This window comes from Alosa sapidissima, chromosome 16 (genome assembly GCF_018492685.1).
Source record: "Alosa sapidissima isolate fAloSap1 chromosome 16, fAloSap1.pri, whole genome shotgun sequence".
NCBI lineage: Eukaryota > Metazoa > Chordata > Actinopteri > Clupeiformes > Clupeidae > Alosa > Alosa sapidissima.
In genome coordinates, this window is record NC_055972.1 from 8,671,579 (window position 1) to 8,815,757 (window position 144,179).

A 144,179-nucleotide genomic window follows, 5' to 3' on the forward strand; every position below is an offset into this window, starting at 1 on the left:
TTTCCTTTTGTGAAAAAAGAACGACAAACTGAAAGACAAACAAAACTTTTTTTTTTTTCCCTGTGTTTGCCCAAATCTCTTTGGAATGTTGTTCTTTCAAGCATCACCGCCACAGCTTCCCAACCCAGATGTACGGCTCCAGTTGGACGCCAGCACTGGTCAACTGGTCACTCATCCAAGTTATTTCGGGGGGGAAAAACATATAAGCACAACAACAATACGCAAAGCCACAAGAGAAAGGACACTGATTGGGGCACATTTGAAAGGGAATAAACTTGCAACACAATCAGAACAACTGCCCTACACAGCCTAACCTCTCGGCGACACCCTGTGCTCTGTCATGGAGGACCAATCAGATGCTCTCCATTCCCATCTGCCCCCCTGCCCCCTCCACAACATTGTGTAGTCTTAGGCTATGGTGAAGGTGTTTCTTCTCAAAGGTAAATATGTAAATATACCTATATATTTTTTGTGAACAGAATCATACCTCCACCACTTTGAATCAATGACATCAATCCAAGTCAAGGCTGTTGTTTGTTTTGTTTCCACTTGTTTAAGTTTTGTTCTACCAGACGTCGGTCTGAGACATTGGCTCATTGCTATGTCAGTGTCACTTTGCAGCAGTCAACATGTCCAATGCTTTAGCAATGCAATGTGTCAGTCATGCTGGTTGGGAAAGTGTGGGTGGTCAGCAGACCTGAAATATAATTACGGCCAATCGAATTTGGAACCCCATATCATCTCTGGAGGGTCTGACCTGCTGTGGTCAGCTCCTCTGTCCATCTGAGGTGATGTTGATCCTGTTTAATGACAGTATGGCATACAGTATGTTCCAGTTGTGTTCCCTTTCTTTCACTGGTAGACCTTTTATTTATAGTCTTTACCTTTTATTCTTCACATTGTTTTCACCTTTAACTTGTCAATCAGACTTTGTCCTGTCAAGGTTTACGTTTGTATTGCATAATGTATTTTCATTTTCAATCTTGTAATCATTCTTCTTAGTTTGTCTTATTTGATAGTGCTACAGAAATCGAGAGTTCTTTTGGAAATGGTCATGGTTATACCAAAGTTAGCCCATAGGTGAATGAGCCAATTCAGTCATGAAGCACAGTGACTAAAGTGTTTCATATTTTCTTTTTAATGTGACTATTGTGGCACCCCAGTCATTTTATAAGTGGTCCTACGTAAGATTGGGGGATGAATTTTAGGGATAGTGAGGTGAGTGCAATAGTTATATTTTGAATCTATTTATTGCAGTAAGTGACTACTGCTGTCTTTATCATCAGATATAGTCACATTCCTATGAACTCCTACAACAGTACTCTTGATATTCATGTGTGTGCGCACACACACACACACACACACACACACACACACATCAGAATGCATGAAACAGTAGCCTACACTTTTTCCCATTTTGTCCTCAGCTGAAGTTCAATTTTGTTTTATAGTGATTGTTCGGCGTGAATTTCACCCTGTGGTCATTTGCATGATGGTCGTGAGCCAAACACACCCCCAGAAGCTTTTTTTTCCCTTGGTCGACCATTTGGTCGAGTTAGGACTTACGGGCTTTTCCCAAATCACGGAAATAACTTGCAGTGGTAGCTAGCAGCAGAGAGTAGATGCCATCAGGCAAGTGTTATTTAAATAAACTCTTGGTGTACTTACAAACTTTCCAATGCCTCGTTTTATGAGTACAGAACCCATTTGTACTACTGTAGAAGTTTAGTAACATTCCGGGCATTATTAGTGGGGTAATTTACGAGATACACAACGTGTTCCATTAGCACCAACGTTAAGCCATTGGGCTGATACATAGACTGATAGCGCTAACTCGACCAATGTTCGACAAAGAGGAAAAAAGCTTCTGGGGGTGTGTTTGGCTCACAGCCACCATGCAAATGACCATAGGGTGAAATTCACTCCTAACCATCACTTTAAGTCTGCCATTCAAAGTTATTTTCTGGTTGGAACGTGATTCCTTTCAAATATCACTCCCTGAGGTCACACATTTTTGCCTTTTTCAGATTTGTAATTCAAGTGTAGCTTGTCAATCAATCAGTCAAGAGTATTTGTAGCCATTTTCAGAAATTGCTGTTGATTTTTATACATTTTATTGGTATTCACAAAGGTCTGATGTTTTGCTTAACAAAATGCATCATAGTTCACATTTTTATCTACTTTTGCAACATTAGTGACCCATTTTTTTTTTTGTTTCCCTGTTTTCAGATATTCATGTTTTTATGAATATAAGAGGGCAACATGATTTGGTTTACATTTAGATTGCATTGGATTGAAATATGTAAGTCCTTTTGGCACCGTAGCACGATTTCAGTGATGATCATAAAGTGATGCCTATTCTTGTGTATTCATTTGATGTGTTTTTTGTTTGTTTGTTTGTTTTGTATCAACAATGCACTGCCACATGTTTGTGTTTCCCTCTAGTCACTTATTGACATGATGTCTGCAGAGAAACACCTTGTTCACTTTGTGGTTTCAGTTGTTTGAATTCTGTTGGCCTTCCACATGCTGTAGTTGTAGTCATTGAGAAGACAAGAAGATTGGGCTGAAAGAGACATGACCAGTGTTGTGACCATTGTCGGTAGCAAAATACAGTGGTGGGATCCCACAAGAGACGTAAAAGTCCACTCGTCTTGGCCAATAAAGGGGACAGTCAGACGTGGCAGAAGGGCCGAAGGGGCGGGGGGGGGGGGGGGGGGGGGGCGGGGGGTGAAAGGGATGGGTGTACATATGTAAATGATGAATAGAGACATGTTAACAAGAAATGTATTCATTTTCCCCAGGGGAATATGCATTGTGTATTTAGAATTTGTAAAGCTTGCATCCTCCTATCAAGACTCGAATTGTTTGGGTTAAATAAATTCTGTGTTTGTTTGCGTGTGTGGAATCTCTTCAGCGTTTGTTTCACATATGTATAATACTATGATCCCGTCTCTCAAGGAAGGGGAAGCCGAGCGAGGGTGGGGGGTCAAACGAAAGACATTTGTTTTACCGGTCTGTAATATTTAGCTTTCGTGTATTGCTCCATTACCTGTGTACTTTATAAGGTGCTACAAAAAATGTAATGAAGAAAATCCTGGGGGGAAATCAGGAGGTTAGGGACGTGGGGCCTGAATGGGTTCCAAAAGATTGTAACCAAATCCATAGTTTGTACAATTTTTACCTTGATCAGAGTCATTATTAAGGCAGGGGAGGATCTCAGTCGATTGGCGCCAAATGTGGCAATTGTCTTTCCGTTTGTACATTCTGTGTACAATCATTTCATATTCTAAAAAGGTCAGAACACAAAGAGAAAAAAAACACTAATTGTGATTTTTAGTCTTGCAGAACTGTATGTAGTTAGATGATGTGACATCCTAATATTTATCTAATAAATATGTATTCAGATGAAATGTGCATTGTGGTTGTGTCATGATTCTGTTGCATGTCAACATTATCTTAAACTTGCTTAAATATTCACCTAGACTGAAAAAGCACAATTTGGAATTGTATTCCAAACTGCCCCAAACGGGTGATCACTCAACCCTAGGTTGGGCTACATGTGGGTAGTCCTCACACATGTCAGATGAGGGCGTCAATGAGCCCAGCAGGCATTTTGCCTCTGTTAACTTGAAACAGAGGGACTGAAGATATGAATGACATGACAATTGGCATACCTTTGTTACAACCTTGACACAGCCATAAAAAAGTGTAGTACAGTTGTAACAGTAGCGTCATGAAAAATCAGTTCATTTTGCCATAGAGACGGGTTTCAACTCACCCGCACAGGTCATATGTTTTTATTTTCATTTAATTGCATTTGATATGACTATATAAATGGCACTCATGTTAACTTGAAACAGAGGGACTGAAAATATGAATGACATGTGATTGAACTCCACACGCTCAAATTTCACGAAGCAAATTTAAACAAACAGTTTAAACGAATTTTGCACAAAAAGAATGCTGCACCTTTTTATCTCTGGTCGTATTAAGTAGACCATTCATGTTTGGATGGCTGTAAGATTATACATAACTAGATGTACTGCAGAGCGGGACAAAATATGACCGCCGCCCAGTCCAGCACATTTTTTCCACAAAAATAAATCACGCTGAAAGGCCTATATGATTCTAACTGTCTCACTAAATTGCATTATCCACACTCAATTCTCACTGGTATCTGCTAGACAACAAGTACCAAAACATGATTAGTTCATAGATTTCACATGTAAATGCGTATGTGTCTGTGCATGCAAGCGTACATATGTCTACTGTGTGAGTATGTGTCATACGTATGATTACTGTGAATGTATGTGTGTGTGTGTATCTGTTTGTGCACATGTGTGCTCATGAAATGGGTTAACATGACCCCTGGAGGCAAACATACGGAAACAAATGGTCATCCTAGGCCCTACAGTTCTCAAGATATTCACAGAGAATTGTGTCTGCCCTAACCTCCTTTCGGGGGTCCAGTCCAGCGGGGGGGCTACAGATCAAAACGAAAAATGACGGTTCCATGCTATCCATGTGGGGGTACATGCCCACCAAGTTTTGTGTACCCCGGTCTTTCAGTGTCCCGGGAATCCTTGTTGGTGTACGTCACTAAATGTACACATAAATTATTTTATTGTAAGGCCCCCCATGAACGAAAGTACACAAAACTTGGCATGCATTCGGAGGGTGTCATAATGATCCTACACTTTCAATTTCGTGCAGTTTTGACTTTGTCAGCCAAAGATATTGTGATGAAAACACCTAATTTTTTGCTTTTTTAATTTTTAACTAGGTGGCGCTATACATGAAATAAGTGGTAATGGGATGGGTTGACATGCCCCCTTAAGACCAACATACATAAAAAAAGGTGGACCTCCTAGGCCCTACGGTTCTCGAGATATTCACAGAAAACTGTCTCCGGCCACCTACAGGCCAGTTGGTGTATAGTAACATAAATTAATTTATTGTGTGGCCCCCCATGAACGGAATTCCACAAAACTTGGCGTGCATACAGAGGGTGTCATAATGATCCTACACTTCCAATTTCGTGCAGTTTTGACTATGTTAGGTCACAGATACCTTCAATTACAACACCTCATTTTTACTTTTTTGTGTTTAACTAGGTGGCACTATACATGAAATGAGTGGTTATGGAATGGGTTGACATGGCCCCTTGAGATCAACATACAAAAAAATGGTCCTCCTAAACCCTACGGTTTTCGAGATATTCACAGAAAACTGTGTCTGCCCTACCCTCCTTTCGGGGGGTGCAGTCCAGCGGGGGGGCTACAGATCAAAACGAAAAACGATGGTTCCATGCTATCCATATGGGGTTACATGCCCACCAAGTTTCGTGTACCCCGGTCTTTCAGTGTCCCGGGAATCATTGACGGAAATTTGGGCATGCGAAAAAGAAAAAAAAAAAAAAAAATCTGACTAAACGCTTCGCTGCGCAGCGGTCATAATTACATGCTATGATCTTTCCGTACACCATATCTTGAGAATAAAACATTGCGGGTCGTGTCCATTATCGCGGTCCACCGCAAAGCCCACCGCGCCGCACATAGCCCATTCATTTCCTATGGAGAGAGGCAAGGCGGGGTTTACGCTTCCGCAATGCACCTTGGGAAGGCGGCGTGGCCATTCGAACAGAAGCGGCGCGTCAAGAACATAGACAGTAAAACATCGGTTAGCCAATGAAAAGTACATCCAAAGATCGGAGCAAGATCCTTCGTTGTAGTTCATGTCTATGGGCGCGAAATCGGGATCGAATCCTGTCTGCATAAAGAGGTGTGTCGATGACGTATTGATGAGCGATTTTCTCCAGACTGGAATGCTCAAAAATGCTAAAAATGTACCTGAAATGTTCAGAAGGGTTTGAGGATCATGAAAACGTGCCCAAAATTCACATTCTTAACTCTATAGAACCAAGACCTTAGCATATGTGGTAAAATTCTGAGCTATGCCCATAGACTTCAATGGAGCAGTCACTGCCTCTGCTCTGCATAAAGGGGGATTTTGACCCCCCCTCGTGCGATCCGGGTTCCCGGAAGTGGCTCCTGATGAAATATCTTGCTCCGCCTTAACAATCTTTGGTCTAATAAGGGGAGAACTGCCACCAAAGATTGTTAAGGCGGAGCTGCCACTCTCGGAAAACTTCCGGTTTCTGAACTGGTTGCAGTTCCTGCTGTGGTTCCACATGAGGGCGCTCGTCCACGAGTGCAGAATGCATGCGTCTATGGAGCTGTACCCCTCAAAATCCACTTTTCTCGGGATATAATTTTTTTTCAAGTAATTTGAATATTGTATTCGAAAGGGGAGGAAAAGAAAATACACTTGGTGGAGTATTATATTTTTTAAAGTCACTTAATTGTTCTAAAAAGCCTTTCAAACGTGTCAATGACGTCACTCATTAGCACAATGCTAGTGTGTTATGGGCAACAACGACCCAAACTGTAAGAAATCAAAAGGACATAAGTACTCGTTCATTCAACTTTTGACCTATAACCCATGTTGAAGTTATATAAACTACAATCAAATCTGAGATTTGTCAACGACAATCAGGTGAAAGAGACAAATTTAGCCGTCTCGCTCCATTGACTCCCATTCATTGTGCACTCGTGGCGATTGCCCCCAGTGGAAATCTGGTGGAACTGCAACCAAAATTCGGTACAATGGGACTTAATACGGAGTGGCCAGGCTCTCCGTAGACGGGCTCTGGCTCAACGTTGCGCTCCGCCCCACATTGAGCCCAGCCCCGATCTGCAAGCTGCAGCCAAACAATCTTTGCTGCAGCCAGGGGCTTCTCTTTTGCGGCAGTAACGTCATCTCTACGTAATGTGCGTAAGTTAGCATTCTTGCTAGTGGGCTACTTATGTAAAGCTAGTTCGCATGGTTGCTCGTCTCGTCCTCTTAATGCAAGTCTGGTAACGCAATTCAGAACACCATCACAAATAATTGATAGGTTCCACGTAGTCTGCATGCAATGCACGACAACACTGAATAGATGGGAGAATGTTGCCCATAAAAAATCGTTTAAAATATTGTTCGCTAGCCATTGCGGCTGCGAGACTTTTCTCTGGACCCACGAAAAACCCTGTTGTATACCTTGACATTGCTGCTGACGGTGAAGAAATTGGCAGGATCATAATTGAAGTAAGTGCAAATTGTGACAGTAAGTTGTGTTTTGCCACACGACCAGAGACATCATATTAATAGCTTAGGCTGCTCAGCCTCATTATATCTAAACAACTGGGAACGCCTCTCCACCACTACTAAAGGTCAATTCATAGTTTGCATTAAGCAGGATCTGTAAACTAGCATTATCACATACTGTGATATACTGATCAGTAGCCTAGGCTTGTAAGACTAGCTAGATATGCAAGTTGCCAATCTTTCACGCGCATCTTTGGATATTTTGCAGCTGAATGCCGACGTTGTCCCCAAAACAACAGGTAGGCATATTTAATGATCTGGACTACAGTAAGTAATGGCCTCCTTACACCAATGGGAAATATTATTTTAAGATGGAGTCTTTTAACTAATGCCACCCATTCATGCTTTACTCAAAAGACTACAATCTTTCAAGAATCTTTCCCAAATCTCGTCAAAGTTATTTGGTGTAAGGAGGCCATAAGTTGATTTTGAAACCTGAGTAATGCAAACCATGGTCTTTTGTCAACAGAAAACTTCAGGGCCCTCTGCACAGGAGAGCATGGATTCGGATACAAAGGTTGCGTCTTCCATAGGGTGATTCCTGAGTTCATGTGCCAGGTGCCACCACTACTGCTGCTTTTTCCACTACTGCTGCTTTTTCCATTGTCGCTGTGCTGTGCTGATGGAATTTTTTAAATTGTTTAAATTTGGGGGGGGAAATAATCTCATTTTATACTCCTGTACTGTTTGTCAACACAATCCAGGCCTGTTCAGCATTCCATTGCCACCAATGAGACAATAATAAAATGTCCAATAGCCCTCCAGGTTTAAATTAAGAGTGCATGAACACACCCCTCATTCTTTGTTTTGTGTTCCTTCTTTGCTCTAATGGCTCCCCCAGGGAGGGGATTTCACAAACCATAACGGCACTGGAGGAAAGTCCATCTATGGAAAGAAGTTCAAGGATGAGAACTTCAAATTAAAGCACACAGGTCCAGGTAGGGCCCGCAGTGTAAAGACTAATAAATGATTCTTTTGTATTTGTTCACCGACTGCCTATACTCCAGTTTGTAGAATATGACAGTGTCATTCTCAACCACCAGATGGTGATATAGACACTAACTAAATTCATTTTTGTAATCTGTGGGTGTATGACCTACTTTCCAAGAAAGCCGACATGACTTTTTCATGGCACATATTTTAGAGGTTGGGGAGTCAGTGCTGGAACAATACGAACAACTCTGTGAGCTTGATATGCCAATCATGTGTATCCTATTGTGCCATTCTGGAATGGTTGTAATTATTTTCTAAACAGAACAATTTACCCTTTCCAGATGTCTGCCCTAACAGAAGATGCAGAGTTGTAACTGTCAACAGAGACGGAAATAATAACAAAGCAGCTTGAAAATTATGTTTGCTTACCAATGCCTGTGTCTGCTCAGAATGTCTTCAAACTGTGATGAGTTTGAAGATAAGTAATAATTTATTTTGTTGGACATTTGATTAGTTTCTTTGTTTACAGGCACTTTGTCCATGGCAAATTCAGGTCCAAATACTAATGGATCCCAGTTCTTCATTTCCACCACAAAGACTGAATGGTAAAACACTCCTCCATTGGGCTTAACTAGCCATCACACCACTGTGAAGATGCATGCACAGCCAGAACTAATTGGCCTAATGACACACTGACCTATTGGTGTCAAATACATTTGAATCCATGTGTCATGAAACACACACAACACCTCTCAGTGCTCTAATTGGTCAATTGGTTGGGCTTGTTGTGTTTTACAGGCTGGATGGCAAGCATGTGGTGTTTGGCCAGGTGAAGGAGGGCATGGAGGTGCTCTCTGTCATGGAGTCCTATGGCTTGCATGATGGAGGGACCATCAAGAAAATTGTCATCACAGACTGCGGAGAGCTCAGATAATCTTACCGCAAGTCTGGTGCCATCCAGATTATTGTTGTTTCAAGAGTCAGGTTAATTATACAACAGCAACATTTGCTTGAAAATGACTTAAGCAACATGGGTGTATTTTTATGGGTTTATTTTACTGTTAACAACTGTTTTATTGTGATTTTGTACTTAATGTAAATAAGGAATGGAAAATGGTATAGAACTGGAAATTGAGTAGATTATCTATTGTTTCTTTGAGATCTTAAAATATTGTATGTTGGTATGCCTTGAAAATGTGATTTATAGATGCTTACTACGTAAGCACATATAAAGGTTGCAATCATCAGTTTGCAAATGTACCATTTTTAATGGCAAAATGAAAATACATTTATTTTTAAGCATGTCATAATAAGGGTTGTGTGGTGTTTGATTCACACTGAGAAGATTCTTCTTCAAATGCATCTAACACTCATATGAAATGTGAATTGAAGGTACACCGAACTCATCATATTAGCATATTATGGTGAAACGTGTGGGTGAGTGTGTGATGAATCATAATTTTTAAGTGAAAGTATTCCTGTACATTGCAGTTTATGCTGTGTTGTGTACGGATTGTAGTTCCTAACAGTGATAGCAGACTTGGTCAGTAGTTGGTAGATAGGGTGTAGAGCACACTCTACCTGTTGCATGAGAGTGTCTTCACTGTTTCCTCTGCTGGAAGGCAGTATGTGTCTATGGTGTGCTTCCTCAAGCTTCCTGACAGTAACCCAAGGCCTTTTTTTAGACTGGAGACCTCCTGCATGACTTCCTGTGCTCTAGAACAGGAAGTGACCTCATACCTGGGTCCTCATTCAGGCATGAGGCTGGGTACTTCGGGACTGATAAGTCTCTCCTATGCTCACTTTTGAAATGGTCAAAACTTCTCTGTAACACTGGAACTGGTTTACAGTAAAGAGAAGCAACACATCATTTTTGAACATGGTCTATTGTGTCCTCTATCTTTTAGTGCACAGAGAGTGGAAAGGCCCCCCTGTCATCCTGGAGAGGATGTGGTTGTAAAAAGTGAAATGTTGGCTCTGTGGAGGAGAGTGGACGCTCCGCTTATCACGTTAATGCCTCATGAAGGTACATGATTAAGCTATGTGGAAAAACACTCGGCTAAATGAAACCATATGCAGGCCAAAGCAGCCAAGTTTGTTTGACTTCTCCGATTACGTTGTTGCCATAGAGACATTCTCTCATTCCTGTTCTGTTTAAGCTTGCATTGTTGTAACAAACTTGATATAATTTGCGTCTCCACCCACTTGTGAAAGTTTGAGTTATTTGGAATGTGTATCACAATCATGGAAAGTTGGCTGGGGGAAAGAGGTCAGTCGTGTTGCCAACGCCAAATATTCTTTCAGGCCTCACATGTTTACAATCATCACATGCAATTAACTTATTCAATTTTTTTTCCCCTTTGAAGGATCTGGACAGCATACCAGTTTACAGAGAATGTGTGGGACTCGCTGTGGATTGTACAATTCCAGAAACACTGCAATAAGTTTGTTCTCTCTCTCTTCTCCACAGTGATTTCAGTGGCATTCAAATAATATACAGCATGGGCCCATTCAAAGTCCCAAAGTGACAACAGGTCCCTGTGGCTGGGCGCATGCTTTAGTTTCACATCCAATCACTCACTCCCCAGTTCCACATACAAATCATTACTGTGCTCAGACCACAACCTATACGCACTCCCCAGTGCAACATATGGCTTGTGCAAGCTTTTGCACACTCTCCCCTCCAACAGAGCCAGAATCAAATCAAAACAACATCCAGTTAGGCAGGGAGAGAAGTTTTTTTGCTTAATGGAGCTAAACAAAGAGACAAAAGGACGCAAAAGCTTGTATTCTGTGTTTTAATTCAACAAATTACTAAAAGCAACTTGAGCACTAACAACTTTTTATTTTTCCTAACAAACCAATAAGGCACATGTTGGAATGCCATTTCATGGACAAGAAACAACAGAGTTTTACAGTCTTTTCTTTTCAATTTTCCAGTCAGACCTTGTTTTCCAACCATTCTCTGAGTTCTGTCCAATCCAATTAGAGCATTACAATGATCTCAAATATGTTACAGACATCATGGACATAAACATGAGTTTCTAACTGAACTCGACACAGTACATTCAGTAAATATGTAAAAACTGGTATACTGCTATAGTGAATAATGCAGTTGTTGACTAGTAACAATCAGTTATTAGTAAGGTGTACTCTACAAAAAAGTTTGCCAGTTACTTGGACAAACTAATATTAAATAGTGTATACATTGCACATAGTGATTTTCTTCATTCAGTTAACATAACACATGCACATGCAAACTCTACAACAGGTCTTTGTCTCTCGTTCTACATCAGCTAAAATAGGCTCTTTCCTCTAGACTCAGCGGCTTTAGTAGGTGCACTGTACAATGGCAAGGATCAGTATCAGCCCCATTTCCCTATGAGCTGTCTGTTGAAGCTTCTTTAAAAGCCTCTGACAAAGAAGAAAAGGAAAATGGATTTTTACATTTGCTCAATCATTCAAGAAATGGTCATTCTCTTCCCTAGAGGTAGGGTATCAGATTACTACCAAATCTGACAGAGTTATATTGAAGGATATTGTGATAGATTATTTAATACTGATAATATCTCTATCAAAAACAAAAACAAAATGGCTTATAATAGAGAAAGGGCATAATAACTATGTACCACCCACTGAATAATAATCTATGTAGACATCAATATTTTCTTCTTAGTGTAGCTTTGTTGCATATTTTATACAAAAACAGAATTGTAAAAAAAAAATCCTTCCATAAATATTTCTGTAGGATAAACCCTCAGATTATTGTAAAACATCAAAGGAGAACTCCCAGCTTGGTTTGTATCTCAGCAACAGGCCCTTTTTTCACATAGAAAGCTTCAATATTGCATCATAACATTTCAGTACACATAATATGCTTGAAAAAGATGGCCATCGAATATATACACAAAATAAACATTGTAAATATCTTTGTAAGGGAGAAAAATCTCTTGTATTGTTTTCAATTTTGCTGTAGAATTTTATAACATCTATAAATGTTTCCAAAATACACATATCTTTCATAGAAAATAATTCTGTATTGTAAATGAGCTATAAAAGTCAAGTATGAAGTATGTAATTCAAGACAAACATCTGCAAAGCACTTTTATAATTTGTTTTTTGCATGTGCTATATTGTGTTACTCTTTCCATAACGTCAATAGTACTCTATAGTATCTCTACTTACATTGAGATTTCAAATCAAACTCCTAAGCATCACCTCTTCAAATCCACCCCCTCTGTGATCTACACTCCAAAATTAAGAGGTTCTGAGCAAAGTCTGTCTCATCCCTGACAGAGAACCATTTTTGATGTAGAACATCCTTTTTTTTAAAAAAGTAATTACATCTAGACCACTACATGAGTCCATGGTTTTACAAAATGATCAAAAAAGGATAACCCTGTTATATTTTGCCCAGAACTTTTAGATGCACAGTGAGATGTTTCCATAATAGTTCCCTAAAACACATGGTGGGATAAGGAATAGCAAGATGCTAAAGCCACAGTCCTCGTCTCTCATTAACAGCCAGCACTGGCTGGGTTCACAGGAAAGTACTCGACTATACAAAAAACACAAATGAAGCACACTAAGATTCAGACAAGTGACATCTCTACTCCTCTACTCTATCTCTGATTTCATAAGTAGTCCACAATAGGCTCTACAGCACTACTGACAGAACCTCTTCTTTGTGACAGTACTTACTGATAGAGATTAATGACTGATCCCAAAACTGCAGGCAGAGGCCTCTTGGCTGCAGCTTTAGACAGCTACACTCAGTTCTGCTAATGATTAAAGACATCACAAATAGCAGGCTTGATAAGTTGTCTGTCAGCCCTATCCGTATATGCAACTCACACTGAAAACACCACCCTTCTACTAAAAGCCACCGCCTAAAAAACGCAGTTAGTTTCATGTTTGATGTTCTCATTGCACCAAATTGGTGCCTCACAGTATTGCATCCTAGATTATTTTATTTCAAGCAAAGTTGTCTTTGAACAATGGATGATTAAAACCGACACTTCCACACTCTTAATATTGTTTTCCATTCCGGTAGTGACGCATGCTGCTGAGCGGTTGGCACGGCTAAGTAAAGCATGCACCCCGGCATCTCATCTAAGATGGTCGCTTCATCTAGCCTCTTTGATACTACAACCACCTTGCATCTATTATACTGCAGCTTTGAGATCTTTGAAGGCTGAAAATCTGCTTGTACACATGTAAAAGTAGTTGCTTGTGTTTTAAGTAGAATGGCAAGGTTTCAAGAGTGACTGCACTAGCAATACAAAATGTCATATTCAGTTGGACAGTTATCTTAGCCCTGTAAAATACATGACTGGGATTTCCCTATCCTGCCTCGGCCTGATAGTTGTAACATACCACAGATGGACCATTCCTCCAGACCTTCTACAATATTATACATCACAATCTTCTCAGCTTTTTTGACTGAGGGAGGAATTCAGCCATTGCAAACTACTAAAGCTCAAAGTACACATACGAGGATAATAACAGGACCAGATATACTGACATCAGCCTTTTAAAGACACTTTACTTCATTTCTTAAGAGAATGTCAGGCAACTTTTCTTTAGCTAATTCACAGATGGCAGACTACTGTGCGATTTGCCACAAAGACTATGTTCTACTTGGAGGGGAATTAGTTTACACTTTCAGTGCTACTGGGATCATTGCATTATCATCCCATAGAAATTCACATCTTAACCTCCTTCACACATGACTTAACCAACCATAGTTCACAAAGTTCTAACAAACTGACATCAGATCTATCCACATACTGCTCAGATCATTTCCCTTCATATACAAATTTTCTGCTTGATATAACAAACTGAATTTACCTCAATGTATGAGAAATTGACAAACTGCATTCCTGGTTTGAAAAAAAAAAAACATTATACACATTCTGTTTCCAATCAAATGTGTCTTAACCCATATATACATCAATTTAAAGAGAAAGCCCTCTTTTTACCAAAACAATTTCCAATGACTTATCTGTACAAGATAAAACTATATAAAATTTCACAAACTTTTTGATGTAACTACGCTCAACATTGCCATTTTCAGTGGTCTACCTCTAGCTCCACGCACCTATGTCTTCCAGCTCAGTTTTACCAAGATTCTCACGAAGGAGCACAAAGGAATTTGGGTCTGATTCAACCAGACTAGTCTACCTCCTGTAACCTTTACCAAAGCTTCACCATAACATACAGTCTGCCACCTTCAACATGTCCTCTGGTCATTCACATCCTTCTCTAAATGGAAGTCCTCACTATCTTCCCCCTGTCCTTTTTTTGTGACTTTACACTTTCCCACCTTCACCTGACATGTCTTTCTCCACACAGATACACCTAAATCAACTACACACCAAAAACCTTTATCATAACAGCTGTCCAATATTAAAAAAAATAACATCACAATCGAATAAAGCAAGTTTACACTTTTATAACATTTCCGCATCTGTCTGAAAGCCTGCTACTACAACTTAGAATGAAGGCACTTGACATTCACAACTATGATGAAGCTGCTATCTCTGTTAGTCCTGGTGGGGCATATATCCCATGCCACTAAGAGTTTTCTACCTTGTTGTTTCTTAGCTTTGAAATACATATGCATATATGCATTTTTCATGATCACATCCTGTGGTCAAAACCCTATTCTGAAAGTTACAATGTGACGTATTGATTTATTTTACTAGTATCTCACAAGTGACCTGTCTGCTCAGCTATTAACAGACATCTCTTTTAATATTTCTACATTTTCCTCAGCTGAGGCACAGAGTCATGTACACAGAGATGTGCACATTGCATAGGTAATAGGGGATACGTATGGGGGATTTCTCTAAGCCCTTATTCATGACTAAAATTTTTCTCTGTTTGATGTCTTAACATGATGGCAGTTTTTTAACACTCTTAGATGCCTCTGCCTGCTGCGGCAAGTCTTTAAAAACATTCTCAGACAGGACTTCCTCCAACAACAATATATATACATATTTGTGAGGTTTAAATAAAGTTGGTCATATAATATATACTCCTAATGTTTCAGCAAGGCAAGAGCATTGTGGCAATTTTGAACACAGACTTTTGCTATCCACGGTAAACATTGGACTCGAATGGAATTGATTCCGTTCTATCTCCACTGTAATCATTGCATAACGGTATTGCACAGAAGCTTCTGTCATGATTAAGATTCTTCATACGCATCAGTGAGCGAGTAAAAGCGTGTGAGCAATGCAATTTTTTCAAAGGTAAATGTATAAGGTATGTAGCATCCATAAATATATAAACCGTACATCAACCATAAAGAACCTGACTGCTAATGGGAAACGAGACAATCCTATTCTACAGTAGTTTCTAATAGCAAGTGGAAGGGGTTACACAACAGTATAAATGTCCCAGTTAGATTGATTCAATTGCACTGTCATAAAGATAACAAAATAAATATGCGACACAAAAAGCCAGGGATGAACAGTCCATTATCCCTCTGTTAATTCACAGTTAATATGATGTGCTGTAGACCCAAAAAGCCTCACAAGACTGCAAGGGCCTCGCTGATTTGACCAAATAATACAAGCTAGCATCCCCCAGCACACCTGCTTTGTTCACTTGGCGGGGACAATGAACACCGATCTCTGTAAACACAATAAGAATCAACAGACCCAGTGGTGAGGTAATCCACTGTGTCCCTTGTGGGAAGCAATACTGTCAGTGATCAAGAAAAACACCCTCAATAATTCATTACACACAAATTCAGAGAAAATAAACGCTATTTGTGGCCATGGTGGCACTGGACAGAATTGGCAAAAAAAGGCATATTTTGGCACGTTTCACTTCTGCTAAGAGCACTTTGAGGGGAAGGGAGGGGGCAGGAGCTGGACAAGGGGACGTCTCACTGGTGGGTGGGTGGGGGCGGGCAGGTGGTCTGCTGAGTGGGTTATTGCACGCGGCGGCAGTAGTAGCCCAGGACTTTACATTTCTCACACAGGTGCTGGGGATGCTCCTTGCTCTGGTCCGAAACATCCAGGCCATCAGGTTTCTCCAGAGGTCGCTGCCAATCACAAAACACAAGGTCAGTCAAGGACAAGGAGTTTCATTTACCCTCTCACATATGGCACACTGGTCAAAATATAAGACTAGCCTGAGTGCATTTGAGGCCTATTAGTTCTGTTTATGTGCATTATATGAAAAATAGCTCTGATTAACGCGGCAAGCTGTTTTTTATTTTTATTAAAGTTTCTTCACAAATCTTGCTCTGCTGCAATCATTGGTTTTCCACCAACACAGCTGTTAGAGCAATGTTTAGTGATACTGTCATTATTTCCAGTCCGATGTGTTAGTGTGGAGAAAGGAAAAACACTTTAACACGGGCCAGTGAAAAGAGACAATGCCACATTGGCCAGGCCCACGGTATTTCTCTGACTCGTGTTTGGCCACTCTCAGTCATCATTTGGGGATCACTTCACAAACTCCTGAGTGCCGTGTGTGGAGGTTGGCGAGTCCCAGTGGATGGGGTTTAAATGATGAGCCTTGGGACTAATGAGAACAATGTTGGGCAGGAGGCTCTTTGGCACCTCGAGGCACCTCGCGCTGCTTCCCAGGCTTAGTGCTGCACAGATGTCAGGCCCTCTCCCTCAGCACATTAAAAAGGCCAGCGCTAGACGCAGTCCTCCCCACATCCAATCCTCCCAGATTTCACAGCAAGTTATGGCAGGCCAGGGTGTTTTATTTGATAAAGTGGCCTCGACTGGCTCAGAACAGACAAAAGGCATCTACAGTACAACTCCTCAGCTTTCCTGGGAATCTTTGGGAACAGATGGCAGTGTGAGAAAATTGAAGGGAAAACATACACACACACGTTTTATTCATTTCCTGCAGCCAGTTCAGTGGAGTCCTTTCTGAATTTGTGAGATGCCTTTGATATATGTGGGCCGTGCTAGAGGATCCAAATGCTGACTGAGTGAAATATGTTAAGTGAGTGACTCTGCAAATGTGAAGAATTAGCCTGTGAGTGGGGCTCACCACAACACACACACTAGAGGAGAAGAGCAGCGCTTTCCCACCAGCAGGGGAAAATGAACTCTCTCACTCGCTTTCTCTCTTTCTTCCTTTCTCTTGCACTATCACTCTCTCTTTCTCTTTCTTTCACTCTCTCCCTCCCTCTCTGACTCACAGGCATAAAGTGCTTCTTGTGTATATTAATGCTAAGCTTGTGAGAATAAGTGCAGCGAATGCTTCCCTTCCACTGTTACTATAAATACAGCTCTGTTGCACAAGCACCCTGAAATGATTTCAAAGCTCCAGTTTCCATATCAAGCCAGAGACCGGCTTCTTTTTCACACAATGTTTTTACTGACGCAACGTGCACTTCAGTGATTTATTCCCTGTAAGAAAACTTAACCGTCCATAACACACATAACACGGATGGTATTTTCCTCAGCTCCTGTGCCTGCCAAAGGCAAGGGCCCTCACCGCTGGGGTCAAAGAGGGCTGGAGTCAGACGGACGCAGCACTGGTTTCTCGGGTTACAGAGGAAGGCCAGATCACACTATCCAATGCCATTACCTTGTAACACTGAATTACAGGAAAGCTGCTAGATGGAAGTAGGTTTCGAGTTCATGGGTATGTTGTGGATACTGCCTAGTGTCCCGTAGTTTGATCATTTCCAGTGATTGTCATTCAATGCACAGGATTCTAGCCCTTCTAGAACAAGCAAATATTTATTTCAGCCGAGATGGTAATCGCTTATGTTACGCACTGGCTTCAGAGCAGACGCTTTTTCCACATTCAGCTTGTTACATTAAATCACCATCTCAAAGGCAAGTTTTACACTGACAGCCACAATCTTGAGGCGCACATCATCTGTCTCTGAACCTCTAAAATTCTGACTGTTCTGATATCAAAACACAATTTAAAACAAATAACTCTAACTTATGAACTACCACATATAATAAACTCATTAAATGTACAGTTTTGACACCAATGAAGGAAGGTTAGTGTGCTCACCCAATATTTGAGGGGCAATTGAAACTAGGTAGCCTAGGAGTTACACAAAGATAAGGATAAATATAGCTGCAAGCAGCAATGAGGGGGCCAAGCAGGTAGTTCAGCAGGCCAGATTTGCCATGTAAGTCAATGCCGTTGCATCAGACATATAGCCTTAAGCAGTCACAGAAAGTTCCATGCCAAACAACTCAAGATTGGCTGAGTTACAAGGTCAAGTTTTACATCAAAACATAACTGATTTTGTGGAGCTGAACCAGGGCTGAGTGTCGCCGCCCCCTCCCCCAGCCAGCCCACCGCCACAACCGCCCCCTGCCCATCCCACCCGCCCCACTCTTGCACGCACGCTTTAGAATGAACTGGATGGAACTTGCTGTCATCAGTTTCTCATCAAAAATAAAAGATTGACTGAGATATGATCACACTTGCTGTGATTTAAACATAGTGGTCAAAAATTAACGTCATTGGGTGTGTTGAACTCAGCTTGGCCCAAGGATTCCAATGATACCTCATTTTGCCATTCGGGTCAACAGGTCAAAAGTTACGTCTGTGAACACAAGTCCAACTTTGGCCTGTTGGTGGCGCTAGAGCGCTTGAGGTGCCGGCATGAAACTTGGTGAAATGAATTATTGGACTGTCCCCAATTAGTGTGCAAAATTTTATAACTTTTTACCAGACGGTTCTATGGGCTGCCATTGACTTCCATTGCAAAATAATGCGCATCAGCAACTACTGGCCAAAATGCATTTTTGTCAATTACGGTGCCCCTTAGAGGTCAAATGTCACCAAATTTCTTGAGCGTCCTCCCGATGGGGTCTGAGGTACATGTACTAAATTTGGTTTTGATATATGAAAGCGTTGCTGAGATATGAAATCACTTCCTGTTTGGCGGCTTCGCCGCAAATTTCGATTGGCTGGTACAGGTCAATGCTTCTGTCAATTGTTCCAGAAAGCAATGCACTCATCGGGCATGGTCTGAAGATGGTCTCTGCCAATTTTGGTGAAGAACAGATGAAATTTGTGACCTGCGAAAACTTGTACGTGTTTTTGATTAAATCCAATATGGCGGCCGAATCAATTACGATGACATCACAAGTTGGCTTGGGTCGGCCTAAGGACCTCCAACAGTATTACCAGACACCACTAGTGCGTTTTAATTCTAAGCACAACTGCAGCTACAGGCCAAAAAGCATGTTTCTTAATTACAGCGCCCCCTAGAGGTCAAAGGTCACCACATTTCTTAAGTGTTCTCCTGATGGGGTCATAAGTCTACCTACCAAGTTTGGTTTTGATAACTGCAAGGGTTGCTGAGATATGAGCTCACTTCCTGTTTGGCGGCTTCGCCGCAAATTTCGATAGGCTGTTATGGGAGAACGGTAATAGTTCCGAAGACGAAAAGCACGAGCTGAATGAGGCTTGGTCTGAGGATGATCTGTGTCAAATTTGGTGGGAATCAGAGAAAATATGTGACCCCTGATACATTTTAAGTGTTTTTGATGAAATCCAAAATGGCGGAAAATCCATCATGGCGGAAAATGACGTCATAGGATGCGTTGAACTCGGCTTGGTCCAAAGATTCCAACGATACTTCATTTTTGATAATCGGCCATACGGGTCAAAAGTTACGTGCATGAACGCACGTCCAATTTTGACCTATTGGTGGCGCTAGAGTGCTTGAGGTGCCATCATGAAACTTGGTGACATTAATCATGGGACTGTCCCTAATCAGTGTGCCAAATTTCACAACTTTTCACCAGACGGTTCTATGGGCTGCCATTGACTTCCATTGGCGGAAGCGTAATAATAATAAGAAAAGGTAGAAACACAATGGGTGCCTTCGCAGCTTCGCTGCTTGGCCCCCAAAAAGCATCTGCCAAATCTCATAACCATAACATACCAGATGGGATTTCAATGAGTGCAATGCGAGGTGGAAGTCTGGGATTGATTGCATTTTGACTTCCAGTTATGGATTAGTCGGTCACATGCTTAACTGGAGTTGCAAAGACCCACATTGCTGTACCTGCTTGTGAGGGTACACGTTGATGTGGCACTTGATACATTCTTGTCCCATGTTGGCCCACGAGTTCCCACTCATCCACTTTCTCTTGCACTTGGGGCACTTGTACTCTCCGAAGCAGCGCTTCTTCCCCTGGTACGGAGTCAGACCTTCCCCTTTGGGCCGGGCCTGCAGCAACACAGGACAGAGAGCACGTTATTAGCATTTATGGCAACATCGCAGCTCGTCAACATCACATTACACATACATCACAGAAATGGGCTGTGCACAGGTTTGTGCTCTGAAAATGAATGTAGCAAACTAGCACCTTCTGTGCTTCTTGTGCTGCATCCTGATGACAATAACATTCATCATCACTATGTAGCTTCAGTTAAAACACTTTCCGCTAAGACTGTGGGCGATATTTCTTTCAAATGTTCCCATCTGGCCACAACATCTTTTACTTTCAAATATATGATGTCTACACACAAAATAACTTGTATTACCATTCTTTATAAATGTATAGATTTCAGTTGGCGTGTTTCCAATTTTGAATTTTCTCAGAGAATGGGCAAGATGGACCACAACAATAACATACAACCAACAATCAGAGAAAGAGAGAGAAGGGAAACACTATTTACTTAAACATGACACTCCTACGCTGAGATCGCTTTAGCAAGACTTTAAGCACAAGCGTCTGTCTAAGTCAGCCCACAGACACACTATATAGGGACTGGAATGTATCCAGGATGGAAATACATCATACATGTCTTACATTATATAACAAAACTCTACTTCTCATTTGGGGCTTAGATTTCACCTTTTGGCATCAATTGTAAGCACTGTATCACTACACAGGAGGGTATAATTATATAAGGAGGGCAAAGATGTCTAATATGCTTCATATTAAAAGCAGTCATCTGTGAAATGTTTCAATTAAGCACCCTAACACTTTATGCAGCCCACTCTCCAAAATGGCCAATTGTTTTGCTACAATACCGTACAGTAGCTATCACTACAGATTTGTAACTGCTTGGTGTAAGCAGCTATAGGCCATATAAAAGCTGTCTCCAGTAAGCTGTGAACTAGAATTGGGAGTCGTCTGAAGAGAATGAGTTAATGGTGGCATTAGTATCTAGGCCACAAAAACTAGAGGAAGAAATTTCAGTTTTTCCTTTAGGGTCCCACAAATAAAACTTCTACGTTGGTCTTTGATAAGTGACAGAAATACAACATCAGAATTACAAAACTTTACTCATGTTAAGGAAAACCTGTCACATGTCATATTTAAAATCTATTCTTTCATTGCAGATGTTGGTCTTGTTTGCAAACAGTAACAAAAAAAATAAAAAACATGACTTGCAAGGTGCATCTGGTCTGATCTGTAAACTACAGTACAAAAACATGGCAAAGTATTTCAGCACACTGACTCAGAGGCTTGGGCTGTGCATGATAGTGTGGATAGTGATATCTGGCATCTGGGTGTTTCAACAACCTTCAACAGATCCCTGGAGAGCACTCACCTCCACAGATGTGTGTGTGCTCTCTGGGCATGTGTTCTATCAAGCTGGCCAACATGTGCATGTCATTAGATGACTTTCTGCCTTGTTCTTTTTTATCTCAAATCACTGCTGTGCAATAATTACTTCTACGCAGACCATTCTTCATTTACGGTGCACCTTTTCATGGCAGCAGACCTTTACTGAAAGTCTGAAATAGAGCAGTTTCTACCATAACTATGTATCCATAGGAGACTGAATGCATCACAACAGCTCTCCTTCCTGCCCAGTCTGGCAGCAGGATTTGTTTCTCCAAACTGGGGAGTAAATGGCCCAGAGCTGGGTCCATATATTTGTTCTATTTTTCAGAGGGAGGTCTGGCTGGACGGGGGGCAGGGGGAGAGGATATGTACCCAGGTCCCATATGAGTAATGAGTGTTGTAATCACAAGCATCTGGCCAGGCGCGGGTCAGAGCCAGGCCCTTTGCGTCAGTGCTAGCGCACAGAGCGCGATGGTCTCTCCCTCACAACGTTAAACAATGTGACTCAACCGCTGTCAACACAACGCCTTCCCAGCTGACAGCAGCTGGAAATGATGACACTTGTGGGTCCTGGGTGGCGCGGTGTGGTGTTGTGTGGCGTTTGTGTGGCGGGGTGGACGCGGCAGGGACGGAGGGCTGACGTAAAGGCCGTTGCTAACGAGCGTGTCTCTCTCTCTCTCTCTCCGCCAGCCCACTCTCATAAAGCTGGAGGTCTGCTGAGGGCGGGCTGCTCTCGCTTCACTCACACAGCAGAGGGAAAACAATCAAAGCCATGACAGCATGTGGATCTGGCTCAAAAAGCCCATCTCTGGGGAACTTGATTACAAATGCATGTATGCACTGTATAGGTCTCAACTGTGGGAGGACTGGATTTCACTGCCACACTGACTGATGTGTCAATAAGAATATATTACCAAGGCTAGCGCTCAGACAGCACCAAACAGTACAGGTAAACAGGGTGTACACCTGTGTCTGAGACCTGACTATCAGGAATGAAGAGCACAGCCATCTGCTGTCTCTCTTGTGCCGTATCCAGAAGCCAATAACAAATGAGCATCAGCATGGAGCGGAGGTTCCATCCCATTCAGCTGAATCCCCTGTGGGAGACAGGCCTTTCAAATGTCCACCAGGCCTGGCAACAGCAGGAGCTCACCATGCACCAGCATGTGATGGCTATACATCTTCCCTCCGATTCTCTGGCCAGAACAACCTTTCATGATAGACATCAGCTCAAGTGTACCCAGTTTGTGTTGCTCTTAGTCTGAACAATGACGTATCTATACAAATCTATATTATTGAGATCATGGCTTGGTATAATTAACCTCAATAGGTCTTGCTATAAGCTTAGCATTAAAGCACACCTGTTCTATAGCCCTACATTTGAGCATGTTAAAGAACCATGAACTCTGGGTCCAGTTGCATCCCAAACAGCTTATCTCACAGTGAGAGTTTGTGTCTCCTGTTTCAGTTACATCATTCCACACTGCTAATTCATGCTCAAAAATGCATCAGACGAAGAAAGAGCCTGGTCTCTTTACAATCACCATCATCCAATGGTCCTGATTTAGCCAATTTTTAAAAGAAAGTGTAGTCTACATTCTCACCTCTACTGGTCTGGTCATCTACCTCACCTGCACTATTTATGACTACAGCATGTTAGTATCAGCCTTTAGTATCATCACACCTCTCTCCAGTGGCTCTACCCACAGCCCCAGTGCCAGGGTAAAAGACTTTGTATGTGCCAGCGTAAAAGACCGTGTGTCCCAGTGCCAGGGTGAAAGACTATGTCCCAGTGCCAGGGTAAAAGACTCTGTATGTGCCAGGGTGAAAGACTGTATGTCCCAGTGCCAGGGTAAAAGACTCTGTATGTGCCAGTGCCAGGGTAAAAGACTCTGTATGTGCCAGGGTGAAAGACTGTATGTCCCAGTGCCAGGGTAAAAGACTCTGTGTGTCCCAGTGCCAGGGTGAAAGACTCTGCATGCCCCAGTGCCAGGGTAAAAGACTCTGTATGTCCCAGTGCCAGGGTAAAAGACTATATGTGCCCCAGTGCCAGGGTAAAAGACTCAGTGTGCCCCAGTGCCAGGGTAAAAGACTCTGTATGTGCCAGTGCCAGGGTGAAAGACTCTGCATGCCCCAGTGCCAGGGTAAAAGACTCAGTGTGCCCCAGTGCCAGGGTAAAAGACTCCGTGTGCCCCAGTGCCAGGGTAAAAGACTCCGTATGTCCCAGTGCCAGGGTAAAAGACTATATGTGCCCCAGTGCCAGGGTAAAAGACTCAGTGTGCCCCAGTGCCAGGGTAAAAGACTCAGTGTGCCCCAGTGCCAGGGTAAAAGACTATATGTAAGACTCCGTGTGCCCCAGTGCCAGGGTAAAAGACTCAGTGTGCCCCAGTGCCAGGGTAAAAGACTCAGTGTGCCCCAGTGCCAGGGTAAAAGACTATATGTAAGACTCCGTGTGCCCCAGTGCCAGGGTAAAAGACTATATGTAAGACTCCGTGTGCCCCAGTGCCAGGGTAAAAGACTCCGTGTGCCCCAGTGCCAGGGTAAAAGACTATATGTAAGACTCCGTGTGCCCCAGTGCCAGGGTAAAAGACTCTGTGTGCCCCAGTGCCAGGGTAAAAGACTCTGTGTGCCCCAGTGCCAGGGTAAAAGACTCTGTGTGCCCCAGTGGAGTCCAGCAGTTACTGGGCCAGTGCCAGAGAATACACATGATACTCTGTTTACAGCACAGTGACCTATTTTGGTGGTGTTTTTAATAGATTTCCAACCATTGAACAGGGAGGGGGAGGGTTATCCTGATGAAATAATGTTGCATCATTTTAGCCTACATCTAACACAATGTAGTTAGAGTGCTCTCTGGTTGTCTCATAAAAGGCTGTATGTTTATGCCACCTCTACTGGTTTCTCTGATGCCTCTGTGCAATAACTATAGCTATAACTATAGATGCTCTCACTCAGTTTACATGCCCATGGTCATATTAAACAGCCTACAGCTCTAAATTATTATGAGGCATTAATGACTAAAGTTGGTGTGAATGAATAAAGCTAGTGTGAATGACTAATGTTGACCATTTTCAGTGGGCACAGCATCTAGACCTGGCCTTGCCACTGAATATCATAAAACACCTTTAACTGTGAGATGTGAAAGCACAGACCTACTATGGCTGAGATAATCATGTAGTCTTACTGACATACTAACTTCTGACTCGTAGGACAATATCTACCCAGAGGCATAAGAATAGGAGGACATTTTTCAGTGTTGAATACCAATCTCTATTTTGCTTTAGGGGGAGGATTTGTATTATTTTGTTTATGTTTGTGGTTATGGCTCTTAGCAGACACCTTTGTCCAAAGTGACTTACAATGAAATCAATAAATGTTACATTACCATTAAAATTAACTAGTAATTAATTAGTAAAGTCATTTTGTGACAGCTCTAACTAATACAATATACTAAAAAGTCCTGATCTTGTTTCATTGTGGGTATTAGTTGGGACAAGTCTTTTTCTTCAATTCAGAAAAATACATCATGTTGATCAAGAGGTAAAGAATATTTTAATTTAGCATGTAGCACTTCCTCAGATTATTACAGTACATCAGAATGGAATCAAACCGAACTACATTTAAATACGAGCTGTGCTTGACAACATGATGATAGGCCTACAGCAAATATGTAATGCACAGCACATTAACTATTACTTTTTCCAAAAATAAATTATTAAGCAATAAAAATGAGAATTACATTTGAGGAAGAAATTATTTTCATGTTGCCTTTTTGTTTTCTGGAATCATGACTCATGAACACAGTTACAAATGTATCCTGAAAAATAGCAAACAGCTTAATCAAGAGCAATTAAAACATCACTTAAGCTTCAAATGAATTAGCTTAAAGAGTACACAGAAATAGTTTCCAATAACAACCCAAGGAAAATGACACACTAATGGAATAATGACGCTATGGTTTAACCAAAGTCTGCCAGACAGCGTGTGGGTTTGGTTGCATGTTTACATAGTTCTGCCCTGTGCTGCACTTGGATGCCATACTGCCTTTTAAGATCAAGTTCAGCTGGCTGAAAATGAGAGGAATTAACAAGTTTGATTCTTTAAACACCAGTGAAATGACAATCCTTTGAAACGGGGGACAAGTATTGTGAGTTGGGCGATTCATAAGTTAGCTCTATTTGCTCATGGTGTGTGGGGAGTGCTTGGTGATTTTTTGAACTATGCAGCGCCATGGCTCAGTGCTGAGATGGAGGAGCCTGTTTGGAGAGGCCACTGACTGTCTCCAGGACAGGGAGTCTTTCAATCTTTCAAACCTCAGATAGCCTGAGCAGAACACAGCAGCCTGAGCTATGGCCCATGACACACACACACACACACACACACACACACACACAGCTTACATAGACCAGGCTTGTCCCAACACTACTGCCAAGAGACAAGAGAGAGAGAGAGAGAGAGAGAGAGAGAGAGAGAGAGAGAGAGAGAGAGAGAGAGAGAGAGGAGAGAGAGAGGGACACATCAAAGAGCTGCTCTGCCTTCCCGTTTCAACTCTCCCACTGACAGACACGGGGGGAGCACCACACTGGGCAGCCTGATAAAGGCCTGCAGAGAGACAACTGCAACATTTCAACCTGAGCCATGACATTAACATTTCCACTGACTGCTAAAGTTTAGATTTCTCTGATGCAAAGACAGAGACAGCGTGAGAGAGAGAGAGAGAGAGAGAGAGAGAGAGACTGGGGAGAGAAAGGGTAAGGGAAGCGAGAGAAAGTGAAAGAGAAATAGCAGGGAAGGCCAGAGGAATTGGGAAATAAAGTGTCAAAAAAAAATGAGTTAAAGCAGCCCCATCCCCTAGCCCCAGCCTCCCTCCAGCTGTGCTCCCTGGGGACAGTGGAGGGGGCCCAGGTCCGGCACATCTCCCAGCAGCCCCAGCTTCCCTCCAAAAGGACAAATACCACAGCACCGCAGTCATCTCCCCCAGCTGGAGAGAGTCCTCCAATCAAGCCCAGCAGGGCCGAGCTGGGGGTGGGGGGGGGGGGGGGTGGGGCGGAAACCAGAAGCAGATGGGCTCCACACGGGTATAACACAGCAAAACATTGGAGAGTCATCGAGAGGGGGGGAAAAGAGAACGAAAACACACACTGACCTGCTTTGAGTTAAGATAGCTATTGGTTGGCTAAAAACCAGGGAGTGCTAACTTTGACCTTTTTGCTCAGTCATACATAATCCTGACCACTAACAGAGAAAAGAAGGAGGGAACGTTAAGATGGGAGAATGATATCAAACATTGTTGAATATCACGAGAGACAGACCACCTATGCCACACTGTCACAACCTATAGGCCATGGTCTACATTTTAGTTAAAGTTGATATGATATTGGGGCAGCCGTGGCCTACTGGTTAGCACTTCGGACCTGTAACCGGAGAGTTGCCGGTTCGAACCCCGACCAGTAGGCACGGCTAAGAACCCTTAACCCCTCACTGCTCCCTGAGCGTCGCTGTTGATGCAGGCAGCTCACTGCGCCGGGATTAGTGTGTGCTTCACCTCACTGTGTGTACACTGTGTGTTTCACTAATTCACGGATTGGGATAACTGCAGAGACCAAATTTCCCTCACGGGATCAAAAGAGTATACTTATACTTACATGTATATATACTTATACTTATGTCAAAGTTGCAACTGAGGCATGTAAAACCATTTCAGAACACATATGTGACTCAACATGTCTTATTTATTTATGATTTATAAATGCATACATATAGAAAATAAATCAATAGTTCATTGGCCATTGTTTCTGAGAGAGGCTGGAAAAGAATTTGCTGGATGGACAAATATGCAGGTCTTCAAAGTTGATGGAAATAATTACGAGAAAACCACTTTTCTGGCATCAATTTAGGAATCTGGGATTTTCAAGGAAATGCTCTTCAATCTTTGGAAGACCTCCTTTTTGTCAAAGCAGACATTGAATAGTAAAGAAGTGGTGGGAACTATTTCTTTGCAAAGCGTACCTCACAATAGCGCAGAGCAAAAGACACTGACTACCATGCCTTTATAAACAGAAGACTTGAACAGTTTGTGAACTATGTGGCTTGTTTTGAGTGGTCAGACTTCATGCTGCGCAATAGCCCTAACAGATTCAGCTCTGAGCAAACTCACTGTAGCAATACTGGGCCCTGGGGTACTGTCTGTTTGTGGCAAGAAAACAAAAACCTTGGATGAAGGTAGAAATATATAAAATGAAGACAAAAAAATGACCTAAATCTACTGTCATAATATTGTTATCCTGTCAGTCTGTTTAGCTGCTCCAATAAAAGCCTATGCAAGAAGCAATGGTCCATATATAGACCAGTGTCACACCAATAATCACACATTAACGCAACAAATCTCATTTACGATGAATGGTTTTTCACCTCCACACTGTCTCTTTTACACCACAGGCTAATGTAAGAGCATTTCATTGGAGGACACCCTGCACACTGAGGAGAGCCATGCACAGCGCTCAACACCTGGAGTTTGCATCACAATGTGAGTCCGGTATCAAACAGAGCACTGTCTGGCCGTCTGTGTGGGGGAGGCTGTCGTGGCCAACAGCGCTTGCAGATGGCCCATCCCTCCAGCCCCCGGACACAAGAGTGATAGTGTCACCCGCATCAGCTGCGGCTGTGTGTCCAGCAAAAGGAACACTTTTTTTTCCTCCTCCCCCCATCAGTTATTTCCGGAGTGGTCGGCCGAGGAGCCCAGTCTTGAGCAGGCATTCCAGTCAGGTGCATGCTTGTGCTATTTAATAATCCCAACTAGTGCGACTAAATGAAGCCACTGTTTGCAGGGTCTCCTTGGGTCCTTTTTTGTGGGTGCAGCTGTCCCTTTTTTTTATGCCTGCGAGAAAAAGACACCATGGAAGAAAAACTGATGGAGGGAACAGGTGTGCTGTTAATGATAAATCTGCCTGCTCCCACAATGCCTCAGTGTTTTAAAAACAATCCGCGCTGCATGCGAGTGGGTCGGCCGCTGAAAGAGCTCACAGATAATAAAGCTTGGCCTCCACTGAGTAACAAGCTCACAAAGAGGGAAGCAGAAAATTAGTAATCAGTTTGGCCTGTCTATAAAACAAGAAAATTGCTATAAGAAACTACTGTGTCATTAAAGCGCATAAAGAATAATTCTGCACTCCAATGTTCATCTAAATGATATGTCATCTTGTGTTGAGTGTTACTAGGTCTATGACAATGTGATGAAGATGTTGAAGTGGTCTGCAGCAAAGAGGTAAACTTTGACACGCAGTATTCACAGCTTTTCAATGTGCAAAGCTGGCACATCCCTGAGTGGTAATCAGTTTTGAAACACAGTGCCGTTGCTGGCCCCTGGACTATTTTCTAGGTTATTACAAAGCAAATACATGTTTTCCAAGTATTCCAGATAGCGCTGGACTGCTTCCTGGTTCCTGGCGAGGGCCCCGGGAGTTTGGCTGCTCCTTTTCGCCGGCATCTGGAAGCCATCAGTGTAAACAATGGCGTCTGCAGAGCCGGGGCCCTTCTCCTCGCTCCCAGGGGACATCGCTCAGAGAACACAAGAACACCAAACCCACCAGATACAGCATGCTCAATTACCCACACAGAGGAGGGGAAAGAGCTCAATTCCACTCTCCTCTAATCTCTGTTTAACTTGGCCCACGTACGGAAAAAGATAGATTTACAGATACACAGAAAGACACACAGATCAGATGTGCTCTCCCCTCAGAGTTTAGTCTCTCTCTGGTTTTGTTTAGTTTGCTCATTAGATGTAGGACTGTTGATAAGACCTCTAATATATTGACATTTTAGCTTATTTGCCAAGCCTGCTGATGAAAGCACACCTACACAAAAAAAACTCCCACGTCGTGCATTCAGCTGGACCACAAAAAAGCCGCTGACCATTTTCAATTCTTGACACTTTCTCTCTTAATAGTGCCATAAGAGCTTGTTGTGTTCTTATAACTCCAGACTGGGTTTAGCACTGATAAGCCCCCCTTGCTGCTTTCACATGTCAAGGGTGAGTGTGAGTTGGTATGTCCGAGATTCCTGACCAATATAGCAAGCCCACATGGATGCCCACAGCGAGGGATATGAGTAGCCTACTCTCCTGCAGGCTCCTAACTGCAGCTATAGGAAGCCAATCAAAAGCCATGTCACTGCCACTGACAGACTACATTTAGTGATACATTTGGAGTGAATTTATGCACAGAGATTAAATAGACAGTGTAAAACAAGTATCACTGGCCCCTTGTCAAGAATGAAAAATGTCTGACGGGCTCATGGCCTATAAAACTGTGCAGGTCGGGTAGAGACTCTGTCTGGAGGAGGGCCCTGCATGGGTGCCTGATCTGTCCTGCTCTCTGTCCAGCTGTTCTCACTGGACTACGCTGCTAAGATAAGGATCCATCAAGTACAGTCATTGCTATAAATAACCATAAGGATTATGCAATCAATCATTTTAATGCCCACAGGCTTTCTAGACTTTCCACTTTTCAATAAGTCCTTATGGAGTTTTAAGTATTGTGAAGAGTTGACAGTAGGTAAAAGGTGAACACATTTCCAACACATACTTTATGTGTACAATCATCAACAAACCCTCACTTTGGTCTCTTCCAGAAGTGTTCTAAGGGCTGGCTTCTAATCTAAAGGTATTACTCTAGCGCTCACGTTGTCCTGACGCATCTCAGCACCAGAGGTGTTCCACTGCTTTGAGAGCAAATCAAGAGGCCTAGGTGGAAACTTTCTGTGTTAAAGCACAAGTGGTTGCACTCCAAAGCTGACACATACTCTAGTGCAGGGGTGGGCAAACTTTTTGGCTCAAGGGCCACATTGGGTTTTGAAAATTAGCCGGCGGGCCGCACAACAAACACCCCCCCCCCCCCCCCACCACCACCACGACACACACATAAAAAAATAAATTTCTTATAGCCTATAATTTAGTATGAAAAGTATTTGTTTTAAAATATGAATTGCTTAAAAAAAACTGCTAATTTTATTCTGTTTAACAAATGTATAAATTGTGCACTGTCGCTTTAAGACAGTCGCTTTAATTCATGTGTATTTCTCAATGATCTTCTGCCTGCTCCGCTATGGCTAGTGCTGTATCTACAGCTGGGCCCTCGCACCGTTTTTAAATGGTCAGTAGTGGGAACTACTGTTGCCTTCATGATTTCCTTTTAAAAGTTTCTTATAAGAAGGAGATATCAATTATCAACAATGACAAGCCAGCTGGAACCTGCGGCTCTCTCATTATGGATCGCATAATGTTCAAGTTAGATCTGCTGCAAAGGAGATAACTAAGAGTTAACTTAGTTTAACATGATGTTATCTCTATTTAACATGATGATTTGACATTGACATTGTACGTTCTCTAAGGAGAGTGAAAAGCAGTTTGCAGTAAAGCTAACCAACGTCGTCTCTATCGCAGGAGAAAAATAGCGAGCAGCCTGATAACCAAATGAAATGCTCGGCGGGTCGGATGAAAGTGCTTGGCGGGCCGGATTCGGCCCGTGGGCCGCAGTTTGCCCACCCCTGCTCTAGCGTGTAAGAATCGTCAATAGTGTTTAAGAAAAAAAAATCTGTCTGGATCACAACCAATGGGTGTATTTGTGAAAAGTTTCCAAAACCCTTCAAGTCATGCAATCTAAGTAATGATCCAATAAACCATAGCTATTCTCACATAACATTCTCAAAACACTCAAAACAATGGTTTGAGGCAAACGGAGTATAGACCTCAATATGAACATACACACTGGAGACTGGATAACATAACACACAATAAATCAGTTCTTGGAACCAAGCAATCTTCTTATTTATAGGCAATAAAATTACATTTAGTCACAGTAACAAATGGAGAAGTTATTAAGATACCACAATACTTGCTGTGCAAATTCCCTGTCCTAGATTTCAGGAAATGTCCTCTTGAGACAACACAACCTTACAAGCCAAGTGACCGCACTCTATACTGTACACATACACACTTTCTATTCATGAACTGCACACTTTCATACATACATCACAAAATGCACTAAAATACTTATTTATTGTTTCAGATGTATAGAATGTCAATCACAGTTTATTTTGAACTGATTTGGCTTTTTTGTTTCTCTTGCCTGGTCCTCAGGAGAGGGGCTCTGTAGCTTAGCAGCATTAAGTTACAGTGAGGGCATATCCTCAAACCTGTGCTAACTTCACCCCACACTCAGCCTGTCAATGCACATCCACCAGCAGCCTGGTGTGAGCACGGTGACAGGCAAATAGCTCGCAAACCACCAATATTTTTCAAGAGGTCTTATCAAGTGCTAATGCCACTCCGCACAAGCAGCCACAAGGCCGAGGCATGCAGGAGGGCCTTCAATTCCATGAGTTCATAAGTACGCTCAATGTAGAGGTACAGTGTTGAGGGCAGCGCCAATGTGTATTTATAACGAGTGCAACCTAAGCTGAACTCACTACATGCTGCCAGAACAGTACTGTTTTAATTAATTGTGCTATATTAGTTCCTGTGGGTCCAGCTAGCTATGCTTCACACTGACACTCCCACTCTCACTTGTGCCATAATGCATACGGATAACTCATTATGCTTGTACATAACAGTGTAGTTATTTAAAAGCCACACCCTGTTTGAGAGATGAACAGAACTTCATTTATTGGTTCTCACTGAAAACTGAACATACTCCAGAATACACCATGCATTAATTACATTTTTACAACTACAATATTTTCGATGCTGTTATTGAATGAAAACAAATTCCATCTTATCTTATTCCATATCAGTCATAGGAGCGTGTAAACACTACAAAATGACCACAGGCTGTTGCTTCTGAATGATGAATGATTCAACAGCTAGTCTCTTTGCATGCCAACCTGCTTGTCAAAATGGGCTGTTAAAATTTGCAGTAGGCCTTTGGGGAAGTCCAAGGTTTCAATGTACAAGACTAAGCCAAAAAACAAAACTATGTCTAGCTATAATGAAACCATACAGATTTGATTCTACCTAAGGAAACATACTGTACATGGTCCAAAACACTATTTGGGCACATTTTGGGGTCCACCTCCAAAAAGTCTCCCCCACTTTGATATCTATAAAAAGTTACTAATTTATTCCATAATTATTGTAATGTCCTCTGAATTCCAACTAAACGTTATTTTTTATCTCCTCTTACTGATTTTATTGATGTACTCAAATGCTCAGTTATATAATAGATTTCTCAAACAGTATGGGCTTGGAGCACAGTACATTTTTATTCTGATGAAAATGCCCATGGGGAAGTGCTCCTTGTACTAACACCAAAGCTGGCACATGATTTTGACTATGGTCCTATTCTGCATAAACAGGAAGTCAGCCGTGTATTTGGACCCATGCCCCTACTGTAGGGTACATCTCTTAAAGTACATCTCATCTCCCCGTTAGCAGTAGCTGTTCCTACAACATATATACTGAAAAGTTAATTTTATATTATAATATATTTAAAATTACATTAACTTGTCCATTGCATTCTATTTTTGTAGTATTGTTGTTTCAGCAGTGCATATTTTCTTTATGTCATGATATTGTAATGTACAATATCATGTCAATGAAGTACTCTCACAAATCAAGCGGCTTCTCAATCTCTGTTTCATCAAACTGTACAAAAACTAATGCAGGCATCATTACAAAACCCATCTATAAAATCTAAAGTAACCGAACAGGAAGAAAAACTGTGAGGCAATTTCATAAAATTTGTGAATAACAATTTTCCTCAGGAAAAAAAGAATAATTTAAAAGGCAGAGAGTGTGTAGAATATACCCATATAGTAGTGGCTAAACTGGAAGACCATGAAAAAGTTAGCAAAGAAGATATTTGCTCGTACGACAGGTAAGCCCTCAATCCAGCAAAACAAACAATGGCATGTTTTTCTATCATTATTAACCCAACAAAAATGTATCTCAGACCTGTTTGTCAAGATTACTCTGAAATCTCCTTTAATAACAACATTATTACCTCACAATTAACATGGCTTTCACTGTAAGCTGTGGAGTTCCAAACTGTGTTGGTCCTAGCAGACATCTCGGGTGGGAACTTTAATTATGAATGGGTCCACTGTGCTCTACTTTTTTTTTGGGCTGCTTTTGCAAACATGCTTTTCCCCGGCTTGATGTGTTGATAAAATGTTATAAGTGCATTGACTATCACTGGAGGGATGGACGGTGTCCATGTCTGTATTAACAAGCTTAGAGCAATGTCTCCAGCAGATCATGTCAAAGAGCCACTTCAGATTAGTTTCACACAAGCCCTGCTCTCTCACAGCCTTTGCTAGACTCTCAGACTTTGCTAGAGACACACAGCTCTTAGAAGCTCCAGGGGCTTGCTGAAACAGCCCCTTACAGTTACAGACATGGCTATTACCGGGGGCTGATTTTACATTTCCCCCAGCACTTCACAGCAGAGATCCACAAGTGCCTATGAACACACACCATTGCGTGTGGTTTCTTAGCAACAGCCGTCTGCAGTGGCAAAACACGCTGTCATACTGCAGCCAATGGATTGGTTCCTTGCACTATAAACCGCCCACTTCCATGCCTGAGACAGTGTCTCAGCAGTGCCACTCTATCTATCTCTCTCTCTTTCTCTCTCTCTTTCTCTCTCTCTCTCTGTTTGCCAAACTGGGTTGTGAGATTTCAAATCGCTGACATGCTGTAGGTCAGTTGGCCAGGGTTTGGCAGCTCTTGTTATGTTTACCTTGAGGGCCTAACCTATGAACTGGCCATCCCCAAGTTCACTATCCCTGTGAGCCACAGCTCTGGCCAAGGCCACACTAACGTCATGTGCAGCTGCAGGCTGGGATTGGGTTACTGTGGAACTGAATGACATGAGCAGGTTGTTTGGTTCATGTGAAAAACATAAAAGTGTGCCCATTTCTTATTCCCCGACTTCATGCTGATAGAGACACATACAATGTGTGTGTGTGTGTGTGTGTGTCTCTCGCTCTCCATCTCTCTCTCTCTGTCTCTTTGTGTTTGTGTTCCAACACATACTTTATGTGTTCCTAATCTACATGTATCAGAAACATTTAGTTATTGCTTTAGATATGTCTGGTTATATGATGAGCCACCCAGAGGATTTTGCCAATTTATTGCTTTGAATCAACAATGATAAGAATGACTTACACTGTTGGGCCATAAACAACTGTATCAGTGCAGCAAGGCCTCACCACTGGGCTGCAGTCAAACGCTGGCTATCGTCTGGCAAGAGTCTGCTGTGTCTCATCCGAGAGGCCTAGATATGCCTTATCTGTTTACATTTTAAACTTATTTTCTCTTTCACTGTCCTCTCTAAGACACAGCCCCCACACTCATATACAGTACCCCCTTCCTATTTCAGTTTCTCTCTCTCTCTTTCTCTCTCTCACACACACACACAGACGCAGACACACACCCTCGTACACATTCAGTCTGGCTCTCACTTGCTCTATTTCTGTCTTACCATACCATAAGGCTGCTTTTATATGACTTTCTATGTATTGCTTCTGCTGTGAATATGCATGAATGTGTGTGTGTTTGTGTGTGTGTGTGTGTGTGTGTGTGTGTGTGTGTGTGTGTGTGTGTGTGTGTTTGTGTGTATATGTTTGTCTGTTTGTCTGTATAAGTGAGTCTGTGAGAGTGTGTGTATTTCAAAGGGACCCAGCAAGTCTTGGGGTTTAATAAGACCTAAAGACCTTCTGAGTGTCAGAGCAGGACTCAGGCTGACTGGGAGGAAGATCACAGGTCAGGCTGTCAAAACATTCCCACAATGTCTCGGCCCCAAAATCTCCCTCCATGCGGTTTCCTTTAACACTGGCCGGCAGCAGCTAATATGACTCAACCTCGCCTTTTGGTGGAAACACAAAATGACTCACATTTTTCAATTTTATGGCCTAATATCACATGATCAAAGCTCTCCAATTAAATTCCAGGATCATTTAATGTCTTGGCACTAATGGAGAGTCACTTACTAAAGAGTACAAATGGAGGAATCTTAAGGCAGTTCTGTTTCAAAGAAAGTCTACAGCCCCCAACTCAGGGGAGATCTACTGTTAGCTGAAATAAAACACTAAATATTGAACACTAAATATATGGTGCACATACTTAATGGTCGAGTTCAACTGTTCTCAAAAGCATGGTAAATCTCTCTTTCCTCAAACTGAAATACATTTAGTGCTTCATCTCCTATGTAATTTCAACATCATAAATTTTAATGTGTTGAGTTGCCCTGCCCTTTGTGATTCGCCTTCCTCATAGTGGGAAGACCAAATTATGAAATTGCAAAAGCCCCAGCCCACCCTACACTCACCTCCCAACATACACACACCAAACCCCTTTGCACACCAACCACAGATTCCTTTCAATTTATTGACTCTGAAAATGATATAGTTCAAACTTATCAGGGGGGTTAGGCCCATTTCATAGCTCTCCTGTTTCCTGACTGCAAATAAATATTACTTCTGCTCTGCCATGATGGATGAACAAACAAATCCAAATAAATTAAATAACCAGATAAAGGTCAACAAACTCCCTTCATCAAACAAACTGACAAAAAATGTGGGAACGACAAGCATCCTGCTGTTTGATATGCTGCAATGAAGCATTTGTAGGGCCCTATCTGCAATGTCACCATCCTCAAGGATTTACAGTCCTACTATCATCTTCCTGATTAAAGGAAGATGACCCCTAAAGGGTTAAGGCTGCCAGTCTTATGACATGTTGCTGAGTGGATCATAAACGGCCCCAGCAATGAAGAAAAGTGATTGATAATAACTGACTGACTATTATTGTGTTACATGCTTCAAATGTAAAGCACTTTGAGCTGCATTCTGTGTATGAAAGGTGCTATAAAAATAAAGCTTATTATTATTATTATTATTATTATTCCTGTTGGCAGAGGGAGGGCGCTAGTGTAGATGTAGCATAAGAGCCCTCACCGGCCCCAGCATAATCCCTCACAATTTACAATAACACCGGTGCTGTGGAGTGCCCCTCACTCTCATATGAGGCGGCCTGAGCGCTGATTAAATAGGAAGAGGTCTTGGGCTCTGCTGGGCTGCAGTCAGCACCCTGCTGAGCGGACAATATGGGCTGACTTCCTGACCCCTGCGCCTGGGGATCCTGAAGACAAACAATGGGATCCTTAATTAACATTGGCCATTCCCACCGCAAGGTCTTTTTCTTGACAGCGCCGATTCATGGCGGCACACAAAGCCATCACTGTTGTCCCTCATGACGTGCCCACGCCGCTCTGTGCGGCTTAGCAGATCTGTGCCATCACTGCCATTCAGTGCTGCTCAACATTCTTCCTTGTCAAGGAAAGGTCAACTCCTCATTGTCCATCAGGTCAGAAACCAGTGCTGGTATCAGATAGTGTGTGTAATTCTTGAGTCACAGTAATTGCCGGGGATGTGACGGGTCTGTCAGAGGTTTGTTTGGGTTCTGTTCTGGGTTGGTCCTGCATGGTAACCCCGGCAAAGCCCTCTTGCTCTCATGTCCACCAGTCAGGGCGTCTCCTCTACTTCAACTGGTAGTCACACTGACCCACATCATTTCTCTGATGTTTAGTAGCACTGCAGAACATTCTGAACTGCACTCTTCTGGATGCACTGACAAACAAACAGTAGCATCCTTTGGAAAAGAACAGACATCTTTACTTTGTGGACCAGCATGCCTTTGGACACCAGCATTGAATTAAGTCCTCAACACAACAGCCCAATATTGGGAGGATTCCTGCACTGTAATTTGCACAAAATCTCTTAGTCTTACACATTAAGACAAATAATCCACTAATCAGAATTACCAACTTTTCCTTTGATCTCTGGATTAAGTAATGTTTTCAGTGGACATGGAAGCTTGTTTTCTTTCATTAACTTCTACAGGCAATAATCTCTCCAATTCTAGAGGCTTCTCGGTCAAAAGCCATTTTAATTTATAGGAAACCTTCTATGAAAGGAAAATGCTTTATGAAAAAAATACTTTGGGTTTAGTGGATGACTGCCCTATATGGTCTGTGGTATTCGGACCTCAGAGAGTAGCCTTTCACTGTCCTAGTGCAGTCCAAGTTAAATATCAGTCCAAGTTAAATATACGTCGGATCTCTCCCAGAACAAATGTTGGCTTGTTAATCCTTCATTTCAGACTCATATACTGTAGGTGACCCTTTGGTGGACCTAACCTAAAAAAATTGTTACATCAGGCTTTAATATTCTGTGTTGATTTAAGTAAAAACAGTGGATTTCCCTTGACTCAAAATGTGCTTTTTCCCACATGGTTCAAGTGACATACTACCCTTCAAGTCAACATGCTACCCTTCTATATGTCATGTTTCCTTTCTGCATGGGCCTTTGATGATGGACACAATGGCCTCTCCGCAGCCTTTGGTAATAGCAAAGGGAAGTGTGATGACTGTTGTATCAGCATAGCAAGAGGAAGAGTGGTATTCCTGTACAGAACACAAAGCAGCTGGCAGGAAACCCTCTCTTTATATTCCTCTAACTTTGATTTCCTTTTTGAGGAAGTGTTCACAATGTGCTTTCCCTGATGCAGTCCCTCTGTCTCTGTCACTCCGTCTCTGCCATGTGTCAGGGTCCCTTGGTGCGGATGAGCAGACCAACAACATTCGATAGCCGAGAACATAAATTTGGGGGGAGGGCATAATTTGCCAGGACTAATTTAATTAACAAAAACGAGAGAAATTGTAGGGTCCTATCTGGAGTTGTTTATCAGCTCTCCCTGTGGGATTGACTGATAGGCTGCGAGGAACACTAACCAGCTGGCTAAGACATAGTGGAATGTAAACACATGATTTACACAGCCACATTGTCCACAGGTCAAAGCATGTCAAGAGGCTGCAGCGTTTGGAGTTCATTCAAATGATTACGCATTACCTTGCAATACCATATGATTGGTTGAAAAATCAAAATGAAGTCTGACGTTAATGCAAATGACCAATAATAATTTTGTCGCCAAGTCATTATTCTAAAAGCACTACGGCATGTGCTCAGCAATATATCACCAGCATGTTCATGTGTGTTTAAGCTGACTAGAATATGGCAGATTCAGTTGGAGTTTTTATTATCTGAGGCGCACACCAGGAAACTGGGTGTGCCTGGGCTACAGGGACTAATTGTTTTCAAACTGTGCCACTCAGAGTCAACAATGATGTAACACCCAGTAAAACATAATTGGTTATCCAATTGCTTATATGTTTGATGATTCAGTTGGATGCTGGTAATCCAAGAGGAATTGGGTTATTACAAACACTGTTTATGCAATCATCACAGCAAGAGACTTGGGAGAAAGCAACCGCTTCCACGACCCACTGTGATTGGCTCTTACATCAAGCTGTTTGGCTTTAACAAATGTAATAGAGGAGCCTCTTACAAACGCAAAAAAAATTGCCCAACTGATGCTGATGTTTTCCATTTTCAACATTACATAACCCCTTCTACTGGCCTTGGCCAACACCAGCAACAAAAGATTACGCCTCTCTCACCTAAACCAGCAACTAACACATTTTGTCGTTTTAACACATTACCAAATCCAAAGACCTCTATTTGCATTTGTTTAGACAGTTAGGCTTGCCATGAAGACTGACAGTTCCCCCCTAACATGTTCTGTCGGCTTGGCATTTGTCAAGACCAACCGCTGAGCTGTTGAATTTCCCACCTTTAAACACTTTTATTTCTGAGAACCTGAAAGCTCTGCTTGGAGGCAGGATCTATCTCCCGCCATATGGAGCACCTCAAGTCAATGTGTCTGAAGAATCCACTGTGTGAATAAAAATGGCTGAGCATGTGAAAGTGTACGAAAAAGCAAATCACTTAGATATTTTTCAACTAATTTGGCTATTTTGTATGTAAAGGCAAAACCATGGGAAATTAGTTATAAGACATCATCATAGGCAGTAAGTTGCTCAAATCAATGTCGAGTGTGAGTTTTTACAGAAACATTTACAGGTACTGTGCACATGTCTGACCAAGAATTAAACCTACAGTATGCTCTCAATTCCTCTAGAATTTCTTGACAAGCAGGACAATTCTGTAAAGGAATCCAGGCTAAAAACTAAAGCTGGAAACCAAGCTATATATATACACATTCCATGGTGGCAACAAAAGATGCTTTATCTTGTTGGAATAAAGAGAGCTCTGTACACAAACCAATGGGATTCATGTGTTTCTGATCAGCACTTGCTCATCTTCATCTTAGCCTTCAGACATATTGGCCCAGAGCATTAAAGGTGCAGGTCTACACCAAGCAATAACAAAATGCAATCATTAATAACGTTAAATGTGGACAATGCCTTTCCAGAATTGTCATATGCTGTCATCACATATGATCATATCATCACATCACATCATCAGAAAAGTATAAACTGTATACTTTATACTGTATACTGTAGGTTTGGATATTTCTTCCTTTCTTCACATTCTGTCCCCCTCAATTTATAACTAGTCTACCACTACTTTTGGTGGATGCAACTGAAGTTCAACTGCCAAAACCTATTTGATTTTGAGATTTTGAGAGATCAGTCACATTTATCTGGAATGACTATTGCTAGAAGATAAAACTCATATTGCACCACTTGGGATAATGGAAACACATTTGCATTGTGTTTTATCGACTTGTTAAAATATTGGTTAAGTTTTGTGCAAAACTGTAATGGAAACCCAGCTATGGCCCTTTAGCTGTCCTATTAGTGTTTGCACTCATTAACTTTATTATCGATATTCCTATACAGGGGAAACAAACATAGTGGCTCAGACCAAGCCATAAACAATCCCAGCCACGTTGCTTTAGGAGCATGGAGGGGTGTAATTTGATTGGACATGGAATAAATATTAAATGTCAACAACAAATATCAACTTGCCCAAAAAGGAACCTTTAAAGTTGTCTTCTTATTCTTCAGCACTTGTACATGTAGATCTACATGGTCCAATGGGGGTATACGGGGACCATAACATGTGTCTCAGACAAATGGAATGCCACTTGATGTGTCAGTCTGGCAGTTGCTGTTGCAGTGTTGCTGGGCCTGTTGGGACAGGGACTATCTCTGAGATTTGATTTAACCAGAATCCCATGGATGTGGGCAGGAATAAAATGATCAGGACGTTTGCCCGGGTCACTGCAAAACGTATCCCACAAAAAAGGGCATTGGCATGAGGCATGCATTGCAGAGGACATGACTCACGGGCCAAGCTTACATGCTGAGGCACTCACACAGCGCTACAACCTGCATTCCAGCAAAGCCATTTTCCATGAGGAAATCTTTCTACATAGGGAGTGTAGTGGGGGGGGGGGGGGGGGCACCCATCCTTCCCTTTCACAACTGATAAAAAGGTGAACAGGACAACAGTAGAGAAGAGAATAAGACCAAGCACAGTTCTTCTGACCCAGGGACAGAGCCACGGATAACGGAAATGTGGGTAATGACAAACAGGCCAAATCAGTCTCCACATGCGAGGGGGGAAACTGTTTACATAACGTGGCAGGCCGAGGTGCTGGCCTGGGCCACACTGGTAAACAGCTGCCAGCAACTGCAGCTCTCTCTGCTCACTAGTGTTCCCAGTGGAGTCCCACCCCCCTGGTTGGTACATGGTGGAGAGAGAGAGGCCAGAGCTGGCTCTGCCTCCCCAGGCCTCCTCACATCGCTGAGGGGCAACACACTCACCCTGCCCCTGCCTCTTTTTCTTTCTGCCTCTACAGTATCTCCCTGGCTCTGCTCAGCCATGACATTCTCCTGATCGCTATCCGGCCTCTGCGCTGTGGCCAAACAGTCCGCAGGGGCCTGCCACCGAGGCCCAGCGTATGTGGGAGGGGAGCAGGGTTTTGCAATCCTAAACTGCCCTCTAAACTGACTGTGGCCCTTTGACTGTTGCACTTAATCTGCGGGAGAGAAGAGACAGTGTGTGTGTGTTTGTGTGTGTGTGTGTGTGTGTGTGCGTGTGTGCACTGTGTATGTAGTCAGGAGACTGCATGAAAATGTGATTCTTAGTGCTGGACGGGGATCACAGGTCTTGCTCCTGCGTCCTTGTGAAGTTGGATCCTAGTGTTTGTGTTGGCAGAGTGCAGTCGTCTTCTGGACGGGACTAATTCTTAGCAAGGGACCTGCTTATCCTGGCATTTATTTCCATTAAAGCAGTCAGAAGGCCGACTCTGAGAGGGCCCGTGTTATTGTATTTCGCCATGAGAGTCCACTCATCTGGGAGAGCCGCACATCTCATGTCACTGATGGACACTGAGAGATACATATGAAGCCTATTCATATGATGAGGCTATGGCAAATGCTAAATCACTTCATATGAGACTTGCGGGAAAGCTACGCTTCAGAGCTGTTTGAAAAGCATAGGCGTGGGCTCTGTCTGGGGAATGGGCCTTTTGTGTTTCCGTTGGCACGTGAGAGAAGAGCTGAAATTTAAAACAGCGGATCAGACTGAGATTTACATTACGCCCCGGGACTCTTGCTGCTTGGCAGAGGTCCTGATTTCATACCAGCACTGCCATCAGGTGACTCAGACCTAATAAACTCCACCTTCTCCGCAAGGCCCACCATTTTCAGAAACGCATAATAACATCTTAGTGCATCCATCATAATGAAAATTCCCTATTAAGTCCTGATGACTGAGAGTGACCTGTTTAATTACTATTAGTCCAAATGAGGGAATCCCACATATGCTGCACATTGCTCTATCCTCCGGGAAGAGGCTGAGGGGAAAAGAACAAAAACAAACAAAACAAAAGCAAATCAAACATTGAAAACCGTGAAGAAATTGCAGAGTGATGTAAGCCATACGGCAAGTGTCGGGTGTGTTTTATCACTGGACAAGTCCTTTAGTGAACCACGGGGAACTCGCGTCATCTTTCATAAGGGGAGGTTTGCCATTTTAATCCCACATCTGGAATTCATTGCCATTCCACGGCCCCTCTGACTCAAGGCGGGATTTGAGAGAGTACCTCACCCACTGTTTTCGTCTATCAACACAAGGCCATAAAACATTAACAACCACAAAACACAGCTCAATCACATGGTGTCCTTGGTCTCAAAATCACAAGATTTTCTATTTAAGCAAATATATTGCTTACAAAAAATGGTACAAATAGTGCTTTTGGGTTGTACATGTGGGAAGCACAGACTTGTCTCATTATGTCCTAAACTGAGGGTTCTTATTTTGATAATAGTGGAAAATGACCACACAATCAAAGAATCATTTGTACAGCCTATGCTTCATTTTATAGCATGGTACTGTATGTCACAGTGATATCTTCCCCAATGCAACAATTGATTGATTATTCGTCAACTACTACATTAATCGCCAACTATTTTCATAATTGGTTAATCGGTTTCATTTTTTAAGGAAAATACCTCAAAATTCTCTGACTGCAGCTTCTTGGATTTGAATATGTTCAATTTACTTACTCTTCGACAGTAAAGTAAACATCTTTAGCATGTGCATTAATCAAGGCATTTGAGGACTGAATCTTGGTCAAGTGAACAATACTGATCAACGTTTTTTCACCATTTTATCAATCAAATAACTCAGCGATTATTAGATAATATAATCAACAGAATAATTGACTGAAAATAATTGTTAGTTGTAGAGTGTAGTAGTAGCGTTTTTACTGATATAGCTGTCCTTTCTATACTGATTTAGATGAAGTGATTAACAGCAGTGATTGGTAACAGGACCAACATGAGGTTAGGTTGCCACTACTGGCCTGTGTGGGATGGATTCTTCAGTCCCGCTCCCACAAGATCCTATCGTACTCCCGCTCGCTCACACAAATAAATGCAATATTTTGTCCCGCTCCCACCCGCATCTTTCACATTGTGTCCCACTGCTGACCGCCAAATACCGCAGGTGGAATTTTGCATGTGATGGATTCTTTAGTCCATGCTTCTGCCCACACCCACGGAAAACCCCCCTCCCGCCTTGCTCCTCTTTGTGTTGAAATTGTGAATTATTTCTCACTGCTCTGTACATTCTGTACATTAAGAGCAAAATAATCTACTTTTATTTACTCTCATACATATATTTATTTTATGCACATCAGTTTCTTATCACCCTGCACTCTGCAATCAAAACTAGTCCTGCGCCACACTTTTTTGCACTGCGTCTCGCGGGCACAGGCCTCTGGTTGCCACCTGTTCCTTTAGTTGACATAATACATCACAAGCCCTTAATGCACATGCACACTGCCTTCACACGCACACCGCCTTCCTGATTTCTTCTGATTAAGCCACACTTGAGCAATATGTGTGATTGCGCTATCACTTCCCCGCAACAGGAAAACAGCAGCGCTAGCCATGGATAAGAGCTAAGTTAAGTTATGTTGAGTTTTACTAATCGAATCCTCTCAGGAAAAACTCTCTATACATGGCAGAGAGGGATCATTCAATGGCCTCTATGGTTCGCCCGACACCGAGTACAGTAGTTTGCCCAATTAACTTGATACACATGACTAGTGGGACAGAGGCCTGCCTGTCTGGCAAGTAGGTCAGGCCTGTCGCTGCCTCTCTCTCTCTCTCTGCGGCGTGTGGCCGGCTCTGTCTGGGTCGGCCGCGGGGAGCCCAAGGCCCAGAGCAGCGTGGACTTACCTGGGGGCAGTCTTTGATGTAGTGTCCCTTGTTGAAGCAGAGGTGGCACAGGTAGTTGGGCGGGGGTCTCTTGCTAGGTTTGCGTGGCTCAGAGGAGAGCGAGAGGTCAGAGAAGTGGTCCGTCAAGGAGTTCAGCCCGTCCACAATGTTGTTGAGGGATCCATAGGGGGAGACGTTTTTGTATAAGTTGCTATTTAAGGCCTGTGAGGAAGAGAGAAATATACGACTGTCAGCATAGCACTATGTTAGTGTTTGTCAGAAGTATACACAACATTCTTTGATGTCAATAGTGTCCGCAAGGTGGTTTTCAGAAACCAGATGAGTAACTGTTAGCAGCCAGCAGTCATAGTTGAGCATTGTGAGAATCTTATTATTATTAATCGCATTATTATTATACATTCTCTAAGAAAAAAATAAAGAGTTGTTCTGAAAATTACACCAATAATGCCAACCATATGCCAATGATTAATCAACAACATCTTGGACTTCTTCCAAACCACAGGAAACTATAAAATAAGTTCAAAATAGTCTTGTTCCATTTTCTAAAATACATATCATCCAAATCTGAAAGTAAAAGTTATCCAATGGAAATGACCTCCTGTAGACCCATGAGCAACTGAGGCCCAGATGTTATATTGCTGAGTGAAATGTATTAAGACAAATTTCACCAGATATTGAAAAGCTGAAAGGCCAAAGCTATACACCTGGAGATCTGCAGTATGCATGGCTTTACTGGCCCTGTGAGAGACGACTTCCTCTGAGAGGATACAGTTATGGTTGGGAGACTTTAGTTATTGTTGATGTCAAATGCTGCATAGCACTGAACTCTTGGCAAGCAAAGCAAATTGTCATCCAAACCTTAAGTTACTTACTTTCCTTGCCAGGACAAGGAAAAAATCTTAAATGTCTATATAAACTATTATGTTCATTTTTAGGATAAACTCAGAAAGTACAGTGTGTACATTATTTCTGCATTACAATTGTCCACTGTTCCTTCATATTCCATTTATACTGTCATCAAATCCACTCTATTACCTTACTATGTGTATAAACATCACACAAATGTATTCAAAACACTCTCACTGTCTGTCTTTGTACATATCTTTAGTGTAACATCATGCACTGGAATAGGCTTTGGGGTACTTTATTTTTAATATGAATTTGAACTAAATGCGTAGAGCAAGTCTCTTGATTTGTTTGGACCTTCTGGGTTTTAAGCCATTTCTTTGCCATATACACCACAACATAGCTGACCTTATACCCCACTCAATATAAATGAGTCATCAAGCTAAATGTTGTCAAGGAGCAAAACAAGGGACAAAGGTCGGGAGGGACCTACATCTCCAAGTGCTCCAAACACTTCCAGACGGTTCAGCTAATGGATGAAACAAATGGTCACCTCACCCTTGCACAGCAGGGGACCTTCTCTCTCACACACCTTCTTCTCTTTCACAAATCCTCTCTCTATCTCTCTATGTCTGTCTCTCTCTCTCACACACACACACTTTCTCTCTCTCTCTCTCTCTGTTTCTCTCTCTCTCACACACACACACACACACACACACACACACAGGCAACAGCAACAAAAAAAACAATAACAACAGCGCTGCATCCCTGCAGTCTTCTGTCTGTGAGGGTGACGGTTTTCTCTCGGTCGTGTCCATAGAAATGACAGACTGGAAACACAGCTCTAACACCTCACGAAGTAGGAAACGAGGTGACAGCATTTACTAGGCTTGTGTGAGCCATACACAGCAATATAATTCTGAGGGTACGCAAAGAAAAATAGTCTACATAAACCCACACAATTTCACTTGGGTGTTTCAGAATTTTGTGTGATTATTACTGTTACTGCCATCTAAGCCCTGGTGAGCATATACACATGCAAGGATGTATAATATCTACTCAGTTCAAGTCCTTTTTGAATTTCCCCTTGGGGATCAATAAAGTATCTATCTATCTATCTATCTCTATCTATCTATCTATCTATCTATCTATCTATCTATCTATCTATCTATCTATCTATCTATCTATCTATCTATCTATCTATCTATCTATCTATCTATCTATCTATCTATCTTGAAAATACTTCTGATTTCTGGATTCCCATGTGTATTTTTTCAGATAGTTGTTAGGACCCCTCCCATGTAAACGGTGTCTCTGTCCTGCTTCATGAACAGCATAAGGGCAGCACATCTGGTACAAAACACACATTACTGGTCAGAATGAAGACAAATATTAAATGAGGGCTATCTAGTCTATCAGTGATAGAGGCTGGAAACAATCCATCAAATGCTGTATGGCACACACGTTCTGTACAAAAACATGCCGTTTCTGCCTTTACACCGTTAATTAAGGCATAATATTGACATCACATCAAGAAAGAAAACAAGGTCTACTGCTCATCAAAGCGTATTATTTCACTTGGCAATAGATTTCCCAAGTCCACAATCTCATTTTCACAACTGCTTCTAGATCCCATGAGTGTATATCATTTAAGCTAAACCCTTTCCATATGTCCCATATGTACATTGATATTGATTTGTTTCATGTAGACACACCCAGGATTCTGCCTATAGGCTCTGTTTTATGTACCTGAATGGCAATTATTTTCTCCCTGTGCAGTTGACACATTGAACAATATTCTTGAACTGCCTTGACATGTCCAGTCTAACAATAATAGTCCACAAATAATAATCATTTAAAGATTCAAATGGTTTGATTGGGTGGGGATAACGTTGTTCTTTCATATCTTCCTTAGTCTACTAAACATTTCATTGTTTATTTTTATTGAAGGTACAATCTACAATTTTAAATTATATAATTGCTTTGTGAACTTGACTTGAAAGAAACTAGAACGAAAAAAAAAAACAGCAATGTTTTGTTTAAATTGAGAGTAGGCTGGTAGCCTACACATTGGGATGAAATTATTTTCAACACCAACACAATGCTTCCACTGCAGATTCTACCGACTTGCATGCTGCCATCGCACGTTGAAGCCACTATAATAACCATTTAAATATGCATCCTTGGCACAATGAATCGGTACTTATGTAGGCCACTAAAATTTAACCCCGCGACCCCAGGCTCATCAGTATGCAGACCACAAACCAGACGATGGTACGTGCTGTACATGCACGCTGACCTCAACATCAAGTTAACACGAAACAACTGACTTTTAATGAAGCTCTAAGCTCACAAAGCAAATCTTCTGAGATCTTGGCCTATCCCTCAGATGAGGTCACTTACAAATGTGTTGTTTCTCTATTCATTTTACTCCTGAGGCCTGTAGGCTACTAAGCCTTTCTTAATGTTCAGGCATCGCCGTGATATACGCCTGGTCATGAACTAGTCGTTCATCCCTCGCTCTGTGCACCTACTTTAATATTATTTAATGGTCTCCTTAGCCTTTATGTAAAGTAGCCTACATATAAACATTGCCACCGACAATACGTCTGGCTCTTCTTGAATGTCATTATTTTCAGTAGAAGAGAGAAGTATTTTGCCTAAACTACAATTGTAAACCAAATAGGTCTGTCTTGTCAACAAATATTATCAACCATTCAATGACCCTCATAGTTTTTAAACTTGCTATTTAGATGAATGTAGATAAAACATTTGTTAACGTATTATTCCCCGATAGCAATGATGGGCAAAACTTTACATCTAGTCTAGGCTACACATCAAAATGTCATGGCGCTTCATCTTACAATAATGACCCATGTCCCACACACTGAAAGAAGTTAGTCTAATAGTCTACATTTGGTTCCACTCCACTGAATACACAGCAGGCTGAATTAATTCAATGAAATAACACCATAATCCGAGTAAAGATTAGATAATAGCCGCAAAAAAGCACAGAGGTTTAGCTACTAACCTCATTCCTCTGGAGCTGAAAGAAGTTGTTGAGATAGTTGGAATTTAGAGACGAGCTCAGGTCAGCAGCGGGAGGCTTGCTGTAGGGGTCCGGATGCGAAGAGTTGGGTTCGGGTCTGAAGGCATCAAATGCACTGGTCTGATGGGTGTCTTGTAGAGACAGATAAACCCAGTTCAGAAGCTGAGCAGGCTGATACACTGAGGCGCTGGTGTCAATGGCAGACAACAAGCTCATCTTTAAAAGGATAAACTTGCTCTTCCACCGTTTCGTTTGGATAACTCAGCTTCGCTGGCTTGCTCAAAGTTTAGCTTACTGAATTAGCCGTCTTGCGTTCCCTACTCCAAAATAGTCTGGTTATTGTTCTTTCCCCACAGACCCTGTCTTCTCGCTGGGATCGTAGTCCCAGGTTTACTATTACGCAAAAGTCATTGCTCTAACATGTCAGTATAAAAAGTTTTAGCCTCAGTCAGCGCCCCGTTATCTCTATTTGCACTGTTACAGCAAGGAGCTCATTGCATATTCAGTTTGCACCAGGGAGGGTCAGACAGCATGCAAACCAATGGTTGGTCGGTTATAATTTATGCAGATATATTTTGCGACTGTTTAAAGATTGATTGGACATACACTTCAATGTTAATATTAAGCCAATTTCTGTTGTACTCCAGGGTTGTCATTGGTTTCATAATTTCTAAAAATGTATAAGCAGGTTATGAATTTATAAGCGTATTCAGGCGCTGTCTTAGCGCGCTGTCATGGCCAGACGTAAAGAATAGGTAGGCCTAGGCCTACACTGTAAAATTTAAAAAAGACCAGCAGGCAAAGAGAATGAGAACATATAAGCTTCTTAAAGTGCTATAAAAAAAAAATCACATATTTAATGGTCTAGCTAGGTGTATGTCCACATCCTAAAGCGCAAAGGTCTGTAGTCTACATGAGTGTTTGTTTGGAATGCGAACATGTCAGCTGCCTGCCTGGCATACAAAGGTGTTATTTATTTCCTATGAGTGACCAAACAGGCAGGAGGTAAACAAATGGTTGTGATTATTAGAGGTGAGATTTCCCTAACTCATTGCCTAACTCCATTCCACCAACATGTTCTTGTGACTTTCTACAAACTGTCATTTCACATTCACTGTGAGAACAGCATGGCAATTGTAGATAGCAGTGGGGAGATATAGGCTAACTATCTACAAACTCCAACACAGTGAAAACACATTGTGGGATATAGTGATCCTACCTGTCTGTTATGTAATTTGAACACTGAAATACACTTTAAAAAAGAGAGAGGGAAAAAAAAGGATACTTCCTCTGGAAGAACATGAAATGATTTTGCCCTATAGTGACACAACCTTAGCTCCCTTGTGTAAAAGGGGTCACTCTGCCACCTACTGACCATATTCATCCATTTGTTCTCTATACATAGGCGGTATTTTTGAGTATACTTGTGTGCGAATGACAGAAATTGGCTGTCTTGGAGTGTAAAAAGGTTTACACGTCCTCTCATCAGTAGGCTAATACACCATCCATTAGCGTAACTAATGAATGCATTTCCTGAACTAATTTCCGTAACTAATTTCTTGAATTTCCCCTTGAGGATCAATAAAGTATCTCTATCTATCTAACATTTCATGCAATGTAACTCGCAAGTTATGCAACTCGAAGTTCCGTCCCTGATATGACCCATTATGTTGAATTAGACGAGCCATATGGGGTCCTTGCCTGGATATACCTACTCTGCACTCCTGAACCCACAAAAGTTCAGTCATATTTGGATCTGGTGTGCAGGCCACTGTGCACTGTTTAATACTGTTTAAACTGTACTGTTTAATAGCTGACATTAATGTTGGAATTTACAAAAATCATGATATGGAAATGTCTCAGAATTTATATGGCATATAATTTCAGCTATGAAAAGTGAAGAATGCACTGCAGATTGGTTCAGAACAGGATTATTGTATTATCAGGAATTGAACAATGTTAATCAAGTGTCTTTTCATCAATCTGTTTGTTACCATCAGTTAGCAGGTTAGTCTTGTAATTCATTTCAATTTTACATAATGTAGGTCCACACTCACCCTTGTCATTCCTTTTATTTTTCAAAATAAACAGGAAACAGGAAATGAGGGTAATGCTTTTGACTTTTTACCGAACAAGACGGGTTTTTTTTTAACCAAACTTTCAGACTATATTTGACCACAAGGTGGTGCTCAAAGTAAAAGAATGATCTTTTTACAGAAAGCGAAGCCTTGAGTTTTCCTCAATTGCACAGCAAATAATAGTATAACATTTAAATAATAATAATAATAATAATAATAATAATAATTGAATAATGAGATAACGATAACACGAGTGTCACATATTAATTGATTAAGATTGTATAGCCTACAGAAATTGTAAAAAAAGTACAATACTTGTACTTGTAAAATACTAATGGTAAAAGTTATTTTAAAGAGCCAGGGTTGGGAAAAAAACACTGGATTTTGACATCAACATTTCAAAAGGCCATTGCTTGAAAGTCAGGTCAGAGATAAAGTCCTAAATGTGAAAATCATCTAATTTGCATATTATGATGTCACTGGATGGCAACAGCAAGGATCTTAATATGAGGATATTTTGATGCACATTTCAACTATATTACATTAGATTAGATTCAACTTTATTGTCATTGTGCAGAGTACAAGTACAAAGACAACAAAATGCAGTTTGTGTCTAACCAGAAGTGCAAAAAAACAGAAAAGTGCAATGCAATATACTATAAGGGGGGGGGGGGGGGGTGTTCGTGAGTGTGCGTGAGTGTGTGTGTATGCGCATAGACAAGAGAGAGGACAAAATATACAGTAATATACAATTGGTTTACAGAAGGTGGTTTACAGTAATATAAATTAAATATAAATACTGTATGTGCAGTGTATTACCTTATAAGAGCAGAATAAATATGGCTATGTAGTATGAACAATGTGCAGTGTAGTAGCAATAACATTATAAGAGCAGTAAGAATAAATATAAATATATGCAGTGTATTAACAGTAATAAGAAAAACAGAATAAATATGGATAGAATATGGAATAGATATGGATGAACCGTATAGTCAGATATGTAGGCCTAGGGACAGCCGCAGGGAAGAAGCTTCCTCTGAACTTGCTGGTTCGGGTGTGGAGAGATCTGTAGCGCCTCCCGGAGGGGAGTGGGGTGAACAATTTGTGGTTGGGGTGAGAACAGTCTTTGATCCTTGCCTTGGATGGCATCGATGGAGGGGAGTGAGGAACCGGTGATGCGTTGGGCAGTTTTCCATCACCCTCTGCAATGCTTTCCGGTCGGAGGCTGAGCAGTTGCCATACCATACTGTGACAAAGCTGGTGAGGATGCTCTCGATGGTGCAGTGGTAGTTCACCAGGATCTGAGAAGACAGGTGGATCTTCTTTAGTCTCCTCAAGAAGAAAAGACGCTGGTGAGCTTTCTTGATCAGGGTAGAGGTGTTGAGGGTCCAAGAGAGGTCTTCAGAGATGTGGACACCCAAAACTTGAAGCTGGTGACACGTTCCACCTCAGTCCAGTTGAGGAGAATGGGTGTGTGTGTGTGTTCTAGCTTTAGATTTCCTTTAGTCCACAATGAGCTCTTTGGTCATCTTAGGTATGAGCTACACCAGGCGCGTAACTGAAGCGTTCCGTTCGCAACGTGTAAAATATTTTAGATGAATGGTCTATTTTTTTCCGAACGTACACCCCACTGTTACTTCTGGTGTAGCTACTTCCATTGATTATAATGGAAGCTAATTGTTGCAGCAGATGCAACGCGAACGGAACGCTTCAGTTATGCGCCTGGTGTAGCTCAGCCCTTAGTGTTGAGAGCCAGGTTGCTGTCAGTGCACCACAATGTTAGGTGCTGGACCTCCTCCCTTGTTGCTGATGAGACCAATTACCGTAGTGTCTTCTGCAAACTTGACAATGGTGTTAGAGCCATGTACAGGTGTGCAGTCGTAAGTGAAGCGTATACAGGTGTTCAGGGTGATGGTTGAGGAGGTGTGGTTATCTAACCTAACAGACTGAGGTCTGTTGGTTAGGAAGTCCAGAATCCAGTTACAGAGGGAGGTATTGATGCCCAGTTCACTGAGTTTGGTGATCAGTTTGGAGGGGATGATGGTGTTGAATGCTGAACTGAAGTCAATGAACAGCATTCTCACATAGGTGTTGCTATTGTCAAGGTGGGACAGGGCAGAATGAAGTGCCGTAGAGATGGCATCCTCTGTGCTCCTGTTCTGACGGCGAATTAGAAGGGGTCCAGTGAGGGTGGTAAGCAGGTCTTGAGGTGGGCCAGGACCAGCCTCTCAAAGCACTTCATGATGATGGGGGTGAGTGCAACTGGACGGAAGTCATTAAGGCTTGCTTGTTGCAATGGAGTTTTTTGGCACTGGCACGATGGAGGTGGCTTTAAAGTATGCGGGGACAGCTGTCTGGGCTAGTGACAGATTAAATATGTCAGTCCAAACCTCAGTCAGCTGCACTGCACAGGCCCTGAGTATGCATCCGGGGATAGTTACCATCAGGATCAGCAGCCTTACGTGCCTTAGTCCTGCTCAGTGCAAACACATCGGTGGTGGAGAGTGTGGGGGGCTGGTAATCTGCAGAGACCACAGCCTTGATGGCCACATCCTTGTTGTCCCCATCAAAGCGGCCAAAAACTAAGCTTACAACTATACAACCCCAATCAGAAAAAGTTTTGTAAAATGCAAATAAAAACAGAATGTGATAGGCCTAATATACAAGTCTCGTAAAATTTATTGGAAAATATATGTACATTTTGAATTTGATGTCAGCAACATGTTTCAAAAGTCGGGACAGGGAATGTTTACCACTGTGCTGCTTCACCTCTTCATTTAAGACAATTCTGTAAATGTTTAGGGATTGAGGAGAGCAGTTGCTAGCGTTTTGAGAATGAAATGTTGTCCCAGTCCTGGCCGATATACTGTAGGATTTCAGTTGCTCAACAGTATGGGGTATCTTTTTCATTCCATGATGCACCTGATTTGACAGGTCTGGACTACAAACAGGCCATTTTAGCACCTGGACTAATACTGTAACATGTTAGTAACACATAATATTAACTTACTGTTTAAATATGTGAAGAATTCATTTTGGCATTGTTTTCCTGAAATATTCAAGGCTTCCCAAGGTTTTCACATACATAGCCTGGACAGCAGTGTTGCACAAAACCTGTAAACATCGTTCAGAATTGATTGTGCTGTGGCAGATGTCAAGATGCCCATGCTATAATGCACACCATTATAGATGTTTGCCAGATGTGAATATGCCCATGCTGTAATGCACACAATTATAGATGTTGGGTTTCAAACTGAGCACTAAAAGAAGTTAAATAGAATGGATACTTGGAAAGGCCCTCGCCACTATAGCCCAGATGTGTTCATGATTTCCAAAAAGAATTGCAACTTTTGATTGGTCTAACCACAGCAACTTTTTCCACGTTACCTCAGTCCATTTTAAACAAGCTCAGTCCCAGATAAGACGTTGGTATTTCTGCATCATGTATAAATACAATTTTGGCTGTTGCATGGTATAGTTTTTACACTGTAGCATTTCTGAATTGAGTATCAAACTGTGCTCATAGACAATGGTCATCAGACCATTTTCCTGAGCCCACACAATAATTTTCTTTACAGAAACAGGTCTGGCTTTAATGCAGTGCCATCTGAGGTCCAAAAGAGCAAGGCCATTTAATATTGGTTTCACTTTTCAGCTCTATCCCTTGTTCACAGAGTGTCCAGATTTCTCTGGATTCTCTGAATATTTTAATAATATTGTGCACTGTAGATGAGGAACTCCCCAAATAATTCACAATTTCATGTTAAGAAGCATTAAAGTTACATTGTTTCATCCACACAGATTTGCACAGAGTGATGAATAACCCTACATCTTTACTTCTAAGAGAGCCTGTCTGGGATGCTCTTTTTCATACCCAATCATGTTGCCAGTTACCATAATTAGTTGTGAAACATTCCTCCTTTTATTCTCTTTATCATTAGGACTACAACTTTTCCAGCATTTTGTTACCCTATATAGTCCCAACTTTTGCTGGTATCAAATTCACAATAAACATATAATTTCCATGGAATAGTTGATATATATATTAGCCTATGTTGTCTCTGTGTCCTTTTTGCAACTAAATATGAGTTTACAAGATTTGCAGATTATTCTGTTTTTATTCGCATTTTACACAATGTCCTAACTTTTCCTGATGTGAGGTTGTATATTCAATATGATTTTTCACTTTTCACTGAAACACGGGACAGTTAGCCAATGTTTGGCTAAACAGGCACATTGCGCATGCTCCGACTTGATCTTCCTATGTGCTTGAAATAGCTCATGGTATACAAATCCCATACGATACATGCAATCATTAGGGCGTGACATGCGTTGGTAAGTATAAGGTAGAATAATGCATGTTTTCATGCTTACTCATCCCGTCGTTTGTCATATTTTCCCATGTGACGTAGCTGAGTCACTTTGTCAATCACATGTTTTTCTTTTCTTTTGCTTGTTCTAGGCCCTATCCAAGGGGCTATTCATTTCTGGGTGTTGCAGTTGATCGGAAAGTTTGAGTCCCACCCACCTTTGGCTAAATACACATTCTGTCGTCGTCTTCTTCCTGAAGAGTTCGTTTCAGGAAGACACGCAGCAGCAACAGCAAGTAAGTAGGCTAACAAATTTACCCTTTTCAACCATTTCTGTTGCACGGGTATTGTACCCATTAGAGTAGGTTACTTTTATGTAGTGTTACTATGTAGGCTAGGGTAAATGTCAAACTTTTGGACCACTCTAAATTTAATTTAGCCTACCGTCGTGAGCTGGCCCTGCGCTCCTCCTCCTTCAGTTAAAATGGATTGTGTTGTGATTCGTTAGCCTAGCTCGTCGGTGCTGTAATGTAAACGGTAAACTACTGTAGCCTTAAACCTCGGACATCTCGACACGACTTCAGATTACATGCATTTAATAATACATGTAGACGAGTTTTAGCGTAGCCTAGTGACAGTAGTAAGCGAACACTAGCCCACGTGACGCCCCTTTTTATGCTGCCCCTGTGCAGTAGTAGCCCTATAGGCCAAAAGGTCTTTCCGGAGAAGAACATTTTGACACATTTCCATCTTTGACTCAGGGTCTGAAGTATTTGTCTTAATTAAAGACGACATTAAAACTATCTTACCATGTAATCCTATAAGATTAATCCATATATTGAGGTTCGTTATTGCTGTTATGACAGACAGAAAGACGTTCAATATGCTATGGTGTATGCTCCACCCTTGTGTAAATGCTGTAACTGAGAGATAAGACACAGTGGAGGACACAGTGGCCCTTCTATGACCAATGCAGGAAGAGACTGGATCAATACATTGCGCCATAGGTGTGTCCAATAAGAATAGTGCCTTCACTTCTTTATTGCATTGGTCACAAATTCCATTGCTCATACCTCTTTATTCCATTGGTCACTAATATTGAACACTGTTTTATATGGAAGCAGATAATTGGGACGTTAAATGCCAGACACTGTTCAGTACATGAGACAAAAATACTAAGCACATTGAATGACCTCTGTGTATGAAATGCGCTAAATGAATAAACTTGACTTGACTAGTGGAAATCAGCAATTAAAGTTACACTGCATACTCTAACAGGTTTGATTTGGCACTAGCTTGCGATGTGATGTTTCTATATTGTCTGGTATTACATACACCTGCCTTTTCTCTTTGAATTGAAACACCACAATTCTACCTTGCAGGGTAAAAAATGAGTTACCCAGGATATCCTCCTCAGCCTGGTTACCCTCAAGCGGGTGGATACCCACCCCAGGCTGGGGGTTATCCACCTCAGCCTGGCGGCTACCCCCCTCAAGCGGGAGGGTATCCACCTCAGCCTGGCGGCTACCCCCCTCAAGCGGGAGGGTATCCACCCCAGCCTGGCGCCTACCCTCCACAGCCTGGCGCATATCCCTCCATGCCTCCATCAGGTGAGACCTCTACCAGCAGTGTGCAAGGAGTCCATGAGCAGCAGATGTTAATGTAACTGAGGTACCTTTGGGCCACATTCCTTGGAGCCACATGCACAGTCCAAGAGGCCCAAAGTGTTGACTGGTATTTCCTTGACCAACAGGTTCTGACTAAGACATTGAGGAGCAGACATTGCTCCAGGTCATCCCACAAACAATTTCCCACTACCTGAATAGCCTTACTTTTCGAAAGTGTTTCCCTACTTCTTGCCAAGGATCATATGGAACGTATTAAGTTAAACTGTGTGTCATCAAAACAGACACTGTTGGGAGGCAACCGTGTACCATCCACTCCCTAGCTGCTTTGTTTATTCAGTGCAGTAAACCAGCTAATCTTCCTCATGGCTATAATGTAATTGACTATTCTTTACTAGCTCTGTTTACATTTGCCTGCAAGTAACATTTATCACATTTCCTATCAGCTTTTACTTTACAGCACCAACTGTACCGTCTGTAGGTAGTGCTAACCAACAGTCCTTTTTGCTTTACTTTGTCCTTTTAGGAGGGTGGGGTGTTCCCTCTATTGGGCTTGACAATGTGTCAAACCCTGGATTTAATGCTCCCGGCATGCCAGGAATGGTAAGTTTAAAATAGTCCTCCCCAGTTATCGCAGTGATCCCCTTCCCATGTTCATCGTAGCTAATCAGCCTCAGGAGTAATTGTTTCATCATGTACCATGTGCATGAAACAGACAATTGCAGGAAATTGCATCAAATCCCTCCTCTTTTCTTTGGCTCACTCAAAGTCAAATTAACTGTATGTGAAGCAAAGCTGGTATCTTTTGTGACACCTTGCAGATGCTGCAGACTTCAATGGCTTTTAATTAGCCAGAACAATAATTTTGTCAAAAGGTCTTGTCAGCCCATTTCCTTTCCCATCCCTGTCAGTTTGTCCATCTCAGCGCCTAGTAACATCTGTAACCTGTCCTGTGCTTTGCATTCTTTAATCTGTACAGATCTGTTCTCTGCTTGCCCTCCTCCTTTCCAACCCTGTGCTCTTTGTATGTGCATGCAAATTTCATCACACAGGCCAACCAGATCTCACCTGCCGGTGGGTATCCTAACCCACAGCCTGGGGGCTTTGGTGCCCCTCCCCCTAACCAACAGCCCTATGGCCTGTACCCCCAGCCAGGACAAGGTATGCCTCAAGGCCCTGGGATGGGCTACCCAGGTGGACCACCAGCAGGCCAGCCAATGCCAGGTTATCCTGGTGTACCAGGCATGAACCCATCCGTGCCCGGATACCCCAAAGCACCATCGCCAAACCCGTCCATGCCAGCCTACCCCCAAGTGCCTTCACCTAATCCGTCCATGCCAGGCTATGGAGGAGGCGGTCCTGCTGCTCCTGCCATCCATGTAAGCACCTGAATTAGAGACCATAATATATTTATTCAGAAGTTTAAGCGCTTTAGAGTTTAAGGCATACAGTCATTTGCAGGTATCAAAGAAATGTCCTGCTTTTTATGTTGCTGTTTGATATGCTTTGTAGATGATGTAGATGCTAAGCAAATGTGTTCCAGAGTCATTTCCATTAAAAGCCAAGATCACTACTGGTCAAATGCAAGATATTTTTGAGTGCTACTGAATGCTATTCAAGAATTGTTTTTCTTCTAATCTTTAGAGAGGATTCAGGGGGACCATCCAGGACTTTCCAGGAGCTGATCCTTTGAAAGATGTGGAGGTTCTAAGAAAAGCCATGAAAGGTTTTGGTGAGTAAGAGTCTTGTCCCAAAGTCAAGATCAAGTATGCAAGAATGTTACTACAGTTAATCAAGTTCAGTCTGTCATTATGTATAGAAACTGTTGTTGTAGCACAATATTGTTTACTTATCCTGTTTTTAATTTTCATGTGATGTGTGTTACAATTACAAACCTATCTCTGGGTACATTTTGTCAAACTTCACAAAGAGGGAGAATCAAGAAATTATTATAAGCTATTTTAATTGTTATTACATTGATTTTAACAGGGACCGATGAGGCTGCCATTATTAATCTACTTGGCAGTCGCTCCAACAGGCAGCGTGTTCCTCTGCTGGTAACATTCAAGACTGCCTATGGAAAGGTAATACTCTCAGTATAATTGACAATAGCCAACATTATAGATTTATACCTCATTATATTATTCATACCTCATATACCTCAAAAAGCAGTGTGTGTTATTTGTGCCAATGTAGATGTAGACTCAGTCTAAAACAGGAATCAAAGTTAATTGTTGGAATCATGTCAACATTAATTGAAGTCTTACAGTTAAACAACAGGTGGGGGTTACTTTCAGTTTGACTGGAACGACATCTGAGCCCCTCACCTCCTATTTTGGTCATGAGCCCAGAATAGCCTCAAAGGAGCCCAGCTGATAACTCCAACTTGTTCATCTTCCCAATTTTTAGGATCTGATTAAAGACCTGAAGTCTGAGCTCTCAGGGAACTTTGAGAGGCTTGTGCTGGCCATGATGAAGACTCCTGCCCAGTTTGATGCGTCCGAGCTTCACGATGCCATTAAGGTCAGAGGGGTCCACTGAAGCACAAGTTGCACTCCTGAAGAATCCGTTGACCTCTCAAAGGATTTATTGAAGTCCTTAGCAACATGAAAACATTATATTACAGTCACCATGAACATATTGCAGTATGAGTGCAGTTGATCTTCTTTTAAGCAGCAAACATTGTGTGAAAGAGAGTTTGCAGACCTTACTGTGAAAAAAAGCCACAGCTAACAGTCACAATATTTCCTGTTGGGACTGCAAGTCTTTGGTCTCACACTATATGAAAGTGAAGGTGTTTTGGCAATTGCTAGAGTTGATCTAGTTATTTCTTGTTTGCTGTCTGTATAGCTGAAGCTACATATTATTTGTAAGCATAGGGTAATGGAAGGCAATAATAACAATCAATGTTTATCAGCAGCATTTCACAATACACAGAATATTTACTGTTAGATGTTTGTAGTTAGTTAGTCAGGCCACTTCTCTCATGGTTGTCTTCAGATTTTAGATATTGTAATATACACACATATTGCATGGCTCTGCAAAACTAGCTTACCAACTTGAAAATGTAAACTCATTTGTGCCTGGGTATCGTGGGGATAACATGCCATGGTTAAACCATATGGAGATGTTAATACACAGCATGTTTACCTTATTTTAAAACAATCAATTATTAAGGGTCTAATGGATACCCTAGGCATATTATGAGTCAAGATGTGAATACAAGCACTGGAAAGGAGCCGCTGCCTATTCATGTTCTGCTGTTATACTCATTATACACTTCATAGGGTTTGTTGAGCTGTAAAGCTGGGGGAAATACAAACAATGCAAACAGCTCTTTATTTAAATGAGTTATTCCTGTAGGTAATTTGTTATGGAAATAAGATCATTTTCATCTGTACTCAAAACAAAGACATATATCAAAAGACTTTCAGGATGAATGTTGGTTATATATGGTTTTGTGGTTTGGAGCATTTTCTAGCACAACAAACTGACAGTTGTGGTGTCAAAAAAAAGGGGGAGGGGTCATTATCAATGTTTAAGTGTCCCTGTTTTTGTTTAGTTATCTGAGTAAGGAATTGATGATTAAAACACAAATATCTTGCTAAGTGCTGGTTTTCTGTGCAGGGAGCTGGAACTGATGAGGCCTGCCTTATCGAGATTCTGTCCTCTCGATCCAACGCAGAGATTCGAGAAATCAATCAGGTCTACAAAACAGGTATGGTTTAGAAATGTGTAACTCAACATAACACCATTCATCAAGATCCCCATGCAAATCTTCATATATATTCATATGCTAACTAAGATATTAATTTATTTCAGAGTACAAGAAGAAACTGGAGGATGCCATCACTGGCGATACCTCAGGTCATTTCCGTAGACTCCTGGTGTCTCTTGCTCAGGTATACATTACACTCATTAACACTGGCATGTTTATTTGAAACAAAATGAAGTATGATCCAATGAAAGAATGCAATGTGTGAGTGGCTTTGATGGTGCTTATTCATTTTTTCTATCTTAACTGCAGCCTTGCAATGTTAGCCGAGCTGACGTTTTGCCATGAGATATAAGCCTTTTGAAATTTCCTACCAATGCAATCTGTAAACTATGAGGAGAGGTGGTATAGGAAAAGGAAATTTACAATAAGAAAATCAGCTTAATTTCAAGAAACTGCAGTTGGATCCTTTTTGTTCAAGTTATTTGGAAATATTTATAGAATTCTTCACTTTAAGTTACAAAGGCTCTCTTTCAATGGCAATAAATATTGCGTAAGAAATACTCTTCTACCTGTGGTGTAAGAGCTTTTGTTTTCTTTACAACATCCAAATGTCCAATCCTCAACTGTTAAATTGATTCTGATCAGTGCCCAACTGGGACATGCATAATTCAAACAAGTTCCTGTTTTTTTTAGGTTACCAGGCCACGGTTAATGCAGTGGTCATAAGTGTAACAGTAATAACTGTGGGATGGGGTGGCACTGTCCGGTTTGATTAACCTACCTCCAGCTGTCAGATGGAGCCAAAAACACATATGGTCAAAGTATTTAATCGTTTATTAATAGTAGGGCTTAATTTCTTATTCACTCTGACATCTCCATCAAAACAGGGTAACTGTAAACACATTTACATCCTGGGTTTCAGTATTGTGGTGATATCTCATCAATAACCTGCACCAAGAGATACTGCTTTTACCTCAGGACAGATTCAGATAAAACATATGGTCTGAAAAGGAAAAACATCAGGAGATAAAGAAAAGGAAAGAACACATTGTTTGGGGAAAAGGAATAGAGTGCCAATTACAAGGGCTTGTTTATGTTCAAAGGGCAACCGTGATGAAAGTGAAAATGTGGACATATCTCTGGCTAAGCAAGATGCACAGGTGAGGTCTAATTTATTTCTCATCGTAAGGCACTGGAATTGACAATTTGTATTGTTATAGTCCAAGAACACATTAGTTGCGGTCATTACACAATACATATTCCTTTATTGGTATTTCTGTTGGTCCCAAGCAATGGCAATGTCTTGTCTTGTAGAGTCTCTATGCTGCTGGAGAAAACAAGCTGGGCACAGATGAATCCAAATTCAACGCCATTCTGTGTGCTCGGAGCAAACCTCACCTCAGAGCAGGTACTGTAAAAACACGGGTGCACAAAATCTCTTCAGTAAGGGAGATATTCAGCATAGCCATAGAATCTCTTCAGTAAGGGAGATATTCAGCATAGCCATAGAATCTCTTCAGTAAGGGAGATATTCAGCATAGCCATAGTTGTCGGTGTGTTCTTCCTCTTTAGCATGAACAACTTCCGCTTTAGGAAGTCTTCAGCTCCCATTACTGTTAATCAGATTTCCCCCCCTAGCAATTTGTCGACGCTGTCCTAGACTAGTCCTGTCCTAGCATGCTTGTATCCACACTTTGCTGATACAGCCAGTTAGAGCGCCGAGTTTAGAAATTGTGAATTATGTAAAGATTTTGTGTGTGAGTAAACACAATGTATAAACACTGGGTTGGGGAAACTTGGTAGGTGTGCTTTATTTCCCCCTCACAGTCGGTGGCTATTTTTTTAGTTTTTTGTCTTTTGTTTTTCATTTTCTTTTTTTTATCACAGATTATAGTAAACTATTAAATGTTTAACTAGTATGTTTAGTTAATGTCAAAGTCATTTTTTCAATTAGCCTCTTGTCTCTCTGTACATTTTTTATGTGATTTGAATTCTCATCCTAGCTCAGCTTTAGATCTGATTACAGTGTAAGTCAACAAACAACTGTCTGAGCCTACCTTCAACCACTGAACAGTCATATTAACGGAGAAATGAGTCTCTCTCTCTCTCTCCCTCTCTCTCTCTCTCTGTGTTTGTGTACAGTATTTCATGAGTACCAGCAGATGTGTGGCAGGGACATTGAGAAGAGCATCGGCAGAGAGATGTCTGGTGACCTTGAGAGTGGCATGGTGGCTGTTGGTAAGGGCACTCTGAACATCCAGCTGTACAGCACATCCAGCTGTGCATGTCCAGTGCTCATGCACACACAAAGACACATAAACACAGCAAAAATATATAACTGTAGCCAAACAATATGTTAGACTCAATGAGAATGAACATAAATGTTTTGCAATGCTGTGTGCTTGAGGAAGCACATTAATGATTATCTTAAGATTTTTTGTTAACAAAAAAATATTACAATGTACAAGGAATTATTTTGTTGTTTTCACAGTACCCATCAATAATTACTATTCCTTGTTTTTCCTGCTGTGCCACACTTTGCTGGCTCTGTGCAGGGTAAACGGCTTTGCTTTTTTACATCTAGTGGGGCATTTCACAAAGGAGACGGATCATGTATCATGTATACATCATGTCTGCTGCATATATAAAATGGCCTACTTTAATACTACTTAATAGTAGTGTGATGTGTTTAAGGTATCAAAGAAGAGTTAGTTGGGTGTAAGGTAAACCCTTTAGGCATGTGAGAAGAAAATTGATTGCAGCAAGAGAACAGATAAGTTGCTCTCAGACCTACAGTACACATGTATACAGTTCAATGCACTACAAGCCTCTGACACTTAAACACCTATTCAGGCTAGTTCCCTTTGTTCAATGGCCCACGAGATTCTGTTTTCTAGTCAATACACTTGGACCTCACTCAAGAAACCAGTTCTATGATGAAACTTTTTAGATGATCTATTTGGCTGAACTATTTACACCTAAATTTCCATTATGTCAGTGATCTGAAATTACATAATTATTAGCTGCTGTCTTACCTCTTGAGTAAAAATGTAATTTCAGCTTAGTGATGCCATTAAACGTGTAATTTCATAATCTATTAGGAAGGGTTTTAAAAAAGAATCTTCTTGCTCGAGGTCCACATGTTGTAATCCAGTTTGTCTGTTGTTGTTTTTTGTGCATGGCAATCTTTTTAATTTGCGGTGTTTATTCATTTATTGTCTATTATTATTGTTTATGCTAATATCTACAAATGATTCCAAACAATAACTACTCAATGTCTTCAACTCTTTGAAGACTTTTTAATTATTAAATGGACACAATATTTCCATGAGATTGGCTTTTCAGACACACCCCAAAGTCCCTTCCCCCGCTCATGCACTAATTGGACTGGATGATTCAGATGGACAGACAGATCATTGTACTGAATGTACTGGCAGGCAATTGTGGTGTACTAATTGGTTTGCTAATTATGTTAAGTCTAGTGGTGTTGCATGCTGAGAGCATATACTGTATCAATGGCTTTTCACTGAATTGCATTGACTCCTACTACCCGTGGCCTTTTCGGGAGATGAGAAGTACATGCCAGATTCATTCTGTTTTCCCTTTTTAGTTAAGTGCATCAAGAACACACCTGGTTACTTTGCTGAGAGGCTGCACAAGGCTATGAAGGTAAGGGAGAGCACTCCCACTTGTGCCTGTGTATGCTCTTTAAATGTGCGCGTCTTCAAAGCCTTGCGCTCTACTGTAATACATAACTACTGTAATGTATGCAGGGCGCTGGGACCAAAGACCGGACTCTGATTCGCGTCATGGTGACCCGCTCCGAGGTGGACATGCAGGATATTCGACAGGAGTATGTGAGGAATTATGGGAAGTCTCTCTACAACGCCATCAGTGTGAGTCATCTTCTCCTCACACCTCACCAGTTTCCCATTGCTGACATTTCTCTTTTTTCCCCCTACTGATTATTATATAGTATACTGCCCAGTGTTGAAGGGCCCCAGCTTGCACCCAACACGGTGATCCTTATTCCGCTAAGCGCCGAGTTGACAAGCTGTCAAATGAACATTGTGCACCTACAGGCGGGTCAATGAAAATAATAGGTGTGGTCAGGCGCATGATCAAAAATTGCTATTTCAGCGCTACTAAAAATGATAATGCCACTTATCAAGAAAAACCTGCTAATAATCATTCAAATATTATTGGGCTAAGTGTTGCTTTTTTTCAGGTTGTTTCGATTGTAACCCCTTGTCAGTCAACAGTGAAAGTAGGTAACTGTGTAGAACTGTTTTGTTGTTGACTATGAGGCCACAGTGAAGTTAGTTTCACTTTGCCTATGAGTTCAAATAGGCGAGTACAGATGCTCTGTTAGTCACAAACAGGATTTTAGTAGGGCTGTCAAATTATTAAAAAAATCAACTAATTAAGCTCATATTTTGAAATTAATTGATCTAGATTAATCACGATTAAATAGTAAAGACTAAAGCTTCCTAAATGGCATATTAACTACAACATAAATCACAAAAGTAATGAGTAACCACAAAGGTAAAAGTAAAACACTTTTATATTATTAAGAGATACTACTCATTTGATGCTGTTTAACTTTTAACTTCTAAATGGTGCACTGTCACTTTAAACCCATTGGTCCCTATTTTGCACCCTGGCTCATGGCGTAAAATTTGTTTTCCACCCGGTGAAAAATTTATTTTATTATTTTGCACGTCTATTTTTTAAACAATGCGCCCAGGGGTGTGGTAATCAACAACCTAGGGAGTGGCCTAGCGCATTGTCTGATCGCTATTGTACACCACCTAAAACGCCGGGCCACGGGACATTCCTAACCGGGCCGTAGCCTACGACATGAGTTTTAAAAAAAATGCATGCAAACTAAACTCAATTTAATTCGCAATAATGTCACGTTTTTACATGACATAGGCCTATATGCAGTTGTTTGATTGCACGCATGTTTGCATTTTGCAAGGTCTATTTTCTTACGTCTGTCTGTCCCGCCTTCAACACTTTACATATTGCCTTCAGTGCTGCGCAGCCTCAGGTCAGCTCACTTCACTTGATCAGTTCTTGGCGAACGGGTTAGTGATGAGGACAGGGTGTCAAAACTCGCTTACCTGTGTGACATATTCGGGTTGCTTAATGACCTCAACCTGTCACTCCAGGGGAGAATGACGACTGTCTTTAAACTGGCAGATAAAGTCGCTGCATTTAAAGCCAAGCTTGATTTGTGGGGACGACGAGTGGATCGGGGTGTATTTGATATGTTCCAAACAGTAGTGGGTTTTTTGGGAGAGACTGAGGCAGGGCCCTTTCTCTCGTAGCTAGTGCGCTTGTTGCGCTTTCAAATGAGTTTGAGCGTTACTTCCCATCCTCCAAAGATCCACAACAAACCAATGAGTGGGTCCGCAACCCATTTGTCAATATCCCGAATAGTCCTAACTTGTCAGCGCAGGAGGAAGAGCAATTGATCGAAATTGCAAATGACGGTGGTCTTAAGAGTGTGTATGAGGAAACCTCTCTGGCGGGTTTTTGGATCAAAACCAAAGCGGAATATCCCGAGATAGCCGTAAAAGTGCTGAAAACGTTGCTACCATTTCCCACCACGTAGGCCTATCTATGCGAGGCCGGGTTTTCGGCAATGACTGCAACTAAGACCAAATTGCGCAATCGACTGGACATTTCAAACTCACTGAGGGTGTCACTATCTTCCATCACCCCCAGATGGAACCTTCTTGTTGCAGGAAAACAAGCACAGGGCTCCCACTGATTATATTCGTTTTGTTCCCATATTTTGTTCCCAAATTTTGTTAAACATGTTCACACTTGATAGATGTAGCTTGAAGTTGTTCAATATTCATAGTTCATATTGTTCAATTTTCACTTCTTCAAGTTCACGTTTTTCACATGTTTAAGAGTTCGTTACCTTCACTGTTCATACATAACTGGAGCTAGTTCTTTTCAAGTAATGCATGCACAACACATATGGAACATTGAACCCCCGAACCCCTCCCCCCCGCCGGTCCGTGAAAAAAAAAATGGGAATCAAACCGGTCCATGGTACATAAAAGGTTGGGGACCCCTGTTATAGAGTACTAAAAAAAAAGAACTGATAAAGTAAACTAAAGTGAAAAAGTAGGTTCTTCTGTCATGTTGATTTGCAAAGGTTTTCAGGAACTTTGTAGTTTGGCACCCCCAAGAGGTCAGGAACATTTCTTAAACTGTGCATGACTGACATTGTGGGCCCTATCATGACAGTCTAATACGCATGGTCACCGGCGAATATTTAAACAAATTTCAGGGTTTGTCCAGTCCATATTGGGTGTAGTTTAGTTATGAAATGTTATGACACGTCCGGCGCATGGCGTAAGAAGGTGGGCCTTATGTTTTTTAATCAGTCATGGGTGTGTTTTGGGCGTAATATCATTTAAAAGAACTATTCAGGTTTTTAAGCTTAATATGCAGGTTTTTTAGCTTAATTTACCTTAACTTAACAGCTTCGGAGGGATTGGAATGGTTATATGATTTTTTTCGGGTTGAATGGTGGCCGTCTCGCTTCCTCCTAGTGCCTGTGAGCGGAAAAACCACCCTTGCAACTTTAGGCCGACGGGCCAACTGCCTCAGTGTCAGGAAGTATAACGAGTGTAACAAATTGCTTTACTGCATTCAAATGCACATACACACCAGGCACCGGCTAGAACAAGGTAGCGATGGAGTTTCTCAGACATTCGTCATGACAGAGCCAGCGAAAAAGAAGCAAAAACCTAGTAGTTTCTCTTTAAACCAATGAGAATGACATCTGTCATTCCCTTTAACAACACGCAGCGCAACTTCAAACAGTTCATTGGTATTTTGATAGTCAGCGGCGTATTTGAAGGAATTTGCTTGCACGCGGTCTCATAGTCAACAACATAACAGTTATACACAGTTACTTTCATTATTGACTGAAAATACATGTAGGTTACCATGGAAAACATAGCCTGAAAAAAGCAACACTTGCCCCAATAATGTTCGAATGACTGAATAAAAAAACCTAAGGACATTTATCCTGCAGAAGAGTTGCTGCTTACATCTCGTCTTCAGCTGTGCTTCATATTTGCCTCTCGCCTCGCCTTATCACTTTTATCCGTCATGATGGTGAATAACTACTCCTTTTGATATGTATTTCGCAATATCTTTATTCAAATTATGTTTCCCATTGTGTCATTTGTTTTGCATGGATGTGCGCAGGTGTGCGCTTGTGGATGAAAGAAGCATGGTGTGTTGTGCACCCGCCCATATCATTGTTGATAATGCGCCCTTAAAATAACATATAACATATAAACAACTCGCCATGGCCTAGGATAAACTAGGATAAGGGATTAAGCCGGGATATCTTGGTTATCCTGGCTCAATTTATCCGTGATCCAGTCGCACAAAAGCGGGATAGGGGGCAGCAGGATATGTTATGGTATAAGTTACCATGGCGATTTATTCCAGGATCTATTTAATATCATCCCTTATCTCAGTCAGCAGTCACCACAAACGGAAACCAATAGTTATTCCACTGCCCACTACACATTGTCATCACATATACCTAGACCCACGGGAGTGCCTAACCATTTTGCGTGTGGTGGTCGCGGAACGAGTTGCAATATTCTCCTAAACAGAGGTGTTGCTGTTTGTTGCTGTTGTGAAAAGGCTATCGCTACCTACTTCACACCGTAGAAGAAGCAATGAAGCCGCTCTAGTTGCCATGGTGAATCAGTGAATCTGTGATCGGTGGCGGGGTCTATTTGAGGGAGCCGTGAGCGCGCACTTATCCAGGATAGGTTTCACCTGTGTTGGTAAAAATATTATATACCAAAGTGAAATATGAGATCCAGTCTTGAAAAAGTACAAATCAAGATGCAAGGTTTATTAGGCTGTATACAGGAGAGAGGCACACCCGTAGCACAGCGTACTCCAGAATATGCGTCTCTGACTTGACACAGAATCATCCAGGGTTTAAGTACCCGACAGTAAGAAATAGATAATCATACAGTGACTGTGGCAACGCCAGGAGACATTCAGTCTACCTTAATCAATGACGAAAATGACTGTTGACGCAGAATAGACAACAGCAAGTGATATCCACTCTGGCGCCTTACATTATCATGTTTAAAAGAACAGTACAGATATCACACAGGGTCATGATGCAGACGTAGAATCATACTTTTAGTGTCAAAGTGACCCACTAGTGAGAAATGCAGAACATTAAACCCCATACTGAATATTGGGCCCAATGCTGCACATTAAACCAACATATTAAAGTATTGGACATAATGTTCAATTCCATTTTCTCTCACCTGGCTTGATGAATCCGTGTCTGCTCATCCTGGCTTGCTCGTTGTGCAACCAATTAAGCCTGTACGCTCTTGTTTTGGATTCATTGAGCACAGCTCAGTAACTTATCCCGGATGTCTTAATTCTGCTTTTGTGCAATAGGCCCCAGGGACGTGCAAGATAAGAATAAACATTGCACTGGGATAATAACCCGTTTTCTGCCATGCGTCAGGTCGGAAAATAGGGCCCTGTGAGTGATTACTCCTTTTAATAAAAGTTCATGTTAATGTTTATGCGTTTTGCAATTGGTCAGCACTCTATACCAGCGGTTCCCAAACTTTTTTTTCCCGCGGACCACCTTTTACATCCTTACTCGGCTCGCATACCCCCACCATCCGACACATAAAAAAGTAACACATTCTATTGACGCATTCCAGGCATCATGTTTAATTAGCCGCCCTACATGATAACAAAATCAAAATGTGCAACTGGTCTATGAGCTTGCACGCTAAAAAAACAGTGTGGAGAACAACATTAGACTGGTTAGATAGCACCTCACTGCAAACCACGCACTGAGGTGCGTGGTTTCCTATCCTATCCTATCCTATCATTACCTGTCTCCTGCTCTGTTTCTCTTGCTTCTCCTCTTCGATCGCTTTTAATTAGGCCTTTTGGACAGTGTCCCTGTTTTTAGCCAGTTTTCCATGTATGCGTAGCCTTCTACCTAGCCTATATTTTCCACGAAACTAACGCGCCAGATATTCTGGCTGCCCGCAGGAAATCCCATGCATTGTAGGTAGCTTATTTTTTTAACTATAGAGTTTACAAATGATTTCCTTTAATTTCATGTTTCCATATCATTATAACCCGATTCGAAATTATTTATTATTTATGAATTAATTAAATTATTAATTATTTAATAATTTTTAACACCTTTCCGACATTGCCCTTTTCATCTCGCGTACCCCCTAGTGGCAGCTCGCGTACCACCGGCTCGCATACCACAGTTTAAGAATATCTGCTCTATACCAAAATCCTTTTAGGCAGGTCCCTCCACTCGGCGGCCATATTGCAACGCTTTTTGGGCACTTTTCGGGCATCCTATTCGGCAGAAATGCGCGTGCGCAAGGCTTCACGACACCAACCTTGCTCCAGCAGCAAGTTCACAACACATGATTGCCACGATGTCTTCACAACACATCATATGATTGGCTCAATGTATTCACATCACACCACATGATTGGCTTAATGTATTCACATGTCGACGTTTTGCCGAGGAAGGGGTGGGATATGTGTAGACAACGGCCATATTGCCGTTGCAAACTAACCCCATGCATTTCTATGGAGGATTTTTTGAGGGCTGTCTCCTCATTAGAAAGTCTATCTATACTAATAGGCCAAGTTGAATAAACGTACTCTGTGAGTGCTATTTGTTACTATTAAAGTCAGCCATATAATTACATTAAAGTTGTATGCAATAGTATATGTAAGCCACACTTTGCCTTCAAACTATGTACCTAAACGGCCAGACCGAAGTGTTCATGTTTGGCATCTTGTGCATACTGTTGTAACACCAGTCATTGATTGTGTAGTTGGAGGAACTGAACATTTAACAATATTTGACATGTTTTTTTTGATGGTTTACATGACAGGGTGACACTTCAGGAGACTACAAGAAACTTTTGTTGAAGCTGTGTGGAGGGAGTGACTAGGTGAATGGGCAGGCTTTGATACACGACAGAAGATATGACTGCATTTTATTTGCTTCAAACATACATTTGTACCATTGTATTGCATGTTGCATTCTGCTGCTTGCAAGCATCTTTCAGCACAAAATATTTACACATCTCTTACTATTTTTATAAACTTTTTTATTTTTGAAATATTTTTCATATTGTTTTAATTTGCCATTAATGCAAATTTGTTTTGAGATGTTGAGACTCAAAGCCTGAGCATTTCAGTTACAGTACACATACATATACGTATATATTTATTTTTATATATGGTGACTAGAGCCTTCCCACATGCTATACAACAATCAAGCACTTCCCTGGTACACAATCCATATATATCCATGTATAGTGCTACTGATTATAAAATGATCTTTTCCATTTATTGTGCCAATTTAAGTGCCAATCTAGTTAATTTGCTTTATGTTTATCTGACTGTGTGATATAGTTTACCATTTATGATATTTACCTGTGTTTATAGTTCACACTATCAGCCATTGTTTTGAACATGTATTCCTAATATGACATCTCATGAAAAAACACACATCTTTAAAAATTGCCACATCATTTTGTTGGGTGGCTGTGAACAGTCGAATTCTGTTCTCCAAAGAGGAGCTGGATGAAATATTCAGTAAATTTATAATACACATATCGCAACAGCATGATTGTTTTATGCAAATCAATTAAAAAATGAAGAAAAGGAATGTGCTCCCATGTATCGCCCACCCCCATGTATGAATCTCATAGCTGCAAAGACATTTTGCTAAATCAATGTATAAACCTCAGTTAATGAGTGGAACATTTCGGTAGAACCAGAAAAAAGAAAGCAGCCCAAACAGCTTTGGTTATTCCAAGCAGCAGCATGTTTTTAAGCCCTTAAGGAACATCCGTCTTTTTACTGTAAACGAGACGCTCACCTTTTGAAGTGTTGCCTCATGGTGACCTCAAAGCATCGCTCCAGTGAGCTGAGGATGAGTCACCTGGCCCCTCTCATCCCACCATCATATCCCCCCCCCCCCCCCCCCCCCCCCCGCTGACCCACTCACCCGCTCTTGTTGCTGGAACTGCTGTATTACACACAGTAATTAGAGAGGATGCTCTGCTTGACAGGGAATACAACACGTTGACACTGTGGGCTACCTATACAAGCCCAAGCCATCTATATCGATGTTTCACTGTTTTCATTCTGCCATATCTTTTTTTTCGCTTTGGGAATGCATTCTTATTTGTGTGTAGCATGTTTTGTTTAATTACCAGTAGAGGGCAGTGATGGCATAACTTTAGTGATGTTCAAGCTGTATGCCAAATGCAAGAGAAAGAAATGAATGAAGTTATAATAAAAAATATTTGAAACTCAATGGTACTTATCGTGATTTTTGAACCCAAAGCAAAGCCATTTGGTATGGTTAATGAGTCCATAGGAATTCTTGAACTCTAATATTTCATCATATCAGAGCATATGTTGGGGGCAGCAGTGGCCCACTGGTTAGCACTCTGTACTTTGAGCCCCGACCAGTGGGCCACGGCTGAAGTGCCCTTGAGCAAGGCACCTAACCCCTCACTGCTCCCCGAGCGCCACTGTTGCAGGCTGCTCACTGCGCCGGGATTAGTGTGTGCTTCACCTCACTGTGTGTTCACTGTGTGCTGAGTGTGTTTCACTAATTCACGGATTGGGTTAAATGCAGAGACCAAATTTCCCTCACGGGATCAAAAGAGCATATATACTTATACTACTTATATATATTTATCATCAGTTCCCTGCCTGGTCAGATGTCTTGAAATAGTAATTACATATAATTTCCCATCTTAAAACAGTTAATGATATTCTGAAATATAGCCACATTTTCACACATTTTGCCTCCATTCTACAACAGTAGAAAATAAAGAGTAAATTGACAGTTTTCCTGTCTCACAGAGTTTAACAGCCTCTGTGTGTTGCATCCAGAAGATTAAAAAAAAATCAGAACAAAAGCTGTATTCCTGGAACAATAATCTTAAATCCATGCAGCTAGTGAAATATTAAACATCTGTTCGTCAGCAATAATCCTCCCTTTTTTACAGCTTGATCTTATATGTTCTGACCAGGATTTGTCTGTCCAATGGGTTGCTCATGTTCCCATCTTGTTGGAGGCATAAATTGATTTAACCTGCAGATTGTCTTTTTAAAAAGACAAAAAGGATGGTCCTCAAAATAGACACAAAGGGAAAATCTTTATTGCACCTCTGAGAAAAATAGTCAGTCCCCAGAAAACGGAAACAAATGTGTGCCTGTGTGTTTGTAGATTATTTCTGTAACTGAATTTCAGGACATACTATAATGTTAATACACATGATTAGGTCAACTGTATTTGTAGTTTTAGAATCCCATATAGCCCACTTGGCTCCTGCAATGTACCATAGTCACTGCATGGTTGGTATGTGCATGTCTTGACTGTATGTGATCAGTAACCTTTGAGATGCACATAAACCACTGCAATGTATGAGCCCTTGGCCCTCCCATAGGTATATTAAATATCTGCCTGGTGGACTAAGCTTTTCTGATCACCTCATGGTGGCAAACTGGTGAATCACTTAAGATCTTTGAGCCATTCAAGGCTTAATTTTGTCAAATACCAACATAGCAATCAGAATAAGATGCTCTTCTAGCAATCATTTCTGCATGAATAATGATGCAGCTTTGGGGTTATTTTTAGACCTCTAAACTGACTGTTCTCTTGCTGGCTCTTTGCAACATCTGTTGGGTAGCACACAATAGCTTTTTGTAGTCTTCCTAATCCATCCTCATCCACATTAAATGTAAAACCACATCTACCTTGGCATCCATGGGAATGAACCCCCACATTTCTGCTTGGTATGAAAACCATGTCAAATCAGCTTGAGCATGTCTTATGTAATGACATGGATTAAACCAATGCGGGTCTTGGTCTGGAAACTTTAGCTGGTGATTGGATAGTGAATTGAAGTGATCTGTGGCCCCAACAGATGAACAGAACAGAGCTGACTGCAGTACTGACTGCATAACTTCATACTTGATGTAGCAAAATACAGAAAATAAACTACAGAAATGATGTTACACTGCATTGATTAATGATTTAATTAGCTGCAGGCCTACCACCTTCTTTGGAAATTACATGCTTATAACTGTCTGGTGGATATCACTACTCATTACAGATTTATATCATCTTAAGGTAGATATTTGTCTGATTTTAACTGGTTAATTTTTGCAGGTAATGAGTTAAAGTAGTGACCAGCAGCTGTGCAGCCTTGTATAAAAACATATATAATAGCTGCTCCATCAAAACACAGATTCTACAGAAGGATCTTCACAGAATAGCCGACTAGCACACCTGATATTGGCAGTGTGTAACAATATGCAAAGAACAAGGCTATATTTCTTTCCATGCTGCCCTTCAAATGGCCTTGTCTGATTGTGATTTCTTCTTACATTGTCTGAGCTAATCTTCATGGATAGCCTAATATCAAAGACAACACAGATACAAAATATGCCGTCTTCCTTGTCATAATAGTTTAAAAAGTCTTATTTAAGTTTATTTATTTATTTATTTATTTATTTTTATTAATAAATAGGCCTAGGTCTTTGTCTTAATAACCAACTAAACAGTCTGTAATCTCAGGCATGCAGACAGCCTTTGCTAAAAAATCTCTGCACGAGTATTAGTTTTTATCCTATACAGAGTTGACCTGAATTGGGTGGTTATTGCGTTAAACGTATCATGTCGTGATGTCCATGCTGCTCCTAAAACAAAAAATATTAGCAGAACGTGGTGTAAGCCCACTAGAAAACCAGGTGTGTCTGTGTGAAACCCCGCCCCTTTTACCTTACATGGATATTGTAGGGTGACTTGATTGACAGCGTGTAGCAGCTGCTCAGCTGCCGAGACATGGCGGAGCATACAGTTTGAGTGGGGAACGCTAAGAGAGTTGCGGTAGTTTTTATCAGTTGCGGTGGCATAGTGCGTTATAAATGACCAAGAAGAAAATATGAAGAAGGGTGGGGGTGCTCAGTTAAATTGCAAGACAAAATGGACGAAGTTGCGAGACGTAAGTAAGCTGGGAAAATGTATCGCTGTTTAGTGCAGTCAACAGCCTTGGGCAACAAATATGGCTTCTTGTGCCTTTTTGTATGTATAATAAAAATCTGGCGTACTGTGTCACCCAATAACATGGCTGAGGTGTCAAAAATCCACAAGTGACCGGAAAGAAGAAAGTTCTTGCTTTGTTATCGGGTTCGTTTTAGAATTAGAGGCGAGGCTAGGGTAGCTACCAATAGCAAGCTAGCTGGTTAGCTAAGGAACTACACGAACTGCAATGGAGCCAAAGCACAAAGAGTTGTTAGACCAATGCCATCAGAACTTGCTAAAGTCCATCACCGACGCAGACCGGTTGATAGAGTTACTGACCAAATCTGGTACTCTCAATCAACGGGAGAGGTACGAGTTGGATCAGAACTGTTCATCCAGCACCGAGAAAGTGGAGCAGCTTTTGAAGATGCTGATGAACAAGGAGAGCGACCATTTCCTGGACCTGTGTGTGGCACTGGAGAAGACGTACCCTCACCTGTACTCTGCCCTCTTCACCAACGGAGGTGGACCTGTAGACCATTCTGGTAAGTCGCCAACAAGCAGCATCCAAAGACCATGTTGTGAGAGCTGCAGAGGCTTCTCATCCGCACGCGTGTTTGCTGGACGTGCAGCCACATCCCAATAGTCATGACATGTGTTTGTTTGATATGGAATAAACATACTGTGCATGTAGAGTCTTGTCACCTCAAAACCTTCTCTATGGCAGAAATAAGCATTTAACCTTCGACCTACTAGCAAATGAATGTGCGCAAAGTGTGCATACGATTAGCAGATGTTTTGATCTTCCTCTGACACTTTTGTACACAAGTCCTAGGACTGCTGGCTGCATGCTAACCAAGCTTTATGTGACATTCTGAAAAGTAGCCTGCTCTGATATTAACAGCTCTGCAATTAATGCTATCCAATTATTTTAAGTGCCTGAGCTTGCAGCTTACAGTCTTTTATCCATTTCCAAAGAGTATTTATCTTCGCAGCTTATATCACTTTGCAAGTGGAATCCTTAAATTGTGCAACCCCCCCCTCTATCAAGGGTGTTTCTACTGTATAAAGCCCCACCACTCTCGTAATACTGCTGCTCCCTGCTGGAATTCTAATCCAGGGGCACAAATAGAACAAACTGTTTCTTTAGTGTGTGTCTGTGTTCAGTGTGATCCACACCATCTTTATCTTGGTACATACTTATAGAGCAAAAATAAATAAAAACATTGCTTGTGGAAAATAGATCCACTATAGGATGAACATCACTAGGAAGCCGAGCCCACAACGCTGATTCACACATGTTCAAACCACCAGCCTCCCATACTCTTCTCATGCCCTCACATGAGATTGCCTGACTTGTTTCCATGGAAACCTGTGCTCGCCATGCCATAGCATGTTGATCTGAACAGGCTTTCATATGCCATGCTGATAATTCCATACTATGTGCATTCTTACAGACCTTAACAGTCCTCTAAAATGGCCTTGCTACTGGTGAGCTGTCAAGAGTAGCTGTTTTAACAGCAATCCGCCTGCCAACTTGCACTAGCGTGTGCAGTCTACAGTTCGATCATGAGGCGGATGCTGTGTTAATAATTAATTCCCTTTTATGACCGAATTTAAAGACACCTCCCCTAGCTGATCCTGCATTGTCAGTCACCTGACACCGACTCAGACACAGTGGAAAGATGGGATGGGGTGGTGCTGGGGTTGGACCGGTGTAGCCTCCCTTCTCTGAGCAATAGCATATCCTTGTGTGCTTTTTCTGTGCAGCCAGATCTTAACTAAGGCAGGGGCAGGATGAGCCACTGCTGACTGCTCATCGTCCTGCCTGTGCCTGTGCCCCTGGATTAGAGCTTCCTGCAGAACCACGCTTGTCATCTCTGTCTCTGGCTCTTAGTCTCTCTCCATTTCACAGCATGCTTCTGCTTGAGTCACAACCTCCGAGCGCAAGTGCCTTCAGACAAGCATGTTAGAGAGATGCTTCTGCACAGCTTGGGCTGCAGTCTTCCCCTTGCATGTTTAACTGGCTGCTCTGATCACAAATGCAGTACAGTGAAATGCTATTCTTTTAAGTGTTCCCCTGAGTGGTAGTACATTTCCGTCAGACAGTCCTTGCTTATTCATCTCGGGAGGATTACGTCCATTCGTGTTCTAAGCTCTTTCAGTCAGATGTGCATTATCATGCCTCAGCAGCCATCTCTATCAGTGTTTCTGCACCCAGGCTTACTCTGATTTGGGCTGAAAGGTATTTTCTTTTTCTCTCGCACTTTTTTCCCCCCCCCTTTTCATTATCTTTTCGGGCGGTGTGATTACTGCGCCTTAGCATGCTGGTGCGAAACTTAAGATGAGCCTTAGCTCCCTCCTCACAGAGCTGTTGGATGAAAGTGCTTTGTGTGTGTGTGTGTGTGTGTGTGTGTTGGTGATGAGGTACTCTGATAGCAGCCTCCTCTGAACTTATTTTCTCGTGCTGCGTTTTCGGCAGGCTCTGTTTCGTTTCACTGCCAGGGCCTGCCCTCCTGGAGCAGACCACTGACGCTAGTGCTGGAGCCCCAGTGCAAACGCCTCCCTCCCTCCCTCCCTCCCTCCCGCAGCAGTGGAGGAGGGGCACTGTTGGCTGGTTCACGGCTCCTCCTCACCTCGCAGTATGGCACCTCCAGAAACTGGGCCGAGCAGCGTGTTAATGGAGCGCTGAGGGATGCTCACATTGCTAACGTCCAAACCCATATATTTTCCCCTGGGCAGACATCCGTTGCATTTAACTGAGACATGAAATCAATTTTGCAAATGAATCTCTGCTAAGTGAGCTGTGCTGACAGTTCAGAACGTAATTTGAATTCTTGGTTGAGTTATTGCTGGTGCACGTGCACACTTATGCATGTATACAGGCAATCTGATTGTAAGAGTTTTAAAATAATCTGCAATATGTAATGGATTCCTGCTCACATTTGAGCAGATAGTTGATTATGCTGTGCACTCCACGTGCTCTGTGCATGCTATCAGCCTTGAGCTCATTGCAGTGACCTATAGTGTGTTATTGCTCTGTCCCCCAGCCGGGAGCAGGCCCTATGAAATATTACTGTCTCCCAGTGCTATTCATTTCCATTTCAATGACTCAAGCAGTTGTTCCACATGAGGCCTTTTTGGACACTGGGCCAACTGGTTACTCCTCCTCGCAGTCAAACGGAGAGCCCAGGCCAGAGACAACAGGCCTTTTGTTTTAAGTTTAGCTGCCCCCAAAGTGCTCATTCAGCAGCTTGCCCTGTTTACCAACCAGAGGGACTGTCAACTTGCATCCCAGTGCATTAGCCCCAGTAGACGGAGTGAGCTATAGTCTGTCACACAAAGCACTCTTCGTCTTAAATATTCGAGTGTCTCTCCCCAGCCATGCCCTGTCCTCCCCTGCCAAAAGCCCCGCAGGACATCATTTCATCCGCATGACCAGAGAGGTTTCATTTTGCAGGGCTCTCTGGATGACTTGTATGCCTTGTGATTTTAGAAAAACAACTAAAACAACAAAACATTGATTACAGTGATGTTTTGGCACAGTGCCTTTAAATAGGACACGTGAGGCTTAATAGAAATGTGGGTATTAAAGTTAATGAGGGCAATGCACAGATTTGATTCTTCTGTTTTGGGGTGCCATCTAATGGTCAGGAACTAAATATTGTCTTGGAGCTGACCAGGAGATTAATGCATGTCTCCAGGTCCCAACAGATTTGAGAAATGGTTGTTTTCCCAGAGCTGGAGGTGTTGTCACTAATAGGGTTCAATAAACCTTTCGATGAAAAGCCATGTGGCACTAATGGTGCGAGCATGTTCAGGCTGGATCAAGCCATATTGATTTCTCAGCCATTTAAGGTGTGAACACAACACATCATTATTTCAGTTCCCTCATGCAAAAGGGCCTCACCAATTTAACCTGTGCATGGAGGCCCATTTGGAGGTTTTGCAGGTAAATAAATTAAAGCGATATCTCGAGATTTCTGGGAAACCACCGTTTTTCATAGGCAATATGTAGGGGGTCTCACTAGCCCATTATGCTTGTCAATGGGGATAGGTTAGCCTGGCAACCAGCATTTAGTGTCACTGTCCAGGAAGTGATGCCTTCGGAACAGTCCTAATTTGCAGTATTCTCAGGCCTCTTAATTGCTGTACTGTAGAAGACTCAGGAAGTGCCACTGTGTAAGCAGGGACCATGAAGTAGGCTAATGGAAATAACCAGTTGGGTTCTAGCACTGATGACTGGGTTGCCATGGCCCTGGGGGACAGCAAGAGATTGATCCTGTCTGATAGTGGTCTACATGGTGAAACAGGCTGAATACATAGCTAATTCCCCCGCAGTGTGGGGGAAGACTTGACTGGCTTAGCTGACATCAAACACCATTTGCTAAGCATGAGCTTTAGCACAGTAGATGTACAATGCAGCAGAGTTCCCACACAGGGTGTGTCAGTGGGTGAGTTGTTCAGTAGCAGAGCTCTAAACAGCAGGAACTGGTCTAGACTTTGAGATCAGGGTTCTGAACTCTTTTATGTGTCAATTTTCATGCACTTGACTCACGTAAAAGGTCCATTGTGTGGTTGTTTTGTTATGTCAGAACTGTATTTTTTTGTACATACTTTCAGTTTAAATCATTGCTATTTTTGTAGGCTTTTTAGGTTAGGTCTATAGATTCTCTGTTCCACAGGCAGTGATTGTCAGAGTGATGCATTGAGTCTGAGACTGTGATGCATTGGGCATGAGATGGTGCTCTTCCTTTCAAGTGGCTTTGTGGTTTACTCGGTTGAAGTGCTTACAGTGCAGGATGTGGTCAGCTGCTCAGTACCATGTGCCCACAGATGAGGCTGTTGTGGTCACGGGTCAAGTGCTGTTGAACTCCACATAGAGCCCATTTTTCAATTTGGCATATTTTCATTTTGAGTCAAGCATGTTTCCCTCTAAAACTTTCTTTAAACTTCTGTTTTGTTACTAAAAATGCATTCCAGGCTAGCTGACTATATTATGAAAGCAGTTACCCAGCACCTTCAGAGTTGACTGCTTATAGGCTTGCAGTCAGAGGTAGGCTAATGTCTGGCAGCTCTGCTTAAGACAGCATTTGAGCTTAGCTCACTATCTCTGCGTGCCGTACACTCTTCCTGATCCTCATCTGAACGACTGTAAACACTGGCGTCACATGATCTCCACCCATCCTCCATTGGCCAACGCCTGTGAACCTTTGCCCCCGCGTGCCACAGACTTGCCATGCAGGCCTCAAGGGGAGAGTGAGTGTCCCTGTGGTGGAACAAAGTGTGGCTGATTTGCGTGATGCGGCCACCTCGGTCCAGCTTGGCTGGGCCCTCCCGTGGCAGACTGCGGTCTGTCTCTCCCAGAGGAGCACCGGGGCAGGGGAGCTGCCCTCTGTCCAGATTTAATCAAAAAGCAGAGGCTCCTACAGCAGAGCAGGATCACAGCCAAAGTCACTTCGATTTAGTGGCATGGAGATGTGGGTAAATGGAATCGTTTGTCAGCTCGGCAACACCCCCACCCCCCACCCTCGCAGCCACATTCGCTAGGCCCAGCATCAGGAGCAAGGCAGCTCGCTGACAATGAGCAAAGCTGACAGTTTGTTAATGCAGACTAGCAGCTGAGCTTCAGTGGGGGAAAGAGAAGTAGGCAGAAATGTGGTGTTATTTGTGGGTAGCAAACGATCTTAAAGAGATGTGCGCTTCTTGCTTCTTAGGGATGCAGGGCTTGAATCAGATTATTTAGATTCGATAAGATTTTGGGATAGCTCAGTAAGTCATGCTAAAAATCAGATTCTTGCAGCTTATCAAGCCATGAGAGGAAAGATATATATATTTTTGGATTAGTGCTCCCGAAAAAGCTTTAAAAGCAAGACTCGAACTCATCCATTATTTAACTTCTACCATCAGCACCCCTCTCAACCCAGAGTTGTCCTTTTTGAGAAAGCCTTGCTCGTCTTCGCTGCCAGTCTGCCTTTGTTCTGTCTTTTATTTATTTATTTTGTCTAACCATACAGTCGACTTTAATATTCCGTATGATTTGCCATGGCAACGCATGTCATACCCTATCTGTGTTGATGGGAGGGAGGGAGGGAGGGAGGGGGGGGGGGGGGGCTTGGGGAAGGATAGTCTCGTTGCCTTAAACAACTGTTGGACTAGGAGGCAACACAACGCAGGCAACACAACTGAAGCATTGCACGAACAGCAACCCTGAGGCAAAGCCTGACTTTCCTGACCTACTTAAGATAGGCCTTTGTTATCTTTGTGCCATCTTGATCTGCAAGCAGAATATTGCCCTGTGTTTCACACGAGGCATCTACATGTGATATAAAAAAAAAGAAGCCCTACAATTTCAGAGGTCTAATGAAATCTTATTTAACCATCAGATCCCATTCAGATTTGGTTGTCCTTGTAGTGGTATGTTTTGACTTCCCTCTATGTCCAGACTGTCAACACGTGTAGAGGAAAGTGAAAGCTGGTGTCTGAGCCACTAACGTCAGGCATGTCGGCATGGACAGCAGGATGTGAATCCTGCAGACGGTGACACAGCTCTGGCAGTGGAGGCTGAGTTTATCGATGTGGTCAGCATGTTTGCAAATGATCGCCTTGCTGGGAATGAGGCTAATGCTAATTGCTATTGATAATGAATAGGCAGTGGGCAAGAGGATAATGCCTCTGACCCTGATCAAGGAATGAGATCTATTTAGTTTACTGCTTCAGCAGACATGCACAGCAGTTTAAAGGCAATTTATTTGCAAGGTTATCAAAGATCAGATGTTTTTGCTCTCAGTCCTTTGTATCTTTGGAGATGCTATCTGTTGAGTCTGAGCTGATAATTCTGTTCCGCATGCTCTTATGATATGTTCCAGGCGTTCTGTGGATTAGGCTGCTGCGCAGAATGTACGATATTTTGTGCTGCCTCTTTCTAAAGTCGCATGCATTGCACGCGTGCGTAAAAATAGCCTGGCTCTCATATTCAAAGCCCTATCCAGTTGTCTCCAGCCACAGCGAGTGAAGATCCGTGGCGATAGCTCTCCTCCAGCTTCCAGAGTGTTTCCTTCCCCCCGCTGATTGATTTTCCTCCCCGTATCTGATAACAATGTGGAATCAAAGTAAAGCCCCGACTCCTCGGAAGAGCCAGAGCAGATGAAACAGCCGCGGCTCAGAGTCAGCACTGCAGGCTCCTCCACAGACCAGCGCCGCACAGCGCTGATAATTAGGCCTGTCCTTGTCACGACTGTAGGCCCGTCATCAGCACTGCTCTCGGCTGTGAAGGGCCCGGGTGCGGTTGGAGGACGTTTTAATGCCCCCGCTGCCCACCTGATTAATGGCATTAAAAAGAAATGGGCACAGCCAGCTTCAGGGAAATGGAGATTTTTCTCCCCTCATTATTTTAAGGAGAAGCTTGGGTAAATCGGCTCACATTGGTGGAGGGTGTGTGGACTAAATCTAAAAGTAAAAGTGCATCCAAGACACAAGTTGGCTCCACAAAACTGTAAGATCAAACAGAATGAAGAGAACTTTGATCTTTCATGCAGTCTTTTTCTAAAAGTTCCATTTTTGTCCCCCATAGGGTCCACTAACAGTGTGCTGTCCACCATGCCATCGGACTCGGAGAGCAGCAGTTCCCTCAGCAGCGTGGGTGAGTACTGTACGTATGTGTGAGGCCCATTAAAGCTGGCCACGCTAACATGATTCCCATTGAGTCATGTAATGTTTCTAGGCAGACTGACTCCCATTGCAGTGGAGGCGTTCTTCCTCCCAGAGAGGTGAACTCATGACCTTGTCACTGGTCGCGCTCTGCTCTGCTCTGCCAGGACAGCCACAGGGGCCCAGCACACACACAATGCACACAAGCCTCACAGCCCATTACTTCCCCACCAACCCAAGGGGGATTTATTAAATGCAGCAGTGGTTTCACAGCCGTAATCAGACGACTGATTAATTTCTGTAAATAATTGATCGCAAGGCTCGTCTAAGCTCCTAACGAGCATAACCCAGTCAGTGTCTGTCCTTCAGCGTCCGCCCGCTCTGGCTCTGACCGGCTCTTGTGTTTGTTTCTCACATCGGCGCTAAGTTAATCAGCTCATATGCTGCCGCTGCAGCAAGCTGTGCAGATCAGCGTCAGCTGTGACACTCTGGCGCTCCACCTCCACGCTCTGTCTGCATCCATCACCGCAGAGGAGACGCCAGGCACCGCGTGCTGGAAGTGGAGGTGTGAGTCACGCTTGTGCCAAGTGTGTGTGCGCGTTTGGAAGGGGGTGTTGACAGTGGGACACAAGTCTCTCTCTCGCCCCCCGCCCCCTCTCTCGCTCTCTCTCGCGCCCCCCCCCCCCCCTCTCTCTCACTCTCGCTCTCTCTCTATCGCCCCCCCTCTCTCTCTCTCTCTCTCTCTCTCTCTCTCTCTCTCTCTCTCTCTCTCTCTCTCTCGCTCCCCCCCTCTCTTGCTGTCACTCTCTCTCTCTCGCCCCCCCTCTCTCTCTCTTGCGCTCCCCCCCTCTCTCTCTCGCCCCCCCAGTCCTCTCTCTCTCGCTCTCTCTCTCATGCTCCCCCCCTCACTCTCTCTCTTGCCCATCTCACTCTCTCTCTCGCTCCCCCCTTCTCTCTCTCTCACTCTCTCTCTCCCCCCCCCCCCCCCCCCCCCCCTCTCTCTCTCGCTCCCCCCCCCCTCTCTCTCCCCTGCTCCTCTCCTAGTGACTCAGCAGTCTTGTGTTGGGGCACTGCGGGGCCAGGAGAAAGCCTGGCGTCAGGGAAACAAACAGGGCCTCTGTGGGCCCAGTGGGCTCTCAGGCAGCCCTGACGGCTCCAGACTGAAAGCAGGGGGACGGGGGGGAAAAACATCCTCACTTGTCACTTGTGCTTTTAAGGACAGCCGCTCAACCCCTCCACCCCCCCCCCCCCCCCCCCATCCCCAGACTGCCTGTCCCTCCTCTCCTCTCTAGCTCATTTTTGGCCAAACGTTGGAAAGGCTGAGTGCAGTCCAGCATACTGACTAGCTCAAGGACGAATGAAAAACATTGAACTTCATCAGTGCCGAGAGAATAGAAGGCAGATGCTCTGACCTGTCCAGCAGTCAGAACCTGCCCAGCCACAACAGAATTGGACATGCTTTGTGATGCAAGACATAAAGAGTGATGAAAGCTTGAATTAGGGTTTAGACAATCAAGAATAGATTATATGACTGAAAACAGATATACAAGGGAACTACCGGTAATCCAGCATTCAATATGTAGTTCATCTTTTTTTGAACAGGAGAAGATTATTATCATTGTGGCTGCTCAAAATCATTAATTCCCTGAGTATTTGTCATGGCAGAGACTGAGATTAAAATTTTTTTTTTTTGCTCTGTTAGTTGATTTTTAAGGCCGTCTTTTACATAACGTGTTGTAAATATGTGGTTTGACCTTTTCCTCTTCTGTAAATTTCAGTTACTCGTACATTTTCTGCTTATGGAAAGCCGCGGTTTAACGAGTTCAGGGAAGATCAGAAGCCCTGGGCCAACTGTTGGTGTGCGTGTGCCAGTGTGTTGGGGTGGAGGGGTTGGATTACCGGGCATTGCCATCGGTGACGTGCTCATTGTTGCAGATACAACGGGTAAAGCCTCGTCACCACCGCCCGCCCTCAACGACAACCGGCAGACGAGCGAAAGCCTGGACACCGTCCTGTTCCAGTTGAGGCAGGTGACCCGTGAGCGCGACGAGCTGCGCAAGCGTCTGGCACTCGCCTCGCCTGGCACCACCTTCGACGACTGCAGGTAAGCAGCCCAACGCGTCGCAGGAGAGCCTTATGTAAATCTCACTCATGGCTCCTGCACATCGCCTCCAAATCAATACACACAGAACAACTATTCACAGCTTCAGTGTCCACGTCCACTGCTCCAGTAAATGACCTTCATTCATTAAAATGGTGGCAAAGGTGGACTGAATCATGTGGGCTGTCCTCTGTCCCCACTGTATTGTCTGTTCACGTAATGATTAATGTGTGTGTACTGCCCTTCTGAAAGTGGGCTCTTGCTCTCCGCACACACGTGGTGGTGGGACTCAGAGAAGCCCATTGTTTTAGACAGAGATCGATCCTCAGCGCCACTGTAGGCTCGTTAGTTCCAGTCTGTGAAGGTGGCGCCTCTCTTGCTCCCGTTTTATGTGGGCTAACATTGAGGCTGCCCTTGAGGTCCGCCAGGGTGGGGGACGATGACACCGCGTGCCGCAGGGGCTTGACACATCTCTCCCTGACCACAGGCCAAACTCCAAAGCGAGCCATGACTACGAGCGTCTGAAGTCGCAGTGCATGAAGGCCATGGCGGACCTGCAGGCGCTGCAGAACCAGCACACCAAGACCCTCAAGCGCTGCGAGGAGGCCGCCAAGGAGGCCGACTTCTACCAGTGAGTGGCCAGCACTTCCTTCTCCCGCTCCGCCACCCGCCACCACAGACACACGCATCCAGGGCACCGTTCTTGGATCTAGAAGTAGGGCAGTCAGGAAAGACCCAAATGCTCTGGGAAAAGGTTCTAGCACGGCACATCTGCGATGCCTTGCTCTGCTCTTTGCAAGTACTTGGAAAGCCAGTGAGTTAGTAATTCACAGACAGACACACTTGCACACTTCAGCACATTAGACAGTGAGAAAAGGGACCATCTTTTCTCTGATCTTTTTTAAAACTTTGTAAATGCCTAATGTGAAGTGCCATCGTGTACTTTCTGTAATGGGATTTTTAATTAGTTAAGAAATAATAAGTGTTGTGGCATTGCTCAATTCGGAGGAGGACAGGATAAGTGCTCAATTTTGCAATTAAATAAATTGGAAGGCTATCTATATGCTTAATGTACTGTATCTATCTGTTATCTCTCTGCCCTTTTAAAAACAAAACACACAAAATAGTGCTCCCTGGTTGAGTTTTATATGTGATCCATTAGTTGTAAACATATTTAATCCTCCAAACCCAATGCCATGTGTTTAAGTATAATGAGTTGACCAGGACAAACTCCACGTCTGCTCTATTTGTAACCTTAGTAACTGCAAATGATTGCATCTGTTTATTTGTACTTTGTTTATTGTCATGTTGGCAAAGTAGAGAGTGTTTTTATACAAGACATTATATAGTCACGTAAGGTCAGTGAGCAGCAGAGCAGGACACTCTCACACACACACTCACACACTCACACACACACACACACACCCTGCGGGCCAGATGAGAGGATTACCTCAACACTGAGACAGTGATTACTACAACCACAACTGCTGCCCCAAAATCATCAGGTTATGAGCACAAGCAGGTTATTTCAGGTTAAGTCCAGTGCTTTTTTTGGAAATTTGAGTAAATCTACATAAACAAGTTCCACAAAAACATGTAATGTTTCTTGTTGGTGCTTTTTCATTTTTCACCACAGATTGTCTGTTTTGGTGTTTGTGCACAATTCACATATTGTGTGCGTGTGTGTGTGTGTGTGTGTGTGTGCGCGTGTGTGTGCGTGCACGTGCGTGTGTGTGTGTGTGTGTGCAGTATGCTGCACAGTCGTGTGCTGAGTGAGCAGGCACAGATGAAGGAGGACCTGGAGCTGATGAAGAGGGACAGCACTCAGCTGGTGCGGGAGCACAACCACCTGAAGCAGAGCTGCGAGGAGCTCAAGCGGCTCCACAGCGAGGACCAGAAGGAGGTGGCGGACATGAGGCTGCAGCAGCAACAGGTGAACACAGACCCCAGATCAGCTCCGCACGCTGAAGTCCACACCACACCACTTCTTTACATGGGCAGGGGCTTGATCGTAGACATGGCTTAATGAATCTGTGTCTTTGTTTATTTTTCAGTGCAGCTACTACTTTTTATATGGAACATTCATATCAGTCTGAATACAGTATTGAATACTATGCATTAGGGGCAGCCGTAGCCTACTGGTTAGTGCTTCGGACTTGTAACTGGAGGGTTGCCGGTTCGAACCCCGACCAGTAGGCCACGGCTGAAGTGCCCTTGAGCAGGGCACCTAACCCCTCACTGCTCCCCGAGCGCCGCTGTTGTTGCAGGCAGCTCTCCATACTGTATCTTCGTTTAGCAATTTCTGAATATGGGTAGCACTCTGCTTTGAACAACTGACATTTCATTTCCCCTTTGAAAGTCCCAGTTGTAAGAGCGACAGGCAAGTCTGATAGCTTAAGTAGTTTACCTCCATCCCACTCTTTGCTTTTAATCCCAGATAGTGTAGATTCACTCCCTCACTTTCTCTGCTGAGATCCCTCCCCCTCGGGCTGGTGCTCTCCCAGTCGAGAGCCATGCTGGCGGGCTGTGCTGGCTTGCTGTGCTGGCGGGCGCTTGATTAGTGCTGAGGAGAGTGAGAGAGTGCCCTGTGCTGTGGAGTGAGCGTGATGGCAGGCTGATGCTCTTGACCTGTCAGCAGTGGTTATGCGGTCACTGACACCCTCCCCACGCCGCCCGGCCTCGTCCCAGGGGGCCCTCCGCACGCTCCGTCAGGCAGCGCCAGCGCTGCGTACTAAGCACTTTACCCAGAAGGTCAGCCAGTGAGGGCACAACCCCCTGACTTATCTGAAGGGCAGTAAGATGCTTACTGCCAGTCAATAGCAGTCATGCTGGAATCACCGATACATCAGTCGGCGGTCAGGTGCCTTAGGACTTACCAGATCAAGCGGGTGCTGTGTCTCTCCCGAGATTGGCCAATTAGACTAATGGCTTAAGCAGAGATCTGGATGCTGGTCTGCAGCAGTCCAGCTCTGTGTTTAGACCATGGCAGGCATGCACACTGAGTGCTCTCTCTATGAATAGACTGGAACATCTCGTGTTGACACTCTGCAGCGGTAGATATCCGTATTGGCCCGTGTACACACAAAACAAGGCTGTGTTTGTTATTAGTCACATTGACCCATTGTTGCCATCTGCTGCTGGCTCTGTGTAATTAAATAAAACTAGAAAACTCAGGAATGTTTACTGCTCTTAGTAGCACAGTCACTGCATGTGTCAAATGAAGCTGAGTGATATGCCTTTTCCTATGGCCCGTAATGTGTGGCAGCCGTGGCCTACTGGTTAGCACTTCGGACTTGTAACCGGAGGGTTGCCGGTTTCGAACCCCGACCAGTAGGCCACGGCTGAAGTGCCCTTGAGCAAGGCATCTAACCCCTCACTGCTCCCTGAGCGCCGCTGTTGTTGCAGGCAGCTCACTGCGCCGGGATTAGTGTGTGCTTCACCTCACTGTGTGTTCACTGTGTGCTGTGTGTGTTTCACTAATTCACGGATTGGGATAAATGCAGAGACCAAATTTCCCTCACAGGATCAAAAGAGTATAGACCCTTTCAACAATAAAAACAAAAACAATGCTTGAACATTCTATTTGGTTCCCAATCTACTTCCTCTGCATTAAGATAACATATGGAATGTTAAAAAGGAAGTCTTGTGGGGCCAGCTATGATGCTGATAATGGAACTCTCTTGAAAGGGTCTATACTTATATTTATATATATATATATATATATATATATATATATAATGGAAGGGTTGGATCCATGTTTTTGCTGGCCTGCAGGTCATGCGGGAGAATGGGTCCTCGGAGGTGCTCAACCAGCTGTACGACACGGCCATGGACAAGCTGGAGGCGCTGAAGAAGGAGTACGACGGCCTGAGCCAGCGCTACGGCGAGCTGGTGGCCAGCCACAACACGGACGCCGGCCGGCTGGAGCAGAGCGAGGAGGAGCGGCGCCGGCTACAGAAGCAGATGGACACGCTGATGAAGCAGCGCGACTCGGCCATCCACTACCAGCAGCAGTGCTCCACCTCCATGAGGAGGTACAGTAGGCCCGCTCACACCATAACAACTGACCACCTCCATGAGGAGGAACAGTAGGCCCGCTCACACCATAACAACTGACCACCTCCATGAGGAGGAACAGTAGGCCCGCTCACACCATAACAACTGACCACCTCCATGAGGAGGTAGGCCCGCTCACACCGTAACAACTGACCACCTCCATGAGGAGGTACAGTAGGCCCGCTCACACCGTAACAACTGATCACCTCCATGAGGAGGTACAGTAGGCCCGCTCACACCATAACAACTGACCACCTCCATGAGGAGGTACAGTAGGCCCGCTCACACCATAACCAGCAGCAGTGAAAAGATGGATGGATGGATGGATGGATAGATAGATGGATGGATTCTTTATTGATCCCCAGGGGAAATTCAAGGTCTCAGTAGCATACAGACATCACACACACATTCACTAACAGAAGAAAAAAGTAATTAAAAGTGTATATAATATAAAAACACAACTAAGCAATAAGGACAGTAGAAGATAAAGAATATACTAAAATACAAATTATACTAAATAACACTTAATTTAAATCAATTCTGTAAACAGTATCCACATAGTGCTCCACCTCCATGAGGAGGTACAGTAGGCCTGGGAGGGGGGGCACTGGCCCGCTCACACCATGACCAAGCACTGAATGCTCTGAAACACATCCTCTCACTCAGGGTTTAGGTTAAGATGGCCTGCAGCTTTTTAGTAGGCAGGTCTCTCTGATTGATTGTGTAGTAGGTGTAGTTGTAGTTGAAGTTGTAGTTGTTGACTTTATTGTCCCCATGGGGCAGTTGGATTTGCGGCACAGTCGCAAGGCACTTCATGACAGGACATCAGACATACTGTATGACAAACAGATAGTCCATACATCAGACACCGACAGACATAACATGAAGAACATGCATCACACCCTACAATACACTATGCACCCTTGGGTTCTGACCAGGCCATTTGGACATCTAGCTTATTTTGGCTGATTTAAGGCTTTTATGGCTTGTGGTATAAAAGATCATTTGGATCTGTTCTTGGTCAGGAGGGGTGGGCAGAAACGACGCCTAGCTGGTGCTTATTTCTACCTTTTGTCTGTCAAATGATGAGCTGGATGCCTCCCCAGGTTGGACTCGATGCAGCAGGAGCTGAACAAGGCCTCGTCCCAGAACAAGGAGCTGCAGCGGGAGATGGAGCGGCTGCAGTCGGAGGTCACGCGCTACAAGAACTTCCAGCTGAAGGCGGCCAAAGACGTGGAGAAGTTCAAGGAGGAGCGTGACTCAGTCTTTAACGAATACCGGCTGATCATGAGCGAGCGGGACCAAGTCATCAAGGAGGTGGACAAGCTGCAGACGGAGCTGGAGGCGGCCGAGGCGCGACTCAAGAACACGTCGTCCGAGAGGATGGTGGCCAGCGAGGAGCTGGAGGCCCTCAGACAGGTGGCCACACCCTGCTCCTACACACACGCACACACGTGCGCGCACACACACACACACACACGGAAACACCAGTTTCTCTCTCTGTCTCTATATATATCTCTGGCAGTGAGTCAGAGTTATGAACCCACAGGGTGTAGCAAATGGCTTCTCACAAAAGCCTCTGTTTTCTTCTTTTGTTCTGTACCGACAGTGACGCATAGCAGTGGGTGTGACATGTTTACACTTCGGTTATTATGATGTTTGTTTATAATGATCATGTGTAGGGAATACCAGTTAATTTTTGGATGCAAACAAACATGTTAACTGTATCTGCTATACTTTTCTAAAATGGATAGTCGACGATAATCGTTGATTATGATTGGCTAACGCCTCATTCAAAGCTGTTGTAATATGCCATAAACTAACACCTGTGGCCACATTCCATAAGCAGCGTTACGGCACCAAATAAAATTAAGCTGCTGTGTTTGTTTGTTTGTTTGTTTGTTGCTTGACAACCATTATTGCTGAAGAACTACTTTGTTTTGCGAGAGAAGGGTGATTTATATTGTTTAATAATTTTTCTTTCTGTGTGTTTACTTTATGAAGCCATGCCAGGGACCTTTAGACACCATTTCAGAACAGCAATAAACTCTGTGAAGTCATAGATTCCAGTGATTTTTAGAGCAACAATCGCTAATATTAAATGTGCTTGTCGCTCTCCCATGATTTTGTAAGGAGCTGAACTCGTCTCTGGTGGATCGGGACCGCGCTATCTGCGAGCGGAACGAGCTGCTGGAGAAGTACTGCCACGAGGTGAAGGACAAGGCGGAGGCCCAGAAGGAGCTGAGCCAGGCCTGCAAGGACATCGAGACGGTGCGCGAGGAGAGGGACGTGGCGCGCAAGGAGCGCACAGAGGCCATCATCCAGAGAGACCAGCTCCTACGCGAGTACTACCAGGCCAGACAGGTAGCTCAGCCTGGCCCTGCACCTCTCCACGCCACACACACACACACACACACACACTCACACACACTCACACTCACACACACTCTCTCTCACTCTCTCACTCTCACACTCTCACACTCTCACACTCTCTCTCTCTCTCTCTCTCTCTCTCTCTCTCTCTCTCTCTCTCTCTCTCTCTCTCTCTCTCTGAGGAGACTGAAGCACTCCACCTGGCTCATTAGTGGTTGTGTGATTGTAGGCCAGTGGCACTGCAATAAAACGGGTCTCTTGCTCTAAAGGCGGCAGAATTAGGCCTATCGTTCCTACACAAAGTTCATTACTTGAGACCCGACAGAATAAACTTGAAATTGCCCTTTTGGCATAAGACTCATTTAAATAAGTGATGGTGGAGTAAAGGGATTTGGGAAGAGCAGAATGAGTCAGTCAGTGAAGCATCTCCGACGCCATGCCTCTAGAATACTGACAGAGGGAGGCCCTGTGATAGCTCCTCAGGGAGAGCAGCAGGGAGGGGGAACAGACCCTGTCAGCTTCAGGGGCGAGAGCACAAATCAGGCCTCGCCACACTTGGCCTTCCGCTCAAAATGAAACGCTCAGCATCCCTCTCCCGAGCGCTTAAAAGTGCCCTCTCGCACCATTCAGCACTTGCCTGCATCAGGAGTTCTAGAAAAGCTGAATCCCATTATGATAAACAAGCTCTCGCCTTCTCGAGCCGCTGCACACACACTCTGCCCTGCCTATGACTCGGACATTAATTAGAAGCCTTGTTATTGCCTGCGTGGTTCACACGGGGACGTGAAGCCCATTTTCTGGGGAACTGGAGACAGAGGTCAGGATTAAACGGAGTGGACCCGTGGTAGCTGCCATCTGTCCCTCCCTTCTTGTTGTGGCCCCAGGGGCCCGTGGTCATGTGGCTCTCGTCCACCGCCTTCCTCCTCACCTCCATCCTGCCTCCTCCTGTCCTCCCTCTCTGCAGTAAACCTGGCAGGCTAAGGTCACACACACACACACACACACACACACACACACATACACATAAACACAAACACACATCATGAGGCGCTCTTAAAATCTGATAAGCTGTCAGCCGTTAGATTATTTTCTTGGAGTGACCCCAAAGCAGATTTAAACCCTCAGCCAAAATCTACTCCAACTACATCAACTCCCCCCTTGCCCATATCCACCACTAGATGGTGCTCTGAGCGAGTCCCAGCTATGCCAGAAGCTTACAAACTGTAAGAATTATTGAATGTGTTTTATTCAAAGACCACATATGAAATAAAGTGAGCAAATGAGCCTGGATAAGGGAATAGACTAGCAAGACTGTCCAAATGCTTGTTGTCATTAAAAACACAGAAATCCTTAAACGTTTCCCAAGTGAACATGCTGTCACGATGAGCTGATGTCTGACCCCAACAGAAACAGGACTCGGCCACTCTGGACATGGAGCGCGCCAACAAGGAGATGGACATGCTGCGCAAGCAGTGCGAGGCCATGAGCGCCGAGCTGAAGGAGGCCGTGCAGGAGGCCGAGGTGGCCAAGTGCCGGCGCGACTGGGCCTTCCAGGAGAGGGACAAGATCGTGGCCGAGAGAGAGAGCATACGGTAAATGCTGCTTCAGGTCACCTCCGTCCACTTTCCCAGGAGGGGAATGCTGAGTGCTTAACCAGCACAGGCCTCATTGTAGACAACTGCGCACTTGGATCAAAGCACTATATATATATACTCTAAAAGCCTTATGCAACTGCAGCCATTTATTTATTAATTGTTTTTCTTTGTTGTTCCTCTAAGTAGTTCACTGCAGTGTCTTTTCAGTCATAATTTAGTCAGTGAACTTGTGTCTGAGGCACTGAGTGTTCAGGCACTGAGAGCAGTTTTGCAGGGCATGGCCCCAGGCCTGTAGAGAGTGCTTCTGTTGATGTTAAAGTAGCAGCAAGGAGATTTGGTCAGAATCTAGCCATCTATCTACCAAAACGCAGCACAATTCTTGAAAACACCAGCATGGCATGCCACCTCATTTTATTTTGCGATATAGTTGATGGTGATGTGTTGCTTTTTAAAAAAAAATAAATAATAATTGCTGGGGGTTCGACCCAGACCACAGTAGGACATAGTGTGAAGCTTAGGTGGCTAGATGCTACGACTGGTGTGTTTATGTCAAAGATCCTTGATTACTAGTAAACTACGTTTGCGCCTCTCGCTCCGCTTTAACCCTCTCTGTTTATGTCTTTCACATGACTGTATACCATGGAAACTTTGACTTTGTGGAAACTTTGTCAGCAGTACTAGTTGTGTATAGACCCTTTCAAGAGAGTTCCATTATCAGCATCATAGTTGGCCCCACAAGGCTTCCGTTTTAACATTCCATATGTTATCTTAATGCAGAGGAAGTAGATTGGGGCCCAAATAGAACGTTCAAGCATTGTTTTTGTTTTTAATTGTTGAAAAAAACATGCTTAAAAAAAGTGGCGGATTGCTGCATTCTGTCCCTTTAAGTGTTTCTGTGCTGGCTTACAGGACTCTGTGTGATAACCTGCGCAGAGAGCGAGACCGCGCTGTCAGCGACCTGGCCGACGCCCTACGCAACCTCGATGATATGAGGAAGCAGAAGAACGATGTCTCGAGGGAGCTCAAAGAGTTCAAGTATGTCAGAACTCTCATTGTGTGTCTTCCACTCTTCCTCTCTTATCTCTCTTTTTATCTTCCCCTTCGCTTGTTGAATTGTATCCCAGCATTAAACTTTCATCACATGGATTTATCACCTTTCACTTCATCTCATAAAAAGCACAGCCTGCAATACCACTCCCATGTTTTGATTCCTCTGGTAGTAGACTGCTAGACGGCGATTCCTACAGAATGAACCCCCACCAGGCCATAGTCGTTGTGGTGTGCTGGGGCTTCTCTGTGGAGCTGGAGATCAGCTGCAGCTGGAGCTGGACCAGCCACTTTCTCCTGGCAGCACGTCAGCGTGTTCAGATTAAATCTGTAATCCCAAAACACACCCATGCTCCTGGCTACACCGCCACAGTCGTCTCTGGCTCCACTTGCCATAGGGCCGAATGGTGAACCCACACGCCCCCTGGTGGCGTCAAGGGTGTGTGCTAGCAGTGGGGATTTCTCAAAGGTTAAAGACACCCTCCAGGCCTAGTTCACAGCGAGGTGATCCACCCACTGTTTGTGCACATTCACTGTGCATGTGTATGCAAGTTTTAAAGCACTGGTTCAGGATCAGAAGAGGGTAAAATCCATTCACGTTATTTATTAATTCAGCAGAAGCTTTTATCCAAAGAGACTTTAAGTACAGCACATTTAAGTGGGTTTGTTCCTTGGGAATAAAACTACTTGAGGCCCAAAGATAAAATGAGTTTTGTTCATTTCATGCTTCAGCAATTTATAGATACAATACACTTTTGAAGGGACAGAGAAATCTAGAGACCTATAATAATTCTTTGTTGTCTTTTTTGTTGATTTGTGTCATTTGGAGATATTAACACAAAAATATCTACATGCGCCACATTCTTAAGTATACCGAAACCCTAACAGGGAAGCTACACCAGGAGCGTTACTGAAGCGTTCCGTTCACGATGCGTATTTTTCCAATAGTTTGTTGATGTAAATATGTGTTGTGTGTGTTATGTGAATGATGTTGGCATGTGTGTGCACTCGCTTGTAGAGAGAAGATGGAGAGCCAGCTGGAGAAGGAGGCTCGTTTCTGCCAGCTGATGGCCCACAACTCCCACGACTCTGCCATTGACACGGACTCCCTGGAGTGGGAGACGGAGGTGGTGGAGTTTGAGAAGGACCGGGTGAGTGCCACTGGAGACTGTAAAAATACCCCTGTAAATATCCGTTTGTCATGTTGCCTTCACACTTCTGCTTGGGGTCTCCTGGGTATGCTAGTTGCTAAGCAACTTTATATGGCAACACTAACAAGTGCCTGAAGAGCCAGATTCAGATGAATGAGTCAAAGGAAGATAGTAAATATAGAAGTCGTCCACCATTCTAATCCCATATACTTTTTGTCAAATCCAGCAAATTGATCTGGATACATAGCCATTTGTACAGCCAAGAAGTCATTGTAGCTCATTCTTCATCAAGCTTCTCTGGTTACTGTATTTGAAAAGAGAGATGTGTCTTCGCTCTTATTTGATCAACATCAGAATGTAATGTAGGGATGATGTATTAGTCGGAGCGATCATATTCTATCACCGCAGAGCAGTGTCCTCATTTGCCTTTGGTCTTTATTTGGGTGCAGGATGACATGGACTTAAAAGCACTTGGGTTTGACATCGCAGAAGGGGTAAACGATCCCTATGTACCCGGGGATTGTGGGATATTTGTGACCAGGGTGGACAAAGGCAGTATTGCAGATGGGAGGCTAAGGTATCCTGTCGCTTCTTTAATCCTAATTAAACAGCATTACGTCTGAATGATTGTGGTGTAACTTTGTTTTGTTTGTGCTCATGAGATGTACCTTGTCATCTTAAGGGTGAACGACTGGCTGCTAAAGATCAATGACGTCGACCTGACCAACAAAGACCGAAAACAGGTCATCAAAGCCGTGCTCAACGGCGGTGGGGTCATCAATATGGTGGTGCGGCGGAGGAAGTCCCTGGGCGGAAGGCTGGTCACCCCAGTGCACATAAATCTCACCGGACACAAAGGTATCACTTTCCATCCGTCCGCTGTCTGCGAGCCTCATTGTATTAATCTGTCTGGAGTGGGCATACTCTTAGCTCTGGTCATTAGTCTTCGGTCTACAGTGATTGTTTTTTTTTTATTTTTTATCTCTGACCATCTCTCCCCGACAGACTGTGGCATCGTGCTGGAGGGCGGAGTGTTCGTGACCACCATCGTGTCAGGGAGCCCAGCTGCCCGCGAGGGCTCGCTCACTGCAGGAGACCGACTTCTAGCTGTGAGTTTGCCACGCTCACTGTTGGGCATCTGTACTATATATATATATATATATATATATATATATATATATATATATATATATATATTTATATTTATATTTATATTTATAGCCAAAGATGCAGTCGGTTATACATATCCCACCTGTTTAGCAAAATATATACTTTTCTTCAAGAGGGATAAAGAGTCCTCTGCCACTAAGCCCTGACCTTAACTTAATTGTGGCCCTCCAACTGCGCTATCATTTTAATCCTGCTCCTTACTCATAATGGCTGAGTGGCATTTATGCCTCCTAGCCACATTTAAAAGCAAGCGCTTACTGTAGTTAAGTTGTATGATACGCGATAGCTTTGCTCTTCGATGGCTAACGTGAGGAACATATGCCTTTGCAGATCTTAATCGCCAGAGAGGGTCAAGTTCTCTGAAGCCTTCTGTGGATGCTGATCATAACTGATGACATTATTAGTTCCCTTCTCACACATAATGTGTGGAAACTCAAAGCAATGTGACTGTGACATGAAAAGCAATAGCAGGTGCTCTGAATGTCAGGCTGAAATGTAGACTGTATCTGAAAGTAGAAATGTGAAGAGTTCATTGGATGGGTGACCTCTTTTAGAATGTTGCAGTGGGGGGGGGGGGAGGAGAGACACACGTTGCTTCTCCAGGCTAGTCTTGGCATCTTTAACTCCTGCTCATGCTTATTGTGATGGAAATTTGGGGACCTGAATAGTCCCCCTCATACTTTTTTTCTTTGCTCTTCTCTCTCTCTTTTAAGAAGTTCTGACCTACATTTCCCCGTTCCCCAGATAAATGGCATCGCACTAGATAACAAATCACTGACTGAATGCGAGGCTTTGCTGAGGAGCTGCAGGGACTCTCTCAGTCTCTCCCTCATGAAGGTGAATTCTAATGAAGCACACTCTCTTATTTCTCTCTCTGTTTCTTTCTCTCTCTGTTCTCTCTCTCTCTCTCTCTCTCTCTCTCTCTCTCTCTCTCTCTCTCTCTCTCTCTCTCTCTCTCTCTCTCTCTCTCTCTCTCTCTGTGTGTCTCCTCATGTTCATTTCACTATGTAGGCCCCCTACCAGAAATAGCACATTTTTGTGAAGATTTGGTCCTTGATGTGTGACAGTTTTTGAGCTTTCTAATAGTTTGGATGGATCACTTGATCTCACTTTCTATCAGCTGATGGCCAGTGTTTGTGCCAGTGTCTCGTCTCATCTCAAGTGTCTCATGTCATCATTTCTCAGCTTCATACTTGTGTGTTGATCTGTCTGTGTCTACATGTACAGTATGTTGTGTTGCTGCTGGTCTAATGACGTGCTCCTGTAACTCCAGTTTTTCCCTCCGAGCTCCTCTGGGCAGAGCAACATCTTTGAGAGCATGAGGGAGGTGGAGAAGTCCAGCGGGCGCCTGCTGATGGCCGAGGTGCACTCGCGCAACAGCCGCAACCTCAAGCACAACAGCTCCACGCAGACGGACATCTTTAGCGGCGAGGCGGCGAGCGCGGCCGCCGAGCGGCGGAAGGGCCGAGGCGTCGAGACGGACGAGGCGGCGCCGGCCTACCCCTCGGAGCGCAAGCCCTTCCCCTCGGCCGCCGTGTCCGTGCACCCCAACTCGCTGCGGCCGTCGTCCGAGCTGGGCCCGCCGCGCTACCCCAGCGCCTTCCAGGAGTGCTGCTACGCCCGCCTGGAGCCCGCCGCCGGCCCCGGCGACTGCGTCACCGTGGAGACCACGCTGGAGCGCAAGCACAGCGGCGGCACCTGGCCCAAGATGGTGGTGGCGGGCATCGGCGGCGGCGGGGGTGGGCCCGTCTCCGTGTCGTCGGACGCCCCGGCGCAGCTGTCCATCTTCAAGTCGCCCAAGCAGCGGAGGCCCATCTTCGACGACGTCTTCAAGTGCCCGCCCGACGCCGCGGTCCCCAAGCTGCCGGACTACCGGTCCTCCCCGCCTCCTCCCCCTCCGCCTCCGAACGCATCCACCCAGCTGACCTCTCACTCCCCGCAGCCCTCCAAGCTGGACCCTCCGCCCCTCCCGCCGATGCCGCCCACCCGCACGGACTCCTTCAAGTTCAAGCACAAGCCGCAGGGCAGCTCGGCCTCGGACTCCACCATCACGGAGCCCAAGCCGGACGAGCGGAGCCTCAGCCTGAGCCTGAGCGTCAGCGGCGGCAGCAGCAGCGGTGGCCCGCACAGCTTCAGCGAGGCCAAGCCTCTCGCCTCCCGCAAGTCCTGCGAGGAGGACATCGGCCGGCTGCGGTATGAGGAGCCCGAGGTCAAGCGCCCGCGGCCCAAATCCGCCCCAGCGCTGCGCCGCAGGATGACGCCGCAGACCATCGCCCTCCCCAGCTTTCAGGTGTGATAGAGCCCCTAACTCCCCAACGCCTTTCTCTTCTTCTCTTTCTCTCGATCCCTCCCTCCCTTCCTCCCTCCCTGTCCTGGTCTCACCGCCTGCCTGCTTTAATTAGCCTCTCAGCCAGAGATTGATGCCCCTCTCCGCTCCACAGCCCTGAGCCTGGGTGCAAACTGCTGAGCCATGCTCCTCGCTCTCTATGTGAGCTATTAAGCAGCAGATGCCGTTCTTTCTCCAGTGTCCAGCTCCTGCACTTATATAATAGCTGATATTTATTCACTCAGTCAGGCAGGTGCTAAGGCCTGCGGAAAATATACAATATATATAATATATACGTTTGTCCTTGGTCTAATTATAGTATTTAAGGTATTATGATGCACAGAATAGTGAGTGTTCCACTTTGTGTCTGAGTTCCTGAGTGTGTGTGTGTGTGTGTGTGTGTGTGTGTGTGTGTGTGTGTGTGTGTGTGTGTGTGTGTGTGTGTGTGTGTTTCTGCAGAGCTACTCCTGTGATGATCACTCCGTGGAGGTGAGGGATATGCTCCGGTCTTCACCCAACCGGCATCGGCACAGCGTTGGCTTTGTGCCCACCGTCTACAACGGCACCCTCCCTCCCAGTGAGTCACTACAACGGCACCCTCCCTCCCAGTGAGTCAGAGAGAGGAACTCAAGCACTCCTCCCTCCATCTCTCTCTCTCTCTCTCTCTCTCTCTCTCTCTCTCTCTCTCTCTCTCTCTCTCTCTCTCTCTCTCGCGCCTTTTTACTTTGCCCATACAGTGTCCATTCAGTCAGCAGATGGCTTTGACAGCGATGTGCAGGTCAATGCTGGCAGAAAGGCCCATTTGCCTCGCCTCATTTGGTGCATTCTGAAGTGCGTCATATAGGATTTAGTGCATGTAGTGCATCGCATGCACAACTCTTCACTGCAAGCTGTTGGTTTGAACCTTCACAGATGGGACAGTTTAATTGCATTTTTGATGGTATATTCACCATATAGTGAGAGAACTTCATAAGCCATCTCCACACAACATCAAACATCGTCCAGTGCACAGCAGATATAATGGAACACCAGCAGGGTCTCTAATGATCTGGACTACCAATGTGGGCTGTTGTTTCACTAGTGTACTGTAGAACAGTGTTTCTCAAACTTTTTCAGACGAAGGACCACTTAACCAATAAAAAAATAAACGCACGGACCACCTAGGATAAAAAAAAAAGATAAGACCTACTTCAACAGTATATTAGCCTACACTATAGGCCTACTCACTGAACCACCTTGCTTATTGTGTTTGCACTTTGCTTATTGTGTCAGAGGATTCATATAAGTTAAACTGGCATATCTTACATAGACAGTGTTGCAGAACTGTTTGGATATACATACAAGTTGGTTCAATATTGCAAACAACTCCTCTATATTATGTTTTACCATGTCTGCTCGCGGACCACTTGGGATAGCTTGCGGACCACCAGTGGTCCCCGGACCACACTTTGAGAAACACTGCTGTAGAACATTAGTCAACTGAGTCCATGAAATATGCTAGTCCAGTTGACCTCCATGAACAAATTTCAGCAATTTGCCCTTCTGATAATGAATATGTGGAAAAGTATGAAATAAGAGGCAGTAGATTTACGGTCTAGATGGGCCTCTTGGTGCATGTTGAGGCTTTTAATGCATTTGAGTTGCTTCCAAACTGACCGCCCTGATGCTTTGATTGCACTCTTGTGGCACTTAACAGGCCATTAACGGTCCTAAACTAGATGGAATTCACCAAGGCTGTGAACATCATGTATGCACATTATATTGCAACATCCTACCATGATTTGGTTATGTTGCAACATTCTACCATGATTTGGTTATATTGCCATCATCCAAGTAAAAGCCCAGAAGTAAATACATCAACAGTATGCATCATATAACGTCATATTACAGTCCTGTTGTTCATTGATTTGACATTATATGTACCAGTGGTGGTCATGAATTAAAAATAAATAAAGGATGCTGTTCTCTCTCTGGTGAAGGTAACAAAAGCATGCAGATTACCTTCCCTTTGTTTATTTGTAAACAAGTAGCTTCCCTGTGGATAGTCTTTTGTGCTGCTGGAGGCTGCTTGTGTGCCTGTGTGCACACACACCGACACACAGACACACACACACTGTTTTATAAAGAAGCTCTATTTTTACCATATTTGAATATTCCTCATTTGAAAGCCTATTTTCTGAGCCTCTTGCTCATCTGTGGTTTGTAGCAGCTGCGTGTGTGGATATGTGTGTCAAACATATCAGATTATAATGACTACAGGAATGGAGTTGTAAAAGGGACTATTCATAAATGATGTGCAATTAGGTAGAGTTATTTTTGCACAAATGTAACCTCACCAGAATAAGCACATGATCTCATACATGCCATTTATTTTTGTTTGATGTAAGATATCCATATGAACTGTTTCCTGTAGTTTCATATGGATATCTGTTTGTGACTGGTACAAATGTGGAGTTCTTTTTAGTATGCCTCCAAACTGGCCCTGTGTTATATTTGCTAAAGCAGCTGCAGATGACTAAGGTGAAATGATGAAATGGCTTTTAACAGACTGAAGGAGTGCTTATGGGGCGCAGGTTGTGTTTGCAACCATCTGATGGCCTGTTGGATTGGACTGGGCCGGCTCGGGTGCCGCCTGATTTATCTGTGCGCTCTGATTTATTCCTCCAGACTCAGCACATCGCGGCTTGGCGCCCTGCCCGGCCCATAACGGCAGTCATGAGGAATCCGGTCTACACGGTGCGGAGTCACCGGGGTCCACACTAATAACTGTCCTTCAGTGGCCAGCCAAATCTGCCATCAGCAGCACTCACACCCCAGGTAGCGCCCGCCCGCCCGCCACCACCACCTCCACTGCCACCACCACTATAAATATGTCAGGAGGTGTGACGTGCACGCACTGCCCCCCCCCCCCCCCCCCCCCCCCCCCCCCCCCCCCCCCCCCCCCCCCCTCTCTCTCTCTCTCTCTCTCTCTCTCCATCTATTCATTGTGTTTTCTTTCTTTCTCTCTCTCTCTCACTCTCTCTCTTTCCATCTATTCATTGTGTTTTCTTTCTTTCTCTCTCTCTTTTTCTCTCTTTATTGTTCTCTCTTTCTCTTTCTTTTTCTCTTTCTTTCTCTCTCTCTGTGTCTCCTCTGCCACCGATTCTCTCATTTGCCCTTCTTAAAGATAACGACAGGCCGTGCTGACGTCATGCGCTGCTTTTTGCGAGGCCTTAATGGCTCATGTACGGCCTCTAACTCAATAAGCAGAGTGTGTCAGCTGGCCCCTCTTGGAGGCCAGATCACAGATAACAGAGCTGCAGTGCAAATCAACAGCACTCTGTTCCAGAGCACATTTGCACTGTTTTCGTACACACACGAACACTGAGCCGTGTCTGTGTGTGTGTGAGAGAGAGTGTGTGCGTGTGTGAGAGGGTGTGCGTGTATGAGAGAGACTGTGCAGTGCTGACTGAATGTGACCCTAACACAGAGCCTCGAGGTGTGTGTGTGTGTGTGTGTGTGTGTGTGTGTGAGAGAGAGAGAGAGAGAGAGAGAGAGAGAGTGTGTGTGTGTGTGTGTGTGAGAGAGAGAGACTGTGCAGTGCTGACTGTGACCCTAACACAGAGCCTCAAGGTGTGTGTGTGTGTGTGTGTGTGTGTGTGTGAGAATGTGTGAGAGAGAGAGAGAGAGAGAGAGAGAGCTGTGCTGTGCTGTGCTGACTGATTGTGACCCGCTGCAGTCTCACCTGTGCGCCGTCCTGCAGTCCCCAGCACCAAGGGCGGCTGAGTCTGGACCTGAGCCAGAAGCAGAGCCACGGCACTGACCTTTCCGAGTCCTCGTCCCGCAGCAGCCGTTCCTCCCACACCACCAACTCCCTGCCCTCCGCTGCCCGCCTCAGTCAGCACATACACGGTCAGCACACACACACACACACACACACACACACACACACACACACACACACACACACACACACAGGATTGTTTAGGGTGTTAGAGAGAGAAGGAGTAAGCGTTAGTGCTATGAATGTTCAAATGGAGAGTCAAGCTTGTCAAATCTCTCCTCATGTTCAGTGTACCACGTCCACTCTCAGGTCATCCATACAAACACATGCATATGAACCCTCTTGCGGTCACTGATAAAGCTGGAACTCGTTCTTCATTTCCTGAGTTCTGCTGTGAGCATAGTTCATCTCCAGTGACTGTTTTAATGCTTAAGCAGATCTATTTAAATATTCAGAATTCATAATTTTAGTTAAAAAAAAAAATCCTTTTTAGCAAACAATGTCAGACTAGGTCCAATCTGCAATGTGGTGAAGCTGTACATGCCCAGATAACCCTAGAGCTTTAGATCTTTTACAAGTAATAGATAAATAAGATTAGGTAAAATAATCATTCTCTGGAGCTGTTAGTATCTGAGTGGCTTTGATCATCTTAATCTTCAAAATGTGGTCTTGTTATTAGTGTATGCCACAGAGACAGCAAGGAAAGAGAAAAACATTGGAATATAGCAAATTAGCTTATACAATTACTGTTTTTCAGGTTCATCAAATAATGTCCAGTATCGCAATGAGAGGATAAAGATCCCATCCACACCCAGATACCCCCGCTCCATGCTGGGATCAGACCGAGGTATGTGCAGCAGTAGTGGCTAGCTTTTGGCGTCACGAGCCATTCGGTGCGTGCCACTGCCACTGTGGGATGGTGTGATTGGTGGTGCTATGAGTGAAGATGTGGTGCTCTTCCCCAGGCTCCCTGTCCCACTCGGAGTGCAGCAGTCCCAGCCTGATCACGCCGCCGCTGTCCCCCCTCAACCTGGAGACGTCGTCCTTCGCCAGCAGCCAATCGCAGGGCTCCATCTCCACGCTGCCCCGCATCTCCGTCAGTCCCGTGCCCGTGGTGGAGCGCCGCAAAGACCGGTGAGGAGAGAGGCGCCGCGCTGAGACCCCCCCCCCCCCCCCCCCGGGCGCCCACAACCCACCATTCCCCCTGGTTGCCAGGCAACGGCACCCATCTCAGCCGCTCCATTTAGACACCTCTGCGCGCTTAGGCTCAGCGGGGACAAAAACTCCCGGAGCTCTTAAAAGTGATCAGATTAGACGCAGACGCAAATTTTATCTCCCTCTGTTTTTTTCTGTCCTCTTTTAAGTGTTCATGCTTGAAATTGATTTGGGGACATTGCGCAGAGAGAGATTTTGAAGTGGGCCATGTGCGTCACTTCTCCCTCTGCAGCTTTCTCTCCAGCATCGTCTCGCTGTGCTCCCACCAAAAACTTTGTCTCTCAGTCTTTTTTACATGTTTGTTCTGCTTTTTTGTTTTTTTGTTATTTCTCAAGTCCCTGGAGTCTGTCCCACACTAAATGAAATGCTGTTCTGTCTCTCTTCCCCTCTCTTCCTCCCACCTCTCTCTCCTGAATCTTTCAGATATCTGTACCGTAACCGCTCCTTTCTGAGAATCCCTCTGGCTGCAAGGCCGAGGTTCTCTTCTCTCAGGAGCCTGAGGTTGGTTCCTGTCTGCTGTCTGCTGTCTGCTCTCTGCTGTCTGCTGTCGTACACAGATGGGGAGGGTGGCCTGGGGGTTGGGGGAGGGGTAGAGGGGGAGAAGTGCTTTGCTAGAGGTTCATTCCATACCACTGGCTTTCCAAATTCTTGATAATCAAGCAAAAAAGCGATTCTTGGTTACAATATGCAGATTTTGAGCTCTTAATTGCTTAGTCTTCATATGAAGACATGCACATTCAGCAGTAAATATACCTACTTTTAGTTGTGTCTTGAAGCTATGGAAGTCTGGAAATCACCACAAATTATTATAATTTATTTAGTGTTGTTGTAGTACTTTTCTGTTAAAATGGGAAACATGACTGTTAATCCTGCAAATGTGGTGTGGTGGATTTTCTACTTTCTCTGAGATGGGCTTATCACTTTACTCCATAACTACATTATGATTGATGGAGTTCTGTCCCACTCCTCTTATCTGCTCGTAGATTTTGCATCAACTGAAAAAAGTCATTCAGTCTGTCCAGGATGTATGGATATTAGTTGTGGATATGATGCGTATGTCAGTTATATAACTACTCACTATGTGCAGGTGGCATTTATAGTGGCTATGTCTAAAACCATCTATAAGGAAATAAAACTATGTGCCGCTAACATTGTCTTGTTTGTAGTACAAGACCCTGCAGATCTCACTTTTGTGGTTTTTGTATTGAACATGGTTATGGCTAATTTCTGCTTGTGTGTGTGTATAAATATTGGCTTTTATGGATGATCTTGACTAAGTGCCTGATGCATGTGTGTGTGCGTGTGCTTGTGTGTGTGTGTGTGTGTGTGTGTGTGTGTGTGTGTGTGTTGTTGCTGAACTCACATGTCTGAGGCTCTCTGTCCATGCACATGTGTCTGAACCTCGTCCCCTGTGTTGTGTTGAGCGCTGCTCTTAAGATGGTATAGCGCCCGTATACCTGTTGCTTTCCCTGTGTGTGTGTGTGTGTGTGTGTGTGTGTGTGTGTGTGTGTGTGTGTGTGTGAGATCAGGCGTGAACCTGAGTGGGCTGCACACCAGAGGCCTTGTCTCCATAGTGCTCAGTATGTGGCATGAGTGCGCCTGGCTTCTCTATCTCTGATGTCTGCGCTCTGTGGCCGCGATGCACAGACACTCAGTCGAGTGGTGACGGGGGTCCTGGGCAGTGCGCTCACTCACCTTGCTCTTTTTGTCCCCGCCTGAAGGCCGTACCTGGAGGAGCCGCGCAACGTCATCGTGCACAAGGGCGCCGAGCCCCTGGGCATCTCCATCGTCGGCGGCGACAATGGCGGCATCTTTGTCTCCAAGGTGACGGGAGGCAGCATCGCGCACCAGGCGGGGCTGGAGTACGGGGACCAGCTCTTGGAGGTGAGTGACAGCAGCGTGGCTGTCAGTGTGTCCACTGAGCCTGTCCACGGTGTCACCAGACACGGACACTTTAACCCTATAGCCTCTGGGGACAATGGGCAGGTCAACTGTCTGGTGCTCCATTTCAACCATGCAGCGATGTAAACACCCTCTGTTAACAAACCCGCTTGACTGACCAAGTGAAAGGTGTGGTCTGTTGAGTGATTAACTTTAATGTCCTCCTCCTCCTCCTCCTCCCCCTGCAGTATAACGGCATTAACCTGCGCAATGCCACGGAGCAGCAGGCTCGTCTCATCATCGGCCAGCAGTGCGACACCATCACCATCATGGCCCAGTACAACCCACACATGCACCAGCTGGGCAACCACTCCCGCTCCAGGTGCCGCATGCTCAAACCCTTATGTTTTAGGACGCCTTTGATGTCCAGGGCCCTGTAACTCGAAAATCAAACGTAAATGTACAGTACGTATACGCATGGCTTACAACCTTGTAAATCATAGCGATCCGGGTGTAACTGAAACTTGTCGAAAGTCGCACGTTAGATGCACGGAACTTAAACTGTAACTCGAAAGATAAACAATGGAAATGTTGTGATAACTAGGGAATCAGCGTCCGTTTCCCCCTGACAACGATGTTTGAATTTGGCTAACATTGTCTCTTCAGCTGCTCTGAACGCAACAAGAAAGCCTAAATTTACGGCTGAGGATAATGAAATTATCAAGCTGACGAACACAATGATACATTCTAGAAAGAACATTTGGGATGCGAAAACAGTAAAAGTAAACACTTTAAATAGCTGGGCGATGAGGAGCACGCAAGACACGACAATCAATGGCAGGAAACAAATTCTTGCTAAAATAACAGAGATGTAGATAATGCAAGACGAGGGCTGGCATGAGTGCAAGCGACAGTCATGGGTAGGCTATCCTAGGCTGTTCACTTACGTGTGGTCTGAGGCAGTCTTAATTTTTGTCTTAAGTTACGTTACATGTAGACTTGCGAAGCATTTGAGTTACACGCACATCTTTTTACAATAGACTTACTTTATGCGTAAGGTCTACGAGCAGCTAACGTGTGCTTCGAGTTACAGGGCCCAGGACCTATATGTTTGGTAAAATGTAACAAATATATGAAGTAGAGAGAGATTGGTATAAACACAACAACCCACAGCTCTTTCAAGCTGTTACACAGAGAAAGAAGGTACAAGTCCTGTTGTCTGTACCAGCCCGGTGTGTTCTGTCCAGTACTAAAGCTGCTTTGCGTTGACCACAGCTCTCGGCTGGAGCCCATCAGCACGCAGCAGACGCCGCAGGGCAGCGGAGCCACCACGCCGGACAACCACTCCGCCATCGACACCCTGAGCGAGCAGGACGAGGGCACGCTCACCCCCTCCTCCAAACAGACCACCCCCACCACCAGCCCCCACAGCTTCATCAGGTAACCTCTCCGCTCACACACGCTCGCTCACACACGCTCACACACACGCGCTCACACACACGCTCTCACACACACACACACACACACACACACACACACACGCTCACTTTAATCAACACCCAGACAGGTCCTCCTTTGCCTGCAGCCCCTCTTGATTTGTGCTGTGTGCCAAAGGGGTTTTTTGTACAATGACTCTATAATAAGAGATTGATTTTGTCTCTGGCCTAGCCTGGGTGTTCCCATGCTGCCTTGCGCGCGATTTGATTCACGCTGCTAAGGCAGCCTGGAGACCATGGAGCAAATTTTCGCCTGAGATAGGGGACCAATCACACAACAAGGGGGAAAGCAAGACAATGATGAGCTATGCACAGACGCATTTGATAGACATCGTGGCACCCAATTAACGGATCTGGTCATCAATTAACGTTTGGTTCCCAGACCACGTCTCATTGAGAAGTGGTGGCGCTAGCCAGGCTATCTCTGGCCACTGCCTAAAGACGCAGTAAATCAATTGTTTTTTGACATGTGTTATTGCCGCCCCCCCTCCCACAGGATGTCATCGGAAGTTTCCAGAAAGATCCCGGAGCCACGGCAGGTGACAGTGAAGAGGGGTCAGGGGGAGCTGGGGGTGCAGATCCGCGGGGGCAACCTGAGGGGCATCTTTGTGGACGGGCTGGAGGATGACAGCCCTGCACAGGGGCCAGATGGACTGACGCCTGGAGACATGATTCTAGAGGTACACACACACACACACACACACACACACACACAAAGTAATCACTCTCGGGCTTTGTTCTGCCCTGCCATCCTCAAGCCAAAGCCACTTTTCTTCCTGGCCTATTGTTCCTTATTGATTGCCCCTCTCCTCATCTCTCCCCACCATTGTACACAAGCAATCTATTTGGGGTGCAGGGAAAACTTGTTACATCCAATTCCTGGCAGGCCTCCGCTTAGCGTTCCTGCCAAAGAGCAGGCTCCGAGTGAGGCGTAGCCCTGGCTCTCTGGCTCTCAGGGAGCCCACATAAATGTCATTTCATCTCAGTGCAGATTCCATTTCTCTCAAGTGGAAATCAATCAGGGGACATTTAATCCACAAAGGAAGCCATAAGTGGCCATTTTCACTCCATCTTTTTTTTTTTTTTGCGTTCTCCGGAATATATGTGTGTAGTGGTGGCTCATTGGAAAAAGGCACGCTGTGAGTAGCTACTGTGTCTGTGTCCCTATGCAGTACTGTTCTGTGCACATGAAGAATAAGACTGCAGAGGAGGCCTACCTGGAGATGCTGAAGCCAGCAGAGAGTGTTTCCTTCAAAGTCCAGCGGCGACTGGATGAGTTCAACGCACTAAAAGACACTCCTGGAGATGGATTCTATATCAGGTACAAGAGCGACTCATGCTCCAGGCAGCCTTGTTATGACTAATCCCCCTTAAGCAAACTCTGTTGTTTGTGAGCACAAAGGACTGAACAGCTACATATAGACATAGGTCTGTGTGTGTGTGTGTGTTTGCTTGCTTCACGCTCATGTGAATCTGCTTAAATCTCTGCAGTTATGCCAGTGTGGGGAGATAACCCACAGTTAAGATTGTATCTCTATTAGTATGGTCTTTCTGCAGGAGGAGTCTTTAGAGCCCTGTGTGTTATTGTAGCCTGCTCTCCGTGTTCTGCAGGAGGAGTCTTTAGAGCCCTGTGTGTTATTGTAGCCTCCTCTCCGTGTTCTGCAGGAGGAGTCTTTAGAGCCCTGTGTGTTCTTGTAGCCTGCTCTTTGTGTTCTGTTCTGTGTTCGGAGTAAAACACAGCTAAAGCTGACTGTGTGACACTGGGGAGAAGGATGTGAAATAGTGGAACTTTTGTTGCTCCAAAATAGCCGTGTTTGTTTTTGCAAAGGAGCCTCCTGTCTGGCCAGCTGTCGCGGTGGCGTTCTCCTCCTATGTGTTGGCTCATGATGTCAGCGGCAGTAAATGCACCGCTGCCAATCCGCCTGTCATGAGCGCAGACGGCATGCTTAAGCATGAAGGATCAGGTTCTCTCGCTCCTTCCCTCTGCCATTCATCCCTCTGTTTCTCTCGTTTGTCATCCTCCTCTCTCAGAGCACTTTATGACCGGACGGCGGAGTCGGAGCTGGACCTCACTTTTAAAAAGGATGACATCCTTTACGTGGATGACACACTACCAAAGGGCAGCTTTGGCACCTGGATGGCCTGGCAACTTGATGAGAATGCACAAACCATGCAAAGGGGCCAGATTCCCAGTAAATACATGTGAGTGATCTATACAGTCAGTCACAAGTACCCTAGTCATGTACAGACATGCAAACACAAATACTCATAAGAACATTTACTGTAGTCCGGAAATATAAAGTATTACAGTTATGTGATTGATTCGTGCGTGTTTGCCTGTTTGCCTGTTTGCGTGTTTGCGTGCGTGTGTGTGCGCGCGCGCGTGTGTGTGTGTGTGTGTGTGTAGGATGGATCAGGAATTCTACCGCAGACACAGCATGACTGACGTGAAGGATGAGAACGGCTCGAGTAAAACCCTTTCGGCGGCGGCCAGACGCTCCTTCTTCCGCCGAAAGCAGAAGCACAAGCGCAGCAGCTCCAAAGAGGGCAAAGAGCTGGTGGCCCTGGACGCCATCAGCACCGACTCCATCCCATTCCTGGACGGTGAGCACACCTCTTACAGCTGCCTGCAGACTTCCCATGTGCATCTGAACAGAAAAAAAAAAAAAAACCTCTTGAAAGAAAACGGCTAGACTTTTTTGGGAAATTAGATTTGGGTTAAAGCCAAGAATGACCTCGGCCTGGTTTTGTTGCAAACTTAGACATATGACAAAAAAACTTTTTTTTTTTTTTTTTATCAAGACTCAGGTGCTATTCTAGGCCCAGCTCAATACCCCCCCCCCCCCCCCCCCCCCAAACAATTCTCCTGCTCTTCCCTCGCCAAAGGGAAAGTGCTAGAGGCTCCCAAGGCTCCCAGAGCCGTGTCGTGACTCTGTCGTGTTGTTTGTGTTGTTTGTGTTCCTGCAGACTACGTGAGTCTGGCCTACCAGCGGGTGCAGAAGGTGGAGTGCACCTCTCCCCGGTCGGTGCTCATCCTGGGGCCACTGGTGGACCCCGTCAAGGACATGCTGGTCAAAGAGTCTCCGGGGAAATTCTGCAGATGCGTGCTTGGTGAGTGTTGCCCGGGCAACTCCCCTTCAACTCGCACTTGGTGAGAAGTGCCGGGTTGCAGGTTGACCTCATGCAGTCTGTAGAAGCCGTGGGCACAGACCTCTCTCCCAGTAATCTGTGTTGTGCAGTTTTAATTTGGGCTCTGGTCAGTGTAACATCTAATTATATTTCACCCTTATTGTAATTAAATTCTTTTAAGTGTGAGGCCAAATTTAGTTGTAATGTCATTTTTAGAATGCTTGTGATGTATATGATCGTATGCTTCAACAAATCAGTTTGGTCTAAGAGTGGTTGATTATTCTACCATAGGAATGTATTGGGGGACCATTGAAGTGCATGGACATAATTCACTTTCCCTCACTGTCCTGGCTCTTGATCCTGTTCAATTTGCCCATAGTGCTGTGGCACTGTAATCCCTGTCTCCTCCATGCTATTTGCCCCCATGAAGCCATGCGGCAGTATTTCACTCTACTGGTTCTGTCTCTTCCAACACTGCAGAGGTGATGAAGGCTTCTCAACAAGCGATCGAACGCGGGGTCAAAGACTGCCTGTTCATTGACTACAAGCGTCGCAGTGGCCACTTTGATGTGACAACGGTTGCTTCCATTAAGGAAATCACAGAGAAGGTATTCTGTGATGTTCTTGCACTGTGCCTTTTCACCCAAATACTTCCCAAAGTGCTTGATTGGTCTGAACTGTTCAATAGTATTAAAACCAAATGGTGTGTCTACAGTCATTCAAAATACTAATGGAATCTCTCTAAAAACTGACCATCGCCAGTTTGTCTGTTGACCCTTTGTGGCACTGAGGTGCATTGGAGCCATATTTCTGTGTTGTTTTTCTGTACGGTATGCTGGTCCCCATTGGTCATGGAAGTGGAGCTTGAGTTGTCTTGTCATTTCTCTCTCATAGGACTCTCACTGTCTGCTTGACATTGCACCACACGCCATTGAGCGGCTTCACAGCGTTCACATATACCCAATCGTCATTTTCATTCGCTACAAAAACGCAAAGCAGATAAAGTAAGTGACCGGTCACATCTCTCCTCTCATTACTTTTTTCTGAAGTGTCTCTCTCTCTCTCTCTCTCTCTCTCTCTTCTGTCTCTCTTTCTTTCCCCCCTCCTCCTCCTCCTCCTCCTCCTCCTCCTCTTCTGTCTCATTTTCATGACTAGCAGCTTTGCAGAGCTGAAGCACTAATGGATCAGGGAGAGACTTTCTTTTCTCCTTTTTTTTCCCCCACCTCTCTCTGCAACCCTTTCCCCTTGTTGCTAAAGGACTCATTTCTCCACAGCTTGTGTAGACCAGTCCAATAAATCACATTTGATATCAGGGGTGCCTTTCAGGCAAAGCTTCCCACCCAGAAGTTGATTTGAAAGCTCTGCAGCTTAGTGGCGTTCAAGCCGCTGCGTATGGTCCTGGCCTTGCTTTAAAACAAAGATTCTAGAGCGGAGCTCTGTTCTAGAATCTTTGCTTTAAAAGACCTCCAGAGTGAAAGAACCCTCTCCTGTCCTTTAAGATTCTCTGTAGAACAACTTAAAAACCCGATGCCCAAATGAATAAAAACTTGCACCATGTGACCAGACAACTGTGCAAATCCTGATTTGAGAAACTACATTATTCCCTCACCCTTTTCCCTAGTGGACAAATTCTATCCAGACCCACAGTGTGTACCAGATGGGAAATACTAATCAGCTGATGAATTCTCTCTTATTTGTTATTGGTGTAATTATAAAGCAAAAGCATGAAAGACAGAATAGGTTTCTTGCCATCAATGACAGGTCCACATACAATTTCTCTTTTCACACTCGGTATAGAGATCAGTATATTACATGTACATTTGTTTTCAGTTGTATGTGCATTTCATCCAGAGCCAAAAGGCTTCTCTGGAAGCAAGCTCTGGCTTTACTTCAGTTCAGTTTACCAGTTCCAGATATAGCATGCATATAGATTCAGGTTATCTTCTTGGCTTCGAATGTCCGTTGGTTGCAGTGAACCATATTGCAAATCCCCACTTTCACAGCCGATGAGCAAATTGGACCAGTTTAGTTTCCTCCACAGTCAGGCTGCGAGACCAGCTTTCCCAAAGACCCTTAGGATTTGCTGAGGTTTATGTAAATGACGTCTCCCGCCGGAAATCTCCAGGAGGGCTCCCACTCACCTCGGCAGTGAGTGTTAACGCAGAGCCCCGCTCCTGTGATTGGGCCGCTGTGGGTACGCGGTGGTGTGCAGGAGCAGGGTGCTGCCTCTGGGTGCTGTGCGCTCAAGTGCAGGGGAAATGGGGCACAGACTGTTCTCCAGCAGTGCATATGGCACACCACGGCAGAAGCAGCCACATGCCAGCAGTCCCCCTGGGCTATAGGACACTCCAGTGCATCGGGCATCTTTACTGTGAAGCCACAATGGCCTCAGAATATAGGACTGACCTTGACGTTATTACTGAAATAGAAAAGGGAAAGTAGCTGTCCAGTAGGAGCTGGCGATGCTGAATCTAGCATGTCTTGTTTTCAGAAGGGGGTATACAGGGGGCCTCCCCCCTACTGGGCTATCCCAACTAGTCTGTCTCTCTTTCTCTATCTTGCTCTCTCATCTCTCTCTCTCTCTCTCTCTCTCTCTCTCTCTCTCTCTCTCTCTCTCTCTCTCTCTCTCTCTCTCTCTCTCTCTCTCTCTCTCTCTCAGTTTCCACTTCTCTCTGCTACCCACACACTTATATAATCCCAAACAGCTGGACATGGCTCCATTGTACAACTAGAGTTTTTTTTGTGTGCATTTGAGGTCATTTGCTTAGTGTTGCTTCTCTAGTCATATCTTCTGTCCTCTTCAATACAGATCTTATTACACAATTAAATGATACACTCTCTTGTTTATGCCATTTAAAATTCAAATGAGACTTCTATGGACCCTTTCAAGAGAGTTCCATTATCAGCATCATAGTTGGCCCCACAAGACTTCCTTTTTAACATTCCATATGTTATCTTAATGCAGAGGAAGTAGATTGGGGCCCAAATAGAACGTTCAAGCATTGTTTTTGTTTTTATTGTTGAAAGGGTCTATAATGCATGTATAGAGAACAGCAGCTTCACAGTGCTTTTAATGTGCTCTCTGTAGGGAACAGAAGGATCCAGTGTATCTGCGGGATAAAGTCTCTCAAAAACATTCCAAGGAGCAATTTGAAGTCGCACAGAAGATTGAGCAGGAGTATAGCAAGTTCTTTACAGGTTGGATTATTATTATTATTATTATTATTATTATTATTATTATTATTGTGATGATGATTATGATTTAGAGCTTTTGTATCATTTAGTGACCTGAGTAGCTCAATTCTAGTTAAGGTACCTGTTTTAGACTCATGTTGTCTCCTCTATTCTTCTTCCTGTCTCATGTTGTCTCTTCTATCCTTCTTCCTGTCTCAGGTATTGTCCAAGGTGGCACTTTGCCCTACATTTGCACTCAGATCACAACTATAGTTGATCAGGAACAGAGCAAAGTTCTGTGGACTCCTCTTGGCCCCACATAGAGGTCCGGGAAAGTCCTGGAGGCTCACTGCCTTTCATCTGTGGTCACACACACATGCACCTGCACACACACACACACACACTCGCATACCGTCTGCAATCCACACATGTGCACAGACTCTTAAAACAGATGTACATTCTAAAAAAGGTACACTACATCCAACACTACAGCTATAGCGTTTATTTTTCCTACTTTGTCATGTTGATAGTAGCTGTCCCAGAGGTTCTTGTTGTTGTGTGTGGGGAAACAGGATTATAGCACTGAAGTTTATGTTTTGTGTTCATTTTGGTCTTCCTGAGGGATATCTGATGTTTGGTAATGCTGCATTGAAGACACACGTTTACAGAAAAAAAAAAAGTCAGTGAATTGTTATTTAATGTTTGCTTGAATGTGTCCTTTTTCCTCTGTACTCCCCTAATGGAAGTCTTTGCTAACCCAGTGTCAGTCCGGCTCACACAGCCGTTGTTCTTAATGGCATGCAAGTGGCTTTTCTCTCATCACACACCACTTAGGTGACTGGCATCCATGAAGTGTAAGAAGAAAATAACCTAAAGAGGTTAGTAGTGCGTAGTAACTGCTGTTGTGGGGCAGAAAGTTGAATCTGAAATGGGTATTGAGATGAAGAATGGAGTGAGCGTTGTTGCGAGCCAAACGGAAGTGCCTTAGGAGATCTCCTGAGCGTATGACAATGGCGTGTTTGCGAGGGGCGGCCTCTCTGGCCTCTTCAGAATGCACTCCAGGGCTAGACAGACCACTGTGTTTTCAAACAATCTCTTGGAACCACCACAAATCACATCTTTAAAAGAATATGTCATAGTCATGCATACTGAAGTACAAACTCACATGTACTTTCCTCAGCTAAATACATGAATATATAGTATGTGTTTTTTTTGTGTGTAGGCCACAGGCCTAGCTACATGAAGCGGTCGAACATGTCTTAGGTGATTTGAAGCCTTTTTCATCATTCATTTTGTCTACCTGTTTGTGGTTGTCAGTCACTTTTATGTGTTGCCCATTTCAAATCCTAATCGAGAGAAAAAAAGGTGCAGGGTAAATAAGTGATTTTCTTAAATCTGTTGCAATGTTAGTGAAATTTCATTGTTATTTAATTTTTTATTGAAGAGGCACACTAATTCCCCCTCTCCCTGTCATGTCCCGCAACCCTTTCCCCTGCGTTGTAAGGCTGTGCCAAATCCTCTATGTATTGTCTCCTGTTTGTTTGTTTGTTTGTGTATTTGTTTTTGTTGGTTTTGCACCTGCAAAAAGACCCCAATCTAGCAATTTGGTAGGTTTCCAGTAGACCGTTTAATAGGTACCTTCATTTTATGGTAAAACGAATATTTGTTTGAGTGTATCACACATCCAGTATGTTCCTTGCATTTCATCAATGGCCTTTATTCTGAAATTAAATAGCTAAAACATGTTCCTCATAGGCCTATATATTTTCATTTGAAAAAAAGGGATATCTTCTTGCACAGTTCTCAGTAGGGAAAACCTATGTTCCAGAAATTGAGATGTTGACTATTGTGTTTAAATTAGGCATTTTTTTCAAGTAAAATTAATGTCTATTTTTCTTAATAGATAGTATTTGGTTCAAAAGAGGGATGCATCATGGTCTGGTGGTATTTTTATAGAGGATGGCTAGAAGACCGGTACTGTTGTGATTGGGATTGTCTTTTATTAAAAAAAAAGAATGTGATTTGTATGAAATGTCGCGGCATTAACAAAAGAATAAAAGTCATTTTCTGTATCACATAATGTTATCTGATGTGTCAAGCTAATATATCATAACTCCAATAGTAGGCCCATTGTAGCTCGGAGAAACATTAACAGGTTTTTCCATACAGTAATGGTGAGATGCTGCAGAATCAGTGATGCACTGCAGTTTATGAAGTGTATTTAGTTGTATAATCTTATTTGCCAAGTATATGTGCATTACAGATTATAACTATATATATATATATATATATATATATATATATATATATATATATATATATATAATAATATATATATAGATATATAAAATATATAGATAGTTATATACAGATATACAATGCATGTTGCCCATTTTTACCATCATTAATGAAGATGTCCATGGTAAAGATTATCTACATCATATCAGATCAAATGAGTAAGATGCTTAGATGCACTCTGGGACCTCATTGTCAAGACACTGCTTGTCATGAGGGAAATCGTGATGGTGTTCTGTCAAAAGTTAGTTTTAATAACCAATATTTGAAAATGGAATTCTACACAAAGGGCTTAGATTTTATTTTTTATATCACTGATGTTCACTAAAGGCTTCATATAGAAATTATTCTGTAAGTTGCCATGTTCAAGCTTTGGATGGAAACACTGTTTATTTTTGTCTCTTAACTTAGTCGAACAAGTTGTGTTTACTTGCTTGTTCCCTTTTTGCCTGGCTTTCTTGTCAGGTTAATTGACAAGGAAATAAGCCACTCTGAATTCCTGGTGTAGTGCTGTCTTTCAGAAATATGTTTGAAAAGTGTATTTTAATTGTGCAACAAAATATTTACTGATACAAGTGCTTTAAGGCATTTGTATACTTTGTCACTAGACATAAAAAATGCAACAAAGTAACACATGACTACATATAGATTGGTTTAGCTGAATTAAAATATAGGCATCCTTTGCTTTGTGTTATTTCTAAAAAAAATATAAGATTTTTTTTTCTTTTAGACAATCCTGCCCCCTCACCAAAAATATGTTTATGTTGCAGCCTGCAGACCTTGATACAGTACTGTTACTTGTCTAGTGCCCCCCTTGTTTTGCAATGAATAAAGGGATTGAAACATGATTCAGTCAGTGTTCATCTTAACTGTCTCATTTTCTCTTTCTGTAAGGAGTCTATTGACACAGTGTAACTATACGTTTAATAAATGTCTTGTTATATTGAATAAATACCCCACGGGGTAGGCTACATTGATGATTCTTTACAACTTAATTTGCTTTTTCCAAGTAACTTTAAGAAGTTCTCATGGAGATTTGTGTGTGAATATTTTTGGCGTTAAAAACAACAAAAAAATTGATACCTATCAGGAGATCTGGAAGAGTTGGCTTACCTATTTTAATTAGTGTGCTAGGTTGACATCATATGAATGTGGCTGAAATATGAGTGTGTGTCTGTTTTGCTGACATGTTCATTTGGAGCTGATCATCTCTGTGTTCCTTATTATACACAGACTGACCGTTAAGGACTCAAGAAAGAAATTTGGCTTTAAAAACAAACAGCTCTGTTGTGCTGTCTGTCAAATCCTTGACTTGTGTCAGTTCAGGTAGATGAACAGGAGGGCCATGAAGTGTAATCAATCAGTCGGCTTTGCAGCACATATACAGCTTAGCTGACCAGCATGGACCAGAGGTAAGAGTAGGCATGCCGTCTAGTTAAAGTATGATTATACTGTCCACCCATGTGTAAGTCCACTAATGTTTTTTTTAGTTTTTTTTTTAATGTAAGGTTGGCAATTTATTTCAGATGTTAGTGTGGGCTGCAATGCTTTGCCTGAGTCTGAGCATGTATCTCGTCTTGTTATAATGAGACCTGCATAGAGTAGTGCCATGCAGAGGGGAAGGGCCTGTGGCCCTCTCCTGTGAACAGCAACATGAGCACAGAGTGAAGCTCAGTTTGAAACCTATCATGGGGCAGCACTATTGGGACAAAGAAAAAAGGACAATAGAGAAATTAAATATTCATTTTGAGAGGGTAGATAACATACCATATGTTTTGATATTGTTCCTAAATTATCTGAAAGTAATTTGTCTTCTATAACTGCAGGTTGGTAAACGTTCAACGTTCATCAACGTGCATCGGACATGTAAAATGAGCAAATACACAAGCCTGATTATTGTACTTGATAGATCCTTTGTAGGAACAATCTCTAATGAATGTTTTAAGGCTTAGTTAGGGAGAAGAATATGAAATCACATGCTTAGAGATCCACAGCCACAGATGCTGTTCTACAGGAATAAAATGAAAGAATTTCCATTTTGCTACAGCAGCAGAAACGTGTTGCCCTAGGATACCTAAATATAAATTGTTCTCTGCAGAGTTAAGCACAGATATTTGGCTAAAGATGGTTAGCTATCGGTATTACTGTAACTGATAAAGAAAAGGTTCCATTTCACAGTTTCATTGGGGAAAACAGTTATTTTTGGGTAAAGGGTGAAGTGTGAACATGAATCTTGAGTGTCTGATAAGGAAATTAGTCATATCATGGTTTTACTTCTTTAATAGGCTGGAAATTCAATTTCATTGAATGCAATACTTGCCACTTGGCCTGAGACCTCTAGTCCAGTGTAGACTTCCACTTCCACCCATCCTGTTGCAAGCACTGCATATGGCCCAATAGGCTACAACATGTCCTCCAAGTCCCCTTATGCTTGTTTTAGAAAGGGTTAGAGTCTTCCGCCACAGTATCTGTTTCAAGACAGCTGCTGACAACTCATCTGAACTTGAGAAGATGCGAGGCTGACTATTGGTCATCTTTGTTGGGTGGGTAAGCCTGGCCTTTCTCAGCTTAAGCCAAGAATGAGTGTCATTGAAGAATTCAAGGGTGTTCTTTTTTTTTTTGTTTAATATCTTGATCATTTAGCTCGAGGTCTGTCAGCATATTCCCCAACATATTTCCTATTGACCTCAAATTATGTATTAGCACCTGATTGATCCCAGGTTAAACTTTACATCTGTCAGCAGTGTAACAGACCTGTCCTCTGGCTCCTGTAGGAACCAGTTCCTAGACCAGCTCATTCGACAGCTGGCTGGGTTTTCTTGGAAGATGATCAGTCAAGGATCCTGTTGCCCACCATAAATAACTGCATTGAAACTTGGCCTTCAAAACCAGATATTTACACCAACTGCTGGTTGTACATTACAATTCATAGCTTAGGTCTGTTTGCATTTTTGTCACTGAGCACACTCACTCATTCTGACACACCATTAACACGTGCTTGTTGTAAAATAAATCATAGACCTATGGAGTTTTATCTGAAATGTTAAACTGTTAATTATAACCGATCAAATCAAAAACATGCACATGTAATTAGAAATATTTTAAATGTGCCTATGATATCTGATTTGTTTCAAGTAAAAGTAGTATGCTTGAGACAGGAGATGCTGCATTTTGTGACTATGCAGTTCTTGAATTGTCCAGTAGGAGGACTTGCAGGCACTCAGAAATCCACAAAGCCTACTTAGGCTACCACCAACAACCACGTTCTTCATGCAATGGAGAAAATAGTCCCTGAGAGACTGAATAGCATATACTATGTAATGATATTACATATTTTCACGTTATTACCTGGTCTTTTATTTAAATTGACTGAAAAACGTGAAAAATAGGCTATGCCATGCCTATCTGTAGCATATCCATTAGGCTACACGGAGGCACACACCATGCTTACTTTGCACCCTTCCTGGGTTAACTCAACAAGCTACTTGATTTACTTTGCACATACTTAGTTAAATCATGTCAGTGATGATAACTTGGTTAGTGGGTAGGCTATAGTTTCCAGATTAGTTTTCGCACACATTACATGCGGTAAAAGTTTGAGGAAGGCCATAGCTTGGTAAGATTTTGTTACCGTGGCTATTTCAGTGTAGCCTAGGCCCAGATGTAGGTCTGTAGGCTCAGACTGTAAATACGACTCTAAGAAAACATTCATGTCATCTTTTCTACACCTGCTTCAGTTTTATTTGTGTTTACTTTTCAAAGTTGACAGGGGACATCATGTTGTCAATCACGCCACTTCCAGAGAAGCCTTTAGCCTGTAGGTTAATGCTGCTGTTCCAGGTGTAAAAAGGTTCATTTCTACTTTTAATCATTGCCTTATGTAGGGCCTAATTGCACCTATAAAGCATGCTCGGAATTGTTTAGGTCACGTGATTTTTAAACAGCCTAGAATTAGCATTAAGAGAAGCATTTAGCCTGTACCAAATAGTAATTCGATAAAGGCTCAACAGGTACTTTCGTCCACGCACCAAATCCCTGCCCTTGTGGAAGGGCGCACCTCACTTGACGCGTTCAACCTCAAGTCGGAGTGCCCTGGTTTCACATTGATTAAGAAACGCGAGGAAAAACATATATGCTGTCCGATTCCATTTACTATAGGTGGAAATGTTTGTGTGACCCGCTATATGTTATGCGACATAAAACAACATAAGATGGCAGCGTGATTTTGAATTAAAGGCTGTTGTTGCATCACTGTTGGTTGTGGCGAAGACGTAGTGTGCAGAGCCTAAACTGCAGAAAACCGCGTCGCAACGTAATAATGTCACATGCTGAACGGGAATAGCCTAGTGTTTTTTCGCCTGTAAAATAATTAAAATTATATTTAATGTGTTACAAGAATCATGCAGATACGAGCGAACAAGCAGTCGCGCAGCTTTAGAGCGTTTTGTCCATCTTTATTATTGTGACTTGGCTCCGCCTTCCTACCTGTAAATCTCCCCAGCCATCTCTGGAGCAGATCTGACGGGCGTTATCAGCTGGCCGCCCGCAAGAGGCTGAAGGCATTGAGTGGGGACGGCGACATTTATGCTATTGCATGCCATTATGCGCGAATATGCTAAGGGAAATGCCGTCGTTTGAGGCAGTTTATTTCGTTGCGTAGCGCAAGTGAACGACTGGAAACTCAAAATATCGTCCTCCAGTTGAAAACAGCCGAAGCTATCGATTAACTTGGCGTTGGTGAGACCGAAATCGATCTGCTACCTTCAAGTGACCGTGTAGCTGGATGGAAAGCAGCGCGTTCGCACGTATAGTTGATTGAGAATAGGCTATCGTCAGTTGGCTGTTGTCACGGGTCATCTAACGCAGCTGTGAATAACAACAGCCGCATTGGCTGCAGTATGAATATTTCTTTGAGGTGGTATTTATTCTGAGCGTTTTGGAACCCCCCTCAAAATGAAAACGATAAGTCGTCATTAATGCGGATTTAAATGCATCCAGCAGAGGGACAGAGACTCGCTGTTACAATCCAATTTCACCGAGAAGAACTGTTTTCTTTTAAAAGAATATTCATATTGTGGAGAACTGGATAAAAATATAGAACGATCGTGAGGGATATTTGAAGCAATATGGCTGATGACTGGGGTTGGGGGCGCTGGCAGGAGCTCTCCAAAGCTTTTAGATGCTAGCCGTGGCAGATGGCAACGTTTCCTATGGCAGCAGCAGCTCTATAATGAGTAATAATATCAATTATAATAGAAATTCGGACTCTTCTGTCTCTATATCCAAGATGGATGTGATCATCCCGTTTTCACCAGATGTTCCCTGTGACAACAATGGTCAGCGCATGTGGTGGGCATTCCTTGCCTCATCCATGGTGACGTTCTTCGGGGGTCTCTTCATCATTCTCCTGTGGAGGACCCTCAAATACATGTGGACTGTCTGCTGCCACTGTAACATCAAAACTAAGGTAAGCAGTCAATATCTGCTTCATTTATCCAAGCCACTGATTTTTAAAAAGAACTAACAATTTGAGGAAATGTGCCAAATATAACATTTTATGTTTAGTAAAACCATAATGATATGCAGCTATCAAAAGTGGAATCATGCTTAATTAATCTTAGGGCAGCATGTTTGTGGAACTGCTCTCTGTCCATTATGTTAGTTGAGATGTCTCATGTTTACCTCAAAGTGGCCTACAACTGGTACCTAATTCTTTTGAGATGGAAACTGGGAAATGTGTTTGGGGGTGGCTTTTAACAGTGTTCATTTGACTAAAGAAAGTAATTGAACCCTTCAGAGTTCTTGAGGGTTTTATAGGACCGTACCCATATTCTCACACAGGTGTGGACTCTCACACAGCTGATGGGATGTGGTATTCATGTGGATGGTACACAGTATTACAAGCCAATATGACTGTATGATCATGGACCATTAACCAGCATCATGCTTTATAAGTAAATAAATGACTCTGAAGTGACCATTTTGTGTTGGCAGTGTTATCAGCTAGTAAGAATAACTGGGATTCCCATATGCTCTGTATACAATACTGTGATGTACAATGTCTCTGTTTAATTGAAAGTAAGACAGCTTCCTGTGTCTTATTATTGTAACTGTTTATCAAACAGCAAAAGATTGTCATTCTGTGTTGGTTTCAATTATCCTGAACTATAATCTGAGGCAGTTGGAGCTGTAGGAGACTGTTGTTACACATTTCTATTCAAAGAAATCCAACCTTCCACTGATTTACTGGCAGTAGTACCAGTGGTATTTGACAAATTGAAAACAATAGCTTACCCTCACTTTAAATGACATCATCAATGTACAGATGTATCAACTCACTGGGCAGGATGATGGAGGTAATCACTTATTCAGTTTACTAATACACAAAGAGCAATCAATGATGCAAATCAATCTTAAGATGTCAGTCAAAAATAGGTATACCATGGGCTAGGCAGAGGCAGATTTGAGTGTTTTGTTTTGATTTGGAGGTTTGGTTACTGTAATTTCCATTCTTCTATAAGGCAAGTCAATATCACCAATCATACAGGACTGGGTAGCTTTCATTTATTAAAATGGGAAGGGTTAATGACATATGCAAAGTCCCCAGTCGATCTTATCAATTTATTAACTAGATGATCAAACTGCACAGCCGGGTCTGCAGGTCCGGCTGAGACTGACCTCTCTGCTTGAGCTCTTCTGATGGAAGTTGTTAAAGCACAATCAGCTCAGTGTGTCGTGTCTTATCTGAGGACACTCCAATTCAGATACTCCATTAACAGCCCAGGCTGGTGAAATAGTGAAGGCCGCCTGGTTGATCATAAAGGCCAAGACAATTTTGCCGGCGTATTCCTCCGTAATTGTTCTCCTGATTGGATTCCTGGTGCTCGAGCTTTTAAGAATGCACCCAGTGTCGCTTTGCCTCTTATTTTCTGGAAAAGCAGCAATGGTCGGAGCAGATGAAAAGCCCATGCACACAGCCTCTCCTGAAGTTTGGTAGGGTGACTTTGCAGAGGGCTTTTGACACTTGGGTTGCAGCAGGAACATGCTTGTTAGGAGCATTAAGGGACTGAAATGTGATCGCGCAGTGCAGCTGACTAGTGAGCCAGGTTCCTTTGGCATGGCGTTAGTAATGGGACTCTGGCCTTAGATTGGACAAACTGGGGATGTTGAGCCTGTGGGGGTGAGAAGAGGGAGATAGGATAGCATGTCCTCAGCCCTTTACCACCACTGGCCTTTATCCTACGCTGCACTGGCCTGAGACCAAATCAGTGCTGATGTATATGGAGTGGTGGCATTAGTATAGTATATATACTTTTTTGATCCCGTGAGGGGAAATTTGCATTTAACCCAGTCGGTGAATTAGTGAAACACACTCAGCACACAGTGAGGTGAAGCACACACTAATCCCAGCGCAGTGAGCTGCCTGCAACAACGGCGGCGGAGCGGTGGAGCAGTGAGGGGTTAGGTGCCTTGCTCAAGGGCAGCTTCAGCCGCGGCTCACTGGTCGGGGCTTGAACCGGCAACCCTCCGGTTACAAGTCCAGAGTGCTAACCAGTGGGCCACGGCTGCCCTTACCTAGTTAGGATTTGGAAATGCGCAGTGCCTTATGAGGCTTCCAAACCAAGAGCATACTACGGAACAGAAAGGAACATTCATGTCTTGATGAATCTTGGCATAGTTGTACCAGAGACTTTCTAATGTGGAGACACAGCACTCAAAAAATACTCCATAGAAATGCATGGGGCTAGTTTGTCACGCCAATATGGCCGTTGTCTACACATATCCCACCCCTTCCTCGGCAAAACGTTGACATGTGAATACATTGAGCCAATCATGTGGTGTGATGTGAATATATTGAGCCAATCATATGGTGTGTTGTGAAGACATCGTGCCAATCATGTGTTGTGATCTAGCCGCTGGAGCAATATTGGTGTCGTCAAGCCTTGCGCACGCGCAGTTCGACCCAAAGACTGTGCCCGATGAGTGCCCATAAAGCGTTGGTATATGGCCACCGAGTGGAGGGACTTGGCCTAAAAGGACTTTGGTTGTACTGACTGGTTGGACCTTATGCAATTTTGCATTTTTTTTAAAAACATCAAGCCCACATGAATTATGTAGGTCAGTGTAAAGCAGTTGATTGTATGCAAAGGACTAGGAACTGTATGTGCTTCAAGCATGAATTGCAGTGGAATTAGTTTTGAATGTAGTAAGTACATGCACTGTTAAATAACTATTTCTGGACAAACAATGAGCACAGAACATAAACATCTTGCATTCTAAAAAAACATTATCTTTTCAATTGGACAACCAAACATGAAAAGGTGCTTTTCAGTTGTCAGATGATTGAAAGTGAATCTATTTTAAATTGTGTTGATAAACACAACACAGCATCAAATCTATTTGTTTTCTTTCCTTTGAATCCAAACACCATGAAGCTGTTTTTCCAGAAATCACTTTTGCTTGAAAAGTTTCAGCTTGTCGGCCTGTGATTAGTCCTGCCGGTGGCTGAACGTGACATCAATCCTAACACAGTGGAAATATTCCCTCGTACACTGAGGAACAGTTGCAACAATGTAACAGAGAGCTATGAGTTTTACATGGCACATGGATAGATACTGAAGAGATGCCCAAAGACAGAGCCTAGAGTTTTGTTTGTCTTTAATGCAGACAGGATTGTGGGCATGCCTACCGAAGGGGTTTGTTGTGTGCCTGTGTATCCCCTCGTGCTTGGCAACGCGCCGGGTGCATTTCGCCAGACGAGCTGAGAGCACACGCCCTGAGTTCAGCTGTCGCGCTCACTAACTGGACCCCAGTGTGCTGGCCACACAGATAATGTACTGTGCAAGAAAAAGACTAAAGAAGACTAAAGCCAGAGAATGATACAAGGAACATAATATTACGCCCAACAAACTATCATTTGAGCAAGTGTCACCTAAATGTATTGTCTCTTTTGTCCGAGCACTCTACAGTATGACTCTATTATGATTAATGAAGCCTGGTTGAGTGTTCTTAGTTTATTGCAGTGAATGAAATCCTTTTGATTGCCCTGTGACATCCTTTTGGTAGGTTCATTGCTTGAGCCTTTGCTTTGACTAGTGGAGAATGAGCTCTTGTTTTCTAGTTCTGGTGTTCTAGTCCAGCAATGAACTTGAGCGCTAAAAGTTTGATCAGTTCGTTGGATTGCTGGGAAAATCAGCATTTTTCATTTTTTTACTCCGAAGTAAGTGTGGCAGTTTCATTGTAGGAACTTACCCTGTGTAGTGTTCTCAGGGCACCAATGGTTAATAGGCCTAACGCATGTTAATAAATGCCATATATCAAATCAAGCCATGTATAACATGATGTAGAAATAGAGTTCATGTCCTGCCTGTCACGGCTGTCACCGTGCTATTAAAAGGCCTTCATCACCCTCTGAAGCTATTCTGGGTCATGGTTCAATGGGAAAGGTCTACCTGACTCCAGGAAAAAGCTCAGGCAGTGAGAATGCCTTGCTGCGGCCCTGCTGCTTCCTAAGCCACCTGATCCAAGGGAGGCCATTTTGGCTCTGGAAAACTATTAGCATATCTGTTCCAGGAGTGAGCTTGGAGAGAGAGGCCTGCGTGGCAGCGACTGTGACTGTGCTTAGAGATCGCAGCCCTGTGGCCCTGGGCAATAGAGCCAGCTGTTTCAGCTGTTGTCTCTCAATTGCCCAACACAAGTGCCCATCTTCAGGCAAAGCTGCATGGCCTATCATCTGTGGTTGACCTGTGGCACATGCCATATCAGCATGTCAGCTGGGGCATGTATGTTGTATGGCTGAGTGGTAAACTGTGGATGATTTTATTGTTCGGGCAGCTAATTTTAGAAAATGAAAAACTTGACGCTGATGATCCAATTATGAGAGCTCTTCGAAAAAATAAAAGGGTGGCTTGGCTTTGGCTGTGGTGTGCGAAAAAAGCCTCTTGTCATCCTTCCAGTTGTTTCTGAGGTAAATCCACTGTTTTTGCCTTTGATGTCACCACAGAGGCAGCCGTGGCAGTGGGCAGAAAGTGTCCAACGCCTGCTGCCTTGAGTTTGGAAATGAGAAAGGAAATGCCATGGAAATGCCGGTGGAATTGTGTGCCATTGTGTACCACTGCAGCCAGCCAGTTCTGATGGCACATGCAAGAGCCCTTCAGCTTTGAAAGCTCATTCAGAGGCGTGGCTGTAGCTGTTCCACGCCGGCTGGCCTTGTCCCTCTGGCACGACTAGAGGAAAGACACACAGTGATTTTCAGACATGAAAATGCGCTTCACATCATAATTGATGCTTTCAGCACAGCAGAAAGAGGGAATGAGAGAGAGAGAGAGAGAGAGAGAGAGAGAGAGAGAGAGAGAGAGAGAGAGAGAGAGAGAGAGAGAGAGAGGAGAGAGAGAGAGAGAGAGAGAGAGAGAGAGAGAGGAGAGAGAGAGAGAGAGAGAGAGAGAGAGAGAGAGAGAGAGAAGGCACAGCACAGCACAGCACAGCACAGAGTAGAGGACATAGGAATGACCTTCAGGGATCTCCACGGATGCTGAGCCTCACTGGCCGCCTGGCACTGTAATGCGGCTCCATTTCCCCTCAGTGACCAGGACAGACTATGGAGCCAGTGGCAGGCTGTCATGGCAGTCCAGTGTCTTTTGGCATTTCATTCTCATTCTGGAAAGGACCATAATGAGATGAATGTTTTCATGGATGCTTTTTCAGTGGCCAATGGGTCAGGACAAATAAAAATAGACACAGACACAGACATAATGCTACCAGTCTTTTGAAAATGATGTTTCAGTCTATCAGCTTTCTAAAAAGAAAGACCTCTGCATATTATTTTTACTCTGAAATCTGACATTACCAGCATACCAAAGGTACTATGTAAACTGAGGTGGACAGAGTGACACAAGCTTTGTAAAAGAAGATGTGCTGTATCATGTACAGATGCTGTATGCTAAGCTCAAGTTTACGGCGAACATCTCATTAAAAATGGATGATGCACTGCTCCGTTGTTTGGTGTCAGCCACGGCCATTCAGTGAAGACAAAGTATTAATCAGTCAATAGCCATGGTATGGTGTATTCAGTTTCAGGGGCCTCCCCGAGGACACAGCTCGTGGTAGGAGATGTTTGCTGTATGCTTGCCTGAGGGTTAACTGTCGGCCAGTTTCCATGATAAATACTCTATCAAATGTTAACAGCAGGACACATTCTACAAAGCATTTGTGCTCACTTCATTCCATTTTAATAACTTGACTCTTCTAATGCAAAAAGAATACCGTCATTTTCCAACTATTAGCCAGGGTTTATACATTGATTTTTATCTTCAGCTATGAGGTTAATACACTGGGGCAGTTAATATGATATTAATATGGTTTTGTTTTTTTAACTTGCATAAATCACTGTCCTGCGGTTTACACACAATACAGCTAATACACAGGATATTACTGTATGGTGCGGCTACATGTTTTTTGTAGTATCATTCAGTAGAGTGCTAGTTCATGTGTTCTAAATCATTTCATTAAGGGTTGCGCCTTCAACAGGGAAATCCATGATACTTTTCATTGTCCAGTTACCAATGGCCTCAGTATAATCCTATCCCAACTCCCATATTTGATGCCATTTTCTAGACCCTTTCTTATTGTATAGAGCACTGCCACTGTGTCATGCCTCTGAAAAGGCCCCTCATGCCGAGCAACTGATAATTGTTGGTTTCATTATAATACATCATCCAAATACTTAGCTTAGCCACTCAAACAGTTTAGCAAAGGTGATGTAGCATATTATGCTAGCACATTGGTACTCAATTTAAATCTGTTATCCTGTAATGCGCATACTGTCAGTGCCCATGGACAACTGTCTGCTGATTGAATAACTCTAGAAGTAGAAGTAGTAGTTTCTCTCTGAGAAGCAGAAGCCTTCAGTGCAATTTAGAAATCCCGTTATTTACAGTTGTTTATCAAGACAACCATATAATCAGTCATATACTTCAGTCACCAAACCATAGCATAAATAAGTCAAATCTGATTTATAAATTGATGCTTATACTGGTTTATCGAATTGCCCAGGCCAATGTGTCTCTTAGCTTCTGGTAATGTCGCTCAAGGTTTGACTGTAGGCTTCAGTGAACAAGAAAAATGTAACACTCGCTTTTATTTATCGAGCACTTGTTCTAGCTTAGCTCGAACCTATTAAGGGATGGTGTAGCTGTTTTGCATATCTTGGATAGTGAATCCATATGCCTCACTCTGGCATGGTACTTGTGCTGAACTGCAGAGGTTGAGAGGAATGCATAAACTATGCTCTGCTATTCTGTTCAAATCCAGCTTTTCAGCACCATGGAGAGCTCAGTGCGCCATAGCTCCTTCCATACTCCTGAATGTTTTCTGACTGTGGAAGCCCACGGAATGTTCCCTCACACCACCCTCCTCTGCTGCTGCTGCTGCTGTGCCGATGCAGCTGCTGAAATCACTGCTGCAGCAGTATTTGATATGATGGGCTAAATGAAGACGTTGAATGCTGTATTGACCACTCCAGGCGTTGTTCTACATCTTTTTTTTTTTCTCAGCTGATTATAAGTGGAGGCTTGAAACGGCAGTAATTCTATGCTGTGAATAAAAGAATGCAGAGGGGATACCCCCTCCCTGCCAAATGAAATGAAAGCAGTCCTCTGCCTTGTTCAAGCAGCCTGCAGTGAGCTATACAGCAGAGCAGGCACGTGGGTGTAGCTGCTGGGAAGCCAGCCTCTCTGGATCAACACTGAGTGGGCATGGGAGAACATCGGGAGCCCGCTTCCTCTGTTTGGTTGAGAAAAATGAGACTAGTCCTTATGGAATACATAGATTCATATTGAAAGCACACCATATAGTACACACATACAAGATTTATTGTTTTGTGGGAAGTCATTTTTGAAAAACGCAAAATGCAATCTAGAAGATGGAATGGGTAAGAGCCAGAGAGGTTATTGATCAATCAATCTAAACCTATTTGTGACCGTTGCCTTTGGTCTTAAATCATTGCCATCTGAACCTCCCAGCTAGTCAGCGTTGAGCTAAAATCATCTCAGAAATCAGAGAGATGACTCCAGCTCTGCCCCCTGGGGTGATCCTGTCTAGCACGCATTTGATTCAAAGCTTTTACCGAGCATTGAAATTCAGAGAGTGTTTGGATACATCGAGTAGCAAGGGCACTGCATGACCGTCACAGACGCAATGGGGAATTTAGTGTTCACAGTTTAGAAAACGCACTAATGTCTCTGAGCAGATTAAAGTATGAATTATAGGGCAGGCTGTGATGCGCTATGCTAGTCGTGCGCTAAAGGCTGTGCGTAGAGAGGAGACATTGATCGTTGCCCCTGGGATCACTGCTGGGACGCTAGTAGCATTTGGACATAATGCTGAGGCTCTGGCCATAGATGAAAGTGCAGTAGCACTGTGTTCAGTCCACTGATCAGGGAAGTCACTGTGAGGAATCCACTACTGGGACGGTCTGTTCACTGCTTGATCCATTCCCCTAACAATAGTCTTGCACATCCTCATGTGTGCTCAAATGTACCATATTCAAGGTGTTGAGTGTTTTTGTTTCTGATAGATGCGCGCTGGTCTGATGCTGTGGTTTGTGGTGGTTTGTGAGATGCTGGACAGCTGGGGTGGACGGTGAGGGCTGGGCAGGCAGGCACTCTGGCGGAGCCATGTCCTAGGGTGATCCTCGCTGCAGGAGGAGGCACGCTGGCACACGCTCAAGAGGCATGCGGGCAGAAGCCATTCCGCCATGCTCCACAGCCGCCCAGCAGCACGGGCAGCAGCTGGCTCCGACCTGCTGTGGGAAAGGCACCCCCCCCCCCCTCTCTGCCCAGTCAGCCTCGCCAGACCTCTGGAACACACAGAGAAGCTCTCTCACTGCTGCTGAAGCTGACTGAAGCCTAATCCTGTCTTAGTCTCTCCTTGGCCCATGTCTGTTCCTTACTTATGGATAAACTCACTTCATTTCATTTTCTCCCTCACTGATGATTGAGTGTGCGCTGTTCTCCCTGTAAGGAGTGGACTGTCCAGCTCGTCCAGGAATAGAAAGCAGGAGGTGGTCTGAGCGGTGGTGGCCTTCGGCACCAGCCTTTCACCTCCAGGAAGAAGGGTCAGGGTCAGAGTTGTCTGAGGTCGTGAGAGAAATGAGTGTAATCAGTGGACAGCATGGGAACAGATTTTTAAATGTGTGACCCGAAACTAATGCTAACAGGCTTCATTCAGATTTGTGCCCTGTTAGCTATGCAAGAAATCAAAATGGGCACAGTTGGTTATTAATTACAGGCATATTCTCATCTTTTTGGGAGATGCTGTTTGTCCATCATCATGAGACCAGCACACACAAAATGCCAAACGTTGTGCTGTTCGTCCACTAAAAACACTTGAGTCAGCAGTGGTCAGATTTGGCATCTTGTTCCTATTGTTTACAGGACTCAAATGAACTGTGGTGTGCCGCCTTAGCCTATGTGATTTGACCACAGGACCGCAATACTTTGTCACAGCGCATCACCATCTGAGCTTTCATTAAGCTAATGCTGGGGGTCACCCCTCTCTGCATCTGCACACACGGCCGGCGCTCCCGAGCGCTTTCACAAAGTGCACAGTCAAGGCAGCGGCACAATCAGATTTAGCCCGGCGGCTATATTAAGAGGCTCTGTGTGAGATTTATGAGCGTGGCAAGGCAGGCAGCCCTGTCCTGACTGTTTTATTCCCTGCTGGCCACTTGAGGCCCCCGGGAAGCCTGACATTTAGCTAGCGGGACTGACTCCATGTATGTGCATGTTCGCCCCCTCGGCCTCCCCCATTAGAGCGCCCACTACTTCCTCTCTCTCTCTCCTGGAAGGGAGCCATCCTTTCCCCTCGTGCTCTCTCCTGTGAGTGCGCAGTTGACTGATTATCTGTCAGATCTGCTCTGGTGTCTCGCCTACATGTCCGAAGAAGAAAGAAACTAAAAAAAAAAAGATACCTGGAGATGACCTCATGCTTTTCATTGGTCAGTCCATGGCAAGCTGTGGCGTGGCTGCGTGCCCGTTCCTCAACGTTGCTTTCTGGACGGCTCGTCTTTTGAGCTTGTCCAGTGGAGCTGATAATGGGCTGACCGAACGGCGGCATAATTTTACTTTCAGGGAGCGAGGCGATGGCCGGGGCTTCACCCCTGCCCAGGTTACGCCCTATCTGCTCAGGGATCAGTTAGCGAGACTGACACATGACGAGCAGAGGCCCCCTTTGTTGCCGTGCAAAGCATCGTTTCAGACAAAGCAACGAGACAGCGGTGGGGATTAAAAACAAAAGGGTTGTCTGAGTGGACTGGGAGAAGTCAGGGAGTAATGACAAGTGGCACAGTTAAAATTCTAATCATGCCATTTCAAATTGCACGGCCGCTGGATGTTAAAAATTATGCTTGACTGTTCAGGGCATTAGTCTGATGAGATGTTTGTGTTTTGAGGCAAAATGCATTTGTTCTTTTGTCAGTCCAATTACCGTTCGCTGTCCACTTCTTTAGCTTTGCAGCAGAGCAAAGAGCTGTTGATGCAGCCAGCTTTGAATTGGAATGATGCTCATCGCCATGACGTTATCCGCATAGATTAGTGATGTTAATGTACGTTCAAAATGATGTCTGTTGTTGACATTCATAGATTCTTTCTAGAACTTTCTTTTTCCTTTTGGTTTGATTCATTCCATGAGTGTGCAGATTCATTGGCCAGGATCCATCTCTGCTTTGAGCTGATCCTCAAGACTAATCACCAGTGCCGTCCCCAGTTAAGACAGGTGGACTTTAAAGACGTCAACAGTGAATCACAAAGAAGACCCATGTTTATTTAAATGTATTTAATTTCAAATAACTGGACGCTGTTTGAGATTTCCACCAGACACTGAGAAGTGTGTATTTTCTTACAGACTTAGGATCAAGCTACTGACCAGCAAGAGTTTGGCATTAAGCTTCTAGTGGAATTCACCACCCTTGAATTCTAATTTGATACCAGACTTGAATTTGGTGCATAGATGCGTCCAAATGCAGTATACGAGCTCATTTAAATAATTCACTGACAACGTATCCGTCTTGTTATACTAGTTGTCACACCATGTTGCACTGGTCTGCACCACAGTTAACCAATGTATTTATGGCAAATACTAGTGAAGCCATAAGTCACTACTAAGGGTATTTGGAGAGGACCTCCATCACACACATGCAGTAGTGTCAGTTGAATCAAGAGTTCAAAACCCATTTCACCATAGTGCTTTAGATTTATGGAAATTGCTAACAGTAAGTTAACAATTAATACTGAAGACTGACAGAACATTTTCTTTGCACAATATCCCATGAGTGTGTACAACAACAGCTCTTAAAATCTAATTTTGATATTATGCAACTCCTTTTGGAGGTTATTATCATCAACCTCTTGAAAATAAATGCTAAGACTAAGGTCTTTAGTTGTCCTTGGATTAAGACTCTTTTTAATGTCATTTTGGGCTCTTTTACTGCTGACTAACCAGGGTGTTTTGTGTCAACAGTGATCTATGTCCTGTGTCCTAGAGTGTACTTGAGCTACCGAGTCTCATCCAAGTAACAGGAGTCGCACTACAAGTGGAATCCCATATCAATAATTCAGACCAGGCGTGCTGATTTGTTGTGTTGTGGACACAGATACTTTGTCTGCATAATTCATGCTGTTTGGTGGTTGGATTGTACACTGGGTGTCTCTGGCGTGGTATGCATAAATCAATAAGGTAAAAAGATGATGTTGTCAAAAATAGCCATCTAATACCTCACACCTTATATGCTGTGCATGCACTGCTGCAACGGAATCTCTTCACCACCAGACAGGCCCATTTCCTGTCTTTACTGGCCAGCTGAGCTTGCATGAGATGTTGGGTCATGAGATGTTGGGTCATGTAGTCAAACCCAGAGGCCCTGTTTGTCCTTTTCTTCTGAGTTGCCAAGGGCAGGTTGCTCTATGGGAAGACCCATCACTCTCATAATGGGCATCCAACTGAAGGTTCATGTGTTTCCCCTTTTCCTTTAAGAAATTGTAGTATAAAATCAGGGGCATCTCCTGGAGGCCAGTGCCCAGGCTGTTTGGCTGTGTTCCCAAAGCTATCCTAAAGAACAGCTGTAAAGCAGCTGCATTTTTACATAAAGCTTAAAAAAGCTGAGTTTTCTTATTTCATGTTACTGCATCATTCAGATATTTTTCTGTCTCCTTAGATCATCTGTGGTGTTGACTGGTGCATTTTCAAATCCAACTACACTGCTATTCATAATGATCTATTATCTCTACGGGAGACAAAGACACAGCCGGCCAAGAAATAGCATAATAAAAGAAGTATTAGTTTGGATACTCTGCTCAGAATATTCTTTTTTGCTGGACCTGTCCGTCAGTCTGATCAAATATCACAGTATGTATAGATAGATAGATAGATAGATAGATCAATATCTATCTTTTTTATATTTATTTTTTTGGGGGGCTGAAGTGCCCTTGCCCTGGAGCAAGGCACCTAACCCCTCACTGCTCCCCAAGCGCCACTGTTGTTGCAGGCAGCTCACTGTGCCGGGATTAGTGTGTGCTTCACCTCACTGTGTGTTCACTGTGTGCTGAGTGTGTTTCACTAATTCACGGATTGGGATAAATGCAGAGACCAAATTTCCCTCACGGGATCAAAAGAGTATATATACTTATACTTATACTTATACTTATCTATCTATCGATCGATCGATCCCCAAGGGGAAATTGTAGACATCATTTCAACACTAGCCATAATCACAGATTAAAAAAAGAGATGCTAAAAATCACACAGAACCAGATTAGAATGCACTTTAAGTTTACTTGTCATTCTGATTGGTCAGGCCGTGCCTACCCCAGTGCAGCCAGTGGAGTGTTTTAAAGGTTCATCATATGAGGGCCAAAAGTGTTACTTGCTGGATTCTCCCTCCAGTGGGGGTATTGTGTTCCATGGCATGGGGGGCGGGGGGGTGTAAGAGATGTTGAGGACTTGATAGGGACTCACAGCTAGCCTAGTGCAACATCATCATATTTGACACGGAGATGCAGCATACTGATGACACAGCTTATTCCCTCTCAGATGTTGCAGAAGCCAGACTCGTTTTATGGGACGCAAAATGGCTGACCTGCCATTGCAGAAATCTGTCCTTGGAGTTTGCCAATATTTATTACGGGGTGACTTACTACTATAGGATGGCATCATCACACACACACATACAGTACACACACACACCTTTTTAGGAAGAGTATGGGACTTACTAACTTTCTACATTCTGTTTTTGTGAGAAGAAATGAAGTATAGTCTGGGCAAACTGTGTCAGATCAGAATAGTCTGAAGCAAATAAGTGGAAAATTGATCTAATTTTACTGCTACTTTTTTACCCATTCATTTCTACTGAGCATATTTCCAAGCATAATGTGGAGGTTTAACCCATAGTAAATGGCCAAATGAAAGTGTCAACAGGGAGGCACATTAAGCAAACTGTGGCTGATAGGTGCTAATCTATGAGTGTGCCGCAGCCACAGTCAGTCACGCAGTGGCCATGCATCAGAGGGCCCCCTGAGCTCCACTCACGCCCGTGACATGATGTGATCCGCCGCTTCAGTTGACGCCCTCAGAGAAAGCCTTTGGAGATGGGCTAATGAGACTGGAGCCTGCTGAAGCTTAGGTTGGGGGAGGAGAACATTACAGAGTGAGAGGGAGCGTGTGTGTGTGTGTGTGTGTGTGTGTGTGTGGTGTGTGTGTGTGTGTGTGTGTGTGTGTGTGTGTGTGTGTGGGAGAGAGAGAAAGAGAGAAAGCACATAAAAGCGAGAAAGGAAGAAATATTAGCAGAGGAGAAAAAGAGTGTCAGAGTGAGAGAGTGAGTGCGTGAGAGTGGTAAAGAGAGAGAGAGTGTGTGAGAGTGAGAAAGAGAGAGAGAAAGGGCTTCTCTGCAGGAGGTGGAGAGCTCTGTGAGTCAGAGAGGAGAGCTCAGCCCACCTCCTGCTCCACGTACACCTGACGGAGGCCAATTAGAGGCCATGAGGTCTCTTGGCGAGCGCAGGACTCTCCTCCTACCTGGTGAGCCGTGCTGGAGGAAACACAGCACCTTCCACGGGCAACGCTCCCCTCTCACCCGATCCTCCTCCACACGTCAGGACACCTCCACACACCACCAGCGCACATCACCACACCACACCTATGCTCCACTGCTGCGCACTTTAAAGCGTCGCACTTGACAGATTAGTCATGTGTTTCTTGTGCGTTTCTAATGGCCAATGGGAGTGTGGAGAGACGCAGATCAATAAAATGCTGAATAATAAATGGCTGTTTACTGAGAAAAGGAGCATCCAGCCTCACCAGACACCAGTCATCTCCACCTCCAGAGATCCACCTCTCTGTGCTGTTTGATCAGACGCAATCACTCCACCACAGGATATGTTAATAATGGCCTTGCTTCATAAGTTTCTCTGAAGCACTGATTTGAAATGAATATTTTCACTTTTTACTCTCATCTCCGTAGTTTTCCATAAATCTGTCAAAGCAGTTGATGAAAGGAAATGTTTTCTTCAAAAAGTAGATTCAAGAAGCAGGCAGTTCATATTTAGACATCTGTTTGCCTCCTAGTTAAAATGCTGGACAGGTAAAAATGGATCTTGGATCTTGTGATCTGTGCCGTTTGTACTTGTGAAGGTGAAGTGAGGTGAGTTAACTAAAGTCTACTTGTGATGTCCACATGTGACTGACTGACTGACTGACCGGCCGGTTTAGGTATTTGTGTGTCCACTGGCCAGTGTTGTGCTGAGGTTCAAGTCCTCACTACTCCGTGGGATCTGGTTACAGTCCAGCTCAGATGCTTTTGTAAGCATGCCACAGTCACCCTGCTCCTTCATGCCAGATCTACTTTAAAGTGACAACAGTGCTTCAAATGTAATCTCTGACAGTTCGTAAACATACACACACACACACACACACACACCCTCCCTCCCCCAACACACACACCACAAAAAGTAATCTGGTCCCCATGTGGTTAACATGCACTGCCTGAAGCAGTATTCCTTGAAAGGTGTGTACTTCTCAGGAAATGACTACCATCCTTGACCGCATGTTTAATATAAATCTGTCTAATAATGTTTTAAAAATAGGCCAACTAATCTGAGAAACTATGCTTGGTCACTCCTCCACACATACAGTCCAGGGCCTCTCTTTCCACTGCCCTCCTCCAGCTCGGCTCCAAGTGTACCTTTGACATTTGGAGAAGATGTCCTGGGTGTTGGACAGCATCATGCGCTCTGGGGAGGATGTGTCTTGTAAACCCAGGAGCAAGGGGTTTGAAGTGCAGCGTAACGAGTTTACACCGCCAGCTCCTCCACCTCTCCACGTCTATTAATAATGTGTCAGGATTCTAGTGCTCCATCACCTGGGCGTTTACAGAGTCCCCACACTGACCTTCATCACCCCCTGCAGTAGATGGACCGAAGTGTTTGCTTGACCTTGCAGTGTTTTTGAAAAAGGACGGTTTGATGTGTCTGTTTGGAATGTACAAGGCATATATGGGATAAAATATCAGAGTGATATGGTCATGTGAATTCAGCTTGGGGAGATGTCCTAGTTCCACTAGAGGAATTGTCTTTTGTTTATTTTTCAAACAAACCTTGGGTTGTGGTGACGTTGAAGGTCATGAAAGGTTATTTTTGTTGTCTCTTTGGATTCAAATTCTTTAGGGGCTTCCTTTTGTTCGTAAACAGTGGAGAGGAACATTGTAAACATCTTAACAGGTTCTGTGTTGTTTCACATGGCATATTAAAATAAAAAGGCATTAATTATGAGCAAGTTGGCTAAGCAGATGTAATCGTTTGAAGAGCCTGTGCATGCCCCTTCTTTTCTCGGGGGATGAAATCAGGTTGGACAAATGTCACAGTCATAAGAGCAGTTCATCGTACTTGGCTTGTCGCTTAGCAACAGAGGCCTGGATGCTAGACTGTAGGTGTGTGCGCATGAGTGTGTGGGAGATGTGCAGAGAGAATGAGAGTGAGAGAAAGAAAGAGAAGGGATGGGGGGAGGGGGGAGGAAGGTGGTGAGTAAAGACTTGTGCTTGTCATTTTAACATGAACACTTTACATTACTATCACATGGAACAGGACTGGACTATTGATGTTCACATCTGTCAGAATTATGCATATGTATAGTTTAGTACTACCCACATTGACCAGATTTGCCTGGTGATATGTTAATATATTCTCATTTCAGTGGATTAAGACACTGTGTTCGTGGGCATTGTAATGGTCACATGACTGCAAAGAGAATCTGGCTCTGCTGCACTCTTGCTCTGATTGGTCCCTGGGGAACTCCACGCTCTTATTTTGACAAATGAGTGTGATACAGAGCACTTATCCCATATTGATTAATGATGGCTATTAAGCAACTGAGGAAGAGGAAGATGTGCTCATTGTAGACCTGAGCTGTCTGGCCCAGCCATGTTAAATGAGGGCTCTAAGTCTTGGGATTAGTGATGTGGATTTTCTCACTGCAGTTTTACAGAGGATGTGCTTAAAACTCTGTAAGAGGAAGTGGAATGGGTTTCCAGCACAGCAGCAGCATGGAAGACCTTTCAGTATGCATCAGTGAAAATGGCGTCTTATGTATTGAGGTTGTGTATTTTGTTTTGTAAATATTTTGTTTTGTTAAATTGTCCTAAAATTGTTGAGAATTGCTCTAAAACTTAAACTGTTTACCATGTTGTTAGTCGCTTTGGCTAAAAAAGCGTCAGCCAAATGTAATGTAATGTAATGTAATGTAATGTAAAATATAAAAAGCAAAACAAACTCTATTCATTATTATTCATCTTCATTCAATATATATCATTTATTTTTTCATCTTCACAACAGCACAACCTTATGCTGTTATGTGTGGTGCCTATTACACAAAAGACCGAATCACTAATACTTGTATGCACATTTTCATTTTAAAAATGAAATGATCATGTTTGCTTGCCATGAGTAAAGACATTTCAGTTTCAGAATGTTAGATGACACTTTTTGTGTTTTTGTCATCATGCGGCAGTTTGTCCAGTGACACATGGGACGACTGGCCAATGGCTGCTAAGAGCACTGAAATGATGAAGTGAAGCTTTTGCGCTGTCTGTTTGGGGAAGCTGATTCAGCCCTGAAATCATCCTCTGTGAACGACATTGGCGCTCGTTTCTATAATTCGCTGTGACACGGCTTGTTTTTTTTTCCCTCCCGTGCTTGTTTGCCACCGTCGCCTTAACTCCCTGAGTGAGCGGCCGAGACGTGGCGGGGCATCCCGGGCCCTGTGGCGTAGGTGCCTCGCGGGGCAGAGCGCTGACTCCCGGGTGAATCCGTCAGAGATGAGGAGACAGGCCGCTTCCCGGTGTTCTCTGTGAGCTCCCCACTGGCCACTTTAGGTCAGATATGGACGGGGTCACTCCTACCCACCCACTCTCTCTCTCTCTCTCTCTCAAACACACACACACACACACACACACACACACACACACACACACACACACACACACACACAAATATAATATGCTCTTTTCAGTGTGTTTGTGCTCATCTCCCAGTGCTGGGCGGTATTGCGCGGGCAGTCTCTGTAAAGCCCAGGGACTTGTTGGGGAGAGTACACAGTGGCTGAGCATGTAGTAATCACCTAATGTGATGAACAAAAGCCTGTGGCCGAGCCATGCCTCAAACGTCCCTCCCAGTCCTGTTTACACTTGATCTCCCATGCAGTGCAGCGGAGCTCTCCGAGTCCAGTCCACTGCTCTGGCCAGCCACTGACCTTCTGCATGAGCACTCCAGCTTGCCTCTGTTCTCCCTTCATTTCTTCCCATAGTTAAACAGACACTGTAGGCTGGTAGGCATAGGCTGGTTTAGCCAAAACCTAATTAATGGAACAAAAGATAAAGCATTCTTGATCCATAGGTCTTACCATTTTAATGTCCTCTTTTTGAAGCACAAAATGTAGGTCGACTACAGGGATATCCTAGAGTGAGAACGTTCAGTAGGAGCTGCAGATAAGTGAGCGTGTTAAGCAGTGAGATGTCTGCAAGGGTGAATCATCACACAAGAAGCTTAACTCAATACTTTAGAGCAAGCTAAGAAAGTTTTAATTCATTTTGACAGTAAAGAAAGACCAAATATATGGTAGGCCTTATAAGGGCTGTCTCACATGAAGTATTTTGCCTAAAACTTTTGAAAGAAACACTAGCAACAGACCTTTATACAGAGAATTGTAGCAGGCCATTATAATTCTCAGCACCTGATAGCGAGACCAGGGTCGAGCCCCTCTGTGGCTGAGGTATTTCACAAAAACAATAAGTTAAGAGGTGTGTATTTTTATGTAGTTCAGCTTGCTGCCTTTCCCTCAGTAGGTGTGTATGGGACTACCTGCTGTTCACACCAGCTTCGGACGTCAGCTCACATTGGCAGGGGTATTTTTTTATCTGCGATCACAGTGCCTCCGGCCCAAAGCACTCCAATTTCCGCGTTGTGGGAAAGCACATACATCCGTCTGCGGGGGGGAATTGTAGCATCAGCACAAGTAAGAGGTAATGAAATCTGCTCCAGTGGCTTGTGCTGTAATCGGGCTGTTTTCCCTCTACCCCCCCCCCCCCCCCCCCCCGGCTCCCCTCCTTCCTGAGCCCAGCACGGCGGCCCGGGAGAGAGAATGGTGGATGGTGTTGCCCAGTGCGCTTGTTTCATTTGGACTGTGTCCCCGGCGGTTGATTTATGATGTGGCCGGCGGTAAAGAGGGATGAGCGCGCTCGCCGGTGACGGGGTGATGGATGGGCGGCGAGGGCGCATCAAACAGTTTGATATTTTATTTTTAAAGCGCGACTGCTGGTGTCCCGTTACCACAGGAAACGTCGGACTACTGTAAACGCCGCCGCCAAACGCAGACAACAGCCCCGGGGGGGTTGTTTTGAAACTCGTAAACAGAGGGACACTTGATACAGTGGAAGCCTATCTTAATGGGATATTTTGTTAAGTGTGGAGGCTGGGTGCACTGGCACTGTTAAGCAGCTCCTAAATGAAATGTTTGCTCTGAGGAAGAAGTGCTAAAGGAGCATTCTGCATATGGCACATATATTTTATTCATGTATTCAAATAAGGTTTCCCTGACGGGAATGAACCCAGCTAATAGGTTTCATGTGTCTGTAAAAGTGTTTGTAGCAGGCATGTAGAATCTGCCAAATGTAGGCAGGGTTTACTGGACCTAAAGCAATTTATATCTGCTTTGCTAATGAATGAACCAGTAGTTCTGAGCAGATGGCACAGTGAGCAGCAGCACATCCGTCTGTCTCATAAGGATTCAGCTTCGGTTTGAAAAATGACAAGGAGTAGCGTTTCGTATTGGAGCTGATTTATTTTTTTATTAACAGACCTACTGAAAGCTGTGGAATTGTCCTGTAAATAGTCTCCTTGGAACACACAACAAAGTCAGCAGTGGTTGGTGAGGTTAGCTCCTGCAAATTAATTGGGCAAGGAAGTGTTGGGTGAGCCAACTACAAAGGCTTTAGCTTTTGCTCTTTGCCATTTTTTAAAAATTAATTTGAGAGGCCGCTAAAGATCAACATCTCAGACAAGGACATTGATCGGCGCAGCTCAGACAGTAGGGAGCCAATTTGTTGACCTTTGAGAGTTTCTCCATCTTCCTTTTTTTGAGTTGGCTCATTTCTTTCTGCTTTTAACGGCACCAACAGGGTCAGGTCCTCCTGCAGAAGATTTAATGGGATTTATTTTCACCTGAGACAAACAGGAGGGCCTGAGTGCTTGATGTATCCTCTGTCTCTTATAGGGAAGAGTCCGTAAATTGGGAGAGTCTCATTGACAGCACACTCTTGTCAGAGGAAGCTCATTAAAGAGGATCTTGGAGTGGATGAGTGACAAAGCAAGTCAATTCTAACTTGAAAGTCTAACCGTGAAAGTTACAGCAATAATTCCACCCATTCAAAACACATAAATCTATAAAGCCACCATCTATACATATATATATTTGTTTTTAAAATGGGACTTAAATCCCTATTTGAGAATGGCCATAAAGAGTGATGTGGTGTTGACTGGTATGGTGTGGTGCGGTGTCCGGTGGTTTGGTGTGGTGCAGTGTGGTGTCTGGTGGTGTGGTGTGGTGTGGGGTGGTGAGGTGTGGTGTGGTGTGGTGAGGTGTGGTGCAGTGTGGTGCAGTGTGGTGTCTGGTGGTGTGGTGTGGTGTGGGGTGGTGAGGTGTGGTGTGGTGTGGTGAGGTGTGGTGCAGTGTGGTGTCTGCTGGTGTGGTGCGGTGTGGTGAGGTGTGGTGTGGTGCAGTGTGGTGTCTGGTGGTGTGGTGCAGTGTGGTGTCTGGTGGTGCAGTGTGGTGTCTGGTGGTGTGGTGTGGTGCAGTCTGGTGGTGTGGTGTGGTGCAGTGTGGTGTCTGGTGGTGTGGTGCGGTGTGGTGTGGTGCAGTCTGGTGGTGTGGTGTGGTGTCTGGTGGTGTGGTGAGGTGTGTTGTGGTGCAGTCTGGTGGTGTGGTGTGGTGCAGTGTGGTGTCTGGTGGTGTGGTGTGGTGTCTGGTGGTGCGGTGTGGTGTCTGGTGGTGTGGTGTGGTGTCTGGTGGTGTGGTGTGGTGCAGTGTGGTGTCTGGTGTGGTGTGGTGTGGTGCGGTGTGGTGTCTGGTGTGGTGTGGTGTGGTGTGGTGTGGTGCAGTGTGGTGTCTGGTGGTGTGGTGTGGTGCAGTGTGGTGTCTGGTGGTGTGGTGTGGTGAGGTGTGGTGTGGTGCAGTGTGGTGTCTGGTGGTGTGGTGCAGTGTGGTGTCTGGTGGTGTGGTGTGGTGCAGTGTGGTGTCTGGTGGTGTGGTGTGGTACAGTGTGGTGTCTGGTGGTGTGGTGTGGGGCAGTGTGGTGTCTGGTGGTGTGGTGTGGTGTGGTGCAGTGTGGTGTCTGGTGCAGTGTGGTGTCTGGTGGTGTGGTGTGGTGCAGTGTGGTGTCTGGTGGTGTGGTGTGGTGTGGTGCAGTGTGGTGTCTGGTGGTGTGGTGCAGTCTGGTGATGTGGTGCAGTGCAGTGTGGTGCAGTCTGGTGGTGTGGTGTGGTAGGGCTCGGTGGGGATATGGAGGCTGCTTGCTGGTAAAAAAAACTACAGCTGTACTCCCCTACAGCTGCCTCTCCCTCTGGAATGTAGAAAGGTCCGCATGTGGGGAGGGCACGCAGATCCTTTACACTACGCAGCTGCCCTGGCCCAGCCCTGGCCCAGCCCAGAGACGCAGGGTCTGGGGACCAGGCAGAAGGATGGAGAGAGACAAGAGAGTCTGCATTGTCCCTGTGTGGCGCCTTGGCTGCTTTCATCATTAAATTAGCAGAAAGCCGATACACATTTCCTTGGCCTTCCCTCATCAAGCACACAGAATAACCATTGGCCCCACAACGTAAATTTCACTGAAATGCTGAGAACTGAGGCACTAATGAAAGGCATTGTCAAGATGAAACATTGTCAACCATACTACAGAAAAAACTCCTGTCCATCTTTGGATTCATATTTTTAGTCTTTAAAATGATGTACATTTAATTTGATCATGATGATGGCAAGAGGTCTTTGACTGTGGAACAAAGACACTAAATCCCTGGTCCTCACTCTTCCATGAGGCTGTGAAGGTTGTGCTTTTTCCCCACAGCTGTCTGTGGTATCACATGTTTGAGAGCTAATCACAGCCACGGCAGTGCAGCTGTGGGGTGTGTACTGTATGTGTGTGTGTGTGTTTGTGTGTGTGTGTGCATGGGGGTGGGGGTCTTCACACACTCAGAGCCAGGCAGCCATTACCCTCTGATTTAGTGCCACTTTAACCACAGCTGACATGAAAATGGCCATAGAAAACCTGAAAAAAGACCAATCATGTCCCCCCCAGCCTGAATGGCCACGTTAGTTGTGGAGCTGGCCTTGAGACGAAGCATGATTTTCTGTGCTGCTAGGAGAATGGAGTCACCTTGAAGCGGGCTGACTAGGTGCGATGGCTGTGAAGGTTAAAGACAGCAGGAGGGAGAATGTCACTCAGGGGATGCATTAGATGTGCCGACAGATAATGTTACTCATCCAGATTGGGTTACCACTGGGTTTTTATATCTGTGGATAATGAAAATATGACAGTGCCATCCCCTCAGACAGATGGTGTTATGCCGGTCAAAGGCAGCGTGATCGGTTTCCTATATTGGTTCTGAGGATGTTGTTGTATGACATTGTCACTCACCTCACGCCTTTGTGATCTTCACTGTGTAATGATAGATTAATGCGCGTTTGAAAGCTCTATAGATGTGAGCTTTAAAATCTCTGCTGCTTTGTCACAACACTTATTTCATCCTTGAGTGGAAGGACAGCCAGTGCTGTAAAGCTCGTACAGAGACCTCGCTTGCAGAGCTGAAATATGCCCAATCCCATGAATAAAAAACACTGAGCTATTGCATGTCAAGGACTCCCAAATTGTTCCAAGCTATCCACAGAATGAGTCAGTCAGTGCAGAAAATAGATCCGTTTTCCTCAAGGTATGACGTCAGAGTGTCCCTTAGTTAGCCATAAGCACATACAGGCATACATACACAATGTGACAAGCATTATACGAATGACCCAATTGTTTTTTATCTAGTTATTCTTATTTGGTTTGTCTCTCTTTTTTAAGACATTCTGTACATATCCGTTTAGGGCCTCTTTGTCTTAAAGGCATGACGCCTGGCTTGCTCTTAATTAGGACAATTGTTCAGTTGCTGTTGTGAAGGGCATTTACGAATGTTAAATCTCTGTGGTGTCCAGTTACCATGGTGATTAAAGGGCAATTAAGACTGACTGCTGCCGATAGGTATGTGCCTGAGAGTCTCCCTGGAGACCTTTAACGGCTGATTGATGGTTTTTGAATGACAAGCGACTGATCACACATTTAGCCAAGAGAAAATGTCCCTTCTCTTTGGTGTCACAGCATCAAAGGTGATTGGAGACCAGGTTTGTTTTGTTTGCTCTGAACCCTGGTTGAGGATTAAATTTGCATGTACTGAGCAACGACTGGTATTTTATTTTCTCAGTCCATGTGTGTGTGTATTCACAGTTAGATGTGAAACGCACAAAATACAAAGGACAAGTTAAATGGATTCTTTGACTCCCAAACAAACCCAGCAGTCTTTGAGGTCAGTATAACGTTACAGTATGTGAATGTTGTGTCAAGATGCTCTGAATGTAGGAAAGCAGGCTATGTTTAAGTGTGGTTGTTGCTGTTTCCACTGACCTGATAACCCTTGGCCCTGCTTTCTCCGTAAGCTTCTGTAGGTGACACTGGAGAATATGGAGCATATTGTCTGCCTCTGCAACCCCCTGGACACAATTATTCCAGTACAGAGACCTTCATAGAGACCTCAAAGCCAGACTTCTCTTAGAATGCATTTTCTTAGACTAGCCATCTCACGATCAGGAAACATTAAGATTATAGAACAGCAGGGAGTTGAAGATAGTAACCTGACCTGGATGAAGCAGCACTATTCAAATGACTGTTTATTTTTGTCCAGGACCACTGGAGCAGAAACAGCTGTATCAATGGGGACAGTGTTATGAATTAGGCACAGCTCTAGTAATATGCAGTATGTGCAGCTCAACAGTGCTTTGGAGTAGCACTAATGTTGACATTTGGTGCTGGCTTTTCCTTAAACTCAGTTGGAGTTTGGGGAACATGTAAACATCTAAGATGGCAGTAGCCAGTAGGGTTTTTCTCTCTCTCCTTCGTTCCCTGTTTCTCTTTCACACACACTTGAATCTCGAATTGATTGCGTTTTTGGTTCTTTAATGGCGTCATCACGCGAGCTTGATCAGGGTGTCATGATTAGTCTCTGTATTAAAATGCATCACAAAGCATCGCTGCAGCTGCACTTAGCTTCTTCCCATCTGACCAGAGGGAAGTTGCTGTCCAGTGCGCTGCGTCATGCTCTTGTGTTTATTTACAGTATACATGTAAATACACCCTTGTGGCATCACACAGAATAGATAGAGATAAGTTCGAAGAGGCGTGTACTGTGATGGTAGTGATAAGGAAATACATTTTCCTTTACGCTTCAGCAAGAGGATGGTGGAAGAGATCCCCACACACTGCTGCATGTTGACATTGCCCATGTCACCTACAGTAGTCTGTTGAGAGTGCGCAAAGCGTCTAATCCTCTTTAGTCCAGCAGCCCTCTAAATAGTTGTGTGGAGATGGTCTCCAGTGTTAAAGTGATTTGGTGGCTAGATGACCTTCCTGTGATAGAGACAGCTTGTCACTACTGATGAGACCCTTGACAAAAGGCAGCAGATATGGATATGATGACATTTCCACATAGTCCTCCATTTCCTGTTACCAGCAGGCGTAACTAGCTTTAGAGGAAACCATTGTGAACCCTCCTTACAGAATACATTTTAGGTTACACACGTTTAGCACTGATAATTACATAGTTATTATAAACTAATACAAAACTAATGCAAAAATACAACATTTATTCCAAATCCAGTAAATAGGGGAGTTAAAGCAAAAGGAACAATAACGACTTTCTTTGGGAATAAATCTGTAAACACACATGAAATACATGCATTTCTAAAATGTTTCTGAATAATAATCTAAAAATGGTCCATAGACGTAAGAAGTCTGCATATATGGTGTGGTGGAGATAGAAGTTGATGAGTCACTGATGATAGCTGGTGGCCTAGCTAAGCCTCTGGTGAT

At 43.8% G+C, this 144,179-nt stretch overlaps 6 protein-coding genes across 31 annotated transcripts in view; 5 read left to right on the top strand and 1 right to left on the bottom strand.

Annotated features, from left to right (window-relative positions):
• zmiz1a (zinc finger, MIZ-type containing 1a) overlaps positions 1-3,413 on the top strand; it is a 114,074-nt gene extending 110,661 nt beyond the window's left edge. For all 8 annotated transcript variants that reach the window (XM_042064791.1, XM_042064787.1, XM_042064788.1 and 5 more), the window contains one exon: positions 1-3,413. This exon is cut by the window's left edge and continues 483 nt beyond it. The gene's annotated coding sequence lies outside the window, so the exon portion shown is untranslated.
• A 3,400-nt stretch (positions 3,414-6,813) lies between these two features.
• ppifa (peptidylprolyl isomerase Fa) lies at positions 6,814-9,449 on the top strand. Its single transcript, XM_042065582.1, has 6 exons — positions 6,814-7,149; positions 7,418-7,448; positions 7,679-7,767; positions 8,051-8,147; positions 8,672-8,747; positions 8,941-9,449. The coding sequence occupies exons 1-6, from the start codon at positions 7,009-7,011 to the stop codon at positions 9,074-9,076; spliced, it is 570 nt and encodes a 189-aa protein (XP_041921516.1). The 5' UTR covers positions 6,814-7,008; the 3' UTR covers positions 9,077-9,449.
• A 1,477-nt stretch (positions 9,450-10,926) lies between these two features.
• zcchc24 (zinc finger, CCHC domain containing 24) lies at positions 10,927-48,662 on the bottom strand. The gene is made up of 4 exons (XM_042065581.1): positions 48,177-48,662; positions 44,300-44,500; positions 20,171-20,335; positions 10,927-16,198 (listed from the first exon to the last, which is right to left on the bottom strand). The coding sequence occupies exons 1-4, from the start codon at positions 48,408-48,410 to the stop codon at positions 16,085-16,087; spliced, it is 714 nt and encodes a 237-aa protein (XP_041921515.1). The 5' UTR covers positions 48,411-48,662; the 3' UTR covers positions 10,927-16,084.
• A 6,072-nt stretch (positions 48,663-54,734) lies between these two features.
• Positions 54,735-71,326, top strand: anxa11a (annexin A11a). Of its 2 annotated transcripts, none has more exons than XM_042064944.1 (15): positions 54,735-54,878; positions 55,965-56,192; positions 56,734-56,810; positions 57,260-57,586; positions 57,852-57,939; positions 58,197-58,291; positions 58,617-58,730; positions 59,835-59,925; positions 60,030-60,109; positions 61,029-61,085; positions 61,240-61,333; positions 62,068-62,163; positions 63,536-63,594; positions 63,699-63,821; positions 69,891-71,326. In XM_042064944.1, exons 2-15 carry the CDS (start codon positions 55,973-55,975, stop codon positions 69,948-69,950), a joined length of 1,581 nt encoding a protein of 526 aa, XP_041920878.1. In that variant the 5' UTR covers positions 54,735-54,878; positions 55,965-55,972; the 3' UTR covers positions 69,951-71,326. The 2 variants fall into 2 exon arrangements, with proteins under 2 accessions (XP_041920878.1, XP_041920879.1); XM_042064945.1 differs by having other exon boundaries at positions 57,359-57,586.
• Positions 71,327-73,859: 2,533 nt separating this feature from the next.
• dlg5a (discs, large homolog 5a (Drosophila)) lies at positions 73,860-115,424 on the top strand. The gene is given in 35 exon segments (XM_042064943.1): positions 73,860-74,595; positions 81,624-81,692; positions 83,636-83,804; positions 84,289-84,432; positions 85,551-85,734; positions 87,576-87,835; positions 88,964-89,276; positions 89,991-90,221; positions 91,638-91,822; positions 92,735-92,860; positions 93,891-94,023; positions 94,473-94,600; positions 94,706-94,881; positions 95,029-95,132; positions 95,938-96,030; positions 96,467-97,483; positions 97,979-98,096; positions 100,187-100,221; positions 100,223-100,270; positions 100,272-100,336; positions 101,262-101,410; positions 102,040-102,129; positions 102,248-102,416; positions 104,219-104,381; positions 104,627-104,760; positions 105,654-105,818; positions 106,371-106,554; positions 107,047-107,195; positions 107,906-108,076; positions 108,282-108,478; positions 108,842-108,985; positions 109,484-109,611; positions 109,898-110,007; positions 112,092-112,201; positions 112,397-115,424. Coding segments are annotated over 35 exon segments (6,063 nt in total). The 5' UTR covers positions 73,860-74,297; the 3' UTR covers positions 112,501-115,424.
• Positions 115,425-118,808: 3,384 nt separating this feature from the next.
• Positions 118,809-144,179, top strand: part of kcnma1a (potassium large conductance calcium-activated channel, subfamily M, alpha member 1a) — a 139,447-nt gene continuing 114,076 nt past the window's right edge. For 5 of the 18 annotated variants that reach the window (XM_042065400.1, XM_042065399.1, XM_042065401.1 and 2 more), the window contains exon 1: positions 118,815-119,939. In XM_042065400.1, coding sequence (XP_041921334.1) covers positions 119,652-119,939 — 288 coding nt within the window. In that variant the 5' untranslated portion in view covers positions 118,815-119,651. Of the gene's footprint in view, positions 119,940-144,179 lie in introns of all 18 variants that reach the window. The other 13 variants (XM_042065387.1, XM_042065389.1, XM_042065390.1 and 10 more) reach the window with 7 other exon arrangements.

Bases quoted from the DNA above. Each gene is read 5' to 3' on its own strand.
- ppifa (XM_042065582.1), top strand. From the start codon at position 7,009: ATGTTGCCCATAAAAAATCGTTTAAAATATTGTTCGCTAGCCATTGCG. The intron at 7,449-7,678 runs GTAGGCATATTT...TTTTGTCAACAG, and splicing joins CGTTGTCCCCAAAACAACAG to AAAACTTCAGGGCCCTCTGC. The intron at 7,768-8,050 runs GTGCCACCACTA...TGGCTCCCCCAG, and splicing joins TTCCTGAGTTCATGTGCCAG to GGAGGGGATTTCACAAACCA.
- zcchc24 (XM_042065581.1), bottom strand. From the start codon at position 48,410: ATGAGCTTGTTGTCTGCCATTGACACCAGCGCCTCAGTGTATCAGCCT. The intron at 44,501-48,176 runs GTTAGTAGCTAA...TCTTCCTCACAG, and splicing joins TTCAGCTCCAGAGGAATGAG to GCCTTAAATAGCAACTTATA. The intron at 20,336-44,299 runs GTAAGTCCACGC...GTGTTGCTGCAG, and splicing joins ACATCAAAGACTGCCCCCAG to GCCCGGCCCAAAGGGGAAGG.
- anxa11a (XM_042064944.1), top strand. From the start codon at position 55,973: ATGAGTTACCCAGGATATCCTCCTCAGCCTGGTTACCCTCAAGCGGGT. The intron at 56,193-56,733 runs GTGAGACCTCTA...TTGTCCTTTTAG, and splicing joins TCCCTCCATGCCTCCATCAG to GAGGGTGGGGTGTTCCCTCT. The intron at 58,292-58,616 runs GTAATACTCTCA...CCCAATTTTTAG, and splicing joins TCAAGACTGCCTATGGAAAG to GATCTGATTAAAGACCTGAA.